General features: G+C 42.8%; 1 protein-coding gene across 4 annotated transcripts; it reads right to left on the bottom strand.

Annotated features, from left to right (window-relative positions):
• Window positions 1-18,499: 18,499 nt before the first annotated feature.
• On the bottom strand, window positions 18,500-70,681 carry LOC147630514 (mitochondrial-processing peptidase subunit alpha-like). Of its 4 annotated transcripts, none has more exons than XM_086810401.1 (14): window positions 70,524-70,681; window positions 45,793-46,038; window positions 45,351-45,647; window positions 45,107-45,274; window positions 43,120-43,287; window positions 42,853-42,933; window positions 42,696-42,762; window positions 42,511-42,608; window positions 42,129-42,201; window positions 41,245-41,315; window positions 41,118-41,167; window positions 40,301-40,413; window positions 18,906-19,037; window positions 18,500-18,774 (listed from the first exon to the last, which is right to left on the bottom strand). In XM_086810401.1, the coding sequence occupies exons 1-13, from the start codon at window positions 70,566-70,568 to the stop codon at window positions 18,988-18,990; spliced, it is 1,527 nt and encodes a 508-aa protein (XP_086666527.1). In that variant the 5' UTR covers window positions 70,569-70,681; the 3' UTR covers window positions 18,500-18,774; window positions 18,906-18,987. The 4 variants fall into 4 exon arrangements, with proteins under 4 accessions (XP_086666527.1, XP_086666528.1, XP_086666530.1 ...); XM_086810402.1 differs by having other exon boundaries at window positions 42,135-42,201; XM_086810404.1 differs by lacking the exon at window positions 45,351-45,647.
• Between the last annotated feature and the right edge of the window lie 52,225 nt (window positions 70,682-122,906).

Raw genomic sequence — 122,906 nt, 5'->3', positions numbered from 1 at the left:
ATGTTGAATGACCATCTCCCTAATATAGCACACGTCATTAAATCCTAGGGCTCTATTGCATAGCCATGTACTCGTTATATATAGCATTGAACCAGTTATATAGCATTTGTACAATGATGTATAAGTCTAAGATTCACAAATAACACTATGCATGGGCTATATAGCTAAAAGAATTACTCATAGAGAGCACATGATCACTCAAGCATAGAGATATGATGCATATCAATGTTTTATGCAGCACTATCATTGTACCATCTTTGTGCTATATAGCTCACAACACCTTGGTATAGCATATTGACTACTAACCCCAAGGCTATTTTGCATTACAATTGTAAATATAAGTATAAATATATATTTAAGTGTAAATAATAATATAATTAATTATCCTAGAAATATAAATATGATTTATAATTCCTTATATTTTAATGAAGTGTCATTATGTAAGATTCCTCCCCCCAGCTTTTGAGATATACAAGTGTAAGAACCTCCCCTTCTGATATTGTAATTATTCTCCCCTCTGACTCCTAGTGTCTAAAATGGTTTCCTTGAAACAGAAATTCAAAAAGAACTTTCCAATGTGCAATTGGAATTAATTAGAAATGGGTATAAAGGACCTTAGCCTAAGGGTCTAGATTTTCAAAAAAAATTAGATTATGGTCCAATTAAGGTTCCTATGGGCCAATAGGATCAATCCAAGTGTGGGGAGGAGATAAATCCAATTTATAAAAGAAAAATACCCAAAAATGAGTAAATGCCCACATAAGATGAAGAGTTGACTGAGTACAAGGTTTATTAGTAAAAAACTATGAGTATTACTAAAAAATGAGATATTTTGGGTATAATGATTCATTTTTGACACGTGTAAAGAAAAGGGGGCCCTTCAAGGAGGTGCCTATTTCACATGTGTGGTGGAGTTTTAAACTCAAAAATATTGTGATATTTTTATCTCTCCTCTCTCTTGGATCAAACCAAATCAAAAAGGAACCAAAAGGGAACCAAACTAGGTCCAAATCTTGTCCAAATTCAACCAAACTGAACAATTAGTTGGACTTGGTTAGAGGCCTCCCTCACCTATAAATAGATCCTTAACCATTTGTAAAAAAATATGAGAACTATACTTATGCCAGTATTATGCTGAAATAATGATATCGATATTTTCTATTATCCTCTAAAAACCTCTACAAAATTGAAGAGATTGGAGCTTCTCTCTCTCTTCAATCTTCCTTGGTGATCCTACAACATACCAAACCAATTGATTGGTTGGGGGACTCTACTATGATCAAAGAATCAAGTAAATTAGAAGGTAAAGTGTGGATTATTGTTTTTTTCTTATTAAAACTCCAAATGCTTCTCTTCTCAACCCCTCTCAAGCTTGAGAAGCTTTAATTTGAATGGCTTTTGATTACTATTGAAGTTCTTTTATGAATTGTAATAAAGAAACACATAAATTTCCATTTATGCTTAATTTTAATGGTTTTTAAGCATTTCTCTCTCTCCCCCCAAAGAAAGGTCATTCCTATGACCTATTCTCAATCCAAATGAAGCTTCTCATGAAGCATTTCTCTAATCCAAAAGTAATTTCTATGCTTGTCTAATTGGAGGCCAAAATAATGACTTTTTAATGCTTTTATGATATTTATTTCATAGAGAAATTATGAATCAATCCATAATTGGATAATGATCCAATTAGTGGTCATTCTAATCATATCAATAATATTAAACTTCATTCTTTCAATTAAATTCAGAATTATCAGTAATAGCAGTGGGCTATGGCAAAATTTCTGTAAAATCAACACATAAAATATTTTCATTCATAATATGAAAAGAGCACTTCCTAACATATTCTAGGAATTATCATCCTAGATTAATTGAATGATTCTCATTGAAATCATGGTGGAGAAATTGATTTTTATGTTTATGCTTAATTAATAAATTAGAAAAAAGAGAAATTATAGTAATATATTTTTATGTTAAAAGAGTAATCCCCATGATACTGGAAATCCATTTATTCCAAAGAATTAAGAGAAAAAATTGGAATACTAATATAATGTATATTTTATGTAAAAATTAAAGAAAGATTTTAGTTAAATTTATCTTTTTGCATACATAAATTTATATGATGAAAGAGGAATTTTCACCATATTGGAATTCAAATAATTAAATAAGGAAAGTGTAATTCCTTGTGTAAAGGAATTAATGAAGATTTTTATTTAATTTTCAAGAGAAAAATTAGTTAAATTTATCTTTTTGCATAGATAAGTTTAAATGATAAAAGAGGAATTCCCACTACATTTGGAATTCCATCAATTGGATGGGAAAAGAGAAATTCCTATCACATTGGAATTATTGGATAATTCATTTAAATTTAAAGATAAATTTTTAGATAATTTTATTTATCTATGAGAAATAATTAAATGTTAAAAGAGGAATTCCTATTACATTTGGATGGGAAAAGAGAAATTCCTAATATATTGGAATTATGGGATAATTTCTTTAAGTTCAAATATGAATTTTTAGATGAATTTATTTATCTATGAGAAATATTTAAATGTCAAAAGAGGAATTCTTATGACATTTGGGATTCCATCATTTAGACGGGCAAAGAGAAAATTTTAGCATATCAAAATAATGGATATTTTAATTTAGATGAAAGAATCTTTAATTAGGCCAAGCAATTGTCAAAAGTTTAAAAAAAGTCCTATTATTGGTACCAATCTAAAAAAAGCTATTAAATGAGAATAGCATGTGAATGGATGTGATAAGATGTGTATGGGATGTGATAATATGTAAATGAGATGCGATACGATGTGTATGGGATGTGATAGGATGAGAACGGATGCAATAAGATGAGTATGGGATGTGATTGGATGTGAATGCGGATGTATATGAGAAAGAAAGGGTATGCATGTGTATGAGAATGAGAAAATATGGATATGGATATAGATATGTATGTGAATGTATGGATGTAGATGTATGGATGTGGATATGGATATGGATGTATGGATGTGGATGTGGATGTGGATGTGGATGTGGATGTGGATGTATGGATGTGGATATGGATATGGATGTATGGATGTGGATGTGGATGTGGATGTATGGATGTGGATGTATGGATGTGGATGTGTATGTGTATGTGGATATGGATGTAGATGTATGGATGTGGATATGGATGTGGATGTATGGATGTGGATGTGTATGTGGATATGGATGTAGATGTATGGATGTGGATATGGATGTGGATGTATGCATGTGGATGTGGATGTGGATGTGGATGTGGATGTGGATGTGGATGTATGGATGTGGATATGGATGTGGATATGGATGTGAATGTGTATGCGGATATGGATGTAGTATGGATGTGGATGTATGGATGTGGATGAGTATGTGGAAGAATGAATGTAGATGTGTATGTGGAAGAATGAATGTGGATATGTATGTGGAAGAATGGATGTGGATGTATAGATGTGGATGTATGAATGGAGATGTGTATGTGAAGAATGGATGTGGATGTGAATGTGTACGTGGAAGAGTGGATATGGATGTGTATATGGAAGTACGAATGTGGATGTGAATGTGGAAGAATGAATGAGGATGTGTATGTGAAAGGATGTGATGTCGATGTGAGTGAATGGATGAGATGTAATGTGATGTGAATCGGGATGAGAATGAATGAGATGTGATGTCATGTGAATCAGAATGTGAATGAATGATATGGGATGTGAATGGATGATATGTGATGTGAATGAATCTGATGTGATGAGATGGAAAATGATGTGATTAGATGAGAAAATGATGTGAATGAATCTGATGTGATTGGATGAGAATGGGTACACATATGAATTGAACGTGGATTAAGTAATATGGATTGATGTGGAACAATGTGGAAAGACGAGAGTTCATTATAGAAACTATGTTTGTGACATAAGCAAAACACACATATTCATAAACCAATTTGTCTATGAGCCTCACTAGTGCATCCAAAGTGCAAAAGTGTACTCTTATCAAGGGGATGCCAAGAATAGGATCCCACTTAGGATCTACTCGTACCATTTGGCCCCCATGGCAAACAAATTGATCACGTGTAGGACACCCTTCTCTACATGTTTCTTCCCATTGTTACCTTTCTTTCTAGACCGCATACAATATATGCAAGGAAACTTTGCATTTACTGCATTTGACACACCAAACATGCACTTCAAAGTTTTGAGATCTCCAACAAGGTGCCATTCCACTTGATACTCACCATAACCTTCCACGTGCAAACTTTTACCATGATTTTGACGTTGCACTATATTAGGTATCTCTGTTAAGCTGAAGAAAATATTCAAAATCTCATGATCTTCCTTTGGTACTTCAAATGCAGCAAGCCACCAAATTTCATTCACAGACTGTACACTAAAGCAATTAGGATGACCAGGCAAGATGTTAGGATCCAGTGCTCTATTCATGAGAGTTAGACTAATACGATCTAACTTCTGACCTTTGATAACCTCACTTTTATCAAGCTTCAAAATAAATTTTAGCTTGCCTCCACATTCTGCAACAACAGATATACTATGAAATTTTACCATTAGAGGTTGTAACTTACATACATCTAATATAAAATTGTTATTTGTGTGCAAGATAAACGGCACTTCCTTTGACCCATACTTGTATACATGTCTGTGACATAAGTGCATTGGCTCACCAATTAATTGTTCCACCTTAGTATTTAATGATTTTCATGCTTGCACCACATGAAATGGTTTAGAAAGAGGTAATACCCTTTTCTTTTGCAACACTTTTTTAAACCTTGTATCTAAATGTTTGTATATCATGCTATAAGACTAAGAACTTATTCCTACCTTCTGCATATCATTTGATGTGTAGGAATTACTTACCTCTTGTAAGCATTGTATGAAATCTTCATCACACCAACTGACTTAAACTTTGGGCATTGAAGCGCGGACTTCACCATATCTTTAGTGAGTACCTTTTCAATTTTTTGATTCCTTTCATTTTCTAGATTGCTAAACATCTTTTGCATGTTATCACGTTGTGCATAGATCCTTTGCATGTATTGTCCACATGTCTTTGCCACCCAACATGTGCATAGGTTTATATGATCTTTGGTGTTCATGTACCTCCCCTATCGTTGTGGATCCATACGTGATAGTCTTCTCTAGCATTGTCTTCATCTTCTTATTGCTAGCCTGTAAATCATTGTCTTCTTATGTGGAATAAAGTTGGTACATCACATAAAGGCAAAGAGAGAATGGTTGAGCCCCTTTGTATGCCTGATATTTTTGCAAGGCATTCTCTTGTTGATGTGGAGAGTCTAGTGGCTCGAAGATGAGCCTTGATGAGGAGCTTGGGATTCCAGCAATGAGGACACCTAGTGTAAAGAAGGCTTTAGAAGCCATAAATGCAAAGTTACAGATCTAGAAGAGTCAAAAACCCTCTACAGAGATTGACTTATGATGGTTATGTGGCATATCACTATACTTATATGGCAAAAGTTGTGCAGGTTGTAGAGCCCACATGTTTTGATGAGGCTATTGGAAAGGTGTATTGGGAGAAAGCTATGAAGTAGGAGAATTACAAAACAGGAGAGAGGGATATGAGCCATGGTAAGATATGAGCAAAATGAGGCTCAACATCACTTTGGACTAGTTCCTAATGTTGGTGCCTAATTATGCAGGCAAAAATGTCTCTAGAAAATAGTGCCTACAGAGAAACTGGTGAAAATTCCAAGCATTGATACTCCATAGACCGTTGGAGTATAAAAAATGTGCATGATTGTGACACTACATTTCTTGAAGTAACGGTTAGCATAAGAGGACAAGTTATGTCCCAAGTTATCATGGATGGAGGGTGTGGTGTTATTGAGATCTTGAGCCAACCTGTGTGGATATAGGTGACACACTAGGATGACCGCTTCGCACTTATGTCATTGGAATTGTTAGAGAGATTATGGGTGATATGCCACCAATGGTTTTATAGGTTGTGTGACAGCCATTTTGGTCATTAGAGTTATAGCATAATTATAATGCCAACTCATGTAGTCGTGTTCATACTATGGACCGCCGACCTTGTATGTTTTAGTAGGAGAGTACTTTCTCTTATAGTATGTACTCTTATCTTTATATTATGGTTTATAGAGAAGAGAAGAGAATATAAGAAAATTTAGCCATCCATCTCTCTTATGTGCTTGTATACTCTTGTGTGTATGTTTTTCCTTGTAAGGAGCTCAAGCTCACCTTCTCCCTCTCATTCTTCTCATGGTCTTAGAGCATCGGTTTGTATGAAGAGCTCAAGAGGCAAGAAAGAGACAAGCAAAGGGAGCGCACACAAGTAAGTGTAACTCCATATATTTCCCTTTGATTTGGAAGAAAATCTTTGCAAGGAGCTACTAGTCAAGAGCAACACATAATCTCTCCAAGTAGCTGCTAGTAAAGAGTTACAGACATACGCAATAGTGAGGTTCATTTTACGACATCTTCAATCACCCTTTGTGGTGAAGTAGAGGGGCACTATATTGTGTGGGCATAGTCTGTAGGACCTCAGTGTTTTTTGAATTGGATTTGAGGCCATTCGGGCCTTGTTTTGGCTATGTAAGTTTTTCGTAGGCACTCTATGAAAGTGTCAATTTCGAATGTGTACGCCCAATTTTTGGTTCGGTGCATAGTTGTGGTAAAAATTTGGTTCATGACATTTTGTGAAGAGAATTTGAGATTTGCAAGTTCTTGGTAGATGTATGTATATGTCAGTGATTCATATACAATTGTAGTATAACATGTTTACAGTGTTGGAGATTATAGGAGGTGATTGTGTTGGAGATTACAGGTTTACTATAAGTGCAAAAGTTTTTTGCAAGTAGTGTTTGGTAAGTTACTATAAGTAATCATGTTTGTTGATAGTCTATTCTAGTTTGTGAGCGAGAAGAACATCTTCCAAGCATGGAAGTTCAAGATAAGAAACTTCCTTGTGGTAAAACGATATTGGAAGTTTGTTTTATATTATGAGAAGGAATTGGAGCTCTCCTGGAAGAAATATCACTCCTCAATAGGCATAGGCCTTTAGGGCTTAGTATGAGAAAGTCAACAAAGTGATGCTTTGGTTGTTTGTTAGCATGTCAGATACTATGATCGACCATATATAGGATGCAACGACACTTAAGGATGCATGGGATACCTTGGTTAAGTTGTATTACACAAATACCAAGGCAAGAAAAATACAATTGTTAAACAAGAGATGCATAATTTGTAGAGGAATAATATGAATATCAATGATTACTCAATGAAAGTGAAATAACTTATAGATGCCCTTGCCCTCTATTAGAGCTCCAATGATGAAACGAGATGACTTGGTGTTGGTGGTCACATTGAATGGGCTTAGCAAAGACTATGATCAATTTCGGGCATCTATCCAAAACTCGAGAAAACTTCCCAAACTTTGAAGAGCTTATAGCCCTTCTTATCACACTAAGGAGATGAATATTGGGAGTGAATCCTCTTTCAGAGAAATATGCAGGAGAAGGCCTTATACACGGACAAATATAGAGGTAGAGGAAGATCTTCATCTAGATGCTGAAGGTGCATGCCATTTTAGAAAAAAAAATCATGGGTAGCAACACAACATGAATCTAATGCACAAAGAAGTGTAAGAGACCACACTAGAGGTAGGGGGAGCTTGAGAGGCCGAGGTGGATGATTAAGAAATTAGAGTGGAAATAGGATGAAATGCTAATATTGTGGCAAACCGGGTCATATAGCAAAGGACTACAATAAGAAGTAGAATGACATTAAAAGTGGGAAGCTGCAGTAAGGGGATTGTGCATCTTCAAGCAAGCAAAGTTAAAGTGGAAATAGCATAAAGTGCCATTATTGTGGCAAACCACGTTATATAGCAAAGGACTGCTATAAAAAGTAGAATGACATTAAAAGTGGGAAGCTATAACAAGGGAACTATACATCTTCAAGCAAGCAAGCTGTAACAAGGGAACTATACATCTTCTAGCAAGCAAGCTGAAGATAAAAGTCAGGTGCTTTTTGTGATGCTTAGTTCCATAACTATAGATATACCATAGAATCCTAGAGATGTATGGTACATATTGATTTAGGTGCTTCTAACTACATGACCAGTCGTGGAGATTGGTTTAGAGAAAGTATTTGGGTGCATTATTACTTACATATACCAAATGAGGTGAGAAGAAAATTAGATCCCAAGCTAGAAAAAATGTATCTTTATTGGACATTCCCCTGAGTAGAAGGTTACATATTCTATAATCCCAATACACGTGACATGCAAGTGAGCAGGGATGTTGTTTTTGATGAGATGAATACACTAGCAAAGGATTCCATAGAGGTAGACGTAAACAACAATGTGGTTATAGGAGATCAGCACCAATCACATGTGCTTGGTGCTTGGTGGGGACCTAGAGAGTTCCCTAGGTCTATTAATAGACCTTAGTAAAAAAGGTTAAGGCACAATGTCAAGAATTCTAACACATGATTTGGTGGTACTACATGTGCTAAAAATTTAGCAAATTCAAATGTACTATGAAAGAGAAAAGGTGGATCACCCTTTCATAATGCCTAAGGTTTTAACAAGTTAGCCAATGGGGATAGTGGCTTAGAACAAAGCCTTGATGAGGTGTTTGGGATCCTGGCTATTGTTACACCTAGTGTATATAGAGCTAAAGTAGTGTTGAGAACAATTGGCAGCACAATGATCCATATGCAAGTCTACGAGGGCCAGATATCTAGTGGACATGTTGAGAACACTTGGTAGCACAATGATCCATATGCAAGTCTACGAGGGCCAGATATCTAGTGGACATGTTGAGAACACTTGGCAGCACAATGATCCATATGAAAGTCTACGAGGGCCAAATATCTAGTGGACATGTTGAGATATGATGGGTATGCACTTCATTGTCAAAAGGGGTGACAAGAGAGCTCCCTATGCCTTGATGGAGGAAACAAGAGATCCGTCTTTGCGATGGGTTCTCTCTCATAAAAGGCAAGTGAAGAAGAGGAAGCTAATGTAGAAGAAAAACTACAATCAAACCTATCTAGCATGTATCCATTAAGTTAGCAAGATCCAAAAGCATACAAGCAAGCAAGAAGAGGGAAGAAGGAGAGCTCACAAAAGTAAACTATTACAAGGGAACGATGATTGTGTATTACTTATTGTCAAAAATGAATTATGTACAAATTAATAGTTTTCACACTATGTCACCCAAACTTAAAAATGGTCTAGCCTCTATTACTAGCCTTAAGCAACTATGTATACTTAGTCCATAGACTTTCCCTATTTGACATTAAGAATATGGTAAGGGCCACTTTATGTGTTCTAGCACTGTCTTTCTTCTTGTTTAACAAAAGAGGTCTAAAAAGAGATAAAGTGACTAACACACATACTAGAGTATATACAAGCGGTCCATAATGTTAACACGCTAAAGTGGAAGTGGGTAGGTGTGGACTAGTCGGTGTAGTCCAATGTAGAATCTCTAGCAAAACCTGCCAGTGATGTAAATGTCAAACGGTCACACAAGTGCCTCGTGAGTGTTAGCTCATGTTGAGCTTGACATCTCAACACTCCCCCTCAAGCTCAACTCTAGCTCGTGAACTCCAAGCATAGCTTGAAATCTGCGAAGCTTCTTAGCTCTCCCAAGGCCTTTGTGAAGATGTCAACGACCTGATCCTGTGTGCTAATGTAGGCCAAGTTGATGCTGCCTGCTGCCAAGACTCTCTCCCTGATGAAGTGGTAGTGTACCTCAATGTGTTTTGTCTCTGTGCATGGAAAACTGGGTTCCTGGCCAACTATATACCGCTAGGATTGTCACAATATATGATAACCTTTCTCTCAACATGTAACCCCAAATCAGCACAACAAGTAGCTTGTGTAACCAAGCTATCTCACATGCTGCCACACGGTAGCTCCTCTGTACTCAAAAAGGTAACTATGGGTTGCTTCTTGTTACTCCATGTCACAGTAGCACTCCCCAATGAAAACATAAATCCACTGGTAGAACTCGTGTCTAAGATGCTACCTGCCCAATCTGCATCTATGTACCCATATATCTCCAATGGTATACCTACTACTATAAAACAATGCATAATCAATAGTGGCCCTCAAATACTGAAGTGTGCACACTATCAAGATGTGCTTTGCATGGAACCTACATAAACTGGCTCTCTAAGCCAATAATCTAACTCAAATCTGGCCTGCTGATCATGACATAGATCAAACTCCCTACAATCTTCCTATACATAGTGGGGTCCTCCAACACATAACCTACATTCACACTGAGCTTGCCATTTTGATCTAATGGCACCAAGATTGGCTTACAACTAGCTATCCCATACTTGATCTAATGGCACCAAGATTGGCTTACAACTAGCCATCCCATACTTGGACATGTCCAATACATACTCTCCATGACAGTCAAATACCATCAAGTGTGTGAATGACCTCAGTGCCCAAAAAGTAGCGTAGATCTCCCAAACCCTTCGTGTCAAACTTCCTTTTGAGAAGCCTTTTCACATGCTCAATCTCTTCCAAGTTGTCACCCCCAACAATAAGATCATCTACATTCATGGTGATGATCACAATACCCTTGTCACTCTTGCGCACATACAAAGAGTGATCTTCATCTACCATATGAAAACCAATAGTGACAAGATACTTAGTGATCTTGTCATGCCATGCTCGTGGAGCTTGCTTTAGGCCATACAAGGCCTTACGAAGAGCTTACATATATACTCTGGGTGACTTGTATCCTCAAAACTAGGTGGCTAATCCATATACACTTCTTCTTGTTGCAAGTTACCATGCAAGGACACATTTTTTACATCCATCTGATGTAAAAAACCAGCCTTTAGTTGCAACCACCACAATCACAACTCTCACAGCTGCCATCTTTGCAACGGGGGCAAACATCTCCTCATAATCAATCCCATGTGTATGCGCATATCCTTTGGCTACCAATCTAGCCTTGTACCTGCTTATGCTACCATCACTGTTATGTTTCACCTTATACACCCACTTACATCCAATAGCTTCTTGCCTTTAGGCAATGGGCATCAAATCCCAAGTCTCATTTTCATATAATGCATCCACCCTTGCTCCAAGTTTCCTTTTCCTTGCCCATTTCATGTTCATGCTCCATTTATGTCTTGCCTCTGGTCTCGCCTCTGGTCTCGCCTCTCAAATTTCCTTGCAAGGAGGCTTTGAGAATGTGGGTTTCTCCGAGCTCTTTCTAGCTATCTTTTAGTACATTCCTACGTTGTTGCCTTGCGGCCTCTTACCTTTGTAAGATCCCTCCTCCTGTGTCTTAATTTTAACTCAGATTATTTTTCCTAAGTTACACTTTCTAGTGAGAGAATGTGGTCTTTTATAAGGTGTGCATTTAATGGAAGAAACTTGGGAGTCCAAGTAACTAAAAAATTTTTAAAATATTTAATTTTAGTGGCCAAGTTGCTATGTATATAAATTAATTGAGGCTTTCCCATGTGCACATGTGCATCCCCATGCATATTGGAGTTAGAAAGAGAAAAACATATATTATAAAAAAATTAAAAGGAATAAATATGTTAATACTATAAAATTTTAATAATTATTATTATTCATTAAATATGCTAGGGTGTGTGAGCATTAGCCAAGTGGCAAAATTTGTAAAAAGAGTGTAGATTTTAATTAAACTAAGGTTGAATGGGTGAAAATATGAAGTCCAATGTTGGAAGGTGGAGTGCATCACCTTAGGATTAATTTTGGGAAGTAAAATAAAAATTAAATGTGAAGATAAGCATGGGGACTAATAGATAACTCTAGTAGTGCATAAATGTAGAAGTTAACTTGATGTATAAGTGGATGGATGTGGGAGTGGTTGAGGGCATGGAAAATGAGTAGATATATGAACTCTAATGTTGAGTTGCATGGGATATTGTGGGCTACCAACCTTGAGTTAACTAGTGGAGTATGTAGAGTGGTCAAACGTCATTTTCAACTATATAAAAGGAAAATGAGTAGATATATGAACTCTAATGTTGAGGGCCTGGAAAATGAGTAGCTATATGAACTCTAATGTTGAGTTGCATGGGATATTGTGGGCTACCAACCTTGAGTTAACTAGTGGAGTATGTAGAGTCGTCAAACGTCATTTTCAACTATATAAAAGGCCCCTTACTCATGAGAAATCCATGAATTTTTCTCTTGAAGGAGGAGAGTACTTTTTTTATAGATTTCACTATTGCACTTATTCTTTGGCTACATGTTTGCATCATCTATGTACTCAATTAAGCTCAAAAGAGTGATAATTAGGGATTGTACAAGCTCATTGGGATGTTTAAAAAATATCGTGGGATTTTGTGGAGAAGGGAGCTTCAATTATCTGCACACATGTCCAACACCTCCCTTCTTACAAGGTAATTTTAAGGTCCAAATACCCTTTATTTATAACTCGAGACCAAGGAAATTTTAATATTTAATTAATTTATGAGTAGAATTAGGTTAAATAATTTCTAGAGAGAAAATTAGCCTAGGTGCTCTAGTTGAGATGTGTCCAAACTTTGGATTAGTATGTGGAAGGTTTAAGTTTAATTAGGAATATTAGATGTAAGTTATGAATTAGGGATACCCCATGGATTAGTATGTGGAAGGTTGAGTTTAATTAGGAAGATTAGATGCAAGTTATGAATTAGGGATACCCCATGTGTAGAGAGAGAAGATAGAGTTAAAGGTGTGCAAAGAGAAAATGTGCAGAGAGATGGGACATCACCCAAGTTTATTGGAAGTATTTAAGGATTGTAAGATTTGAAAATGAGATTTTCTTCTTTAGCAAATTTAAGGTGAAGTTTACAAAGGTAGGTTAGAATTTTAGAGAGAGAATATTATAAAAGTGTTGTAGAAAGAGAGAATGCTTGTTTTCATGCATTGCACGTAACATTAGTTAAAACCATAGGTCTAATTTCAAAGGTAGATTCATGGGAAAGTAGGAGAAATTTATTCAAGGATAATATACTTTAAGATAGAAAAAGTCCAACTTTCTCCATAACTCCAAGGTATTGGAAGCACCTTATCTACCCAGACAAGAGCAAAGGGTAAATATTTTAAGAAGGAGAAAGTCCAACTTTATCCATAACTCCTGAGTATTGGAAGCACCTTGTCTACCCAGACAAGAGAACAGCCATGGAAAAGAATTTGTTAAAGAAAAGTCCGATGTGCACAAATTAAATGACCCAGACAAGAGCAAAAGGGTAAATATTTTAATAAGGTATTGGAAGCACCTTATCTACCCAGACAAGAGCAAAGGGTAAATATTTTAAGAAGGAGAAAGACCAACTTTATCCATAACTCCAGAGTATTGGAAGCACCTTATCTACCCAGACAAGAGCAAAGCCATGGAGAAAAGAATTTGTTAAAGAAAAGTCCGATGTGCACAAATTAAATGACCCTTAGAAATAGATTGATGCCATAGGGTGGAAAACGAGAAAGTTTATTAAAGATTTTTGAGTAAAGGTAGGCTCCTAGTCTTATTATGTGTATAGAGTGCACAAGAGAGTGGCTAATAGACTTTTAAAGATTTTTAACATAAAGAAAAAACCCAGATAAGGGAAGTAAATAGATGACCTTAGAAAGACCCTCTTTGTACGTGAAGGACATTATTCTAAAGCTAAGATAAATGACCTTTCCACTTAGGAGTCATAAGCTCGTTAATAGAACTTGGGAGTGACTTCAAGGACGTTAGAAAAGGAACTTCTTGAGAAGACCTCGCTAGAATTTATGTAGCTGGAAGGAATTTGTCTTGCTCAGAGTTTCGAATGTCTCGTGAAACTTGTGATGGTTTATGCTTTCAGATTTCATGTTGCTTAAATCCATGTTTGGAATTATTGTTTAGACAATGTATTCATGTGATGTATATATGTTTTACAAGGTAAGGGAAATGAAACATATGCACATAGTAAGAACTCAAACAAAACAAGTTTCGAATGTAGCAGAAAAGCTACTAGTTTGGACAAATGATAAAATGCCTAAAAAAGCTTAAAACTAAGCTATAAAATAGCTGAAAAATATGGGGAAATCCCTAATTACATCAGATAAATATCTAGATAAAAAGTGGCATAAAATGGAGTAAAATGGGCTGGAGATGACATGTCCAACATTATGTACCTCCACTATTCTTATCTTAATATTCAACTATCCATGCCTACATAATCATGTTGATTAAGGAGTGCCTATGATACCAATAGTGGATGAAAGAGGAAGGGAGGGACGTGTTTGCACCAAAATCAAAGAGATGGAGACACTTGTAGTAAGATTAAAAAGGGGGGAGAGGCATTTGCACCAAGATTAGAGAGAAAGAAAGAAAGTTGTAACGTCTTCATCAAAAGGCCAAAATGACCTATGAGACCAAAAGGTTACATCATATCCATGAGGTACATCATCCTCGGTACAAAATAGTAATAAAGAAAGATAACAAAAATCTAGAACTATAAAATTTGATCTAGGTACATGAGCAGAGAGCCCTCATATCACCCTAATACATCCCTCATGGGCCGTTGTGACCATGTGCTCAAGGTGGTAAAACTGAGCCGGCGAGAAGGTCCTGCGATGATGGGAAATGATGGCACGGATCCTCCCGTAGTGGCGTGACCGTGGGGCAAGGGCCATGGCATCTAGGGTGTCGAGCTCTACATAACTCAGTGGATCTGTCGAGTGTCACACCTCTCGGCCGAGCTCCTACACTAGCCTCTGGTCCGGATATGGTGGGTGGATCGGCCCTCAGAGCACTAGTCTGGAAGAAGTCGGTGAGAGCTCTCTGCACTGGTCTAGAAGAAGTCAATGCGATCTCTCTGTGCTAGTCCTCGAGCAAGTACAGCTGATCTAGATCTCACTAAGGACTCACTGTGTCTGTGGAGCTCTAGAAGATAAACTTTGATCTGGGAAGTCCATGATCCTGGAAAAGTGGTCCGAACCCAGCTCAGAAGAGAGAGAGAGAGAGAGAGAGAGAGAGAGAGAGAGCGCGATGAATAGCTTCAATAGTATGTACCTCCATTAACTTCTCTCGTAATATTCAACTAATCACTTTATAGTTTCCATGCCTACATAATCATGATGATTACGAGGTGACTATGATACCAATAGTGGATGAAAGAGAAAGCGAGCGAGGTGTTTGCACCAAAATCAAAGAGAGGGAGACACTTGTAGTAAGATCGAGAAGGTGAGCGGGAGGCATTTGGACCAAGATTAGAGAGAGAGAGAGAGAGAGAGAGAGAGAGAGAGAGAGAGAGAGAGAGAGAGAAAGAGAGAAATGAGGCACCTACAAAACAAGATCAAAGGGAGTGAGGGAGGTTTATATAAAAAATTTAAAGGGAGGGTGTCACCTGCAAGCCTTATACACCTCCTCCTTAAGTTGTACATCCAAAAAAGCTTTTAAAAAAATTATACATCTTTATGAGGTAAGGCCGAGACTGTGTGAATTATGGTACTATTGGGGCAAATGTCTCTTGTTAAATCCCTTAACTTATGTAAATTCCTTTGCCACATGAGTTGGACCTTATACTTTCTAATGATCCATAAGTTATACGCTTGGATTTTTATACACCGACTTGATGCCAATAACCTTGGATTTTATGGTTGATCCACTAGATCACAAATGTAGCTCTCTATAAGATAGAGAGCTACATTTTTTGATTGATCCACTAGATTTTATGGTTGATCCACTAGATCACAAATGTAGCTCTCTTAGACTATGATTGACTTAAAGTCATACTCTATCTTCACGGATCCTAACTAGTTTGGATTTTCTTATGCCTCCTCCAAGCTTGTAAGCTCATGAACCTTCATCATCTTTACCATAAGTGCATAATCAACAATGTTAGCTTGAGCCTTTTTTTTCTCCTATATCCACTTTGAATGACATACTTTTGTTGGCATATATATTGGCTGGTGGATTTCTACTTTGGCAATGGATTTACCCTCTATGGTTATGCATGTTTATTGTCTTCATCTTCAGGTTCCACTTCTTATGGAACACCACATGCGCGTGGTCCTTTTTGTGTATAAAGATGGAGCTTGCAAGTCTACATCTAGTGGTTGTGATTGCTAGGAAATGATCTCCTTACTATGGAAGAAGCCTCCTGCTACACCCAATGGTGCTACTCTATAGACACCACATCACACAACTCACCATGATCTTTCTTGCCTCAAGGTTGTAACCCTTTGACTCCAAAAGATTTTTATCACATTGGTCCTATATGAGTCTAGAATATGCATAAAAATAGTCACTTCTGAAAGGCAACATAAAGGTTTCTTACCACAGTAGGTGTGGACTACTTTAGTGTAACTCTTGTTAAGAATGTACATCATAGTATTGACTAATGTTGTCCAAAAGATATTAGGCAATCCTTTCCCCTTAAGCATCACACTATATAGGCTAGAGAATAGGGAATCACTCTACCTCTACTGTAAATACTATTGTGGGGAATTCATCACTCGCATCGAGCCATGCTCTATAAGATCCATTCCTCCTTCAAAAGTTGTTTCTATTACTTCTCTCCTACAAGCATTGCCATACCACCATGTTGGACTATGGGGCCTTACCTCACACACACTAGTTCTCCATGGAGTGCCTTGAAGACCTTTGTAAAGACCTCCAAATGCTAGCCATTAAACACAATTTTAATCAAAAAATTATTAGTTTAAGCAATTGAAAATGCTCGATACATCTTGCACCATCTTAGATCTAGTTGTACAAGTCCTAAACAGTAGGAAGAACTAAAGGTTGTAAGCTTATAATTCACTCCTAGCCTTATACTCTTATTTGGATCCAACTTCAACAAGATATAATCAACAAAATAAAACCAAATATTATAATTCACTCCTAATCTTATGGTCTTATTATGCCCTCCTAATCTTATACTCTTATTTGGATCCAACTTTAGCAAGGATAATGTGTACACGTGTTGCACCTATGCAAATTGTTTCCCCCCCTTCACTAGAGTGGAAATGATCTCAAAATGGAAGGAACCTCCTCCATCCATGGTGCTACTCTATAGACACCACATCACAACTCACCATGATCTTTTTGGCTTCAAGTTTGTAACCCTTTCACTCCTTAAAATTCTTTGGGTCCCACTTGGTTCTAGAATATGCGTAAAAATAGTCACTTCCAAAAGTCCTAAAACATGCAACATAAGGTTTCTTACTAGATTAAGTGTGGACTACTTTAGTGTAACTCTTGTGAAGAATGTGCATCATAGTAATAACTAACGGGGTCCAAAAGATATAAGGTAATCCCTTCCCCTTCAGCATACAATACAATATAGGCTTCAAGAGAATAGAGAATCACTTCACCTCGACTCTAAATATTATCTTGGTCAATTGGCTAAGCCATGCTCCAAGAGCTCCACTCCTCCTTAGGAAGTTGTTTCTGTTGCTTCTCTCATGCAAGCATTGTCATACCACCATGTTGGACTACGGATCCTTGTCCCTCCTCTCACCTCACACACTAGTTCTCCATGGAGTGCCTTGAAGGCATTTTTCAAGGACTCCAAAGGCTATTACGCAACACAAGTTTATGGAAAATGTCTACAAAAACAAAGAGAGAAAGAAAATCACACAAATCAACCATTCAAGGACTATTCGTGCGAGTCCTAAGTAATAGGAAGAACCATCAACAACAAAACCAAATATTGTATGCTTATAACAAACAAACCCAAACATCATATGCTTATAGTTCGCTCCTAATCTTATACTCTTATTTGGATCAAACTTATAGTTCGCTCCCAATCTTATACTCTTATTTGGATCAAACTTCAGCAAAAAATAATGTATACACATGTTTCACCTTCTCAAGTTTTTTCCCCTCCTTTGCTATCGAAAAATCAAGGATATTAACATTTTCACTAATGGCTCTCAGATGAGGTATTTATTCCTTTATTGAAGGTTGCATGGCAATTTAGATCAGCCTCCTAAAGTACATATAACAATCCACTCTTCATCCTCATCTTGAATTTTTATTGAGGACATTAAAGGAATGGTGGCTCTGGGCCTTCTAATAACATGTGGGAACATTTTGAAGCTATGGAGAAGCTTAAGGAGAAGTATAAATGGAGAAATGGATGGCATAGAAGACAAGGAGCTAAGGGAGATCTTGTAGAGATGGAAAGAAGGTGAAAGAAAGTAGATAAAGGGCTTTGTGTTGTTGGGATAGAAAAGGAATGTCTACTAAGAGAGCTATTGGGTAGCACAGGTAGAGTTGGGATTTGATTTTATTTTTTTTGGAGGTTGAGGAAGCCTAAAAAACATCGTAGAAATTAATGTGAGATTACTCATTCAGCCAAAACAATTTTCTCTTAGCATTAAAGCCTTTTTTGTCAAACAAAAATCATCCCCTTAAAAGAAATGATTGTTGGAGCTTTGTTTCCTGACTTTTCGTTGCCTTCACTAATGTTTCTATCATAAATACAGGAAAAAGAATATCCATGAATTGAGTTACAAGGGTACCAAAACCTGAGGATAAAAAAATCATTTGTATTAGTCCACCATGTATGTGCGTGAAACAATCTTCAAAAAATTTAACGCCATCAAAGGCTACTCAAATGTTGGCTCAAATGCAAGCGCAAAAGGTTAGCTCAAATGCCACTCAAATGTTGAGTAGGAAATCCAAGTCCATGTAGCATGAGAAGTGCATTTCATCTTCAAGAGCCTCCAAGGTGTCAATAAAAACCTGTAATGTTACAGTATCTTCTTCCACTTCCAAGAATTGATCGTGCACAAGAATATGATCTGGATGGAACAAGGTGCACCATAATTTAATGAGATAATCAAGGGAAAAAAATAATGCAGCCCCTTACTGTTTGAGATGGATTATTCAATGTTTGATAAACAATTTCTGATTACAAATTTAGATGCCTTACCTCCGCGCAGCTACTGTTTATACACTTGTTTGGTGACAGCTCTCTATTTGAAGCTATATGGGCTGGGCATTCCTCACGTGTACTAGCATCTGAATCGCTTTTCCATACTACCGTAAGTGGGCACGCCATCAACTGCAATAGAAAAAAGTCAATATTTTGGAAGAATTTGCATGGAAAGATGCACAAATGGCCCTTAACATGATAGCAGTGCAAACACACTTACATGAAATGCAAGAGCACTAGGGTATACGAGGTACGTCGCTGACAATAGTTGCATTGCAGTAATAAAATGCAGGCTAGCAGAAGAGCTACAGAAAGCACATGCCAATACTACAGAGGAAACCAAAAAAGTAGAAGGGAAGACAGATGAAGACATCATGGTCAAAAAAAAAAAGGGTATTAGAGACCTTGAAATCTGGATGAAGAGGTGGCAATAACTGAAAGCTCTCAACTTGAAGTTCATGGGAGCAACCCCATTAGCCAACAGCGGGCCGGACCTAGTGAGTTGCTGTTACGTACCTAATACTAATCTTCAGGATTATGGCCTAATCTGGCAAGGTTAGGGGAAGCAGGCTGATACAGGTGGCTAGGGTTCATTATTAATAAATCCATGGATACTAGCTATTTATGACTGGATGGTTATTTTTAGTCACTATATAAGTGACTTATGGGTTATTATCATTATGGGCTGACAGTTGGTTTGTGCCTGGACCAAGAGTTGTCATACTCTTGTCATGGACATGGCGGATCATATATAGTCTTGGCAAGGCCCTGTACAAGTAGGCAGTGGTGGTATGGGACACCAGGGCTGACTGGCATGCATATATGGGAGTGAGTCCGGAGGTCCACGAACACGGACCGTGGTTGGTGGTGAGCTTGCGTGCACCCTTCTATGTTTAATTGTACTAACCTTGTGTTGAGCCTCTATTTTAGCGGTTGATCCTTGGGAGATCTTACATTTGTTATTAGAGCTAACCTAATCATGGAGGCGGGGTCTGATACCAAATGTAAGATCCCCCAAGGATCAACCCTAAAATAGAGGCTCAACACAAGGTTGGTACAAACAAACATTGAAGGGTGCAAGTGAGCTCCCCACCCAAACACAGTCCGCATTCGCAAACCTCCTCCCTCGATTAGGTTAGCTATGATACCTTGTGTTGAGCCTGTGTTTTAGGGTTGATCTAATCACCGAGGCGGGAAAGCAAGGTTTGCATGTCTCATGGGTGTTTTTCAATTCTGTCGCCCAAACTCGGAAATTTCTTTCAGTCGCCTTTCTATGTTTTGATCTTTCAAAGAAGTAGGTGCTTTTCTCAGTTTTTTCCAGGCACGATATGATGCATGTGGATTATGAGAGGGAGAGCGAAGAGAGGGAAAGATGTGTAGATGTGCAAGAGGGAAAAATTGTCTGGAAACCCCGCTGTGTAGAGACTCTTTTGGTTTGCCAGAAGCCACCCCAGATGTCCTCCCTGTTTATGTTGGGCTGTAGGAGAGCTGTGCATGTATGCTATGCACATGTAGGGGGGCGCCCTAGGCGGGTAGCATGGCCGGAGCAAAGGCTCATAAGCCGTCCAGACTGTACAGCAACCTGTACAGGCTGTACGAGGGCCGTATAGGAGCCTGGGGTGCTGACCATACAGCAGATAAGCAGGGCCGCAGATGGTGGTAGCAGGGCAGCAGGCAGAGAGAGAAGGGGGGGCACATGCAAAGCCGTGACACACCTACAAGTATGCAAGGCACAAGCGGACATCAAATAGCAGCCGACAGGCAGAGTCGAACAGCGCAAGTGACACGTGGCACTGCCATGTGGCAATAATGATGTGGCGGCGATCATGGCATTGATGATGTCGCAGTCGGGTGCAAGTGATCAACAGCAGTAAGTAGGAGCATTGGTGCATACATATACGTGGGTAGCCAAATCGTCATATTCATCTTCTTTCCTCGGTGTTGGACTTCACAGAGTGTTTCCCTGTAGGCAAAGTGCAAGCCAAAAGTGTACAATGGGTCACACGGCTATGATTTGATGTCTTCATTGTCAACCACATCTTGTACTCAGTTGTATTACTTCTTTCTTGTACATAATACGGAGCAGTAGTTTAGGAAACTCGTGTGTGTTGTATGTGTGATTCTTTTGCACTCTTCTTTCTATCTCTAGAAAACCCTAGCACATATGCATAAGTGTTCTACAGTTGGTATCAAAGCCTACAGAACCTGCAAATTTTTTTTCTTTTCTCGCACTTGTGTGCGTTGACTGCTTGGATAGGATAGAGCACTTAGATTCCAGTGCACATGTTCAGGTTTGGGGCTTGGATAGGGTAGAGCACTTAGATTCCGTTATAGTAGTATCCCTAGCTGTGAGACCAACTGCCTCCCTGCTCGAAGACGATGAAGCTCCGGTGTCCATAATCTCCGAGTGCACAAAAGCTAGAGTCTTTGCGGCTGCAGCTGAGGAATCAGCACCTTTCTCGATGCTCCGCTGAGGACACTTCCTCCAATAGTGACCCTTCTAGCCACAATGGTTATAGGTCCGCTCGGCCTTCAAAGCATCACGCTCTAAATTGGGCTTCTTCTCAGAAGACTTCGCCGGTGCTTCCCTTTGCCCTTGTTGTTGTTGTTGCAGCCTTTCGACTACTGGCCAGTCAAAAACTCAGAACCTCCGCAATGTGGAGGGTTCGTAAACCGATCTTATTGGTCCAAAAACATCGGCACAAGCTCCTCCCATGTAATGGTGTTGAGCCTCCCACTAGTGAGATCAAAGAAGAATAGAAAGCTGAGTACTAAGGGGTAAGATCAAACAACAAGGTGATGGCTATATCCTCTGAAGAACCTCCTGTTGAAGAGCCTAGAGTTTGTCGATGTGCTCTCGCATCATCGAAGACTTTGCAAGATACATCACTCGCATCAGCACTTCCAAGAAAATCCTCTTCATGGGCGATACCCTATTGTACAAAGAAGCCAAGTGCTGCCAAATCCCTCGAGCGAGCGTCGTGTGTTTGATGTGATTGATCACTTGGGGTGTGCAATTAAGGAAGATAAAAGAACGCACACAGACATTGACACGATCCCACAATTGTGCTTGAGTCTCCCGCTCTTTCCTAGTAGATAGTGAAAGCTCCTCCTCCTCCAACTCTAGCCTTGGAACTCCAACCACAATGAAGTCAGCCAAATCACAAGACTCCAAGACAGACTACATCATTACCTTCTAGATGCCATAGTTGGTCCCGTCCAACTCTCGATCCACCGGGAATGTTGGGAGGATGGGAATCTTTACATGCTTCTCAGCTATCTCGAGCAAATCTGCCATCTCGGGGGTTCACAAGGTCTTGGAAGGAACGGTGGGTGGGAAAAAAAATGAAGAAGAGGTTGCAACTGCTATGCAAGGTGGCTGTCCAGCAATGATGGCCACCTTCTACCTGGTTCACCACGTCGCGAACAGCCTAGAAATTCTTCAATCCGCACCAAAAAACAGCAAACCCTCAAGCTCTCACTCTCTCCAAGCTTCAAGCCACCTGGGGCTTTGATACCATGTCGGAATGGGCATCAGAAATGAGACAAACACCTGTGAGAACGGAAATGCAGAACTGCGGGGGACAGAATGACTGATAACACATATGTGATAGACTTGAGGTGAGGAGGAGAAGGCATGGTGGGATGAGTTCATGCAAGATTTTGATATGGAGATAAAGTTCGGAAGGGTAGTGTGAATAGAGTGGCGGATGCCTTGAGTGGGGAAGTGACTCTTTGAGCTTCACTAAGATTAGGATTGACCTTTATGACTCTTTGAGAGGGCTATGTGAGACCGACAATCATTTTGGTCAGTATTGGTAGCATGTCCAAGCAAGGAGCTCCATTGATTTAGACCGAGACACAGGAGTCATGCCTTCCGGAGTGTGGCTGGTGGTGAGTTCCTTATTTGGATGGATTGTTGTTCCAGAATGAGAAGGTTTGTGTACATACCTTCATAAGGTCAAAAAAATCTAAACTTACGAATTGAGAGATTTGAGAAAGAAATAATAGTGAAGAAGGACAAAGACAAAAACAAAGCATTTGAAAGATCAAAAATAAATAAACTAACAAACCTAGCTACTAAGGAGAGGAAATCAAAAGATAATATCAAACGAAGACTTTTAATTAAGACATTTAAAAAAAAACAAAAACACACAAACAAACAAACAAAACAAAACAAAATAAACAAAAAAAACCCAAAAAAATCAAAAAACAAGAAACAAGAAAACAAAACTGTTGGTGTTGGACTCACACACTCACACACACAAACCTGCACATTAGGGTTAGGTGCAAGATGGAGAAGCTCACACACAGAAATGAGAGAGAGAGAGAGAGAGAGAGAGAGCCAAAAGTGTGGTAACCACAAAATGCAAGTCAACCCTTGCATGTGTGCCACATCCATATAATATAGAAGTACAAAATATTATATGTAGAGTGTCCTTTCACACTTAATATCCAAGGGGGAAAACCACATGGGAAAAAGTGCCCTTGGTTAAGCCCTGTTCACACATAGCACTACCATAAGTGAGCATATGCCTACAAATCCCCCCTGTAGTGGAAGTGTGAACCTATACAAGGTGGCAGATCACTCTCTGTATGAGAGTAAGCCCAAAGCTTTGCGGAAAGCTTCAAACTTTTCTCGAGGTAAAGCCTTTGTGAATAGATCTGCAACATTATCCTGTGTAGGGCAGTAAGATAAACTGATCTCCCCTACATGTAACCTTTCTCTGACATAGTGATAATGAATCTCAATGTGCTTGGTACGTGCATGAAATACTGGATTTCGTGCCACGGCCATAGCACTCTGGCTATCAGTGAGAATGGTGGTGGGTGTCTGCTGACACTCACGAAGATCAACCAATAATCTCCTCAACCATACACAATCTACTGTAGCTGTGAAGACTGCCTTGTACTCAACCTCACAAGTAGATGTGGCAACAGTGGGTTGCTTTTTACTCAACCAAGATATGCATGAACTGCGAAGAAAAAAACAATTCCCCTTTTACCAAATACTTCCCATCTTCAAATTCAACCTTTAAACCTTGGTCGTTTATGGCTGAGACGAAGAGCAGATTTTTCTTTATCCCTAGAACATACAATACATTTTTCATACATATATTGGCACCGTTGGTTGCAATAAGTATGACATTGCCAATTCCCTTTACTGGATATGTGGTATGATCTGCACATGATACAGTGCGGCCATTTGAAGCATAAACCAAGTGCTGAAATACATCTTTGCATGAAGTGATGTGGCTCGAAGCACCACTATCAAAATACCATGATACATCCTGTCTGTCAGATGCAATGCAAGACATATCATTGTCTGAAGCACTTGTGTGCCACTAGTGCATGTGACCAAAAAAGTGTACTCTTCCTGGATTACATTAGCTGATTGTTGTGCTTTGTCATCAGAAGAGTCTGCTACTGCATTGCCTGCTTCTTTCCTTTTCTCTTTTGCAATCCGCTTCCTACATTCACTGATGTAGTGTCCAGGCTTATGGCAGTAGTGACATTTGCCCTTCTTTTTGGGCTTGTTTGCATCCCCTTTGTCAGACTTTTCACCACCAGAAGAGGGCTGTCCATGACCAGCCTTGCTAGACTGTTGTCCCCCATGCTTAAAGCTCTTTGCTTTACCCTTATCCTTGGCTGTAAATGCCTTGTCTCCACCACGGTTGCTCGATAAGTTTGCTCTTGTTTGCTCTTCCTGCAAGAGTAAACCCATTAGCTCTTCAAAAGTGACGGGATCACCACCTCCTCTCATTGAGAGGTTGAGAGAGGTGTGAAAGCCCAAGTAGGAAGGTGGTAAAGAATGAAGAGTGTTGGTGACCAGCTGTCTGTCTGGGATAACCTCATCAATGTTGAGCAATTGTTCCTGCAAATCTTTGACTTTGGTGAGATGATCTGCCATGGAGTCACCCTCATCCATAGAAAGAAGATCCAATTGTCTCTTCAAGTAGGCAACTCTTGCCTCGTTGCATACCTGATACATTGCTTCCAATGTATCCCATGCAAGCTTCGATGTCTTGCAAGAACGAATGTGCGGAATAATAGTCCTTTTCACTCAAAGGGCTATCAATGACATGGCCTATGCATCCCTAGAGTCTCGTCTCTTCAGCTCTTGTGTGGGAGCAGGTTCTACTTTACGAGCTCTTGGAGCACCTCCCTTTTGAGGTGTGGCTGGCTATATGGTAAGTGGGCGTGTGTCATCACCACACACGATGCCCCAAAGCCCTTTGGCTACCAACAAATTACGGATCATGAAACTCCAGAGGGAGTAATTAGATCCATCCAACTTGTCCTCCTGGGTGAGCACACCAAATACATCTGTAGCATTTTGAGCCATGTCAACAAAATATACCTGCAAGCAAACCAAACACCAATGTGCACTGCAAAATATACCTGCAAACCAAACACCAATGTGCACTGCCAGGCAACCAAATGTCCTGTGCAAATGTTTGCCTGCAAACTGAAGCAAGTGTAAACCTGCACCAAATTGTCCAATTACACACAATGTGTATACATAGGCGACAAATCACAGCTGTAATGCCCAATTACATGCTCCAATCTGAAAAACCCCAATTTTTATGCACTCCAATCGCTTCAATTTGCAGTTAATTGACCAATTTTCACAAAAGCCCCAAATTGCTGCAACTGAAAGAGGCTCAATTTGTTGATTTTGACCTCAATTTGGAAAACCCCCAAATTCTAAGCAAAGCAGCATGTCCAATTTGGCCTCAAATTGAGAAATCCCCCAAATTGCCTAAACGCTGTACCACCTGCAACTTTTCTTTGAATCTGCCTGCACTGAAGTGGCTGCAAAAATTGTATTTTCATGTGAATAAAATTCTGTCAAAAAGTACCTGCAGTACGGATGGCACAGACGTGTAAGGCAGGCGGCAGCCAGGGGTGTTGTTGGGCACGTGAATCGATGGATGGAGGCACTGGGCGCTGAGCTACGACTGACGAAGCAGAGGCTCTGGGCTGGTTCCAACAAACGACGCAGTGACGGATGGAGGCTCTGGGCGGCGGCGGCGGCGGCGGCCCTGGTGCCGGCGAGGGTGCCAGCCGGGAGAGGCGGCAGTGGCGGCGATGGTCGCAGTTGCGCCGCTGAAGGCGCTGGGCAGAAAGGGCGGCGGCGAAGGTCTGCGCAAAAGCGCCGCCTGCCGCGGCGGAGGTGCCGCTCACGGGCTGAGCGACGGTGGTTCGCTCCCCACTAGCCGCCGGTCCAACGGCGGCGGCCTGGCAACCGACTGGGCTGGGCGGAGATGATCGCCTGCGCAGTAACGCCGCCGGTAGGGCTGGGCGGAGGCGGCAGACTCGGCAACAACAAACCCTACTCAACGCTAGAACAAGCCACTTTTACAAAAAAGAGCATTGAATTATGAATTAAGTGGGATTTTCAGCTCCCCACTTCTATAAAAGTTACTCCTTATCATTTTAAACATTCCAAAAGCTGAAATGCCAAAGATAAACTTACTACGATTCATGAAAGAACGAACCTTTTTCAAAATCTTATTGAAACTATAACCTTTTTTGATAAGCAGCAAAATAAGATGGCATGATTGAGAGATAAAGGCATATTTAGTAGAGCAAAGACGAGAGAATCTAAAAAGTTAAGAGCAAATAACACCATACTTAGCTGTATCAGAAATCTTGAAAGAAAAGTGTGGCATCCAAATGATCTTTAAGTTAGCATATTCAGGTTATAAGCATTTGTCATAAATATCTACTATGAAGCCTGAAGATGATTGAGTGATCTTAAGGTCTAAAAAAGCGCAATTATCGCTATTCGAGGTGCGGTTAAGTTCGCAAAATTCCTTGGGATAGATCCCTCTACCTAAGGAATTTGGACTGATATACAAAAACTCTTGAAAGGAAGGAATGTCGAGAACGAAGAGGTCAAAGACTGGACAAGTATTAGCATAAATAAGGCGTTCCATAAAATCAAACTCACAAGTAAAAAGATAAAAATTAGCAAGAATGACAGCACAATTGGTATCCCTAGGAATACCAATTGCCTACTTAAATAAAGAGTCGCTTAAGGATATATAAAGGTTATCTAGGAGAAAATCTAACCAAGTACAAATGTCATCTTTGTCTACAATTTTGGTGAATCTTTTCTTTCTCTTATCTACATCTTGATTTTTACTTTTTAACCAAGAAAAATCAAAATGCAAAGCTCACTTTTCTACTAATAAAGCCTTGCATCTATCCTTTTCTAATCTATAGGCAAAAACCTTCTAATCTAATCTGATAAGGTTTGAGTACCGGATAACGTTGAGATTAGGAAAAGTGTCATCAATGTCAAGTGAATAAAAGGCTGAATGCCTTAGGGCTGGAGGTATATTACATCCTCTAGAGATCCCAAGAGGTAAATGGGAGAGTGTTTCCATGGACTTCTTTGTAGGTTTGCCGTGGACCAGCAGAGGGCATGATGCTATCTGGGTGATGATAGACAGATTGGCAAAGATGATATGATTTTTACCTACAAAAGTGATAGTGAAGGCAACTGAATTGGCACAACAGTTTGTTGAACAGCCTTTCAGGTTTGTATGGACTATCTTTTGATATAGTTCAGTATAGGGACTCAAAGTTTTCTAGACATTTCTGGTACCTAGTTTTCCGGAGATTGGAGACTACGTTGAGTATGAGTTCCTCTGATCCTCCTTAGTCTAATGGGGAAATAGAGAGGGTGAATCAAGTTTTGGAGAATATGCTTCGTGCATACGTCTCTAAGAGACCATCAGATTGGGAGGAGTACATCCCAATGGTCGAGTTTGTCTATAATAATGTTTAGCATGTAGCTACTGGTTACAGTCCGTTTATGCTGATGTACAGATACGAACCTAGATGGACTTAAGGGTATTCATGTTGATGCAGCTAAAGATTTCTTAGCAGATATGTTGGAAATGCTAGTCCGTGCACAAGAGGCTATCAGAAGTGCACAAGATCGTGCATAGTTTTATGTTGATAGGCAACGTTCACCAAGGGAATGCTAGTTTATTTGAAAGTGCCCAAGAGTTCAGAGACGTTACGTACAAGGAAGGATGGGAAGTTATCTCCTAGGTACTGTGGACCTTATAGAAGATTGGTGAGGTTGCTTATAGACTAGAGTTGCCTCTGAATGTGAAAGTTAATTGAGTCTTTCATGTCAGTTGACTAAAAGAGATGATGGGAGCTGTGTTACCCCTCAGGAACTTGTTGAGGTTGAGGACTTGTTATGTAGCATGCACTGAGCTAGGACCGTGTGAAACAACGGGGCCTTTTCTTTAAACCTGCGTTTAGTGAGTTTAGCAATCCTTTAAAACAGCATACATGAAACTGAAAATAGATGTAGTAGAGTCGACACCAGACAGGGTCCCGAATTACCCACTGAAGGCCCCCCCCCCCCCCCCCCCCCCCCCCCCCTACAAGCAGGAGTATTTGCTTAATTTCTTCTTCTAGAGAACTGTAACAAGTTGAACTGTGTCCACAAGACTAAGTAGACAAACTAACTGACTGACCGCCAACCACAAGGACAAAGCGACCAAACACTGGGCAAAATTGTGCATAAGCTTTAGGCGTCTGTGAAGCTATCTTCGAGAGTAATACACCGGCCCGAGGACTGAGGAAAGGTATGCTGCAAACTCCTGAAGAGATTGAGCTTCTATGCCTTGGGCTGAGAGCACAAGTAAGCTCAAAGTATGCACAGGCACAAGCCTAAGCATACATGCTTGACTGCCGATGCTTAACTCTGATTCTATGACTGAATGAATGATGATTTTTGGGACTGTACTGCCTCTTGCCTTTTTATATGGTCCAAAGGTGCTGGTCGGCTGCCTGAGGGGGCTGTCGGCCTGCTGGACATGCTCACGACTGCTGCAAATGGCATTAAATGCCTTAGATGCACAATCGGCTGGCTGATAAGCTTGGTCGGCGGGCTGCTGGTGTACCTGATCGGGCTGCTGGCCGACTGGATCCCCAAGCCCACGTAGGGCTGCCGACTAGGTCTTGTGAGCAAGATTAGGGGCTTAACTACCCCTTGCAAGGCTAGCCAACACTTGGGCTGCCTTTAGGCTGGCCTTAGGGTTGGCCCCCTTCTACATGTGATGCAACTATATGCTCCTAATGCAACTACTGCTAGGGCTGACCTCTACATGCTCCTGAATGATGAATGCTTGTTGAATTCTCCACAGTGGATTAAGAGGACTGACCTGACACTCTAAGGCTAGGAGACTGACCTACGTAGCTCATGCCTGACATGTCCCGGACTAGGCTCACAAAGGGGTCACGGCATACGACAAATAAACCTAAAAGGTACTACTTCTGTACATGAATCTTGCACTCTTGATGAGCCAGTTTGTCACCGTGTACCACAGTGCATGAGTGCACGTGACATGTTCTATATTCCACATGAACCTGAGAGGATTATAGATTTCAGGGAAAGACAACTTAGGAACAAGTTGATTCTTGAATATAAGATTAAGTGGAAAGACAGAGCAGAGGTGGACTCAACTACTTTCATTTAAGAGTAAATATTTGAAGAGGGGAGAAATGTTATGTATCTGGACACTAATCTACGGATTAGGAAAATAATCTAGTGGGGTTAGCGATTAGTAGGCTGATAATTGGCTAGGGTTCTTGGATTGATAGAACAAGCTTAATGGCCTTTTATAGCGGTTAGCTATTTATGGCATAGTTATCACTATATAAGTGAGAGCTTGGGTTATTGAGACATATAGTTGTGCAGATGCACCACTAACGGACTGGCGTGGACCAGGAGAACAGACATGCTCATGCCACGCACATGGCAAGTACGTAGGTAGGCGTGTTGAAGGCCTATGGGCGACCTTCGGTGGTATGGGACGCTAGAGTTAGACACGGGCTTATGGGATTGTGCATGAAGCCCTAGCCTTGGCTCAAGGGAGATCGGTGGACGTCGGTCGTGGTTGGGAGATGAGCTAGCATTACTTCATGATTTGGTTAAAGACTAACCTTGGTTTTCAGCTATGTTTAGAAAGATCCAGAGAAGGACTTTACAATAACATCTCAGAACTCGGGCGCACATTCAAATAAACTAGCATTCCCTTGGTAAACTCTCTTGGCGATGAATGCTGCCTATCAGCATAAAACCGTGCACGATCTTGTGCACTCCTGATAGCGTCTCGGGCACTGAGAAGCATTTCTTGCATATCCGCTAAGAAATCTCTAGCCGCATCAATCTGAGTACCCATAAGTCAAGTTGTTACCAGATATCTAGGTTGGTATCCGTACATTAGCATAAAAGTCGGGAGCGGATTCTCGACAATGGTACTTCCAAGCACATGACTCCTTCTCGAGAGTTATTACATGATCTTCGACAGAAGACAGGTCACATCTTTATTGGTGACAAATCCACTATCCCAATTCACAGTGAGGGCAGGTTGGAAATTATTCCCGATGGGAAGCATTCCTCCCGGGCTCTTTATGTCCCATCTCTTGGCTTTCATCTTTTGTCAGTGCATGAGATTTGCAAGACTGGCATGCGGGTGGAGTTTGATGAGCATTTTGTTGCTCCCCGGGACAAAGCAATAGGCCTGGTTGTTTGGGAAGACGGATTGGAGAATGGGATTTACAAACTCTCACCACTCTCTTCTCTGAGAGGTACTCAGCTCGGTGATTTGTGGCATTTCCGTTTTGGCCACTTGAATGTGGATGCGCTGCGGCCAGCTTTCCGGGACCGGATGGTGGATGGCTTGCCAGATGTTGGCAGCAAGCAGGGACATTGCAGTTCTTGCATCCGTGGGAAGCAGCACAAGGAGTCTTTTCCAAAGCAAGCTACTAGGCGGGCTTCGAAACCTTTGAAGCTGGTACACACTGACTTGTGCGGACCTATGCACACCCCATCTTTGGGAGGTTCCTTGTATTTCATGCTACTCGTGGATGATTGTAGCAGGTTCACATTGATTTATTTTCTTTCCCCAAAGGACCAAGTCTTTGCTCAGTTCAAGGATTGGTATGTTACGATGGAAAAGGAGTCTGGATTGCAGGTGAAGACTATTCAGGCTGACAAAGGAGGGGAGTTTTCTTCTAATGCTTTTGTGCGGTTTTGTGCGGAACATGGCATCAAGCGAGATCTGGCCAATACAGGGTCACCTTTAGAGAATGGAGTAGTTGAATGTAAGAACCAAACTGTGGTGGAGATGGCGTGGACGATGTTGGAGCATCGTGATCTTCCTTGTCCACTTTGGGGAGAGGCTGTGGCTACGACTGTCCATACCCTCAACCGATCTCCGACGACTTCAGTACCTAAGATGACTCCATATGAGACTTATTTTGGCAGGAAACCAAACGTCTCCCATTTCCGTGTTTTTGGGAGTCATGCCTATGTTCACATTCCAAAGAAGCTTGACTCGAAGTCCCAGAAGCTTGTTTATGTGGGATATAACTCTCTTTCCAAAGGCTACAGGTTATATGACCCAAAGCGGAACGAGGTTGTCAGCAGAGATGTTGTCTTTGATGAGCATGTTCCAGCTTCCACTGTTGAGAAGCCACCACTTCTTGGAGAACCAGATGAGTATGAGGATGATTCCTAGGCTATTGTTCCAGCTCGCCAGCCTCAGTCAATTGTAGAGGTTGAGCCTAAGGTTGGAGATGAGCCTCAGTAGCAGCAATAGGAGGCTCTGCATACTGTTCGAGTACCAAAGTGGTTGTTGGACACCATTCAAGAGTCAAGTGTTACGGAGTATCCCTCCGAGTGGACCACAGAGGATGGACCTCGAAGATCGCACAGAGTTCGTGATAAAAGTCAATTAGAGGAGCTGTTACAGGTGAACTATGCATTGATGTCTCGTATCATTCGAGACAAAGAACCTACTTCTGTTAAGGAAGCTCTTTCCCAGGTGGCAGGAGACTTGGAGGAAAGCCAAGCAAGTGGAACTTGAAGCCATAGAGAAGAATAAAACTTGGGAGTTGGTGTTGAGGCCGTCAAAATGGTCAGTCATTGGTGTCAAGAGGGTCTACAAGACCGAGTATACGTCTGCTGGGTCAATGGACAAGCGCAAGGCCAGACTTGTGGCTAAGGGCTATGCTCAATGGCCTGGCATCGACTATGAGGACACTTGCACCGACAGCTAGGATGACCACGATTCGGACAGTTTCTTGCCCTTGCCTCTTCTCAGCAGTGGCCGGTGTATCAGATGGATGTAAAATCTGCGTTCTTGAATGGTGACTTGCAGGAGGAGGTGTATGCTGAGCAACCTCCAGGCTTTGAGGTTCCACGATCAAAAGGTATGGTTTATAGGTTACGGTAGGCCTTGTATGGTCTTAAACAGGCTCCCAGGGCTTGGAACCAGAAGATTGATTCTTTCTTTCTTGGAAAGGGTTTCCAGAGATCAGTTGCAAATCCGAACTTGTATCTCTTTCGGGAACGCAGGATAATCACCTTGATTATCCTATGTGGATGATCTTATTCTCACTGGCGGTATTGTGGAGCACATAGCTGTGACAAAGGTTGCCTTGTCAAAGGAGTTTGAGATGACGGATTTAGGCTTACTCCATTTCTTTTTGGGATTGCAGATTGATTCATCTTTTAGGAATGCATTTATGTGCATTTTACCTAATATGCACCCTTCACATACATGTTTTGGTGGCAGTTCTACACGAGGCATATCCTGCACCATTTGATACCTTTGAAATAGCATCACACTGCCATAATTCACATGCCCAAACCTGGCATGCCACAATTCTACCTCTTGCATGGCAGGTGTAAGAGTTAACCACATGAGCATCATGCTCTCTCTTGTCAAACTTGTCAAGCTGATATAACCCATGGTACAATGTGCCGGATGTGACTAATGCATAGCCACCTTCACGGTCTTTGACTATGCACCTGTTGTCCTCAAAGTTCACTGCATATCCTCTTTTAGCAAAAGAGGAGACAGCTAGCAAGTTCTTCTTGATCCCAGGCACATACAATACATCTCGAAGGCATAAATCTCCATCATCTGTTGTTGTGAGGATCACCTCACCAACACCCTAAACTGGGTAAGAAGAATTGTTCACACATGTTACCCGTTTGCCTTCGGGGGCAGCCATAAGCTTCTTAAACAGATTCCTCTATGAGGTAATGTGTCTAGAAGCACCATTGTCAAAGTACCATGTATCAAGTCTTTAATTGACACTAAGAGAGATATGCTCTGATGATGCATCATAACTACAAGTAAGAAAAGTCCACTCATCCTCCACAAGATTTATTGACGTATCATCTTTCACTGCAGGAGATGATGAAGAATCTTCAGCCATGCTGCTTTCCTTTTTCTTCTCCTTTGCAAGCCGCTTTCTGCACTCATTTAAATAGTGACCTAGCTTTTTGCAGTAGTGACACTTGCCCTTTTTCTTGGGCTTGGTCACATCATTCTTAGCCTTTTGTGAAGGCTGTCCCAAATCAGCCTTTGGCTGAAAATTGCTTTTGGCTTTTCCTTTGCCCTTGCCTTGGGCACAAAAGGCCCATCACCGCCACACACGACAGAAGATTTATTCTATCAATTCTACTCCCTCCTGTAGCAACAAACCAACCAGCTCTTCAAACGAGATTGGTTCCTGGTTTCCCCGTATAGATAGAGTGAGCAATGTGTGGAAATTCAAGTAAGTTTCTGGCAATGATAATAGTGTCCTGGAGACCAACTCCTTTTCAAGAATGACCTCATCAATGTTAAGCAATTGCTCCCGAAGATCTTTGAATTTTGTAAGATAATTAGCCATGATGTCTCCATCTTCCATGGACACATTTTCCAACTCCTTTTCCAACTCCCTTTTAAGAAAGGCAACTTTGGCCTCATTCTTAGCTTGATACATGGTCTCGAGTACATCCCAAGCTCGCCATGAGGTACTGCGAGACATGACATGCGGTATAATTGTTCACTTTACTCACAAAGCAATCAAAGCCATCGCTTGGGCATCACGAGTATCCCATCTCTTCTGCTCCTGTGAGGGAGGAGAAGGTGCTGCAGCTTGCTGAGCACCACGGCCAAGTGTGGTAGGTGCTATGTCTATAGGGCATACATCTTCAACTGATACATAACCCCATAAACTTTTGGCCACAAGAAGGTTTCGGACCATGAAACTCTAATTATTGCCATCCAGTTTGTCCTCTTGGGACAAAACCCCGAATATATATGTTGTATTCCCAGCCATAATGCTGAAAGCTCTCTGCTAAGAGAGATGCAAACAATTGCAACCAAGTATGCTGTAAAAAGAACCTCCAGGCAAAAACCCAATGCACCGCCGACTGCCACCTTTGCTCCACCTTCTATGCGTTGGTTGTTGTGCCACTTCTGCCTACTATCGGCCACCTGCACCTCCAACAGTACTAGCAACGCTTGCTCCGCCACCAGCCGCCTACATCTGTGCTATGCACCGCCCTATATAAAGCCGACCAGCAGCCAGCAAAAGCCAATGCCACCACTGCTCTAGCCGTCGCCAAGACTTCTGTCTGCCTGAGCCGCCTCCACCCTCCGGAGGCGCCACCTTTGTGCCACCTATAGACGATTTTGCCACTGCCTCCCGTCGCTGCCAGCATCAGGAGCAACACAACGCCGCCCTTGTGCCACCAGAACTGCCGCCTACCGGCTGAATAGTCTGCACCCCCGGCTCTTCACCTTGTACACAATCTGCAGCCACCACCTTAGCTTTGTGTGTTGCCTGTGCACTACTCTCTGCCCTAAAAGCATCATTGTTGCCGCCTCTATCTTCAGCATCAATCCCCTATGAGTATTCCGTTTGAGCAACATCAACTTCTCTAAACCCTCAAGAAGGAGGGATCTAGTTGTGGATATTTCTGAGATTGTCCTTGTCCGGATTGGATTGAGAACAAAGAGCTTTTGTGGATACTTGGATATAGTTGGATTCATTGGATTTTGGTACAAACCCGGTGTAAGCCTCTTGTGGGTCATCCTCGTGGTGAGCTCGGCATCAGCTATCTTGTGCCTCAACATCAACAACGTCAGCCCTTTGTTTGATATTGTATTCATTTGTTGTATTGGTCCTGGCTTGGAAAAGCACGTGGATTGTTCCTGAAATAAATTCCTGGAGAGGGGGCGGGGCCTGTTCCCCGCTCAGCGTGGTGTACTATGTGAAACCCCCCTATTCCCATCTCTCTCCCCCTTCTCTCTCTCTCTCTCTCTATCTTTATCTCTCGTACACGTGGTTGCATAGGTCACTGCATGCTCCGTTGGGCTTACAAATCACAAAGCCCCAAAAAATGTGTGTACCCTGTAGCGCAATTGTGCATCAAAGAAACCCCAATTTTTACTGAACCCTACACTTGGAACTTTTCAATATACTGGTGCCTACACCTGGAACTTTGCAATGAAGCATGTAATTCACAGAAGGCCCAAGAGTAGAAGCCAAAGAAAATGGCTCTGAGTCAAGTCCTCCACTTGTCCTCCACTTTAGAAGCCAAAGATGTGGAGGGGGGCGTGAGCTAGGCCGTCAAAGCTGAGAAGTGCTGAGAAGCTGGCCACACACAGACGGACAGCAGGCTTGCAGGAGACAGAAGACAGGTGAAATGGCGGACACTTTTCTAGAGGCTGGACAGCAAGCACGAAGTTGACGAACAGGACAGGCCCTTGGTCGTGGCAGTTGACTGGCGAACACTCGCCTGGAGGTTGGACGGCAAGCACGAAGGCGACGGCCGGGACAGGCCCTTGGTCGTGGGGCAGTCAACTGTCGAACAGTTGCCTAGAGGCTGGACAACAAGCACGATAGATGGGATGGCCAACCACCTGTAGAAAAACGCAGCACTCTAGGTGCTGCTGCCCTGAAAATAGAGCAGAAAACAGGTGAATCTTAGGGATCAAAACCTGGAAAGGATGACCAATAGCTGCAATGGAGAAGACGCCTGGAAGAGGCAGGCAACCAACAGCAACTCTGACAAAAAAACCGCAGATCTATCCATCTGCAAAAAAATGCAGAAACGCAGGAGGTAGAGGAGGGAGCATCCAACACTAGAGATCACCGGCGCTCTGATACCATGATAGAATGTACAACGGAAGAAGGAAAAGTGGAAACACATGAGAGAGAGTGAGAGAGAGATGGAGAGGAAACACAGGTGAGAACCTGGTCTCAATATCATCATCCAAAGGAATACATGTCCCAAGCAAGAGGGGAGAAAACCTCGTATGTGAGGGACTGCAGCAAACAATGCTAAGCAAGCAGTGAAGAATGAGGGAGGCAAGCCAACTATATATGCCCATATGAAGGCAGCCGACTAGGGGAAAAAGGTCCTCCACGACAAGGGAAAAAAGCCCAAGACTCCATAAAATGGGAAATAATATGGGAAAACATATGTGAGGGGTGACTAGCCCCTCAGGGGATGATGTCTAACAACTGTCTATGCTTGGGTCATCATGAGAACGCCTCTGGCACCCAAAAGCAAACATAAAACACTAATCTGTACAAGCTGTCCATTTCTGAAATTCTGTTTTCAGCCCGTAAACACTTCATAGAAGAGCTTGTGCTTGTATGATATGAGTCACAGAAGCGCTGCTTATGCACATGATGGAGAGAGAATGCTGTAGAGGCTGCTATGGGGCTGTCCATAGCGGAAAAACAGCAAACCACCACTTGTATGTCAGCGCAAGAGAGAAGGAGACCAAGCTATCTATATGCACATATGCAAGTCGGCCAGCTAAAAATAACCTCCCTTGCCTTCTTTGCAAGTCAACTACTCAAAATAAAGCCCCAACCCTTTTTAGCAACTCGTGGAGCTATTTGTTGCTTCCAAACGCCCCAAACTTGTGTTTTTATCGGCATATATGATATGAGCTATTGACTTATATGATATGAGTAGTGCCACATGTGAACATGGGCTAACCAAGGGCACTTTTTCCCTTTGTGTATTATGATATTATGGAGTTGACCTACAAGCTCCATACTTTGCATCTATCACCATCTTGAGTGTACTGTGTACTTGCTTCACTGTGTGTGTGAGTGTGCTGCTGTGCCAACCCTAAATGTCTGTCTGCAGCAACCCACCTGGGCCACGAGTGGTATCAGAGCTTTACAACCAGGTTGCTGTCACGCACCATTCGCACACAGCTCGAAGCACAGTGGGTGGAGCTCCACCCACTTTGCGCCTTACATGGCACGGGGCTGAATTTCGAGTTTTTGGCAAGGACTTCCATCTCACGATTTTGCTGCTGTCCGTCGCGTTGGTTGGCCATCGACGTCCGCCTGGAGTTGGCCACTAACGTCATCGTCTCCGGTTTCCCGGTGTCTTCATGTTCCTTGCCTTCTGTTGGCGGTGGAGTGCTGTTTTTTGTTGGGAGCAGTGTTTTGGCTGCGTTTTGCTTCCCAAAGGAGTTTTCTACACTCAGAGGGGGCCCATCTCCAGCTACTTCACTTGAGGATCAGTTTCCGGAGCTGTTTTGTTTCTGTGGAGACTTTCTTCTGTGACAGGAGTTTACAGATTTTGGAGGAGAGTTGTGATCTTTTCAAAGATCCTGAGCAGTTTATTTTGTCTGAACCTGTGTTCTTTGCAGTGTTTGCAGAAAAGGGAGGGTGTTTTGCCTGTGAGGTGTGATCCTTTCACATGGATCACTTATTTGTTGTTGATATTGGGATCTGATTCTACTTATGGAATAGTCTTCTGCTCTCAGTGATGCTTTTGAGGACTTTGTTACCACTGCAGTTTATATTCCTGCTTCCCTTCCTCGTTGTGAGGAGTCTACCTCTGCCTCTCTTTGTGATGCTTCTAAGGATACCCCTCCCCCTGCCAATTCTGCATTGGGTTTGATGTGGTGTGCAAGTTTGTTGTTTTGGAGGATGGACTTTTAGACCCGGTGGGATGCTTTGGATCTGTGGTTGCTAACCGTGCCTGGGGCACGGTGGTACTTCCAGAGTTTTTTGGATTTGGATCAGAATCAGGTTGGGCTTGTACCAATCCGACGACATCTTTTTTTAGAGGGGGATGTGGAGTCCTTTCATCTTGCGATGCCCACCTCAGTGGAGTGTACTTATGTACAGCATTGGGCAACTCATGGTACGGAGTTTGAGCAGATGGACCCCATTTTTTCTACAGAGTCTTTACATCCTGCGATGCGGATTTTTCACTGCACATTCTATCAACAGTACCCCTGGGAGCGATTCTAGAGAGTTTCCTCGCAAAAAGATGCTTGCTTATAAAGAAATCTCGAAGACTTTGGCCTTGAGTTACAAGTGCAAAATTTTGTGAGTTTGTGGAACAGTGTTCTTGCAAGTTCAATTTCTCTTTCATATGTACTTGGAAATATCCGCTGCTGAGCACCCGCATCCTTTGTATGAAAGGTTACTCCCAAGGAATAGAGAATTCCGTCGAAGGGAGGCCGGTCGTCGTTCTGGTCCCAGTGTGGTGTCTTGTGCATATGATATTATTTTTCAGCATGCGTGATGATGTTGAATGGTTGTGGCCAGTGTTTAAATACAAATTGATGGTTATGCAAAAGTGTGTCGAGTGAAGACCTTAGTCCCCTCGGCTTGGCCTGGCTTTTGGTGACACCTACCAAACCCCAGCTGCCTATAGCCCCAAAACGGGTACTTGCTTCAGTCGCGCGCACATCAAATCAGCGAATCTCTTTTCTTGCATCCCCTCTCATACACAACTACCCATGCAATGCTTGACGCCAACAAAAACCTTGTAAAGCTTCTGTAGAGCATTGACTTGATAGAAAGAGAGTACCTAGGAAATCCGACATCTATGACGCCTAGACACGCATACCTCTTCGGTCTCTACGTTAGGGTTGCTCTAATACCAACTGTAAAGTCCTTCCCCAAATCTTCCTAAACACAGCAGAAAACCAAGGTTAGTCCTTAACCAAATCATGAAGCAACAGGCTAGCTTACCTCCCAACCACAACCAATGTCCACCGATCCCCCCCCCGAGCCAAGGCTACGGCTTCCTACACAATCCCATAGGCCCGTGTCTAACTCCGGCATCCCATACCACCGAAGGCCGCATGTAGGCCTTCAACACACTAACCTACGTACTCACCATGTGCGTGGCATGAGCATATCAGCTCTCCTAGCCCAAGCCAGACCATTAGTGGTGCATCCGCACAACTATCCCAAGCTCTCACTTATATAGTGATAACTACACCATAAATAGCTAACTCGCTATTAAAGGCCATTAAGCTTGTTTTATCAATCCAGGAACCCTAGCCAAGTATCAGCCTGCTAATCCTTCATCTCAAGGCCCCCTAACCCCGCTAGATTAGTTCCCTAATCCATACATTAGTGTCCAGGTACATAATAGTTACATATAAGGAAGGTTGAGAAGTTATCCCCTAGGTACTATGGACCTTAAGGATCTTGAAAAGATTTGTGAGGTAGCTTATACGCCAAAGTTGCCTCCGAATGTGAAAATTCATCCAATCATTCATTGAAAGTGATGCTGGGAGTAACGATATCCTTCTCAAGGTTGAGGACTTGTCCTATGTTCCACATGAAACCGAGAGGGTGGTGGATTTCAGGGAAAGGCAGCTTAGGAACAAGTTGATCCTTGAAGATAATAGGGCAGAGGAGGACTCAACTTGGGAGTCACCAGCTAGTTTGGATAAGCACTTCCCTGAAGTCATTTAAGAGTAAATGCTTGTGAAGAGGGAGGTATGTTATCTACACAGACACTAATCTACGGCTTAGGGGGCCCCAGAATTAGGGATAGCAAGCTGATACTTGGCTAGGGTTCCTAGATTGATAAAACAAGAATAATGGCTGTTTATAACAGGTTAAGTGAGGGCCTGAGTTATTATGAGACATAGTTGTGCAAAAATTGCACATGCACCACTAAAGGTCTGGCTTGGACTAGGAGAGCAAACATGCTCATGCCATGCACATGGCAAGTACATAGGTTGGCATGTTGAAGGCCTTCTAGCAGGCTTCGGTAGTATGGGACGTCGGAATTAGACATGGGCATGTGGGATTGTGCTAGAGCCCTAGCCTTGGCTCGGGTGATGCTTATCGTGGTTGGAAGGTGAGCTAGCCTGCTACCCGGGGATTTGGTTTTGTACTAACCTTTGTTTCAAATGTGATTAGGGCAGATCCTGTGGAGGACATTACCGGGGGAGGCCGGGTGGGGTGTGGGGCATTATAAGAGCTGTAGTTGACAATGTTAAGTACTTAATGGACTTCACAGCAGAAAACTTGACAATAACAAAGTAATGTGCCGAAGAAATGTTTTTGAGAGCCTAGTTAATGTATAGAGCTATTACAACAAGACCATGTTGAGCAGAAGAGCAGACATGCATGCATGAGTACTTGCTTAAACGCATTCATACACTATCTCCATGTGCTAGTAAAGATGGTCACAACATTCATACCTTTGCATGAAACTAGAAAACGAGTTTACAAGTAGCTGCATGTAGACTTGCATATGAACAAGGAAGAACACCACATACCAGCACCCCACGACACCATTGTCAAAGGTGTCGAAAAAATCTCACTTGCAGCCTTTTGTAAGTCTCGTAACGTCAAGTTCCTTATTTCAGTAATAAATTCACTTACTGGTCTCCTGTTCAAGTTTGGGGGAGAAAGTGTAACTAAGACTTTTAACAAAAGAAGAAAAAGAGCAATTTAAGAATGCATCAAACTGTGGGTAAACACAAAAGATTCACAATCATGTATAAAAGTGTTAGCTTGCCTTACAAATCAAGACAATTGCCACTTATGAAAAAATAGCATTAAGCACACATTAGCAAGTTTCCTTATCAATACAAAATAGCACGAGGTAGGCTTACAAAACAAGCTCCCTTGTCACATGAATACCCCTGTCTCAGACTAAGATGCATGTCTCATGTTTATTGGGGGAGGTTTAGCAAAGTTGAAGCCAGGCTCCAGTTTGGAGGATTTCTAGAAGAACCCACATCACATACGGCCAAGCTCTTGGATAGTGGGCTCCATGCTAAAAGCACCCAGATATGGATGCCCACGAGCAGCAAGGGCCGGGCAGGCCACATGAGACCCTGTCTATATTCTGTGTGCACGTGCACACATATATGTACATTAAACAAAAGGTGGATCTGTGTGCACATGCACATATATATGTACATTAAACAAAAGGTGGATCTGCGATTGCCTAAAGAGAAAATTGCATTAATCCACTATTCATCCCACTAAGAGTCCTATGATGAATTATGCAGGAAACACCTCCAATCCTTGCTATGGCTACATGTAACGGATTCTTTACATAATAACAGGAAAACTTCAAAAATGTACCTGTGACCATAAGACAGGATTTGACCCGCAATATCCTCAGCAACTACTGCCTGCAATTTACATGTACTTGATCAAAACAAAGTCAAGTGGCATGTCACTTCACTCCTTACAGCTACCGATACCTCACCTGTGACTCTAAGCTCATCAAAACTGATGATATGGTTGCGTTCTTGGCTCGTTGAAACTCCTGCTCAGTCACTGCCAAAGACATTCACGAGGCATAATCCTGGTCAGAAATTTGCAGCAAGTATTGTAGGTAAAGTCCATACGAAAATCAGGTTGATTCCCAAACTTGAAAAGCTTTAAGAAAGTCTCCCAATGAAGCTTCGAACCAACCCAACTTCATCATTCATGGCCTAGACTCGGTGCTACAACCTCCCTACTTCATAAAAGGTACCTAAGTATCGATACAGATTTGTGTATAAAGGAGTGTCCACACGAGTATTCACAAATACATCCAATATGCCTAATCATGCCATGATACCTATATACTGGTATTTCTCATTCAAATAGGATGGTCAGACAAGGATTGATGTCAACCCCTCTTATTGAATTAAGGTAAGGTGGAAGGAGTGACCTGTTTACACAGAGGGTGGACATGCAATGGAGCGCGTCACGTGAGCTATTTATAGTTATCTGGCCAGGACAAGCTACCCACCAAGTGGACAGGGCTTACTTTTCATGATGCAAGGATTTGAACCCTGACCCCTCCCACCATGAAAGTTGTACACTTTACCAGTTGGCCTATCACAACCTGTTGAAATTGGAGGGAAACAAAAACTACATCTTTATCAATTGCTTGAGAGTGAACAGGGCTGTTCAGACACCCTCTCCCCTCGCATACATCTGGCTGCCCTCCTTCCAAAAACAATGGCACAGTGTTCCCCCCTCACATCCTAGATAACCATCAGCATCCTCACAACACAAATACAAAAAAAAAATGTAAAATATTGTACCCACATCAATACACAGATTATAAGAGAAACAAGCCAGTCATTTCTAACACCTAACCTTGACCTTGGGTTGCGATAGATGTCAGCTCCTTGCATGCAATATCCACAGCTTGAGAAACAAACTCCGAGTCCTGTCACACGTGCAGATGACTACAGTAGGAAACAAAGCGTGCATTTGGGACAGCCACGCCACTATCTCGTGTGTTCAGGCTTGCCTCTTGAATCTCATACATCCCATCACAAATCAAATCAAAATCATAAAAACAGATAAGAAGATAAACAGCCCACTTCTCTTGCCTCCACACCAGGGTGGCCTTGGGCAATATCGACCATGGGATCCAGAGCAGAGCGTTATTATACCCAGGTTCACCTCTCAACTCAATCAATAAATTAAAGAGTCACAATCTTTGAATTGTTTTCATTATAGATTGAATCCTCACCGTACAAGCATGAACTCCAAATAAACCTGTGTCGTTGTAGATGGAACTAAACGCCGTGATTGACTGAAACTGCTCAAATTTGTTCAGGGCATGTCGGTCTGCAAGTAGATTAACTATCAAAACCAGAATTCCCATGTCAAAAATGAACACAAAAAGGTGCTTCAATACTCTGACAAATTGCTTACAAAAGCGTGTGCACATGCCCTTTCCGGGGCCTCCAATTGAGAAGGACTCCCCTCCTCCCAGGAGAAACTGGCGCCAAGTAAATCAGAATTACATAAGTCAGGTCTTTATCTTATTGATAGTTATGTAAGAGAGACTAGAGTCACTTAAACACCTAACCTTTAATACTGTCAGACGATTTGAAAGTTCCTCATTCCGCCAACCATTGGGGACTTCAAATGCCAGTGCGAAATGTGTAGACTAGACACATCAACGACAAAAAAAAAAAATTGTTAGTGACACATCAAGAGTGCACTTGTGGATTTGTGAGAGTTGAAAACCCGAGAATTCCTGTCAAAAGCAACTTTCTCAGTGGTAGGAAACAACAAACTCAAAACACACACACACATACACACCATGCCATCAGAAAAAAGTAAGCGAACTCACGGATGAATCTTCTCGCTTCCTCCAATCACCACCCACATACTCAAATTTTGGAAGAGGAGGAGAAGGCATTTTTGAAAGGTCTGAAAGCAGTGGCTCAGCTATTGCAAGAAAATCATGATGATCAACTCCAGATGCAGACAATACCATGCGGGGGGCGGTGAAATTCTTCTGCAAGAGAACAACACTTTAAAGACGAATCCAATCCACATAAGAAATAACTTCCTAGAGTTCAGATATAGAATCTTTTTTCTTTCAAGCAAAAGTTAAATACAGGCACTGTTTCATTTATCAAGGCCCTGCATAATAGTTTAGCAAGAAGCTTTTGTCACATGTATCAAAGATAGTTGCACTGCACAAGAGAATGTAAGAATCAAAACCTTTTTGCCAAATGTTTACAACAGATGGCAAAAATTTTATGTGCCTTGGGAGGGAAGAAGGCTACATGGCAGCTGAAATCTGCCAATCAGGTGTGTCTGTGTTGCAAAAGAGGAGAGAAGGGTTGTTGCTGAAGGTGTGAATGGCAAGGGGGGTCCCTTGTTGTAGCCCCACAGTGGCCACCTCTTAGCCAGCTGCTGCAGCCAGCTCATGCTTGAAAATGACGGATAGGAGGGCCCTTGTTACAGACCTTTTTTGTCTACCGGTGCAAATGGGACCACTTAACATTACAGGCCCCCAATGTGGCTTTTGAGCCCACCCCCTCCTATGTAACCTCCATCTGAGAGGAGCCTGCCATGAGGAAGTTCTCTTTCCTTTTGATAGACTTTTACATCATCAAAGCAGTGAGGCACTGAAACATGTTTCGATCAGTACAGAAACATTTCAGACGTTTCAGCAGGAACATTTCGGCTGAAATGGTGTTTCTTTGTGAAGGTGAAAAAAGGACCCCAATTCAGTAAAAAAAAAGGGGGGGAGAAACATATTTTTGTTCTCGGAAATTTCAAATGAGCCATCAAATATGAACAAAGCCATTAAATTTCATCGTTCTCTATGATTTTGTTGCCCTTATGTTTTACTTTTTTTTAACCCATGCGTTTCGTAGGCCGTTTCAAACTCTTGGCAATGAAACATTCTTGCCTTAGCAGTTTCAAAAATCGTTTTGTTTCAAAAACGGAAACATTTCGTGCCACAATGCATCAAAGAGGATGTTATCTGTAAAGAGCACGATCCTGCCACCTCTTGCAATCACGCTATTGTTGCTGTCTGATAGCAATAATGACTCTTTAGTCCCCCTCAAACGCCCCTCCCAACCCCCCAAAACCCTGCAAACACACACCCCCAAAAAAAAACCCGAAAGCTTTACTGGAATGGCTTGAGTTCACAAGCACTCAGGCAGGAAGTATCAATAACTACAGATACTACGAAATGTTTGCTTGGTGTAAAGCATCGGCTCTTGCTACCTTTGAAAAGGGTTAGGTAAACCATTGGTGAACAAAGGAAACTGCTGGTCCATCCGATCTCCATGTCTGAAATGGTGCACGCACATGTTTTATAGAAGTTCAAGCCTGAATGAGCTCAACTGTATATAAATATGGCTATGAGGTGGTAATCTAAGAAGGGAAATCTGAGAAATTAACAAGGTAAAACACCTACGAGAAAACAAGGCATGCTCCTTGAAATGTGCAGCCTATGAATGGGTGCATGCCTGCAATTCTCTATGCTTCTTTCTACCCTTGTCCCCCTGTTGCCTGACCAGCCTTGCTTTGTGAATGGGCAGATGTGGCAGCAACGTGTCTATTCACTAATCTCACATGCTTTGACACTGCAAACAAGTACACTTACACCAGGTAATCCAAAGGTGCAGTTTATGCATCTAACAGTTAAACACGTCAACATGAGTTTTGCTGATGAAAAATCCTCTCAATGAGAAGCCGAACCATCACAGAGATCACAAGTGAATTATCACATGTGCATACTGTACATGATTAAATCCCAAGAAAAGAAAAAATCTGCAGGGGAAATAAATTTAACTTAGAAGTCTTTTACTCACGTCAACAAACTCATGTAGGGCCTTGCCACTTAGTGTAGCTAATGAAGACTCTGAAGCAAAAAAACTTCTTGAATAATCGCCTGAATATCCTACTAAGTGCAGACTGTCTAGCAATAGAGACTGAGGGTTCTTCTCCATCTCTTCCACTTCTTTTTTGATTTTCATTAACTGCAAAACACTAAGAGCAAAAGTTTAGCCTTCAAAGAAACATGCATTTAACAAATGTTAGGCTGATTGTTGCTACCTGCTCTTTGACCTCAGACTCTTCAAAAAGTGCATTTCGCACAGTATCAATAAGAATCTCAACAATTTGAGGCATAAATGTCTTAATTCCGTGCCCTGTATAAACCATCTGGTCACGAGCTGATGAAACGGTCACGTTTGCCCCAATAGCTTGCATTTCTTGTACAAGCCGAGCTTGTGAACGGTTCTTGGTGCTATTAAATGCCATTTTTTCTAGCAAATGAGTGAGCCCATAGTTGTTCGAATCCTCATGTATGCAACCAGAGTCAATAAGAAGTCCTACACTCACGCAAGGGCCCTGGAAAGAAAACACCTCTCAAAAGTGACTACTGAGAAAAAATCATGTAAAACTGGTAGAGGGGAAGGAAAGAAAGGGGGGTGGGGGGGGTTGTGTTGTAAAACATTGTGAAACCACATCTTGACAAGTTGCCAAATGGTCTTACCGTGGAGTTTTGAGAGCCTATTCGCAAACCATTAGGAAGAGTTGTTATAATTGTTTCAGCTGGCTTTGTGAAGTCAGACAAAGAAGAGAGTTGCTCCACTCCTGGCAAAGGATCACGCAAAGATGGGAAGTTGAAGGGTCCCTCTTGCAAAGATGGCAATCCGTCATGAGTATACTCTGCTGTCATATTTTGAACTGCTAAGTCCCTGCTACCTGTGCTTACACTTCTTCCCTTATTACAAGTACCCTGCACAAATCGGAAAAAACATCAGTTCCATTAACAAACTTGATTATCAGAAAAAATGTCACATTTTTATAGCACCCAGACGTACTTGCATGCTGGTGGTCCCTTGCCCGAGTGGCTATTGAACCAACTGCCCAGAAGAGTGCGTGTGTTTGAACCCAACACCTAAAGTGTACTACATAACCCACTTTTTTTTTTCAAAAAATCCTAATTGCATCTCACAATCTTTACTTCTTTGCAGAGAGTTACCCACTATTTGACAAAGTCAGTCCCACAAATACACAGTCACACAGTCACTTCTCATCATTTGATATGTTGATCACTTATGAAACAAGTAATACAGGGCATGAAACCCCATCGAGAGTTTTCAAGTGATACACAATCACTTCTACACAAGCAAACTGTTATGACCCTAATCAGCTGGTAAATTCGAGGATCTAAGCCAGAGATTTATGCAAAGTGCTTGAGAACAAGAGATCAGAAGATTGCACATCACCACTTACAAGAGGTAAGTGTGAACACGTGTCTGGAAAGACAACTGAAAGGCTAAATACTCAGGCATGTGTAGCATTGGGACCAAATGGAGAGACGGACACATGAATGTGGTCTGGACCAGGTAGGGTACAAACTCGACACCCCCAAATTCCGTTGGTATATATAGGAGGGGGGATCATTAAACTCATGCCATGCTAGGGTTTTGCCTTTGCATCTTCTTGCTTAACGAAGGGCTGAGCTCTCACATGAGCAAGGCTAGGGTTTGCTAGGGATAGGGATCAAGCTACGGGGAGCCTGAAATTTGGTATCGAAGCCTTGCTATCACTAGCTTGAGAGGGGCATGTTTCTAGCATGGAAGAGAGAACTCTTTTAAAATTATAAGGATTTCCCTTTTTGAGGACTCTTTGCACAATGACCAAGATAATGGTTCTTGAATAAGACGTACCATTTATGTAGAGCTTATGTTCACAAAGCTCTTTAAACACGATGTCTATAGACATGAGCATGGTGTTCTTCCTCGTTCTTTGATGAGACCAAGATATCCAACAAATTTTTTTGTGATTTCAAAAAATGTACTCCATCATTCTATTGAAAGTAGCTTGCACATTTGTAAGGCAAGAAGGTGTCACCAAATAATCATGCAAGCCAAAGATGTGTGAAAAGCTATTCTTATGTGCATCCTATGCATTTGGTGATAGCCACTTTTTCAAATCCATGCCAGCTAAAGAATGATGAACCTTCCAATTTATCTAAGATGTCATCAATCGTTGCTATGTGGAACAAATTCGTGACAGTTATTTTATTAAGAGCCCAATCGTCCACACACATCCTATATGAACCATCCTTCTTTTAAACAAGTAAAACTAGTGAGCATAAAACTCACTCGTACTAATCCTTTCTCCAAAAATTCATTAACCTGAGTCATAATCTTCTCTTGCACTAACATGGTATGCACGCCGGTTAGGAGGAGAGCTGTTAGGTACTAATTCAATGCAATGGTCTTCAAGCTGTTCAGGTAGTAATTCACCTAAAGGGCCCCTCCATAGCAATCCTTATACCTACTTAAAAATTTCTAGTCTATCTTTAGTAAGAAAATCCACATGTACATTTTCATATACAACATGATCACAAACAAAAACCAATTACAAACAAAGGGACTTTTTCATTGCTTTATTCATATGGATGTGATTTACAACGCATATAGTATCCCCTCAGGTGTTGACATCAATACCATGCTCTTGGCCTCTATGATCATCTTATTTTTTACCCCTTGCAAGGGTTGACACGTAATTGTTATTAGAGGAACCCTTTACTTGATTAAGCACAATCTTCAAAACTGAATTTGCAAGCGAAAGAAAGAAAGAAAGAAGGTTATATTGAGCGTCTTCAAAAGACACAGTGGGTCTATGAGACCAAAAGTAATCAAATAGTGTCCATGTGATCTCATCATGGCACAAAAGAAAACAAAGATTAGAGCTATGAGCTAGGAATGTCAAATCCGAGCCATATGATACAAAGTGGGACCATCATCATCATACAACCTATGAAGCTAACCCTCCGGTAGGGGGAGGAAGCCATCAAGGATATCGAGCATCGGGGGAGAGAGAAAGAAAGAAAGAAATAGTAAGCGTCTACTAAAGACCCAATGGGCCTATGAGACCAAAGTGGTACAATAATGTCCATGGCATATCTCATCATGGAATGGAAAATAAAACAAAAAAAGTTACATTAAACGTCTTCAAAAGACCCAATGGGTCTATGAGATCGAAGTGATACAATAATGTCCATGGCATATCTCATCTTGGAGCAGAAAATAAAATAGAACAAAACAAAACTATCTCACTGGAATGATACAAAATGTCCATGTCATTGTGCAAGACATGTGCATGCTCATTCCAAGAGCTAATCTCTGATAGGCAATAGAAAAAGAGGGCATTAGCCAAGCTCAAGGTGTGCATGGGAACCCTGGAAAGGAATAGAGGACTGTCGGCTACAGCTGCTATTGCTGGCCGACACAGATTACAAGTCGGGTGGATTTATCTGCTGGCCGACCAGGTTCCTTGCATATAAAAGGCTATGCCAAGGTCATTGTTGGATCATTCAGTCCCTTGTGGGCTGAGTCAGCAGAGTAGGGCTTAGATAGGTGTTTTCCCACCTTTTCAAGGGAGCCTATGGTTAGCAAGACTTGTACTTCCTTTTTGTACTATATGAATATATTGAAACTCAGCTATCTCTCTCTTTTCTCTCCATCATTTGCTTGCGTTTTGCGTCATGTTGTTCCAGGAAAGGTGTTTAGGGCTGAAAGAAGACTCCCAAAGCTTCCGCATGTGACATTCGTATCAGAGCATCAAGCTTAGCAAGGCTAAACACTGATGGTGTCCCAGATGAAGGTGCACAGTCCAAGGAGAGTAACACAAGACACGGATGAAGTTCCCAGGAGATTGGCTGGTGGTGTTCCACAAGACTCAAGGGGAATGGCTATCCTATGAGTTAGATGCCACTTGGGACATACCAGGAAAGGCTTTTAGGCAACGGTTCCAAGAGAGGATGATCCTCCAAGGGGTGGAGTGAGAGTGTGTCACCAGCCTGGACATTTCCCAGTATGAAAGGAGTCTTGTGGACTCCAGGATGTCTAAATATTTGAAAAGTACAAGCTTTGGGAATGGGGGATTATCCTAGAATACAAAGGACCACACTCCTAAAATTTAGGAGAGTTGCTATTTTGGCCCGACTACGATGGAAATTCTGTTCGCGTCATTACATCTGGAATTGAGCAGATACCAAGAGTTGGCAAAGTGCCTATGACAAAATGTCTACCAATTGGGATAATTTTTAGAGATAAAGTTTATGGAAGGACCCATCTCTTAAATTGGGACATGTGGCAAGAAAGTGGACCAAAGTGAGACAAGTGGCCTGAAACTTGTTAGAAAGTGGATCAAAGTGAGACAAGTGGCCTCACACTTGTCACTTCAGCTATTGTGTGGCTCTCCACTTGTCATTGTAGCCTTCTCTTGCCATTTTAGCTCATGGGAGGCCCAAATCTAAAAATTGGAGCCCTCTCTCTTCATTAATAGAGGCTCTCTTGCTGCACACTAGCCTCTACCATGTTACAGGCTGCCCTAATGATGGCTACTCTCTTTCTCTCTCTCTTGAAGGCTGCCCATGAAGAATACCGACTGTTGGGGACTGTTTTGGAGGCTTCCATCGCCACGAAATACTAAAGGCAAGGGTATTTAATCATTTATTATGATTTCTAGCCATTGTACTTGTTGTACCAGCCTTAGATGGCATAGAGATAAAGGTAACAAACATTTCGTACGAAGAGCATCTACAGCCAAATTTTCTTTTCTTGGTCAGCCGCCCCTGCCAGACCCATTGGAGCCATGCCCAGAGACATGTGCTTTCTTTACTGCTGAGATGGTAAGGAAAGCTATTGACAGGATGAGGACTGGGAGAGCATATGATCATGATGGTTTGGTAGCAAAGCACTTTATTCATGCCAAAGATATGCTTGCAAAGCTTATTGCTATGATGTTTAACCAAGCCGTGTGTGAGGGTTTTCCTGAGACTTGGAATATGTCCACGATTGTGCCTATCTTCAAGTCAGGGGATCCCATGCTTCCTTGGAATTATCGTACCATCATGATTGGTCACACATTGGCTAGATTATATGCATCTATTCTTGAGCAGGAGTTGAGTAGATGGGCAGAGAGAGAGGGCATACGTGCATCAGGGCAGGCAGGGTTCAGGAGAGGATTCTCCACTCTTGATCATATCTCGACACTCAGAGCTATTATTGAGGAGGGCAGATTATATGGCAGGAGGATTTATTGTTGCTTTGTGGATTTCCGCAAAGCTTTTGACACAGTACCGAGAGCCAGACTGATGCGCAGACTACAGGAGATGGGAGTGCCCACAGAGCGAATCATGGCTTTATACAGGACAGTTGTGGGGCAGGTACGTACTACTCAGGGTATATCTGAGATGGTTCACTCCACTATTGGGGTGAAACAGGGCTGCCCCCTTTCTCCCACCTTATTTGGGATGTATGTGGATGAGGTTTCGGACTATGTAGAGCAGGAGGGTGACAGAGGAGCACAACTAGCAGGGACATGGATTCCGTTGTTATTGTATGCTGATGATATTGTGCTGATCTCAGATTCTCCAGAGGGGATGCAGCGTCATTTGGATGCATTGCACACGTTTGCACAGGACAGTGGATTGTCTGTTAACCTTGGTAAAACCAAGGCGATGGTGTTTAACACCACAGCACAGTGGGTTAGGAGGTCAGTACCCACCTTTACTTATGGTCAGGAGACAGTGGAGTATACAAATGCATATACTTACCTTGGTGTGGTTTTTAGTGGCCCGCTATTTTCCTTGAGGAGAGCAGCGGAGACCAGATTGACCAGAGCTTATGCAGCATTGGGGAGACTAGAGAGGATGTGTTCGCAGGTTCAGTTTCAGGAACCTCGAACAAAGCTCTGGCTCTTTGACACTTTGGTCACTTCAGCCATGCTGTATGGAGTGGAGATATGGGGACCCTCAGTGGATCACCACAGCCGAGCTGGTAGCACTGATGGATGGAGACGTATGGAGAGGCCCTTGGTTTCTATGATTTCCCGGATGATTAGGGCCAAGGAATCCGTACCACATGATATTATCCGTGCAGAGATGGCTGCCCCCCCATTGGTAGTAGAGGCACTCACTCAATCAGTCTCCTTTATACATAGCACTTGGGCTCTCCCTAGAGACAGATATGCTCGCTTAGCCCTGGAGTCTTCACGACAGGTGGCATCACAGGGAGACGGATCATGTTGGTATGCACAGATGACAGCTTGGTTCCAGCTGCATGGCTTTAGTATGGACAGGCTACCTCCATTTCAGTACTCCCTGGATGCACCCTCCCTATCTCTCACACGGGCAGAGATTACCAGACTTATCAGGCAGGACTTGATTCAGCTGGACACTAGGAGGACATGGATACAGCCGACACACGAGCTTGGTACGAAGATGGCTTTCTATAGAGATCATCTTCTCCAGCTCACGCAGGATGGGTTTGTGATTAGACCCAGCTACATGGATACTCATCTTTCTCATGGGGTACGGTGTGCTATTGGTCAGATGCGCACATCCTCACACCAGCAGCCAGCTAGAGATTGAGACTGGCAGATTCAGAGGAGTACCAGCTGAGGCCAGGATTTGTCAGCTGTGCCAGATGGAGCCAGAGACAGAGTTACATTACATATGTCACTGTCCAGTATATTATGAGATACGAGGCCGTTTTCACTGCCTGTTTAGAGAGGGTTTCGGACCACTTTCTAGAGTCATGAGACGCCTCGGATTATACTTGCTGGAGCTTCGTAGACATAGAGAGGGTCTCTTGAGAGGGAGGGGATCAGAGAGGGAGAGACGCCTACAGAGGAAGATTACAGACTTCTTTCGACCAGAGATTGAGCAGTCAAGCCAGCAGGCATTGCAGATAGCCCCAGAGTATAGCCGCACCAGAGGTACACTGATTGATCGGGCTATAGAGCTGGGGCGGTCCAGGCGCCCCAAGATGAGAGGCCCATCTCGACATCGACGGAGACTACAACAAAGGATCAGGACCATACCAGCACGGCATGGGAGACGTCCAGTCAGAGTACTCACCATGAAGGACATTGAGGTTATCCGCCACATCTTTGGATAGTGATGTGTATGATGCTTACCTTTGTTGCTGGAGTTTTCCTCCCAGATGTTATCCATTAGGAGCTCCTAGTACCGTACTTTTCCTCATAGTTGTTTCAATTTCAATTAGTTGTTTAGTTGTTTTTAGCTTTTCTTACACAGACATTGTATCAGATCCACCAATTGTTGTAACCTTTTTGGTCTCATAGATCATTTTGGCCTTCTAAAGACGTTAATATATCCTCTCTCTCTCTCTACCACACGGCTCCCGAGTGGCTATGGGTCAGCTCAGAGTTTCATCACACCGATTGGAGATTGAGACTGGCAGAGCAGCACGGATCCCCCGAGAGGAGAGGGTATGCAGATTGTGCAGAGAGGAGGTGGAGAGTGAGGAGCATTATGTATGCAGATGCAGAGCATATACAGCCATCAGAGAGAGATATCCCATTTTATTCAGAGAGCCACATTCCCTACGCCAGATCTTTGAGACAGCAGACCAGCGCATACTGGGGAGATACATTCTAGACATACAGCGCCACAGAGAGACATTATTACAGGCTCAGACAGCTCCAGAGGGGGGGCGACAGACACAGATTACTACATTTTTTCAGAGATCCATACCCCTCCCAGCCCCTACACGCCAGGGAATTACTCTCCAGAGAGCAGAGACACTTAGAGCCCGCAGGAGACAGAGGACACCTGGCTTTCGGACACCACGCCTATACCAGAGAGAGATGACAGAGATCAGAGCTCAGTTTCACAGAGAGGGTGCGGAGCGATTGGCTCGCTTCAGAGCACACCCAGGCATGTTCTTTAGGGAGCTGTGGACACCCCCTTCACTGATGTATACCATTTTATACCCCCAGTATGGTACAGGATGGAGCTAGCTAGGTTGCATATCATGATTGTATACTCCATGCATATAGCTTTGCATTCTCCTAGTAATAGAGCTCCATCCCCTGCACACCCAGATTCAGCTTTTTTATTCAGTACTTTTTCATTTTGTTGGGATGACAGAGGATACCCCATACAGGTACTCCGATTTGTCTCATAGGCCGAGTTCGGTCTTTTGGAAGACGTTAATAAAATCTCTCTCTCTCTCTCTCTCTCTCTCTCTCTCTCTCTCTCTCTCTCTCTCTCTCTCTTCGCCCGCTTCTCTCTGTTCGCTTCTCACTCGGCTCCCACATGCTCTTCGCTTCTCTCTGCTCGCCCCAAAAGGACTCGGCCATCTCTCTCTCTCTCTCTCTCTCTCTCTCTCTCTCTCTCTCTCTTGGATGATGGATCTCATCATCTAGAGACTAGACTCTCCGTCTCCATCTCTCCCCCTCTCCATCTCTAGCTCTAGCTCTCTCCCCATCTCCCTCTCAGGCTCTCTCTCCCTCTCCCTCTCAAGCTCTAGCCTCTCTCTAGACTCTCTCGCTCTACTCTCCCTCTCCCTCTCAAGCTCTCGAGTCTCAACTCTCTTCCCATCTCCCTCTCGGCTTTCAAGCTCCCTCCCTCCCTCCCTCCCTCCCCCCCCTCCCTCCCTCCCTCCCTCCCTCCCTCCCTCCCTCCCCCCCCCTCTCTCTCTCTCTCTCTCTCTCTCTCTCTCTCTCTCTCTCTCTCTCTCTCTCTGCCCAGTTCGCTTCCCCTTTCACCTCTCCCATTTCGCCCCTGTGCCAAGTTCGCTTCTTCCCATTTCGCCCCTGCCCAGTTCGCATTTCGCCTCTGCCCAGTTCGCTTCCCCTTTCGCCTCTCCCATTTCGCCCCTGTGCCCAGTTCGCTTCCCCTTTCGCCTCTCCCATTTCGCCCCTGTGCCCAGTTCGCTTCTTCCCATTTCGCCCCTGCCCAGTTCGCATTTCGCCTCTGCCCAGTTCGCTTCCCCTTTCGCCTCTCCCATTTCGCCCCTGTGCCCAGTTCGCTTCTTCCCATTTCGCCTCTGCCCCGCCTCTCCCATTTCGCCCCTGCCTGCCCTGTACGCCGCACAGTTCTGCTGGCAATGGCCAGTCTATCTATCCGTTAGGCTGTCTGGCCCCTTTCCCCACCTGTGCCCAGTTCGCTTCCCCTTTCGCCTCTCCCATTTCGCCCCTGTGCCCAGTTCGCTTCTTCCCATTTCGCCCCTGCCCAGTTCGCATTTCGCCTCTGCCCAGTTCGCTTCCCCTTTCGCCTCTCCCATTTCGCCCGTCTGCCCAGTTCGCTTCTTCCCATTTCGCCTCTGCCCCGCCTCTCCCATTTCGCCCCTGCCTGCCCTGTACGCCGCACAGTTCTGCTGGCAATGGCCAGTCTATCTATCCGTTAGGCTGTCTGGGCCCCTTTCCCCACCTGTGCCCAGTTCGCTTCCCCTTTCGCCTCTCCCATTTCGCCCCTGTGCCCAGTTCGCTTCTTCCCATTTCGCCCCTGCCCAGTTCGCATTTCGCCTCTGCCCAGTTCGCTTCCCCTTTCGCCTCTCCCATTTCGCCCCTGTGCCCAGTTCGCTTCTTCCCATTTCGCCTCTGCCCCGCCTCTCCCATTTCGCCCCTGCCTGCCCTGTACGCCGCACAGTTCTGCTGGCAATGGCCAGTCTATCTATCCGTTAGGCTGTCTGGGCCCCTTCCCTTTCCCCACCCACCCACCCACCCAGCCACCCACCCTTGCTCAAGCCCCCAAGGCAGCAGCATAACTCTCTCTCTCTCGCTTCTTCCATGGCTTCCCCCTTGCGCAACCCGATGAAGGCGACCTTTATGGTCACAAACAAGAGGATAACAAATGTGGAAAAGGAAATGAAGGAATGGAAGGCAGAGATGGATGGTGGAAGGAGAAAGCCAACTTTCTCCAAATGGTATTCAATGAGGGTAAGCGGTGGAAAGAGGAGAAGGAGGACCTCTCAGCGGAAGTCAAAGACCTTCACGGGGAAGTCAACACGCTCAAATGCGTAATTTCAGCTCTTCAGAGGGAGCTTGCAGAGGCCAAGGCAAATGGTGGACTTGAAGAAGGTGAAATTCAGCCATCAATGATAGAAGAGCTCAAGGTTATCAAAGAACAAGTACGGGCAATTAAGGAAGAAGAGAAGCAACATGAAGCAAAGACTTCCTCATGGGTGGAAGTCATCACCAAGACGCAAAAGAAGATGGATGAAGCGGAGAAGTGGATAGAGGTCACCAAGAAGGGTAAAGGTAAGGAAATAACAACCCCTACACCTACAATCATTAACATGACTTTGGAAGAGGAACAACGAAGACGTACACGTGCTTTGCATGTGAGGATTACCGGCCTTAAAGACACGGATAAAGTTGAAGAGGAGGTGAAAGAGCTTATGGTGTTGATGGGGATTGACAATCCGGCACACGCAAAAGCTTGGAGAGTGGGCAAAAAAAGCAGAGGCAACGGGGAAACATCAAAGGAAAGAGCTCTCATACTTCGCTTCCCCTCTATTGAGGCGAAGAAGGAGTTCTTGAAGAGACGACCCACTTTAAAGAATACAGGCATTTTTCTTGGTGATGATCTTACTCTTTCACAGCTTGCACATATGAAGGAAGTTATGCCAGAGATTAGAGCGGCAAGAGAAAAGGGAAAGATAGCATTTTATAGAGAAGGGAGGGTGGTCATCGTGGAGCGACGCTCTACATGACGGTGCGAGACCTATGGGACCAAATTAAAGCTGGCAGCCTGGAACTGCAATGGATCCCTCAGACTTGATGTAGGTGCCTTTGAGGACAGCTTTAGAGATAGAGATATAGTCTTCTACTCGGAGACTCACCATGCTCCTGGTCAGATGATGCCACAGGTGACAGGATACAGATGGGAGACAGCTTGCAGAGTAGGGACGAGATCGGTACACAGTAGTAGAGGATCAGGAGGGGTGGCAGTTCTTTTCAGGGAGGAGCTGCAACCGCTTATACACATCATTCGGAGAGATGATCAGGCCAGATATATGTGGGTGAGACTGAGGGCCGACACAGGCAGATTCCTGTATATTGCCATATGCTATTTTGCTCCTAGTACATCGACATATGCAGCACCTAGAGGACAGTCTCCTTTCTTTGTGCTAGATGATGACATATGGGAGTTCTCTAGGGATGGAGACATCATCCTGTTAGGGGACTTTAATGCCCGGACGGGCAACCGCCAGACAGCCTTTTATGATACCTCGGAGGAGATGCTGAGAGAGCTGGACACTCTGGATATGGGATTAGACAGACACTCACAGGATGTGGAGTGCACAGAGTATGGGAGATATTTGGTAGATATGGGGACTGCACATGGGTTGGCCATACTTAATGGCTTGCAGAGGTTTCCGTCAGCAGCAAGATTTACTTGCTTTCCACATAGACATGGTGCTAGCACAGTGGATTATGTTATGGCTATGCCCAGCTTTGTTTCATGCATTGAGGACTTCCCAGTTGGATCTCGGCCCATTGGGGTAGTAGTGGATCATGCATTGTTGACATTGACTATCTCTTTTCACTTTACCACAGCTCAGAGGACACGAGGGGCAGATCACACTCGATATACTTTTACCTCAGAGACTGATGCTATCTACACAGATGGGATTTATAAACGTCTGTACACAGAGGAGCCAGGGAGACCTTTGGAGGAGTTGACCCATATACTGTCAGAGACTTTACATGATGCAGCGAGAGAGGCATATCCACATACTCAGCCTGGACAGAGACAGCGTTCTAGATGTATGCCCCAGAACAGCTGGTATGATGAGGAGTGCAGAGAGACCAGAGCCCGACTGCAGCGGGAGGTTGTCACTACTCACCGCCGACAGTCACGTATTGCCTTCCGACGTCTTGTGCGAAGGAAGAAGCGGGCCGGCCTTGCTCAGCTAGAGCAGGAATTATACCAGCTGTTCTTGAGCCAGGATTCGAGGGAGGCTTGGCGTCTGTTTCATGAGTCCTCCCCTGCTTTGGCCATCACTTCTACAGAGGTCTGGAGTAGTTATGCAGCATCTCTATATACAGTTCCTGGACAGACACCTTTTCTTGACCCGCCAGCACCATGCCCACAGACATGTACTTTCTTTACCGCAGAGATGGTAAGGAAGGCCATTGATAGGATGAAGACTGGGAGAGCATATGATCATGATGGATTGGTCGCTGAGCACTTTATTCATGCGAGAGACATGCTGGCAGAGCTTCTAGCAGTGATGTTCAATCGTGCTATGTGCGAAGGCTTACCCGAGACTTGGAGTAGGTCCACCATCGTGCCTATCTTCAAGTCAGGGGACCCTATGGAACCAGGGAATTATCGCACTATTATGATTGGTCACACACTAGCACGATTGTATGCATCCATTCTTGAGCAACAGTTGAGTAGATGGGCAGAGAGAGTTGGCATTCGAGCAGAGGGACAGGCAGGGTTCAGGAGAGGTTTCTCTACTCTTGACCACATCTTGACTCTCCGGGCCATTATTGAGGAGGGCAGGTCGCATGGGCGACGGATTTATTGTAGCTTTGTGGACTTCCGCAAAGCATTTGATACAGTGCCCAGAGCCAGATTGATGAGGCGATTACAGGAGATGGGGGTACCCACAGAGCTCATATGGGGGATTATGGCTTTATATAGATGAGTTGCAGGACAGGTACGCACCCCAGAGGGGGTCTCTACTTTGGTTCACTCCACTATAGGAGTGAAGCAAGGTTGCCCGTTATCTCCTTCACTGTTTGGTATGTATGTGGATGAGGCTTCTGACTACATTGAGAGATTGGGGGACAGAGGAGCCCAGCTAGCAGGTACATGGATCCCACTATTGTTATATGCTGATGATATTGTGTTGATCTCTGACTCCCCTGAGGGTATGCAGCGTCATCTGGATGCTTTACATGAGTTTGCACATGATAGTGGATTGTCAGTCAACCTTGGCAAAACCAAGGTTATGGTGTTTAACACCACGCCACAGTGGGTTAGGCGATCAGCTTCCACATTTACATATGGGCAAGAGATTGTGGAGTATACAGATGCATATACATATCTTGGGGTAGTATTCAGTCGGCCAGTGTTTTCGATGAGGAGAGCAGCAGAGACTAGATTGACTAGAGCACATGCAGCCCTGGGTGGTCTGGAGAGGATGTGTTCGCAGGTTCAGTTTCAGGAACCTCAAACGAAACTTTGGCTTTTTGACACTCTAGTGACATCAGCTATGCTTTATGGAGTGCAGATATGGGGACCTTCAGTGGGCCATCACAGCGCAGGCGGGTGGAGAGGTATGGAGAGGCCTTTGGTATCTATGATTGCTAGGATTATTAGAGCCAAGGCCGTGGTACCTCATGAGATTATTCGAGCAGAGCTGGCGGCTGCCCCTCTGGTGATTGAGGCTCTTACGAGATCAGTCTCCTACATTTATGGCTTGTGGGATCTCCCCCGAGACAGATATGCACGCCTCGCCTTACTTTACAGGGAGACACGGCTTGTTGGTATGGACAGATGACATCTTGGTTCCACTGTTTATTCAGAGAGGGTTCTGGACCACTTTCCAGAGTCATGGGGTACCAGGACCAGAGGTGTTTGGGATTGTTCTTGCTTGAGCTGCGGAGACATAGAGATAGCCTGCTGCTTAGGCGCACAGAGAGCCAGACTCAAAGGCACATTACAGATTTCTTTAGTCCAGCCATCACTGCGCCAAATGGACCACAGCAGCAGCAGGACATGGATACCGCCCACACCAGGGGATTGATCGTGCGATTGAGCTTGGGTGGTCCAGACGCCCACGACTACGGAGGGGGGCATCCCAGCATAGACGGAGGTTGCAGCGGCAGATTCGGATTATTCTTGCGAGGCATGCGGGACACCCAGTCAGGGTGCTGACCACAGAGGATATTGAGGAGATCCGCCAGTGTCCGATGCGGCACATATTATGAGATGGAGGCACCTCCATAGTGTACCCCTCCGTCCCACATGATATTGTATCCCCTCACTATACTCCACTCACCTCCATAGCGTACCCCCCCCTCGCTATATTCCAGTTCCAGTTTCATTTTCTAGGTGCCGGTAGTATCATCTTTATTTTTCATTTTCTGGGTTTATCAGATCCACCATGATGTAACTTTTGGTCTCATAGGTCATTATGGCCTTTTGAAGACGTTCATATAACATTTCATTTCATTTCATCATCTCTCTCTCTCTCTCTCTCTCTCTCTCTCTCTCTCTCTCTCTCTCTCGCCAGAATATGCCGAGTATGCCATGGGGAGCCAGAGACAGAGCTGCATTATATATGCCATTGTACTGCATACTATGAGATACGTGGTCGTTTCCACTGTTTATTCAGAGAGGGTTTTGGACCACTTTCCAGAGTCATGGGGTACCAGGACCAGAGGTGTTTGGGATTGTTCTTGCTTGAGCTGCGGAGACATAGAGATAGCTTGCTTAGGCGCACAGAGAGCCAGACTCAGAGGCACATTACAGACTTCTTTAGTCCAGCCATCACTGCGCCAGATGGACCACAGCAGCAGCAGGACATGGATACCGCCCACACCAGAGGTACACTGATTGATCGTGCGATTGAGCTTGGGTGGTCCAGACGCCCACGACTACGGAGGAGGGCATCCCAGCATAGACGGAGGTTGCAACGGCGGATTCGGATTATTCTTGCGAGGCATGCGAGACACCCAGTCAGGGTGCTGACCACAGAGGATATTGAGGAGATCCGCCAGTGTCCGATGCGGCACATATTATGAGATGGAGGCACCTCCATAGTGTACCCCTCCGTCCCACATGATATTGTATCCCCTCACTATATTCCACTCACCTCCATAGCATACCCCTCCCCTCACTATATTCACACCCTATAAGGGTTTCTGTTTACCTTCCATTTCCAGTTTCATTTTCTAGGTGCCAGTAGTATCATCTTTATTTTTCATTTTCTGGGTTTTTTTATCCAGACATCGTATCAGATCCACCATGATGTAACTTTTGGTCTCATAGGTCATTATGGCCTTTTGAAGACGTTAATATAACATTTCATTTCATTTCATTTCTCTCTCTCTACACCCCCCTCTCCCGCTGCCTGCCTGCACCCCCCCCCTCTCCCGCTGCGCCCCCCTCTCCCGCCTGCGCCCCCCTTCACTCTCCCTCCCGCTGCCTGCCCTTCGCTCTCTCTCTGCCCTTCCCCCCGTTTCTCTCTCCTGCACATCTCTCCCTCCCCTCCTCCCCGCCTGTGCGCCCTCTTGCTTGCCTGCACCCCGCCTTTCCGCTGCGCTGGCTATGCTGATCCGCTTGACTGTTCGCCGCCGCCTCCCTCTCCGCTAGGCTCTGTGCCGCCCTCTCCCCACCCGCCACCCATGCTTGCTCAGGCCCCCAAGGCAGCAACATAACTCTCTCTCTCTCTCTCGCTTCTTCCATGGCTTCCCCCTTGCGCAACCCGACGAAGGCGACCTTTATGGTCACAAACAAGAGGATAACAAATGTGGAAAAGGAGATGAAGGAATGGAAGGCGGGGATGGAGGGATGGTGGAAGGAGAAAGCCAACTTTCTCCAAATGGTATTCAATGAGGGTAAGCGGTGGAAAGAAGAGGAGGAGCAGAAGTCAAAGACCTTCACGGGGAAGTCAACATGCTCAAAGGCGTAATCTCAGCTCTTCAGAGGGAGCTTGCAGAGGCTAAGGCAAATGGTGGACTTGAAGAAGGTGAAATTCAGCCATCCATGATAGAAGAGCTCAAGGTTATCAAGGAACAAGTATGGGCAATTAAGGAAGAAGAGAAGCAACACGAAGCAAAGACTTCCTCATGGGTGGAAGTCATCACCAAGACTCAAAGGAAGATGGATGAAGCGGAGAAGTGGATAGAAGTCGCCAAGAAGGGTAAAGGTAAGGAGATAACAACCCCTACACCTACAATCATTAACATGACTTTGGAAGAGGAACAAAGAAGACGTACACGTGCTTTGCATGTGAGGATTACCGGCCTTAAAGACGGGGATAAAGTTGAAGAGGAGGTGAAAGAGCTTATGGTGTTGATGGGGATTGACAGTCCGGCACACGCAAAAGCCTGGAGAGTGGGCAAAAAAAGCGGAGGCAACGGGGAAACATCAAAGGAAAGAGCTCTCATACTTCGCTTCCCCTCTATTGAGGCGAAATGGTTCTTGAAGAGGCGACCCACTTTAAAGAATACACGCATTTTTCTTGGTGACGATCTTACTCTTTCACAGCTTGCACATATGAAGGAAGTCATGCCAGAGATTAGGGCGGCAAGAGAAAAGGGAAAGATAGCATTTTATAGAGAAGGGAGGGTGGTCATCGTGGAGCGACGCTCTACATGACGGTGCGAGACCTATGGGACCAAATTAAAGCTGGCAGCCTGAACTGCAATGGATCCCTCAGACTTGATGTAGGTGCCTTTGAGGACAGCTTTAGAGATAGAGATATAGTCTTCTACTCGGAGACTCACCAGGCCCCTGGTTAGATGATGCCACAGGTGACAGGATACAGATGGGAGACAGCTTGCAGAGTAGGGACGAGATCGGTACACAGTAGTAGAGGATCAAGGGGGTGGCAATTCTTTTCACGGAGGAGCTGCAACCGCTTCTACACATTGTTCGGAGAGACGATCAGGCCAGATATATGTGGGTGAGACTGAGGGCTGACACAGGCAGATTCCTATATATTGCCATATGCTATTTTGCTCCTCATACATCGACATATGCAGCACCTAGAGGGCAGTCTCCTTTCTCTGTGCTAGATGATGACATATGGGAGTTCTCTAGGGATGGAGACATCATCCTGTTAGGGGACTTTAATGCCTGGACGGCGGGCAACCGCCAGACAGCCTTTTATGATACCTCAGAGGAGATGCTGAGAGAGCAGGACACTCTGGATATGGGATTAGACAGACGCTCACAGGATGTGGAGTGCACAGAGTATGGGAGATATTTGGTAGATATGGGGACTGCACATGGGTTGGCCATACTTAATGGCTTGCAGAGGTTTCCGTCAGCAGCCGGATTTACTTGCTTTCCACATAGACATGGTGCTAGCACAGTGGATTATGTTATGGCTATGCCGAGCTTTGTTTCATGCATTGAGGACTTCACAGTTGGATCTCGGCCCATTGGGATAGTAGTGGATCATGCATTGTTGACATTGACCATCTCTTTTCACTTTACCACAGCTCAGAGGACACGAGGGGCAGATCACACTCGATATACTTTTACTTCAGAGACTGATGCTGTCTACAGAGATGGGATTTATAGACGTCTGTCTGTACACAAAGGAGCCATGGAGACCTTTGGAGGAGCTGACCCATATACTGACAGAGACTTTACAGGATGCAGCGAGAGAGGCATACCCACATACTCAGCCTGGACAGAGACAGCGTTCTGGGTGTATGCCCCAGAACAGCTGGTATGATGAGGAGTGCAGAGAGACAAGAGCCCGACTGCAGCGCACGAGGTTGCTTTGGGAGTCACTACTCACCGACAGTCACGTATTGCCGTCCGGCACCTTGTGCGAAGGAAGAAGCGGGCCTTCCTTGCTCAGCTAGAGCAGGAATTATACCAGCTGTTCTTGAGCCAGGATTCGAGGGAGGCTTGGCGTTTGTTTCATGAGTCCTCCCCTGCTTTGGCCATCACTTCTACAGAGGTCTGGGGTAGTTATGCAGCATCTCTATGTACAGTTCTTGGACAGACACCTTTTCCTGACCCGCCAGCACCATGCCCACAGACATGTACTTTCTTTACGGCAGAGATGGTAAGGAAGGCCATTGATAGGATGAAGACTGGGAGAGCATACATATGATCATGATGGATTGGTCGCTGAGCACTTTATTCATGCGAGAGACATGCTGGCAGAGCTTCTGGCAGTGATGTTCAATCGTGCTATGTGTGAAGGCTTACCCGAGACTTGGAGTATGTCCACCATCGTGCCTATCTTCAAGTCAGGGGACCCTATGGAGCCAGGGAATTATCGCACTATTATGATTGGTCACACACTAGCACGATTGTATGCATCCATTCTTGAGCAACAGTTGAGTAGATGGGCAGAGAGAGAGGGCATTCAAGCAGAGGGACAGGCAAGGTTCTGGAGAGGTTTCTCTACTCTTGACCACATCTTGACTCTGCGGGCCATTATTGAGGAGGGCAGGTCGCATGGGCGACGGATTTATTGTAGCTTTGTGGACTTCCGCAAAGCATTTGATACGGTGCCCAGAGCCAGATTGATGAGGCGATTACAGGAAATGGGGGTACCCACAGAGCTCATATGGGGGATTATGGCTTTATATAGATCAGTTGGACAGGTACGCACCCCAGAGGGGGTCTCTACTTTGGTTCACTTCACTATAGGAGTGAAGCAAGGTTGCCCGTTATCTCCTTCATTGTTTGGTATGTATGTGGATGAGGCTTCTGACTACATTGAGAGATTGGGGGACAGAGGAGCCCAGCTAGCAGGTACATGGATCCCACTATTGTTATATGCTGATGATATTGTGTTGATCTCTGACTCCCCTAAGGGTATGCAGCGTCATCTGGATGCTTTACATGAATTTGCACATGATAGTGGATTGTCTGTCAACCTTGGCAAAACCAAGGTTATGGTGTTTAACACCATGCCACAGTGGGTTAGGCGATCAGCTCCCACATTTACATATGGGTAGGAGATTGTGGAGTATACAGATGCATATACATATCTTGGGGTAGTATTCAGTGGGCCAGTGTTTTCGATGAGGAGAGCAGCAGAGACTAGATTGACTAGAGCACATGCAGCCCTGGGTGGTTTCGAGAGGATGTGTTCGCAGGTTCAGTTTCAGGAACCTCGAACGAAACTTTGGCTTTTTGACACCCTAGTGACATCAGCTATGCTTTATGGAGTGCAAATATGGGGACCTTCAGTGGGCCATCACAGCGCAGGCGGGTGGAGAGGTATGGAGAGGCCTTTGGTATCTATGATTGCTAGGATTATTAGAGCCAAGGCCGTGGTACCTCATGAGATTATTCGAGCAAAGCTGGCGGCTGCCCCTCTGGTGATTGAGGCTCTTACGAGATCAGTCTCCTACATATATGGCTTGTGGGATCTCCCCCGAGACAGATATGCACGCCTCGCCCTTGAGTCCTCCCGACAGTTAGCTTTACAGGGAGACACGGCTTGTTGGTATGGACAGATGACATCTTGGTTCCACGCGCATGGTTTTAGCATGGATAGATTGCCTCCCTTCCAGTATTCTCTAGAGGCACCCTCTCTCACTCTCACACGGACAGAGATTACCAAACTCATCCGTCAGGATTTAGTTCAGCTGGACATTAGGAGGACATGGATACAGCCGACTGAGGAGCTGGGCACGAAGATGGCTTTCTACAGAGAGCATTTTCTTCAGCTCACAGCAGATGGTTTTGTGATCAGACCCAGTTACATGGATGTAGACTTGTCTCATGCAGTACGATGTGCTATTGGTCAGATTCGCACATCCTCACACCAGCTTGAGATTGAGATTGGCCGATATAGAGGTATACCAGAGCTGAGGCCAGGATATGTCGAGTATGCCATGGGGAGCCAGAGACAGAGCTGCATTCTATATGCCATTGTACTGCATACTATTGAGATATGTGGTCGTTTCCACTGTTTATTCAGAGAGGGTTTTGGACCACTTTCCAGAGTCATGGGGTACCAGGACAAGAGGTGTTTGGGATTGTTCTTGCTTGAGCTGCGGAGATATAGAGATAGCCTGCTTAGGCGCATAGAGAGCCAGACTCAGAGGCACATTACAGACTTCTTTAGTCCAGCCGTCACTGCGCCAGATGGACCACAACAGCAGCAGGACATGGATACCGCCCACACCAGCGGTACACTGATTGATCATGCGATTGAGCTTGGGTGGTCCAGACGCCCACGACTACGGAGGAGGGCATCCCAGCATAGACGGAGGTTGCAGCGGCGGATTCGGATTATTCTTGCGAGACATGTGGGACACCCAGTCAGGGTGCTGACCACAGAGGATATTGAGGAGATCCGCCAGTATCCGATGCGGCACATATTATGAGATGGAGGTACCTCCATAGTGTACCCCCCGTCCCACATGATATTGTATCCCCTCACTGTACTCCACTCACCTCCATAGCGTTACCCCCCCCCTCACTATATTCACACCCTATAAGGGTTTCTGTTTACCTTCCAGTTCCAGTTTCATTTTCTAGGTGCCAGTAGTATCATCTTTATTTTTCATTTTCTGGTTTTTTATCCAGACATTGTATCACATCCACCATGATGTAACTTTTTGGTCTCATAGGTCATTATGGCCTTTTGAAGACGTTAATATAACATTTCATTTCATTTCATTTCTCCCTCCCTCAAGGCTCATACATACACACTCTAGTCTCTCTCTCTCTCTCAACTTTCACTATATATCTATCTATCACTATATATATATATATATATATATAATAGACGCCTCTAACGTCTCTAAAAAAAATACGAGTCTTTCGAGGCGCGTACCATACCCGCCTCGTACCAAACGCCTCTGACACCTCTAACAACCATGGCTGACCACAAAGTCCCATTGCAGTTCCAGGGATCGCCATCCTCAAATGTGTGGTCCCATAGACCCCGTGTCCCTATTTGGGATGTTTGTCTGTGTGATGATGACCTTGCCATCTCTATAAACTACCCATTTCCCCGCTTGACGGGCTTCAAGCACCTACGGCATGCTCATTTTCCTATGCTCCACCAGTGTGGGAGTGAGGTCATCGCCAACATAAATTTTCTCACTTTTGAGGGCTGCTCTATGATCCAAGAATGCTTGCCGGCTGATGGTCCCCTTGAATTTGAGTAGTAGTGGGCGGGCACGTGTGGTGCTCTCCATGCATCCATATATGATGTGCCTTCTATGCCCATTTCCCGACACTATGGTGGTGTTTGCCTCGACCACACGCCCTTGTTGAATGATGGCTGAAGTCTCTACTCAAACTTTTGCTTCTTCTCGTTTTCCAAGATCATTCTCAAAGGAGTCACTTTCAGCAAGACCTTCCAAAAATTTTGGATATGTAGGAAGAGACAAATTCACCCTCTTTTTGGATTAACCAATCCCACTCCTAGTGCATATTAAATTTGGGGAAAATTTTTGAGCATAAAAGTTTTCCTTAAATTCAACTCATCTATTGGCAGCTTGGCCAAATAATTTCTCGACCAATTTCTGGCAATGCCTTTTAGATACATGCCAAGTTCCAACAAGGTGAAATTTTGACTTTTCAAATAAATCTTCATCACAAAAAGCTATTTCAAATTGAGAGATAAAAGATAAATCTTTAAGTGGCATCCAACTCACCATTAAAACTTTTTGACTGATAACCTTCTATCCCAATTTAAATTTTTTTAATCACGGCGTGGTGTCACCAATTTGGGAATTTCCCACTTTTCATATGAGGACGAGCACTAGAAAGCACAAGGACATACATGGTCAAGATGGAGCTGTGGGCTTCAGCATGGGCAGCCAGATGGTCAACTCTCTCAACATGTCGCAATGGTTGTTAAATATGTTTTACCCTTGGCTAAGGTGGAGAAAAACATTAAAAAGGGGGCTACTTTTTACAGGTCACCAACTTCCTTCCTGTAGCCTTTTATGAACAGGCCATACACCCCTAGTTCTACTCATCTCTCCTACCCATACTGTTTTTCACACAGACTGTAACTTCTTAAAACTGGCCGTGCAGCACCAGGCCGTACTTGTATACCTGCTGCTCTGCCTGTACCTGCGCATACCCTGCCCCTGTTAGACCTGCCCATGGTTTCCATGCAGAAGTTGTTGCTGCTGTTGACACCACTTGTACCTGTGATTTGATTCTGATGCTTTTGTTGTTGGACCTTTTGGTTGGAATTCCGATTACCAGCTAGTATTCGGAGCCTCATGTATGTATACCCCTGTTTGTGTACCCATGTGTGTGTGAGAGAGAGCAACCCCTAAAGGGGTGCGAACACTCACTTATGTGTAAGTGTGCTTATGTGTGTGAACCCACCCTTAGGAAGATAAGCTATTATGTGTGAAGTAAGCAGTGATGTCAATGGCCATGCCATGTGTCACTCACCTAGTGTGTTTGATTGAGTCAAAAGCATTGTACTCTATTGAAGCTAATACAAGTTAGAGGCTACAAAAGCATTGTACTCTATTGAAGCTCATACAAGAGTCACATCATTGAGTCGTGCAATATACTCTCTCTCTCTCTCTCTCTCTCTCTCTCTCTCTCTCTCTCTCTCTGCACAGCAACAATGGAGAGGTTCCATCCTCCTTAGCCTTGCAAAACCCTAACTCTATTAGGACCTACAAATGGTATCAGAGCATAGATTTAGGGTTTTGTTGTTGCCATCACCGCCATGATCATCCCTTCACCTACCCTTCTGCAAGCCAGCAGCTGCTCCCCAGCCGGCCTTAAGCCACAAGCTAGGACCATGTGAAACAACGAGACCTTCTTTAAACTAAGTTTAGTGAGTCTTTAGCAATCCTTTAAATAGCATACATGAACTGAAAGATGAAGTTGAGACGACACCAGATTGGGTCCCAAATTACCCACTAAAGAGCCCCCCCTGCAAGCAGGAGTATTTGCTTTATTTCTTTTGGAGAACTGAATACAAGGTGAATTGTGTCCACAAGACTGAGCGGACCAGCTATCTGACTGACTACCAAACGCAAGGACAAAGTGACCAAACGTTGGGCAGAACTGTGCATAAGCAACTGTCAAGCTATCTTCGAAGACAATACATCAGCCTGAGACTCAGGGTTGGTGTGCAAGAGACTGAGCTTCTGATGCCTTAGCTTGGAAAGCACAAAGAATGCTGAAAGTATGCAAAGGCTGGATGCCTGAGCACACATGCTTGACTGTTGCTTGAGAACTTGATCTGTGTCTGATGATTTATGTACTGTGGTTGCTCGCTTTTTTATATGTCCATAGGGAGGCATTTTGCGTATAAAAGCATTGAACTTCATATCAATCAATAGAAGCACTAGCACTACATTGTACTGTGCAATCATCAACTTTCAATTTGTTACATCACACTCCCTCTCTCTTCTACACATGCACCATGGAGGCCCATCATCCTTCCCAGTTGATGGACTATTAACCCTAAAGCTCCACAAGGCCCTTGGTTCAAAACCCCACAGTGCTTTCTCGACAGCATCGCCTACAGGCGAGTGCCTACCAGTGGTGAAAAATGGTAGCTAGAGGAGGATCTTGGGCCTAAGGCCGGTCAGAAAAAAAAATTTAATGACTTGCAAAAAATTTAGTGCTCTAAGAACTTTCAAAAATGAAGAGCAACTACAATACGTGTGAGATGAGGAATTAATTTCTCATAAATGCACTATAGATAATACTTTTTGAAAGCAATAGCAAAGTTATTTGAATACTTGTCTCGTAGGAAATGACAAAATCATGGTAAAATTTAGGTAATATTTTTTGAAAATAATAGCAAAGTTATTTGAATACTTGTCTGCGTAGGAAATGACAAAAACACATTAAAATTTAAGTGAAGAAGCTTCAACACTTGAAGAGATTGAATTACATAATCTTAATTCATTATTTAATCAGGCCTATCCCAGCTTCATTTTCACTTTTTCCTAAAATTGACATTTTCAAATAGCATAGAACAACTTGTATCCATGAGGCTTGAATAGCAAAATTGGAGATCCCCTTCCCAATGGCCTTCAAAAGACAAAACCCTTTAGAGTAGAAAGGCAAAACCTAATACATTCCACAAAAAGCTCGTTCAGAGAAATATGCAAAGAATATTGTCTCACAAAGTACCTAGAATACTTGGGAAAAATGATCCTTGTGCTCTTGGACTAATCGATTGAAGATCATAAAATGTCATAAAATGTCATAAAATGTCATTCATGAAGCTTATGAAAGTTGTTAGGGCATTGTTAACCCAAAAGGCATGACCGGTATTCATAATGCCCATAATTCTTACAAAAATAAGTCTTGTATTAATCTACTTTGCAAATGCAAATATGATGATAGCCAGACTAGCATGAAGAAATTGGTCGAAAGTTCATCAATCCAGTGTATCGGATATTTATTCTTGATAGTAAGCTTGTTCAAGGCTCATTAACCAATGCACACATGCATAAATTATGTTTTCTTTCCAATCACCAAAAGTAAAGTTCCAAGGGGACCTTTGCTAGGGCAGATATCACTTTTCAGACGATTATGTAAACTACCACTCTATCTCGTTAAAGAAACACAACACCGAACTCGAATAGATTATGAGAGTAGCAACGTCAAGAAAAAGGTCCCTGCAAAGATCCACTAGTCTTCAAAGGGGAAGAAGACTAGGCAGCTCATGAGGAAAAAGGTTCAAAAAATGGTCAAGTATGAACTTTAGAGGAAGGAGTAGCATAAGAGAGCACACCAGGTAGTCCCGTTACACTCATATTTTGGCTTGTAATGCCATCAAGACATGCATAGTCGACTGCTGGTGACCTCTAATAAGATCAATAGTTGCATCTTTCTGCTGAAACTACAATGCTACACTGATTATGTCATCGTGTTGGTGCACCATAGCTGACCAAGGATCATGTCATACCCAAAATCCAGGGTAGTTGAGGCAACATGGTGTTCTAGAACATAGCGCCAGTTTGAGTTGTAGGTGATCCACCAAAGAAATGGCCACAAAATTCTGTGAAAAGCCTTTATACGCCAAGATTGTAATTGGAGTTCCACGAACACTCCTCATAAAGCTCAAAATTTCTATAGAGCATCTCATAAAGCTGTTGTACATTAACAGCCATAGCATTAGCGCAACCAAGAGTCGATTGAGCCACTATCCGTTTGCCCGTGGAATTATTCTAGACCCATCCATTCAAACTCGGTGAGGGTTCTAGTCGCCTCACAGATTACGAACTTCTAAGTTTTCTAAGAAGTGAATGCTACTAGTGCTGATGTCTACAGCCGAAATCGATTCCATCTGCCTCAATTGGAAATCCATTGTAGTGCTTAATTTTTTCTCTAGCTTGCCACTACTCATTGTTATCCTTCAGCAGCCTAGCTCCTTGGATGGTTGTATCTCATTCTTGTGGCTCTTGCCCTTCTATCCTCTTTAGTTTTTGTCCATCCTTCTCCTATCATAGCTTCAGCTATGCTTTTGCCCCTTCCTTGGCTGTGCTACCAACTGTCTCTCCATGGCACATAGACACTATGACCCAAAAATTAAAAGATTGTAATGTGTGTCCAAATTAACTCAGAAAACTCAGAAAATTTAAAATAAAATGAAAAAAAATCCAAGATTGAAAAAAAACGCAGGACATGCAAATCACCAGACCTCGCAGATCATAATTTTTCGCAAAAAAATATCATAAAACTCCATAAAATCTTTGTATCACAGTAAAGTACATGGCTAAGCTTGACAAGGCTAAGAACACAATGAAAAGACAAAAAGAAAGGAAATAATGGACCTGAGGCAAACGAAAGCGTCGTCGTGAAAGTGCTCTGAACGCCATAGCTGAGGTTGCTTTGTTCAATAATTACTCTAACAACTATAATAGTATGGAACAAGTAGTCTTAGAACTATGACCTAACAACGATAATAGTATTTGTGAGATGTGGAAATTATTTTATTTTTATGCCTTAAATAGCACTTAAATAGTTCTGCACCTAGCACTGCCCCCACCCATGCACAGTCTCCCCTTTTGTACACTTCTTCCACGTGGCTAGAGGAGGAAGGGAGGAGAAAATTAGAGGACATGCTAGAGAGAGTGACAAGTGGTAGAAACCTGAGCTTAATAGAATAGATACACTTTTGTAAAAATTTGCATCTTATAGTTGTTGTTTCAACACAAGCCATGAAGCTCACATTAGAGCACTCACTTTGCATCGTAAATCTGGAAAGAACAAAGAAGGCAATGTATAAAAATCCAAATTGCATTTTATTGGTCTTGCCTAATGCAAGACATTTTGAGAAGAAGCGGATTTTGGTTCAACTTCTTTTGGTCAATCATCATGTAGGGTGTGCCTTAATGCCAATAACGACATTCTAAAGCCCTTAGGCAACCAATACATGATGCATCATATATGACCACCAATAGGTAGTTGGTCCCATTAAGCTTATCCTTATCGCGGCTAAAGTATAAAAACAACTCCATCGTTGTCTACCATTTTAGCCTATAAATAATGAATCTTACACAAAATGCAAATATCCCAACTACTTGTAGGTATTGTTAATGCCCACTAAATGCAACCAAAATGGTTACCCTAGTAGATCACTGATCAGACAAAGAAAACCTGTAAAGCATATGAAAAATGGTAGAGTGTAGAAATGTTATGAGCATGAATGGAGAATGTTAACAATATTGTTATTTACACACCAAATGTTGGAGTGTGTTTTTTGAGGGAGCTTGGTGGAGGGAGCGTTTACTAGCAACTCTTCTCTTTTAAAAACGTGGGCATTCTCTCTCTAGTCCCTCCACCACTACCTCTAGCATAGCCCACCACTACGTCCTACAACCTCCACCCACCACCTACTAGAAGACCCAGCCCACTTTCTCCGCTTTAGCCCAACTTGGCTCCTCCCTTCTCTCTCTCTCTCTCTCTCTCTCTCTCTCTCTCTCTTAATCTCCCACCCTCTTCCCTCTCTCTCTCTCTCTCCCTCTCCCACCCTCTTCCCCCTCTCACTCCCTCTCCCTTATCCACCCTCCCTCTCACTTTCTCTCTTTCCCTCTCTCCTTTCGTATATATATATTTCTCTCTCCTTCTCGCTCTCCCTCCCTCTTCCCTCTCTCCTTTCCTATATATATATTTCTCTCTCCTTCTACCTCTCCCTCCCTCTTCCATCTCTGCTTCCCTCTCCCTCCCCCACCCTCCCTATGCATAATCTCTCCCTCCCTCTCCTTCTCCCTCCCTATGCATAATCTATTCTTCCCTCTCTCTCCCAACCTCATTCTTTATTTCTCCCTCTCCTGCCCTCTTCCTCTCCTATTCATTGCTCTCTCCCTCTCCCTCTCCCTCTCTCACCCTCACTATGCATAATCTCTCTCTCTCTCTCTCTCTCTCTCTCTCTCTCTCTCTCTCTCTCTCTCTCCTCTTCCAGCCTATGCCTCTCCCTTTCCCACCCTCTTCCCTCTCTCTCTCTCTCTCTCTCTCTTTCTCTCTCCTTCCTCTCCCACACGATTCCTCCATGTCCCACCCTTCCTCTCACTCTTTGTCCTTCCCTCTCTTTCCTTACCTCCCGACATTTTTTTCTCCCTCTCCCACCCTCTTCCATCTTTTTCTCCTTCCTTTTCCTCTCCTTGTCACTCTCCCACTGTCCTCTTTCACTTTCCCATCCTATCTCTCTCTCTTTCTCCTCATCTTACTTCTCTCTCTACTTACTTTATCCTACATGCTAATGCATGTATGAGCCATTACAATATATTGCATCTTATGGCATGTCATAACATTGGGATGTTATTACATATGTATGTCATTGCATTTCATTGCATGGTACTACTTTATAATGCATGGTGTTGCATGTGATTTCATGTCATTGCATCACTTCAGGAGTATTGCACGTCATTATGTGCCTGCGCATGTCATTGGACGCCTTTGCATATGACATGTCATTGCATGCCTTTACATGTGACATGTCATTGCATGTCTTTACATGCGACTTCATGTCATTGCTTCATTGCATGAAACAACTTTATAATGCATAGTTTTGCATGTGATTTCATGTCATTGTATGCACTTCAGGAGTATTACATGTCATTATGTGCATGTCGTTAGATACCTTTACATGTGATATGTCATTGCATGCCTTTGCATGTGACTTCGTATCATTGCTTCATGTCATAAAAACAAATGAACAATGCAAAATTGAAAAGCATAATCCCTCAGGGGTGCACTATTAAGAAACCCTATGTATCACGTGTGTTCAAGGGGTATTAAAAAAACCCCTTACCTATGAATTTTTCATGAATAAAACGATCCCTTTTTATTTATGGACTTACGGGTTTTTTTTTTTTAAAGTCAATTAAAAAAACCCCTTCTGTAAATGTATTTCTGTAAATTTACCTTAAATTTTTGAATTAAAAACCCCCTTTTTTGAATTCATGTGGTATACTTAAATATTTTTAGGTGAACCCCCTGAGGATAATCCATATCGATTGTCTTACCCAAAAAAACATAAAAAAATAAAAAGTAAATAAACCTTCATAGAGAATTTTGATAGAACCCACCATGATATAAAGGACATTTTACTATCGCAAAATGAAGAAAATTTTCAAAACAACTGTACAATGTTATCAACCTAGAGGTCCTTTTTAGATTGTTCTCCTACTACTGAACATTCTCATTAGGTCCTCCTTTTCTCGAGTGGGTTGATGTATAAACAGATTATGGTTTGCATCTAACCCAATGTCATCAACCTAGAGGTCCTTTTTAGATTGTTCTCCTACTACTGAACATTCTCATTAGGTCCTCCTTTTTTTGAGTGGGTTGATGTATAAACATATTATGGTTTGCATCTAACCCAAAAATACACAATAAACAAAATAAAGGTTCTTGCTTGCACATTAAGATCTACCAACCCCTACCGTGATTTAAAAATTGAGACATGTGCATGATGGATTCTTTCCCATAGTCACTCTATATTTTTCACTACGTAGTAGTGATTCCTCGGTCTCAATTACAAACACTTCCATTTGCTCGGCCTTAATGACTAAATGCTCGAAGACTGTAGCTGTGTTTGAAATTGCCAAATCTATTTTCTTGGCCGCCATATCTGATATGCCACTCCTATACTTTGTTGACCAATGGGTTGCATCATTTTCTTCTTGGTGTAGTCTCTTTTGCAACACAAATCTACCAGCCTCTAATGCTCGAATCTCATTTGTACCTCGTCCAAGTGGCCATACAACCAGGGGTCTATCAGGCAATTGTTGACAGATAGTATTACATACTCTCTAAGTATGATCCACGCTGTTGTTACAAAACCACATGGACTGACGCCTTTGGCCCCCTGACCACTCTCTCATACCATAGAAAGATGGAGCTGAAACAACTTGCCCACAGTTCTCGATGCTTTTCTTACACTTGCCATCTTGGCCACCTAACCATCTTTGGCAAGTGACCTTGCTATGTAGAGGTGTTCAACGTATAGCCCACATTGAGTCGTGTATGTCATTCTCCACAATTTCTTGCACCTCTACTTCAAGGGAATCCCTTTGCATTGTGCTGACCACTTGGGTGGAAAGTTTTATCTCCTACCTTGTTTCTTGTATGGCTCGTTTTTTGTGACATCCTCTAGACAATGTGATGAGTTATCATGCTCAAGGTTTATAAGTGTGAGTTTTTAATGTCAGTTAACTGTAATGGTATCACCAATATAGTTTGGTTGCACATGCATTGGTGTGCCACTCAACATTGTTTCCCCCACCAATCTGCTCTAGTGGTTGACGAGATTCGAGATTTTGATTATCTAGCCTTCTCCATCAACTTTGTTATTGTAGGGCCTACTCTGTGATATTTACCTTGCATGAATGCATGCTTCTTTATGGATTGCAAGAGGGCATTAGCAAGATGTAAAATAGCAATATCATATAAAGAGATGGTTCCCTTAAAACCCTCTCCTACTAACCAACTTACATGTTTAGTTTCTGCTAGATTGGTGGTTGTGACATGCATGACAAAGTGGCATCATCCACATCCTAACCAGAGATTAAGTTAATTGATGAGAATTCAAGCTGTAAGCTCCAACCACATTCCATAGCAAAATATTAATTAGAAACTGAGAATCCAAATGCAAGCTATGTGTTTTCAAAACCAAGAAATAAATACTTACCCTACAAGGTGCTTCCTCCAATGGGGATATCTAATATTCCACTAACTAAGCCAGTAATCCATGGTTGGTAAGTTTGCATCAGTAACGTTACCGTTCATCCACCACGATTTAATGTGTCTATATTTTAAAAGTGCCTCTTCTTCACTTAATGCACAACGCCACTGATAACATAGTCGCTTATGCTCTTCTTGAAAATTCCTAACTACATAATGGAATGTATGGATGTTCAAGCGTTATTTCCAATGAAAAATACACAATCGCTGCTTAACGACCTTCTAATATATTCTCTGGTCCATTGTTATAGACTGCCCTTTCTACCCTCCAATTGGCTCTAGCCTCATTGGCTATGAAGCCAAAAAATATAGTTTGGGAAAGCCTTTGTACACCATAACATTTTTAATCATCTCCCAGAATAGAACTTGTTCCACTATGTCTTCTTCGTTCATTTTGTAAGAAGCAATTGTCATAAGCTCTTGCAAGCTGCATGCCATCATATAACAGTTGTAAAGAAGTTTAAAATTTTTAAGAATTTTACAAGACCAAACTGTACCTTGGATCATAAACATGTGTAGCCATTGTCGTCCATCCTTACACATGCCTGATATGATCAAAGCAAACCCAAGCCCCCATAAGCATCCAAATACCTACCATGTATCCAAGCTCTAATGACACCACTTAGTAAACCCAAACAACAATATATCCAATCAGCCAATTACAAAAAGCAAGAGTATATCCCACCAATGAAGAAATTCTTCTAAAAATAAAGAATAATTCAAAGTGCGTGGTCGGAAGTCAGCCCTATTGCCACCCTAAGTGGTTGTAGTACTGCTGATGTGGCTCATGAAGAAAACGACGTGTAGTGTTATAGAGTAGAAAGTATAGATGACTAGGTGAGAGCAATAGACGGGAGCAGTAGAAAACCATGCTCTGATACCAAATTTTGGCATTCAGCACATTTGATGGCTCATAATGATCAATGAACAACCTGGTTAAGCATAATGATGAGAGATTAGTGTTAAGTAAAATGAGATTAGCTTAAACACACGAGATTTAGCATAATGACAAGGTAATGATGGAGAATGAGAGCGTGTCTCTTGCATTAGTGTGCCTCTATAAATAGATAGTATAAAAATGATTACAATGAGCTAATCAAGATTAGCTACTAATCAGATCCACAAATATCTCCATGATTCTCTCCCATCGATTCCTCCTTGAATCTCTTCAAACGTACCTATTCTCTCTCCCATGATTTGATTTCCTAGATACGAGGTGGGCTGATTGGAAACGAGTTTGACCACTTGAAAAAGAAATTCTCTAATAAATGACATTCTACTAAGCCACTAAATATAAGTTAAAATATTGGACTCTACACCTTGCACTGTACTGTTGATTCTAGAAGCACGTACCATCCTCCTGAATCTATAAGAGAAATTGGATAACTTAACAATCTATGTAAAATTAAGCTGATAAGCACAATCAAAAAAATTAAAATCAATATGGAGTTAAAATTACCTTTAACATTGAATTAGGGGATGCATGTGTTCTAATAATAGTGACAACTCCATGTTGCTAATATTTTATCCATCCTTTGTATGCTTCCTAACATCTGTATCTAATACAAGTTGTTTGGCGATATCCATTTGTATCTTCCTTGGACCACTTGTAGCTACCTTTGAAACTTGCTCTTGCACAAGTTCGATATCACAGAAGGATAAGAGAGAGAAATGAATGATAAGTCTGTGGCCTCACATGAATAGAAGGATAAGAGAGAGAAAACATGAAAATCAAGAGAGATATAAGAGGTGACAACATGGAAAAGAGAAAGACACATGAAAGAGAGAGAGGATGCAAGATTGATATGAAGGAATAGAAAAAGTTAGTTGTAAGGGAGAGACAATGATACACTACTAATAACGAAATAGATAAGGAAAGAGGGTTAAGAGTCACAGAGACAAGGAGGAGGGAGGAAGGGGGATAGAGAAGGAGAAGGGGGGGAGAGAGGGAGACAAGAGACAAGCACTAAAAAGGAGAGAGAGAGAGAGAGAGAGAGAGAGAGAGAGAGAGAGAGAGAGAGAGAGAGAGAGAGAGAGAGAGAGAGATGATAGCAGAGAGATATGAGGGTGGGAGAGGGCAAGAGAAAGAGATGGTAGGAGAGAGAGAGAGAGAGAGAGAGAGAGAGAGAGAGAGAGAGAGAGAGAGAGAATGATGTGAGATGGTTGGGGGGAGAGAGAGAGAGAGAGAGAGAGAGAGAGAGAGAGAGAGGAGTGAGAGAGAAGAGAGTGTGTTGGATGAGAGAGAGGGAAGAGGCAGAGAGATGTGAGATAGTTGGAGAGAGAGAAGAGAGTGTGCTAGAAGAGACAAAGGGAAAAGAGATGGAAAGATATGGTAGGGGGGGGGGAGAGAGAGAGAGAGAGAGAGAGAGAGAGAGAGAGAGAGAGAGAGAGAGAAAAGGAGGAGCAAGGTTGTTGGTGGTGGAGGGAGCTGGTGGGTTGGGAGGAAGTGGGCGAAGATGGTGGTGGGAAGAGCTAGAGAGAGAATGTTCAAAGTAGAGAGAGGGTAGCCAAGAAAAGCTCCCTCAGTGACCATCCCCCAAATGTTGATGATATGTAGAAAACCCAAAATCGAACAAAGACAATGCAAATTAACACTCCCCCTTGATGTCTACAACAACAACCTTTAGTACGCAAATGAGCCTCAAAACACCCCTAAACATGTAAAAAATTTGTTAACATAGTTTTGTTACGTAGTTAACATCACACTATAGGGTATATCTTCTCTACCTAATAAAATAGCTTAATTTGAACAACTCGAGTAGAAGACAACAAGGGGGTGAGGGCTGATACCTGCTCTGATACTAATTGTTGGAGTGGAGATCAAGATAGCAACACACACATAGATGTAGCGAGTAAGGAGAGATAGATAGAAGCACAACACTCAGAAGTAGATTGATGAGAATCAGTGAAGTGACATGATAAGGTCACTTACACACACAAGAATGTGTACATAAACGCTCAAGGGGGATAAACCTCCTGAAGAGGGAAAAGTACCCTAGCCCGTGATTAGGCCTACATCCACACATCACTACCATATAAATGCCTACAATACTCCCAAATGACATGCAATTGGATCAATAAACTGCAAGCCTTCTCTAGTGTGTCGCGCGAGTGCGATCGGGTGGTTGATCTTCCATTGGGCAATAAATTGCCAGCCTCCTTTGGTGTGTCATGGGTGGTCAATCTTGCATTGTACTCTCTCCACATTTAGTGATCATTTGGGAGATAGAGCTTTCACCACTCAGGCTATACTCACAAATGACCTACGGTTGTGTAGACCCTTTGATTAACAAATTGCCAACCTCCTTTGTCATGGGTGGTTGATCTTCCACTTAGGCAAATAAGTTATCCATATGTTGATTCAATAGTCAAATTTTGACCATATCAAGGGGTGTGACAAGAATGTCATGGAAGTTACCTTGAAAGATGAGGTTCCACACATTGGGTGGATAAGTGAGTTGCTCATGGACAAGTAAGGATATCCTTGGGTCCTTCCCATGGTCTTCACTGGCCTCTTCATGTGTGTTTGGTAGAGATGACACATTGAGGTGGGCCCTCATACAAAGGACATTGAGGTGAGGGCCCTCATACAATGGACATGCAAGGATATCCTTGGGTCCTTGGCATCGTCTTCATTGACCTCTTCCTATGTGTTTAGTAGTGATGCTACATTGAGGTTAGGCCCTTCCTACAATGGACATGCAAGGATACCCTTGGATCCTTCCCATCATACAATGGACATGTAAGGATACCCTTGGATCATTCCCATCATCTTCATTGGCCTCTTCATGTGTGTTTGGTAGTGGTGCCACATTGAGGTCGGGGCCCTCATGGCGGAAAGGTTCAATGATTAGGGGGTCATGGATGCGAGTGATGAGGTGGTTAAATTGAGGAATAATCTTGAGAACGAAAGGGAGTTGAAATGTACAGGAAGCCAATAATCTCACGGCGGATGATGAATACATGAGGATTGACAAAAGGGTTTTGGGTGGGGTGTTAGTTTGGACAAGGTGGGGAGTGGTGGTAGGGTGGTTTTGGGCTAACTCAGGGTTTAGCTCCTTTGTCAACTAGAGTGTCAAAAGAGTGTGCCTCATTGGATCCTCTTCTCTTGAATGCTAGATCCCGCCATGTTTGCCATATGAGGAGTCTTCAAGGTCATCTTCTTCATCTACAAGCTTGTGGCATCTAAAAAAGGCATGAAGGCTCATTTAATTAGGACCACATGAATGGTAGCATCTCCAATTGCAAGGTTTTTCTTGAGGTAGACTATTTGGAGGTTGCCTTGTGGGTTGTATTGGTTGGGCATGTGACAAAGCTAGTGGTAGGTTGACTTCACTCCTTCACTACCATGGTAGATTGAAGTAAAGCTTCATTGATAGGGTAGGCGAGGTTGGGGTGTGAAAAGTATAGAGTTAACAAACAAGTGACACCATATGACGAGGCTAGACACGATTTGGTGAGATTCATCAAATTGGTGGTATGGATTGGTCATAGAAAAAGAGAGTGGCAAGGGTTGGTTGTTACCGTACGGTGTTGAAGCTGGTGAAGGTGGAGATTGAGATTGGGTCAGATAAAAAGATATTGAATTAAAGCAGGGTGTAGTTGTTAACAAGGTAAGGGTAAGGTGTTGAGGTTGGTTGCCCATGCGAGAGAAGCACACCAAACTTATTTTGGTCTTTCTTTTGGTTGTTCCCTTCTAAGGGGGTACCATCCAAGGCAATAGTTTCTAGCTTATGTTTTTTTTTTGTGTGCCATGGTGATGTTGTTTTATTTCTGGTGGGGTTTGAGATTGGGTCGGATAAAAAGATATTGAATAGAAGCAGGTGAAGTTGATAGGGGTGAGGGTAAGATGTTTTATGTGTGGTGGGGGTTGAGATTGGTTTAGATAAAAAGATATTGAATTGAAGCATGGTGTAGATGAAAGGGTGAGGGTAAGTTATTAAGGTCGGTTTTTCCCACTCCGAGAGAAGCAAATCCACCTTCTTTTGGTCATACCTTCCAAGGGGGTATCATTCGAGGCAATAGTTTCTAGCTTATGATCTTTTTATGTGTACCATAGCGATGATGTTTTCTTTGTGTTGAAGGAACTCTTGGTAGGACATTTCTCTAACCATCCACTTGGCCATAGCTTGATTATACTCCTCACGGAATTTGGTCAGGGCTTTTGTTACCTTTCTGATCACCCCATGAGGGTGTCTTCACACTCTTTTGTAAACTAGATAGTAGCACAGATGGCTTGGGCTTATTTTACTTTAGCTTTCTTGACCTTTTCTAGGTGTTGGTCCTTTTGGACTTCAAGCGCTAGGGTGGTGTTGGTCCTTTTGGACTTCAAGCGCGCTAGGGTGGTCACATTCTTGGCTACTTCCAGTTCTTGGTATTATAGCTGGAGGGCATCTTGTGAGAGAGTTGGTGAGCTCCTGTTGGGTGACCTCAATAGCTATGAGCTTGTTCTCGATCTTGTCAATTCTCTTTTTGCTTTTTTGAGCTTGGCTTATGACTTGGTGACTTTCTTGTTGCCTAAAGGTTGAGCTTCCACCAGTGCTCCTCGTGGATAAAAACTCATCTCAACACTTGAGTTCATGTTCTTGTCGGAGTATGTGCCTCTTGGATGTCTCAGCCACATGGTCAATAAGCTCAACCCACTAGTGAGAATGCCAATTTTAAAGGTTCATAGGGGAGTGAGAAGGTCATTGGTGCACCCACTGCATCTTGTGGGATAAGATAATTTGTGAGACCACAATGGTTAACATTACTCCTACTATTTTTTGATCAAATGTGTGGTTGCACTTCATGTAACACATTTTTATGTAAAACCATGGTAAGTGTTTCATGTAAAAGATATGGGATGATCGAGCTTATGACATGTGTAATGCCGGCCATGAGCTAGAAAGCCTAAGTGTGCATAGAGCTAAATAATTAGTTTTGGACCCCTAATTGTCAAATGGTTCGTCAGCCATTGTAAAAAGTGAGATCTTGTATATAAGTGACTTGAAAGAAATATGAAAGGATACAATCCCATTATCACATTTAAGTTTACTCCTCTCTCTTCCTCTCTTGTGTGGTGATGGTTGTGAGCTTGTTTGCTTATGCTTGCTTGCTTGCTTGATTGTGTGTGTGCTTATAGGTGATGCTCTCCACCTCCTCTCTATTCCCTTCTCCTCTACCCTCTCTCTCACGCTCCTTGCACACATGAAGGTATTGAGGTAGAGGTTGAGCTTTCCATAGCTCCTTTTCTATTTGCTCTTTACCTAGCACATGGAAGCTCCACTTGAGTAACACAAGTGGTGGTGGAGTGAGCTCCTAGCAAGGAGTTAACCCTCAAAGGGTTGGCTAGGTGTGTGCCCCCAAAGATCAACCCCTGCATCTTCACTTCTTCTCCCCTCATGCAAAGTGAGTGTTCATTTTGGTGAACATCTTTGGTGCTCCCAAGGAAAGCACTTAGCTTAGGGTGCTCCACAATTTCTTCCTAAGCTAGAGCTCTATTTTCCCAGATGGAATACAAATCCACCAATTGGATGAGCTTTACATGAGTTTGTTTGTTTGATGCTTGTTCCTTTTTGTTCTTCTTTGATCAATGGAGTTTGCAATGGAGCTCAAGAGCTTCGGAGGCTACATCGAATGCAAGAGCAAAAAGTAGGTGCTCTAATTTTGTTCCATTGATTTTTTAGTTTTCCTTCAAGGAGATATGAAATTGCATATTAGTTTAATTGCATCATTAATCCTAGGATATTAGGTTAAACTATGATTTCTTTGCATCATTAAGTAGCTTAGGGCTAGTGCTCGTTTGGGCACAAATTGAATTCTAACACCATAGACACCGATAGTTGGTTGAGCCTCGAAGTGCAGTCCCAACGCTTGTAGACATCGATAGTTGCTTAATCTAGGCATAAAAAGCAAACAATAAAAATCATCAACAATGGGGGAAAATCAAGAAAAAACCAAATGTAACTCACTCTCGGGTTGCTTCTTTGAGAAGTGAACGCCTGTACCTTCACAGAGGTATGACCACTCTCTTGTTAGCCACACCCGTTCACTTCTTGATTTAGAATCTTGCCAAATCTACTCCATAAATGGGTGTTATGGGCATTGAAGAAGCATAATAGTTGCATAGCTAATTGTATCTGGAGAATATTTGATGACAACTATCAGAGATATGCCATTTTGGTGCTATTAAGACACTTGACTATCATGCGTGAGTGAACTCATGTACCTTCATAGACAAACATCCAAGTGCACGACTATCCTCCCTGAGTGAATGACTGTTCATAGAAAAATGTCCATTTCTCCCTGAGTTAACGACCGTTCTCACATAAAAACATCCATTCCTCCCCAAGTGAACAATCGTCCCTCTGAGAAGTGAACTCTTGTTCCTTCACAAAGGTGCAGTCGTTCTCTTGTTAAACACACATGTTCACTTGTCGATTTAGAATCTTACCAAATCTACCTAAATCGGTGTTATGGGCATTGAAGGAGCATGACAGTTTTATAGTTAATTGTGTTAGGAGAATATTTGATGATAGCTGTCAGGGATATGCCGTTTCAATGCTAATTCTCAAGGTTTTGAATCTTGTTAGATTCCTCGTCTCATATTGGTTCTGTATAACTTGCCATGCTTCAGAAGCTGTGGTACTAGGGTCGTCACTGAAATAGTGACACTAGTGATATGATGAAACATAGTGTATTAGCATTCCTTCACCTCTATGCTGAAGCGAGAGTAGAATGTAGTAGTATGGTGTGTAGTGGATTTATTAGATCTAGAGTAAGAAGACTCGACTTTGCATCAACCCTGGTTGTGGTTTCTCATAACTCATATGGATTAAGAATAGGACTAACCTTGAACTTATAGGTAGTGTAATTTATCCCATCTAACTTTTCATCACCACATGGTGGAGAACGGACACAAGCAACTACATTATGGGCCATCTCTCCAAATCTACCTTCAAATATAAAACTATCAAAACAAGCTTTACCTAGAGCTTATGCTCTGAAACCATGTAAGAAAACACCGTGGTAGTAAAAGTATGATCAACATAATACAAAGCATTGAACTATAAAATAAGTGGAGAAAACAATATTACTACCTTGCAAACTTTGATTACAAACCAATGGTTTCCCGCTTACCTGTGTGCTCTAGGTAAGGAGCTTTGCTGCTGTCATAATCTAGATAGACTTTGGATGGAGGATGTCTTGCTTATGAAATTACTTAAATACATTGAACTTAATGAACTAAGGCTACCAAACTAGTGTATATATAGTACCAAAGGTTGGCATGGATGTGCATCGACCATGACTTCGTCCAAAATGACCAACCAACCATATCATCTGACACACAGACCATTACAACCATATCTCATAGGGACTTCTCATAGCTCCCATGGCCATTTGAGATCCTCTAGATCCTCAAATGAGCCATTTGATTCCCTCTAAACCCTTAAATGGTCCTTATCACACCGAGAATAGTGTGTCCTTGATTTGTCATGTCTAATACTCACTAAATGAGATCACATAGCATGTACAAGGAATCCTGGTGAAGAAGGGTAAGAGGGTGCAGTGAGTGCAGAGAATAAGATGCTACTCTATGAGATAAGAGACCTTAAAAAGCATCAAAAGTTCAAATGGGTCCAAATTCCAAGGAGAAGTGTCCTAGAATGATGCATACAAGAAGAGCACCTTTTAGCCAACATGTGAGATCTACCAACATGGAATCACTCAACACAAAACTGTAGATACAATGGATGAAATAGAGCCTTTGCAGTGAATCAAGTGATTGTTGCTATCAATGAGGATAATCAATCACAAAGGTAGTACTATGGTATAGGGGCTGAGGAAGAGGAAAATATAACCCCTCAAAGAGGGATTCTGTTATTATTGCAAAGGTGCAAGAGGCACCAACAAATTAATTGCCAGATTTTCTTATGGCATGAGGAGGAATCACATGGTCAATTAGGAGAATTCAGAGAAACTAATTAACCAAGTGTAAATGTGATACACATCTGGTGAAGCTAGAAGAAGAGAAGTAAGAGGTAATGGTAGCAGTGATAAGGTCATAGAAGACGAAACTATTAGCTCCAAAATAATATGCAAATAGGAAAAAAAAAAGTAGTCTCATCGGAAGACTAGGCAAGAGTGAGAGGTGAGGGTTGTGAGGTCAAGAGGATAGTGCAAAAAGCCTAAGGCAGAACCAGAAAAGCCAAAAAGAGAAATGCCGAGAGACATAGAGTGGGGCTACTAGCAAGAACAAAGGAAGGACCATGATAGCCAAAATTTAGAGCCAGTCGAGAGGGGCTAAGTAGACCAAGAGTCAATTGAGAGGAGCTGAGGGGACCTGGAGTGAGGCTGCTATAGCAAAAATAAAGAAAAGGCCAAAGAAGCCGAAGATAGCCATCAATTGGTAGAAAGATGGATGAACATGGAGGACGTACATGACATCTTCAAATTCTTAGCAAAAGCAACAACATCATCTCACTAAGAAAGAAAGAAGATGCCCTAGAAAGCTTAGAAGTTGTAGCATGAAGATGCAATTGGGGTGCAAAGAAAGTAAATAACATAATGCCACTGCAGATAAATGTAGTGAAGATATTGGCCATGCCATAGTAGTGTATGATATGTGGAATAAATTAAAGAACATGAAGCTGAACATAACACTATTGGCTTGGCCACAACAGAGTATGATCTTTGGAATAAATTAATGAACATGAAGTTGAACATAACACTGAGCGAGTTTCTACTGAACTTAGCTCCCAACTACGAAAAGCATCTCTTGGCCATGTTGTTGAGCAAGTCTGACATATTCACTACACATGTATATTAATTAATTAACCAATGCCTGCCGCTACCGGCCTACATATAAATTAATTAACCAAGCCTATTGGCTTGCTCAATTAATTAATATACCTTAGCTACACACCCTCTCTTTGCCTTTGCGCCACCTCTATGTGCTTCCCATCACTCCTCTTTTCTCTACCCTCTTCACACTGCCCTCATTCCTTCCCACCTCTCCTCCTCCCTCTACCCTCCATGCTGCCCCCCTTCCTTCCCACCTGTCTTCCTCCCTCTACCCTACATCAAGACTAGAAAGAAAATCATTTATATCTGATGGAGAGATTGAGTAAGGAGGTGCTGGAGCTTTCACGCAAGAGAGTGATCAAGAATCTTTGGGCGTGACATCATTTGCATCATTTTTTCACTTCACATTATTTAATACACATATTCCTAAGGTTATGCCCCTCCTCGCTTCTCACCTAAAACAAATTAATAAAATAAAATCATTTTGCCCCCATATTTATAAGAGAAAAATCGACAAATAGAATGTCAAAAAGTAGAAGTAGAAAAGGTCCCATAGGTAGACATGTCCACATGTACAGTCATGCTCCTCCAAGGACATGATATTCCTGGAGTCCTAGTGGGAAGATTAGGAGTAAATATCATCTTCTCAACACAAATAGCCATAAACATGGGACTGATAAGCTAATAGAGGTAGCATCATTCAATATAAGAATGGCTCATCAAAGAATAATTAAACCCCTCAGCATAATAAGGAATGAAGAAATGATGGTGACAGGATGTTAATTTTCAATCATTTATAGTACTAAGGTTGGAGTTAATATAATGCTCCTATCTGTGATGATTTTAGGAAGACCGTGGCTATTGTGGCATGGAAAGATCAACAAGATTAGGAAAAGGTAAGAAAAAAATAAAGATTTCAGCCCAAATGGACACGCCTGTCAAGCAAACCAGTGCTACTCCTGCATGTGAAGGATTGAATTTGATGGACATAGTAGATGACGATGAGAAATAAATAATCCTAAGGGAAAACCCTTATTTAGTCACACTATTCATGGTGGATGTGGCAAAAGTAGTAGCTCAATACACTACACACACTTACACACCACATCACAAAAGGACTTTATAGAGGACACACTCATGAGACTCCTCAAAAAAACAAAAAAAAATCTAAAGAAGAAGACTTGGACCGACAACCATGTGGAGAACTAGTAGAAACATACGATGAGCTAAAAAAGGGTTAGAAAATGAAAAACTAAAAACACAATTCAGTTTGGTAAGCCTATCAGTGTGCAAGAAGATGCGCTGTTGAGGTTGGTATGGGACTACGGGATGATTTGAGGAATGCTAGGATCAGTGCATAGTTAGAGGAAAATTTTGAGAAGATGTAATCTCAATGATGAATGAGTACATGAAAGTCACATGGAGTTATATTGACATGGAAGGCATTAACCCTAGTTTCTACCAGCATCGCATCAACCTTAAAGAAGATTTAGTACTGATCCAACATCATAGGTATCAAATGCACCCCAACCATATATTCCAAGCAAGTAAATGAGAAAATTGAAATTTCTCAAGGTTAGATTCATTTATCCGATAGAAAAGGCCACATGGATATCACCAATAGTGATAGTGCCAAAAAAGAATCTAAAGATCAGAGTTTATGTAGATTACAAGAAATTGAGTGCTCAAACAACAATCTTTGATCAATTTTTATAGATTTACTACTAGATGAGGTTATAGGTCATAAAATGTACTCATTTATGGATGGGTTATAAGGCAACTCCCAACTACGTATAACTTTCCAAGTTTTTCATAGCTTTTCTTGCATCAAGACCAATCCATAATTATAGCACAAAGGGGATTGTGTCTTTTCATTATGAGAAAATGCCTTATATATATTTGGCCCTTATTCACACTTGGGCATCCAAAACTTACTTACTAGGCCTTGGGTGGCTAATATCTCATGATGTACGGCTTTCTATAGCACAAAGGGGATTATGTCTTTTCATTATGAGAAAATGCCTTATATATATTTGGCCCTTATTCACACTTGGGCGTCCAAAACTTACTTACTAGGCCTTGGGTGGCTAATATCTCATGATGTACAACTTTTATAGTGCTGTTTCATGACACTTATTAATGTTCTCAATTGGAGGATCATGTTTGTTAATCCGAAATGGGATTAACATCCCCCCTTCCTCCTCCTCGTGATGTAGGTTCGGTTCCGTAGAACTTGTTACCGAGGTCTTAAGACCTGGTCACTGAACTCATGTCGGTAGAAGTCCCTCCTAGATTGGAGCTTCTTGAGTGTACGTCGAAATGCTGAATGTGATCTCTAGAATCCTGTATCCACCATGTCTTCGAAAGTGATATGCATGTAGCCTGGAAGACATTGAAGTCGGTGGTAATAAAGCATGATTCCCCTATCTAATGGCCCTTGGTTCATGTCAAACTTCAGGTGTTATGCTTCATAGCGCCATCATAAGGCTCCTTTGGTTGGTCTATCAGCACCACCACCAATTTTAAAAATCTGACGCTAGCTACAATAGCGGGGTCTGGAATTTTACACCATGCCTTGATCCATGTAAGTATCTGCTGTCTTTGTTCTTGAATGTGTGCAAATGTTGCTGGTATAAAGATGGGGAAGTTGTAGCACACATGCGAGTTGCGCCTTTTAGCTTCTTGAAATTCTAGCATTGTCCATCTTCTTTTAACTGGCATGTATAATGGATTGACCCGCAGTGTTGGTGGTGCGCTCATGTACACTTGGCTGTATTTTGGAATTTCTAGGTACTCCTTTGTCCAGTTGGGCTGAATTCCAAAGTCTTCCAATCGGGGGTGCTCTTCAATGGTGACTATGGTGGCGTAGCCACCTCTTATATGCACAGGGTTTGCTTTCCTCCACCGGTAGAAACTGTATAGCTGATCATAAATGTAACGATCCGTATCTTCAGCAAATCAGCTAACTAAGGATTGGCCAGCTTTGTGTGCTTTACCACATTCCCCCATAATGTGCCCTCTCCAGCCAATGGAAGTAGTTCTTCTAGGTCAGGTCATGGGGCGCAGAGAGGGTATGGTACATTATGCTGTTTTGTTGTAGTGATTTCTGAATATGCTTCTGGCATGATTCGGCATGTGGGCTCAAATGGAATGATCTGCATGAGAGTTTTAGAATGCCAAAAGGATGATATAGAGTGGACTCACATAGGTTTAGATGTTGGTGAGTGTTATATACCTCTAGCTAGCCATGACTTATAGAGTGGACTCACATAGGTTTAGATGTTGAGTGTTATATAAACCCATTGGTAACTATGTGCTACTACTTCATAGTTGTTGGCGAGCATCTTTTGAAATGTCATCTAGGACAAACAAGTTTAATTTTTTGGCATTGTTGTCTAGAATTTCTAAGCTTTGGAGAACGTGACACCAACTACAAAGGTTTAGCACGATAGGATGTAAAGGGTAGAAAAAGATGTCATGGATTAGTCAATACTAAGTCTCCCCTCAAAATTCCCATGATTTATGATAGGATCAACGTCTCTTTCCATATTTTGTTTGATTAATGTTAGTTCTTCTAGGCCTATATCTTCAGATAGATTTATGTCATATTGAAGTAGAAAGAGGGTTAGTGTAGACAAAAACAAAGAAAGAGTTTGAGGAGGATCCCTGAGGAGTTACTGGTAGCTATCCCAATTCGGAGGAGACAAAGATCATCACTAGGTTTCGGCCGTTGACTTCTGTGCGCTTTTGCCGCACAGGTCGTAGCTGGGGACTTGCCAGACACCGTATGCGAGCCACGAATGGGTACAAGCATACAACCAGGGAAGGAAGCTCAAACAGAATGCCAAAGGGTGTGTCACTCACCGCTTAACTGCTGCCTTGAAGGATTCCCGCGTCGCAGCCGTGAAGTAGGAGCCGCCGTCGCCGCTCTACCGCCTCTCCGCCGTCTCGCCGTGCCGCTACACAGTGCGCTCGATCGCTCTCTCTCTCTCTCTCTCTCTCTCTCTCACACACACGCAGGAGAAGGAAACCAAGGAGATAAGGCAAGAGCACTCTTCTATTCACAACACATGAGAATGAGGATTTTAGGGTTACATTTGACTCATATAGGTGACTTGGCCGTTCACACTTGGGCGCCCATACATGGCCGGCCGACCCTAACCCTTATCCTACTGATATCCAAGGTGCGCCTCTCATCGGCGATCACCCAATCCCTTCATCCTTAACATATGGTGCCGACAAGCCCGGCCCATGACTCAGAATATTTAAATTAATGACGTAAAATATAGTATGTCGCAATGTCCGCCATGGGTTAACATGCCCCCCTTCCTGATGTAGATTCCGTCCTCGGAAGCTATGGTATGGTAAGCTCGAGAGGGTTGTTGTGGTAGACCGTCTGCAAAACAGGGAAGTAGAGTGAAGGTATGCTGGAATTCAAAAGATATAAAGTGTATAAATTCAAGCGTGTGAGACGACAATGGATGATGCTATTAGAACTTAGTTTAAGGGTACATGAGTGAGCTAGTGTAGCAAATTAATAGGAGTTTAAAATTATTGAAAGGAATTCAAGAGTTAGCAAGGTGTCAAAGGTTAATCAAGGTTTATAACTGGCCTAAGTCAAGGAAAATAACCAAGCTTAATAAATAAACAGATGACCATACTATGTCTACTCTAAGAACAAGTAGTTACCACGAGCCTAGGGACACAAGAAACATCAGAGTTACAGGAGCCTTTTGCCTTTATTTTTTTTTTTTTTGCACATGACAATTTTTATACACAATGGCGACCTTCCTAAGGCAAAACTAACATCGATCCTGGTACCATGTTTAACACAAGGCATTATCCAGGAATCTATTAGCTCACTTTAGGCAAGGCTACCCCCTACCAACCAAGGCATCGGTCTGGAGTAGAATACTCCTCGCCTACCAAGTATCAATAAGGCGATAGGCCAACATTAAAGCACATCATAGACTTGTATTGCCATTTATTGTAGGCTTTTTTTAAAAAAAAGTTTGTTTTGATCTTCGCTCCTGAACTAAAATGTGTTCTTACATCTTTTCGACAAGGGGTAAAATCTATGTCCTAGAGGTCAACACACACACAGCCAGGTGTTCAAACATTAAGATGGTTTGACCCTAGACCTAAGACAATCGTATTCCAAGGTTAACTAAAGACGTCATGCTGCCTAGGAATATTTCCAATAAAGTTAAGCTCATTAATGATTTACACTAGCATGCAAGCAACTTCAAAAACTAAGTAGTACATTGATAATTTCCATGTGGTCATGCATTATAGTTTATGCAATTGATTGAACAGTAAAAACGAAAGAGAGTGGGTATGGAAGAATTACACCTGTAATTGGAGATCTCCTTGATTTGACGAGACAGCTTGCAATTTGATGTAGATATATTTTGATGAACGTTGCCGCAGTCTCTGGACTTGGAAGCGAACCCACCTCAAACTTTTTAACCTGTACAATCAACTAACAAGCACTATACCTCGAGAGGCACATCAGTGTGAAAATTCAAGACTCGTTTAAAGAATCTAAACTAGAAAAAACTTGAAAACACTAACCTACCTACCAGTCACCACACTACTACTGAGGATACGGTAAGAGGATGTTGTAGAGTCCTGGCTCTAGCCCTAAGGCTAAGCCTCTATCCGCATCATCCAAATAAATAAAATCAACCTCAGTAGTGCCATGAGTTTCATCCGTCCATTCATCATTGTCAGATATTTCCTTTTCATTTTCCCATCCACATAGACTCATCAAGAATGTAACCATGCGAGGATAGTCATCTTGTGGAAAAGGAAAGCATTGGGCTATCGGGGATATGTCCTCTACGGAGTAGGGGTCAGTCATGGTTAATAGGCGAATTAGCCATTCTAATTCCTCAACATTTTCCTCTCTGGCTAATACATCTATATGATCCCATTCAGTTTCAATTACAGGATAGCACATGTGAAATATCTGAGAAAGGTATAGATGATACCTCTCATCAAAGGCGGGAGTGGATGAAGTGTATGATGATCGTGCATCTGCCATATCTGCAAACACAGATATAGCATCAGTAGGTTTGTGAGACAGGTCAATCTAGTTCTTGATTGTATACGGATATTTATCCTCTTTTTGTGCTCTTGCTCTTTTTACTTTTTTTGTTTTTCTTTTCTTTGTGTTGTTTTTTTTTTGGTTTTTTATAATGTATGAAGCTATATATATACATCCCCTTGAATTTGGCAATTACATGGTCAGGGGAGAAGGTTAAGGAGGAAGCATTAGAATGTCGAGCGTGAGTACATGCTCCCCCTTTCCTTGGGTAGATCATATTATTTGCAATGATGTTGCAGCCTCTTGGAACCAATTTGTCCAGCGGGTCATAGGTTGTGATGTGGGCAGATAGCTTTTTATGACCCTTGTGGCCACATCCAATTGCAAAGATGGTAGTGTACGCTCCCATTGACGAATGGAGGAAATGGTTTCCATCGATACTATTACAAGGGGAGATGTAGGCTCATCGGTTTTTTGTTGGGTGTTGACAAGAGTAGGTGTAGAGCATGTAGAAACTTCTATATGAGTGTGTGCCTGGCATGAGGAGCTAGAAGCTTCATGTGGCTCCCCCCTTCCTGAGCTAGGTGGTAATGATCGATATCGTTTGGGAATCCAAACTAACTCTGGAAGTGGTGCGGAGCACTCTGTTACCTTTCCCTTACCACGGTCTTGAATTGTCATTGGGGTGGCAACAATTGGTTTGCAAGGTTTTACAGGTGATGTAGAGGGATTCACCTTATGTTTAGGGACCCAAATCTGGTCATTCCCCTCGTAGTACCCTTGGGCTACTAATAATTTTTTAGGGATCCATCGCGATGTTACATTGCCCTTTCTCGGGTGGGTAGCTGCTTTCCTTTTACGAGGCTTCTTGGTGGCTGAACGAGATTGAGCAGGGGAAGTAGCTGTTAACGAAGCTTTGGGGACCCATTTGTATGTACTCTTTGGCATAGTAAGTGAAGCTTTAGGGACCACCTTGCCTGTTTCCACTCTTGGCATTGAAGCGTTAGAGGGGTGGCCAACAATCAAAGATGGTTTTGCCACTGGACTTTGTGATTTTTCGTTATCTAATATTTGAGTGGATGACTTAGGTGCGGGATTTTGAGCGGTCAGACCTAGTGTTGGTTCTTGCGTTGTGACTTGTCTGGTTGCCCAATCGATATTGCACTTGGTGGCCATCATCCATTTGCGCCCTAAGATTACAGTCCCTCCCATGGTACCAGTAGGCATAACCAAAAAGCTTTGAATTATGGTTCCCTTGTCATAGGCAACCGGAGTGTGCAGAATTCCTGATACAGGGGTTTTCTTCTTGTTGATTCCTTGAACTTGGATAGAACTCTTGGTTAAAGGTGGTTTTCCTAGTTGACACCACACGCCATATGATAGCAAATTATGTTGAGCTCCTGTATCCAATAATGCATTATACAGCACCTCCCCGTAAGGACTCTGTAACTCAATTGGGTATCTTAGAGGTGGGTCAGATTCCAGTGCATCCTCCTCTGCTTCCTCGAAAAATACTTGCGTAATTCCCAAGTTGGCTTCTCGTTGTCGCCTAGCACGCTGTTGACGTTCTTTGGCTTCGACTTTCGCTTGTATCTTTTTAAGCTCAGCTTGTTCTTTAGCTGCCTTCTTTTGATGGATTGCATGTAACTCCTCCTGGCTTAGGGGGTCATAGTATCTTTTGAATTTACTCCCATTAAGGAATCCAATGGTTTCAACTCCGTCGAGAGTCTCCACTCTGATGGTACCTTGCGGGGTAATTTCACATACTCTATATGGTCCCTTACCAGCATATTTGAGCTTCTTCTTTTCGTTTCGCACTCCATACATCAGGACTTTATCCCCAACCTTGATGTCCTTGTCCTTTAGATGGCGATCAAACCATTTTTTCCTCCTATCCTTCTCCACAAGGGCATTGTATACAGCCAATTGTCTTTCTTCATTTAGCCGCTCAAGGATATACAGACGTTCTGCTAAGGGATTACCATCCCAACCCTCTTGAGTAGCAACACGAAGACTTGGAATGACAAATTCCCACGGCATGACTGCTTCTTGGCCATATACCATTTTGAATGGTGTACAATTAATAGCCACTTTGTACGCAGTACGATAGGCCCATAAAGCTGTCGTAAGCTTTAGATCCCAATCCGTGCGATGAGCTTCAACTGTCTTTGTCAAAACAGAGATTAAAGTCTTGTTGGTACTCTCGGCTTGGCCATTCGCTTGCGGATAGTAAGGAGTAGATTTATGATGGGATATCATGAAATTTGTTGTGAGCTCCTTAATCACTTCATTTATAAAATGCGTACCATTGTCGCTCACAAGTTCAAAAGGACAACCGAATCGTGTGATTATATTTTCAAAGAGGAACTTGGCTGTTGTCCTTGCATCTGCCTTACGTGTCGCTTTCGCTTTAGCCCATTTGGTCATATAGTCAGTGGCCACAATAATATAGCGAGATTGTGTGTTTCGGGCCGCTGGGCTAATTGGACCTACAAAGTCTAAACCCCACTTTTCAAATGGTTGGTTTACTTTGATCGGATGTAGGGGCATCTGGTCTTTCCTCTGGGGTTTCTTGTATCGTTGGCATTCATCGCAACCCTTCACAAAGAGTGATGCATCTTGGAACATAGTGGGCCACCAATACCCTGATTGTAAGATCTTTCGCGCAGTTAAGTCTCCAGAGAAGTGACCACCGGCTACGCCCATATGTGCCTCTTGCAAAATGTATAGATACTCATCCTCTCGGGCACAACGCCTAAGAACGTCATCCTTTCCTCTTTTATAAAGAGTCCCGGCTATCAGGCAATAGGGTTCGCATTCTTTGATCAGCTTCTGAGCTAGATCTTTACGAAGCTCCTTGGGTGGAAAGCCATTAACCAAAAAGTTAACAATTTTCTCACTCCATTCAGGCATTGTCTCCACCATGAACAGGGAAGTGTCAGGTAAGTCATCATCAACCCCCGTAGGAGCCTCACCATTAGGTATGCGAGACAAATGATCAGCCATAACATGTTTCTTGCCAGGTCTCACAACAACCGTGAAATCAAACTCAAGAAGAATCAATAGCCATCGTGTGATTCTTCCTGTGGAGCATGGTTTGTTTACCAGATACAACAATGCTTGATGATCCACATAGAAAACAAACTTGGTGGCAAGGAGGTAATAACGAAATTTCCTTACTGCATATATCATTGCCAACCCTTCTCGCTCCGTAGTGGTGTAGTTCATCTCAGCATCGTTCAACTGGCGACTGGCAAAGCTAATGGGGTAGTCTAGCTTGTGTTCTCCAGGTTGAGTTAACACACACCCAATAGCAAAGTTTGATGCATCAATATGCACATGGAAGAGTAAATCCCAGTTAGGCATTCTCAAGATTGGAGCACTCGCCAAGGCCTTCTTTAATAGCTCATAGGCACGGTCACATTCTTCGGTCCAAATAAACTCGATGAGAAGCTTATACAATGGTCGAGCTATCTCGGCGAAGAAGAGAATAAACCTTCGATAATAACCAACGTGGCCCATAAAGCGTTGGACTCCCTTGTAGTTGGTGGGTGGGGGTAATTCCAGAATGACCTTGATTTTACTCTCATCAGTGGAAATCCCATTTTTGGACACTATATGCCCTAAGATAACTCCGTGTTTAACCCAGAATTGGCATTTGAAAGGATTCAAGGAGATTCGATATAATCTACACCTTTCAAATATTTTTCGTAAACACATCAAGTGCTCGTCCCAAGAGGAATGAACACAAAGATCATCTAAGAAAGCTTCACAGAAGTCCCTTAGATATTCTTTAAAGGCCGTGTTTATCAATCGTTGGAATGTTGCAGGTGCATTGGTCAGGCCAAAAGCCATGACGCGAAAGGCAAACACTCCAAACTCCGTGATAAATGCTGTTTTAGCTTGGTCCTCGTCTGCAATTGTGATCTGATTGTAACCTGAGTACCCATCTAAAAAGCTATATACCTCCTTGCCTGCCACTCTTTCAAGCACATGTTCAGAATATGGCAAGGGGTAATGATCCCTTCTAGTGGCTGCATTAACCTTTTTGAGATCAACGCACACTCTGAGTTTCCCATTCTTCTTTGGCACGATGACTATCGGAGAAACCCATTCTGAGTGCTCAATTGGGTATATGAATCCACATTTTACCAGCTTTTCAATTTCCTCTTGTACAATCTTTGCGTACTTAGGATTCATTGGGTAGGGACGTTGCTGGACTGGTTTAGCAGTGCTAATCATTGGAATCGTGTGTTGCACCACCGAGGGTGGAACACCCTTCATATCATGATATGTCCAAGCAACTATGTCCTTGAATTCTTTAAGAAGCTTCGTAAGTGCAGCTTCTTCCGCCTTGGTGAGGTCTTGAGCAATATAAACTGGTTTAGACTCATCACCCGGATCTGCTAAGTCTATCTCCTTAACTACCGCAGGGCCATCGTAGACACCGCTACTCCCATTGGTAGGCGTTCGTTGGGCTTTTGTGTAGACTACTTTACGTTCCCCTGTGGTGAATGATTTGAAATGCTCGGGTGCGGGGTGTAAGTCTACTGGTTCTTGTTGTGCCAGACTTTTTTCTTTCAATTCCGCTTCCTTTTGTTGTTGAGCCAACTCTTGGTTTTGCCGCCTTCTTGCAGTACGACTTAGTTTCGGCTTCTCTTCGATTTCTAATTGGGCGACGTCATGAGGTTGCGGAATACACCACATGACACTTTGGAGGTATTGTCCCCAATTATCCGCTATCTTCCGATGAGCATCAATGGCTCCTACATAACTAAGCCATTCTGCAGTGGATCTTTCCTTGTTTATTGCAGTTCGTACATTAGCTCGATAGCGTTGGCGCTTATGTCTCGTTTTCTTCTTACCAAGTTTTTGATTTTTGTTTCTATCCGATTCGGACTCACTTGGTCGATCTTCACTTTCGGATGAACTGCAGGAGGCCACTGTCCTAGGCCTTGAGCACCTTGCTTCCACATTTGGGTGAATATTTGATTCATTTTCTCCATCAGGATCAGGGTCAGTTTCTTCTTGAGATTCATACTCAGAGTTGCATTGGTCAGAGTCTTCGCTACTTTCAGTGTCGGTGGAGTTTGCCACGTTCTCGCCATCAGGAGTCATGTGCATAACACCTATCATGTTTATTGGCACTAACGGTGGCATATCTTGCCCCTCAGGTGTTACCCAACTTGTGCCTCTATTTCCCCATGTGTCTATGGTTGCCGCTAGGTGTACCCAATCCACGTTATCCGACTCAGTCATACCCGGTAGGACATCCATATAAGGAGAATCTTTCCCATCATCAGTCTCTTTTTTGCATGTATAGCAATACCTTAATGGGGCGGAGTGAATAGTGGTATCCGATCGATTATCAATGATAACCTTGCTTCCTAAAGGATGTGCACGACCATTCTCAAGATCAACTCGAATGACAGAGTCCTGGAATTGTAGGTAGACATGGTTTTTCGACCAGTCATGCACCATTTGTGCTTCCCTCATGAAAGGACGTCCTAAGATCATTTGATATGACATAGGATGCTTGGAGAAATCCATTACAATGAAGGTATGTTTTACCTTGTATCCCAAGACCTTGATCTTAAGGTCCCTTAACATTCCAATAGGTTTAGCTATGGTTCCGTTTGCCATCTTAACCACTATGTTTGTGACTTCGAGGTGAGGCCTTCCCATAGATTCCCAACAGTTTTTAGTCACAATGCTCACTCCAGCACCACCATCAAGGATTCCCTTTAGAGTTAATCCCTTGGTAGTAATGGGGAGGGTGGCATTAGATTCGTCACCTTCAAAGTACTGTCCCAACTTGTTCACAGGTATTTCCACGACCGAATCTTCATCAAAGTTGGGTTGTAGATCCCAATGCTCCCCTTCATCTTGAAGTGTGTTGGGTCTATCCATATTTGCAAATTGTGGTAGCCCCGCCTTTAGTTCTCCATTGAGAAATGCCCGAAGAGCTAAGAATAGCTCAGGATCTCCGTATAATTTGGATATGATCGTGGTTCTGATCTCAGAGGACATGAAATCCATTAGCTTAGACACATTCAACGATACTTTTCGAGACATCGCCCCTTGACTAGGGACTGGTGAAGATGGAATCACTTCCTCTTCGATGGGGTCAGGCATTCCCTCACTAAACATTCTTTCCAGCAAGAAGGGTGTTTGCCCACTTCCAGATGTCCTATCCTCACTTTCTTCCCGAATGATACTAGGTATAGCTAACGGTTTATGGTTCCGGTGAGGCTGAACTTGCGTAGGAAACACTGTGTCTGGAATTTTGATTTTTCTCGGCTTTGGCTCCAGTTCTCTTTGTGTTTCTTCCACCAAACCCCTTAAGTGTTGTACTTGTTCAATCTCCTCAACTGGGTTTGGGTAAGTTCCAATCTTTTTCTTGAGGGTTTTTGGCCCACGTGGCTTGTCTTGGGGAGTCTCAGTCAGTTTGGGTGGTCGAGAGGGCATTAACTGACTTGGTTGTGGGGCCGAGGAAGTTTCCTTCTGTTTCCCTTATTTATGTACTCGCTTGATTCTCCTTCATTGAGCTCCCGTGTGGGTTCCTCCCTTAAGGTAGTGGCTTTGGTCCCCATGGTTTCTATTGAATCAGAATCGTCTTCAGGATCATTCATATACACGGGGTCGTCTCCTGTCCCTATGTTAGTCTTTGAACTGGGCTTGGAGCTTGTGGCATTAAGCGATCTCTTTCGCCGTGTTTTCTTTTTCTTTGCCTGAGCGATTGATGCAGTATCCCTCTCTTCAAGAATGTAGTTTTGATTTTGAAGCATTGACCGTGTAACTACATTCGCGGGTACAACGGGTGTGGTTCTTCGTGCTTGGTTGGTGACCTCAACCAAATTCAATGGCGTAATCTTGGGTGCATTAGGATTATGTGGACATTGAGCGATCAAATGATCTATGCCACAACGATTACATGTAAGTACCGGCATTCCCGATGTGCTCCCTTGATTTGGTTGCATCTGAGTAGCGATCTTTTGTAACCTATTAGGGCACTCCGCTACATGATGCGGTCCACCACACTCATAACATTGAAGAGGTGGTCTCCTCGCCATGGTATTAAGGTTTTGCCCTCTTGTGGCAAGAGCAGCCGCTTGATATACAGGCTTGACTTGCCCGAAATGATCCTCCATGTAGTACTGGGGAATCATTTCAAACGTATCAATCCCGTATGGAGCAGTGGGGTCTATCTCCTCTTCATAATCCCCACATGCACTATGTGACTCACAACCCATCTGGTTTACAGGGGTAATCCTTGGATGTGGAGGTTGTGGTCCTAGCACTGGCGGTGGTAATGGCACAGACTGGACTACATTCGGATTCCTTGGAACTATGTGCTATGATGGTTGCTCGATAGGTTGTGCAGGCATTAGCGCGGGTACTTGAGGTGTGTTTGACCAAGCTAGTGGTGCCTGGTTTGCCAACATTCGCTTAAGTGTTAGGCAATCTTTAGATTGATGGCCATACTTACCACATGCATTGCAATTCCCATTGAATTTGACTCTGAATGTGGGACATTCACTCGTGCTATGTGGTCCTAAGCACACCGAACACCATTGTTGCTCTCTCCTTGGGTACATATGGCTATTCTGAGGAGCTCGATTACCCCTAAAGTATTCTTGGAGAGCCTTAGTAAGGTCGGTCACAGACATTTCAGATATCTTAGGCTCCTTGGCAATAGGTTTTACCGTCATTGGCTCGTGCCCAGATACTTGCGAACTAACGGATTTTGTTTCTGAAGACACCTTTTTACCTGCAATCATCAAGTTGTCTTCTAACTGGATTGCATTGGCAGTGACTGCTTCCCACGTTGTAAGACCTCTAATGACTAGGCCATTGTAAATGTCCTCGTGGCGCAATCCTCGGATGAATCTATCGAGGAGTTGGTTGTTATTGAAGCGTTCATCGGGAGTGCAGCGAGAATTTAGATGCTTCAATCGACTTATAAAGTCTCTCACTGACTCCCCTTCCTCGCGTTCAGCTTTTTGGAGTTGAGATGCTACTCCCCAAAGCACACCCTCACGTATGTATTCTTTCAAGAACAATCTCTTGAGAGTGGGGTAGTGAGTGCGCTCTTCAACCCTTAAGGTTCGATACCAATCTCCGGCCTTCCCACTCAAGGTTAAGCCTAAGGCTTTACACTTATGCAGCTCATTGTGTTCTTCCAAGGAATCACACACGTGCTCAAAGACTTCAATGTGCTTCCTAACATCCTCGTTACCACTGAAGTTTTGAGTGAGCTTAGCCACTTGTACTGCCTTGCTTCTAGGTTCTCTCTCAGGCATACCCCGCATGTTTTCCGCAATAGATCGTCCGATCGTCTGAGCAAACGCTGCGAGATCACCTAGGTGAGCAGGCATAGTTGGTGGAGGCACTTCTGGGATAGCCTGGCTGATAGGAGTTGGCGTTGGTCTGAGTAGGTTGGCAAATGACGTAGGATATGATATGTGACTAGGCCTAGCTCCCCTTGGATAATGGTTATGATAAGGCGGTCTTGGAGCATACGCCATTGGCATACTAGGAGGCGTAGGAGCTACATGAGCATGAGTAACAATAGGTACATAAGGCCGATAGGCACTGGCACGCACTGTTGTAGGTACTGTTCCACTAGGTAGCGGTGTCGTACTAACTACAGCGGCAACAGGTGCACTTTCAGCTATGCTCATCATTGGGGTAGGCATTGCAGATTCCCTAATGGAAAGTTGAGCCAAGGTTGGAAAGCTAAAGTTACTGCTCGTGGGCTCAACCTGCATTGAGACTCCAGGCGAAACAACATATGAAGGGTCTATGGGACTCACCGAGGGAGTCTCCAATTGTGATAGGGTTGGTTGTTTTGCCTTGCCCGTATCCAAAAATCTCATAGGGCCAGTGGAAACTAAGTTCACTCCCCTATTTTGCCTCTCAATTTGGATAATTCTATGAATCACCTCACATATCATGTGTTGTTGCTCCTCTAGATTAGTGGCGCTAGATGTAGATCGTAGGACTTCTAACCAACCTACATGATATGTGTAACCCGTGTATAGGTCCGTTAGAGTCTCTGTGTGTAGATCATATTCCCAATTTTCATTGAGAAATATCCCATCCAGACTTGGTGTGCCAAACGGTTCTCTTGAAGTGGACGCAATGTCACTTCTTATGGATTGGCTCCTAGGAACCTCTACTTTAGGAGGAGCATCGGAATGTGGTAGCTCAGTAGGGCCCTCATTGAACGAAGTGGGTAGAATATCCACATGGACACTCTTTGGGAGGGTAGGGTCCACATAAGATGTGAATGGCGAATCTACTATCCCTCCTTCCTCATTTACTTCGCTTGTCGCATGCTCAGAGCGTGTAGCTCTACTAAAGTCTCTATTAAACGACTAAACATGCTAGATTCGGGCTGTGGGACCCACACTGGCATGTTTTGGCTTGTCTCCTCAGGGTTCTTGGTAGGGTGCCCTTCCATGGCTTCTGAGTCGGAGGATGAGTCACTATCCACTATTCGTGGATCTTGGGTTGCACTCCCTTGGGTTCCAGCCGAAGGCCAAGATGCCAACGTGGAGGGATGGTGTGAGCCTGCGTAGACTGAAACGCTTTCTAGTGGTTCAGGCTCTAGCACCCGACCAGAACGTAGATACATGTGACGTGGGTACCCTACGTGCGTTGGTAACTACCCTTGAAACTCACACAAGTGGTTTCTTAGGTGTTTCGCACCCCGTTTTTACTTGTTTTTGTGTTGTTTTTAACCCGTTTTTGACCCCCTTACTTACGGTCGAACTTGGACTAAGACGTGTGATAGCTCGAAACGAGCGTATCGTTTAAAGGGTCCTAGTGTGCTTTACAGCACCGTGTTCGCCTATCTAGAGCTCCTGTAATCCTCAAAATAGTCCGTTTTCTTTGGGGGGAAAGGGCAAAAGCTTATTTGTTTGTGGAGGAAAGGGTGAGGGCTTTATCCCACATGCTCACTTTACTCCTTGGGGAGTGGGCTACATATAGGGCACGACTTCCCATAAGCTCTCACTTGAGAGAAAGCTATGGAGGCTCACTCTCCTATATATATATATCAAAAGACCGAGACCGAGACCGGGGCCGGGGTCGTGGGTCAATTGGGGTTCTTTCTTTTCAAAATTTTTTTCTCCAATTAGAAAATCTTTCCTCTCCACATGTTTGGTTCTTTCTTTGAAAATAAAATTTAATTTTTTTTATTTTTTATAATTTTTTTATTTTTTATTTTCTGTTTTTTTTTTGTGAGATAAGTTTCCTAGGGTTTCCTCAGGGTTCAGCCTTGGCCGCGGTGCAGTTCGCACACACAGCACAGATCTGGGGATTCAGAAATCCCTCTCACACGCAGAAACCAGATAACAGAACGTACGCCCACACGCGGAGCGAAAATATAACAAAAGAAACAGGAATGCAGAAGAAAACTTGCAGAAACAGAGATTGAAAACCACAGAAACACCACAACAGCAACACAGACACCTTTCCTACAGTAGTGTAAATTAAACTTCACGCAGCAGCAGCCGAGCTGCAAACTGGAGCTTGGTGCAGGGCAACTCCCCGGCAGCGGCGCCAAAAATGTGCGCTTTTGCCGCACAGGTCGTAGCTGGGGACTTGCCAGACACCGTATGCGAGCCACGAATGGCTACAAGCATACAACCAGGGAAGGAAGCTCAAACAGAATGCCAAAGGGTGTGTCACTCACCGCTTAACTGCTGCCTTGAAGGATTCCCGCGTCGCAGCCGTGAAGTAGGAGCCGCCGTCGCCGCTCTACCGCCTCTCCGCCGTCTCGCCGTGCCGCTACACAGTGCGCTCGATCGCTCTCTCTCTCTCTCTCTCTCTCTCTCTCTCTCACACACACGCAGGAGAAGGAAACCAAGGAGATAAGGCAAGAGCACTCTTCTATTCACAACACATGAGAATGAGGATTTTAGGGTTACATTTGACTCATATAGGTGACTTGGCCGTTCACACTTGGGCGCCCATACATGGCCGGCCGACCCTAACCCTTATCCTACTGATATCCAAGGTGCGCCTCTCATCGGCGATCACCCAATCCCTTCATCCTTAACATATGGTGCCGACAAGCCCGGCCCATGACTCAGAATATTTAAATTAATGACGTAAAATATAGTATGTCGCAATGTCCGCCATGGGTTAACAACTTCTTTCTTGGATTGCTAGCTGACGCTCTAATGCTTGTAGGCGAGAGTCTGTGTTGCTAAAGGAGGTTTGAAATTGATGTTTCTCTGACCATCCTTGCAGCATCTAATTCTTCAAATCTTCATGTTGCATCTTCTTGGGCCTGCCGGGCGGTTGCTTCCCTTACCTGAGCTTTGGTAATCTGTTGGAGTCTTTGGGCCGCCAGTCTCTTAGTGTCTTCTAGTTGTTGTGTAAGCTGCATCACTGTCTCTTGGTGTGCCAACTCCTTTGTGTGTGCTTCTGCCTGGCTTTTACACCTATTGTTACATTAAGAGCTCTAATATTTTCTGCATGAGCCTTGTTGGTTTGTTCCCTTTCATGTTGTAGATGGTTTGCCCTCTCCTCCTCTACTTTGAGCTGTGCTGTTAGCTATGTGATTTGGTATTGCAATGCTTCTTCCTTGGCCCTGGCATTGGTTTGGAAGTCCTGTACTTGTTGTTCATGAAGTGTCGTGAGTTTCTTTGTGTGGGTGACTTCTTTTTGGAGCTATTCCCTTGCTTGTTCCAATTTGGCGTTGAGGTCAGCATTCTCCTTGATACTTTGTACTATTATTTGGCTTAAGACCATGTTATTATTCTCCAGGGTGTTGTACCTTTTCTCCTGCTCCTATGTAGCTTTCAAACTCTTCATAAATGACCTCTTTGTGGGTAGTCTCAATTGCTTCCAAGTTTGCTTTTGACCTTTGTACTTGTCTAGATGCATCTTTTACCTGCTTCCAGAGGGAAGTGTTACGGTCGTGGAGCATATGTGTTGTCAGGAGGTTGCATCACCAGACCTTTTGGTCTTGCTCCCACATTGTATTTGTGCTTGTTTCTATCTCCAGCCTAGGCTGTGGTTGATTCTGTCTCCAACCCTTTGTCTCCAGCCCCGTCTGTGGTTGGTTGAGCAGTTTGTCAAGTCCTTCCATGGTCTCCTACAAGAATTGTTGATAAATCGATGTTCTGCAGTAGCAGAGAGGCCAGCTGGGGTAGTCTTTATTCATCTTCCAATCTTCTCCTCTTCCTTGGACTTGATGGCTCTGGAGTTCTTTGTCTTTTACTTACTTCCATGGGGGTCTCTAGTTCCTGTAATGGGGTTGCGGCGGCTACCTCTACATCTTGTCTTTCCTCAACTTGTATTAGTGTTGCTGGTTCTAGAGCTGTCTCTATTGGCGTGTCTGCCTAGACTTGACACTTTGAGAGGAGATAGGTTTGTAAATATGAGTTGTGCTAGGCTTCTTGGAGGAGTGATTTGTAGCCGGGGTTCCTATGTGGTAAGGTTGAGAATATTCTCTTTAAGTGCCTCTTGGTAAGTGCAGATTTCTATGGCCACTTCCTCCTCTAGTCTTTGTGATTTAGTAGCAACATCTGTAAGCACTCCCCTCATCTTCTTATCCGTTCTCTTCTTGTGACCTTTCTTTATCTGCTTTATTATATCCTTGGTCTCCATCAAGATGGCTTTCCCTTCTTGCACATCTTCAACTGTTAACTTGGGCTAGTTTGGTAGCAGTGCCAAAGCATATGTTCCTCTGGTTCGGGCTCCTTGAGAGGTCTTTTTGCTACGTGATTAAGAACCTGTTTGAGAAGGTATGGGTTACATAGTTTAGATTGGTGGGCTTTCAAGTAGTTCTCCATCTCCTTATGTAGATAGTATGCCCGATTTTCTTCTTGCTCTTCGTGTACTTTTGCAATTCTAATGAGACCGACTCTATTGTATCTGTCTATTGGCTTTATTTGCATCATCAAAGACATGGCCCTGCAAGCTTTCTATGTAGCCTCATCTTGGATATTCTCGTACTCGGAACCATTCAAATTGTATGAATTCTTCTTGAGCATGGCCTCCAAAGGCATCTTGTCAATGATGTGGTGGTGGACCCTGATTACGGTTGGAAGTTGCAAAGCCTCCCTAATTAGTTCCTCTGTGATGAGGAATTGCTCCGTAGTGCCGTCTGCCTTGGTGATTCCTCCTCCTTTCGTCCCCTTGTCGTAGGTCTTTAGGTACTCCGCGTAGAGTTTTGTGTCGATACTTCGGGGGAGTATCTGCGCCATCTGTCCTAGACTGACTTTGTCCAGTTTTGCTTTAACTTCAGCCTCTTCCAGTATTTGTAGACATTCCAGGCTATGGTACTGGAGGGCTACCTTTCCATGGGATGTATGAGCTTCCTTCTGCTGATGATGGTCCCATGGAAAGGTTGGGCATAAGGACCCAAGAAGTTCAGCTTTGGTCGTTGTGTTCCCCGTCTTCTCTGACTAGCTAGGGATCCAATAGCACTACTGGCTTGAGTTGTAGCTGGGGTCTTGTGGGCTTCAGACTTTGAGGCTGACATCTGTATATATAGGATCAGTCGAACGACTCGTGGGGTTGATATCATCTTTTTTTTCTTTTTTCTTTTTAAATTTTTTTAATGGGGAATAGGTTAGTTTAATCAAAGAGGCTGTTAGTGTAGGATCAATCCTCTAGTGTGTTAATAGTCAGTTCATGGGGCAAGGTAGGAGTGAGTACATGAATGTGTAAGTCGTGAAAAGTTGTGGCTATGAAAAGGTGTGGCTGTGAAAAGGTGTGGCTGTGAAAAGGTGTGGCCATGAAAACATAGTTTTCGTGAAAACACAAGTTTCATGAAAACACAGTTTTTGTGAAAACACGGGTTGTATTTTTAATCGTTTGATTATGATTGTTTTGTGTATGAGGATGCATTATGAATGATTAATTTTTATTGAATGATGCATACGTGAAGGGAAAAAGTCATTTGTTTTACCAATTAATTTGGATATCCTCAAGATGTCACGATTCGCAAAATAAAAATAAAAAGGAAAAGGAAAAGAAAAGAAAAGGATCAAGCTCCCACCTCGAAGGGGATAGTCCAGAAGTTTGTAAGGAGAAGGCGAGCTTGGGAGGTGCACTTTGAAGTGATTCGCACACAATGCACACGATGCAAAATGACAAAAAGAGGAAAGAAAATCAAATTTATAACGTAGCCGTCGGATAGGGTGGCTATCTTAATGAAGAATGCCATGTGGCACTACGTGATTGGTCGATGAATATTTACCGTTTCATGGCATGAACTCTTTTGAACTTTTTCACGGCTTGAACCTTTGTAGTTTTGTTCACAGCGTGAATGGTTTTGGCCTTGTTCACGGCGTGAACGTTTTTTTGCAGATTCATGTGGAATGCATAAGATCGAATACTTCTCATTTTTTTTCTATATGCTCAAGCAGTCAAACATGCACATGATGAGTGAATGATACTTTGCTGGACCTCGTACCCATTTGTGCAATCATTGGATACCTTTTGTTTTATTGCCATGAGAACCAAGGGGTCACCTGGGCACTTTTGGGCATTTGTTAGTGCAGTCGTTTTAGTTCCATGTGTGACTTTTTTTATTGTGCCTTCCACCCAATTGAACAATGTTGTCACTATGCTTGGTTATGGAGGGCTTCTATCTGCATCTCCTTACTGAACTGCTTTGTTTTTACCTTTAGATTCCTTGTTTAGTCTTGTAGCCAGAGTGGGTACTTTCCTTGCTTTGGCAATTCCCAACCCATTTGGCTGAGTTTTCTTTATCCTCCACACAAGGGTTGGCGTGGTTCTTGCTTGAGTTAGGAGTTGATGTTGCATGCTCTTACCACCCTCTTTTTGATGATTTGAACTATTTGTAGTATTAGCCACCACTAAGTGGGGTTTGGGTACCCATATTGCAGTATTGCCTTGATAGTATCCTTGTGCTCGCAATTTGAACCCATTGCTTACGGAATCCTTGAGGTTTCTCCAGGTGCTTGGAGTACTGCCACAATTGGTTCGAGTCACCAAGGTCTGACTTTTGAATTGTTTGTAGGTTCTTCTTAGGTTCTTTATATCATTCATGGTGTCCATCTTGTTTGGTTGATCTTTAAGTTGATTGTTGGGCACCCACTTCTGTGTACCGTTAGATGTAGGGTATTGTGTGGGCAAGCTTCGTAGAACGGTTGTGCTGGTTCTGTTCTCTAAGGTGTTGCTATTGTACTCGTTGTTTGTTCTCTAAGGTGCTGCTATTGTACTCATTGTTTGTTCATCAGTTATGATGTATTTTCCTCTGTTTGTCAAGTTCCATAAGGGTATGGACATGACCTTCTTGCATGTGCTTAGCAATGCTGTTCTTTCTTTCCATCACTGGATATTGAATTTACTAGCGCACAGATCTAGGATCGTCCTAGAATCATCTCTTCTTCCATGGAACCTGCAGGCATGACAAACACCTTCCCGACCAAGGAATTATTTCTGATGGAAATGTTAACATTTAAATATCCCTCGGCTTTTGTGGTTATCAAGTGAACACTATGAACTTGCGCATCAGTGGGTTCAAGGTGTGGTTTATCTAATGCCACCCAAGTTTCATATGAGATCAAGTTATGACTTGACCCCGTATCTATTAATGCAATGCTTGTTGCATGGCCTTTAGCTGAGTAAGTCCCACCTTGAGTCGTTGTCGTGCCATGGCACGTCTATGGTATAAAACCATGCATGTGAGGCCATTAAATACAAATTCAGATACATGGGATTAAGTGCCATGAATTGAGTCATTATATGATGCCCATGTACATATGTTCATATTGTAAATGAGGTTCAATAAGATGAGCTGAAGCTGAGCCAGGTCTCGAAGCCTCAGTACATGAGTGTGGTGTGCGGGTGGTTGCTAAATGCAGGGCACCAATCTGGAATGGCCGTGTCTTGGTAATAATGATATTGATGATTCAAAGGTTGTGGGCAGCATTGTTTTTGGAAGGTCGTGGTGGGTGCGGCGTGATAACTTGAAGCATAAGGAAAGAAGAGCCCTTCTAGCATGGTTTTGTGTGGCCATCATTTTGGAGCTTTAAAAAAATAAAAATAAAAATATATACCACAAGTGGCCAGCTTGGGAATAGATACGTGGAGATTTTACATGGCTGCCAGCACGTCATCTAGGAGGCTGGCGAAGATTCGAGGAGTTGCCGCTCATTGAAACGGACGCCGGGCTAGTGATTCTGGGGACGGCCCTGGGGAAGAGCTGCTGGGGGCTCTGAGGCACAGCTGGTGTGGGCAGAGCCGGCTGGGATTCGGCGGGACCAGAGGCGCAGCGCTGGAGAAGGTCTGGTGGCCGCCTTGTATAGCAAGGAGCTGACTGGTGATAAAAGCGGGGACTGGTAGAGAGCCGAAAGGGCTGGTGAAAAGTAGTAGCCGCTCGTGGAAACGGACGCCAGGGGCTCATGATTCTGGGGGGACCGCCCTGGGGAAGGGCTGTGAAGGGAGGCGCTACGGAGACATACGCGCCGAAGGGAGGGCTGTTGGAAGGCTTTGCTTGTGGCATCGTGTTTTAGATGGTAGAGGATCACATTTTTCTTCATGCAAGGAATAGAAGCACTTAGGTGCTTAATCAGTCCATGGACTGGCCATGAGATTTTCGGGTTTCTTCTCTAAATTGGGTTTACATCTCAGAATCTGTTTTCACCTTGAGGAGCTGTTCCGTGTACTGTGCAGCTGACATACCCACAAGGAACACACTCAGGACTGCTTTTATGGTTCCCTATTTCAGCTTGGTAGTGTATGCGTTGCTGTCCTTTATCGCTGGTTTCTTTACCACATCCCTTCGTCTATCAGCATGGTTTTTGCAAGGTCTACACTCTTATCTCCATCCAGAGAGCTCAACTGGCGCAGAGCAGCAGTAGCTAAAGGCACTGGGAGCCGCCTCTGCGAGTGTGGAGTCAGGGTGTAGATGAGCGAGGGAGATCACTTGCAGAGGTCTTAATGTCATAATGTTATATGTTTTCTTGTTTTCTTTTTCCTGGTGCTTCCGACACCATACATGAGGACAAGGTCCCCCATTTAAGTTCTTATTGCTTAAGGTTTTTGTCAAACAAATGTTTCCTGTGTATTTTTTCAACCATGAGTCCATGTGATGCTATCAGTGTGGTCTCATCAAGCTTCTCTAAGTCAATAAGCCTTTCAGCTAATGCATTCTCCGTTAGACGGTCTGGTACGGTAATCCTTAAGCTTGGGACTAGGTATTCCATGGGCATAACTGCTTCCACACCATAAGCTAGACGGAAGGGAGTGTAACCCGTCGCTACCTTATATGATGTTTGATAAGCCCATAGGGCTGCTGTTAGCTTATGTTCCTAATCTATTCGACTTGATTTCAAGGTTTTTGTCAAGATAGTACACAAAATCTTGTTTGTACTCTTTGCTTGTCCATTGGCATGTGGATAATAAGGTAATGATTTTCGATGGATCACTAAGAATCCCGCGAGTAAATGATCAATCACCTCATTGATAAAATGTGAGCCGCGATCACTAACCAATTATAATGGGCAACCAAACCTCGAGATAATTTGCTCATATAAAAATTTTACAATTGTTCATGCAATTTTCCTAGCTTATATAGCTCTTCTGCATAATTAGTTGATAACGTGCAGCAAGCTTGATACGCCATCGCATCTTATCTTTGTTCAAAGGTATTTCTTACGGAAAACCATAAGCTAGATACTGTGATATTTCTTCACTCCATTTGGGTACAATGTCAAACTTGAATAAACAAGCATTAGGGAGATCATCATCAACACTAGTTGTTGGCTCCCCATTTGGAATTCTTGACATGTGATCAGCTAACACATGTTGTGTTCTCTTTCATACCGTGACTATAAAGTCGAATTCCAACAACAATAGCAACCATTGTGTGATTCTCCCCGTAGTGCAAGGTTTATTTACTAGGTATAGTAAGGCTTGACGGTCCACGAAAAATACAAATTTGTTGGCCAAGAAGTAATGTTGATATTTCTTGACAGCATAAACCATGGCCAATCCTTCTCTCTTTGTGGTGGTATAATTCACCTTTGTATCATTCAGCTGACAACTAGCGAAGCAGACTGGATAGTCAAATTTGAACTCACCAGGCTGGGCTAGTACGCAACCAATAGCAAAATTTGATGCATCAATATGCACGTGAATATGAGATCCCAATTGAGGGATCATAGAATTGGCGTGCTTGCCAATGCTTGCTTCAATCGATCATATGCTTCCTGACACTCCTCGGTCCACTTAAAGACAATGAAGAGCTTGTACAAGGGTCTGGCTATTTCAGCATAAAAATTTATGAAGCGGCGATAATACCCCACATGGCCCATAAATATTTGCACACCCTTGTAGTTATAGGCAGTGGGCAGCTCCAATATCAGCTTGACCTTACTATCGTCCATGGATATACCATTCTTTGAGACAATGTGTCCCAATATCACTCCATGCTTGACCCAAAACTGACATTTCAAGGGGTTCAAGGATATACAATATAATTGACATTGCTCGAACACTTTCCTCAAAAGCAGGCCAGACGGTTTGCCCATTGAGAGTGTGCACACAGATAGTCAATGAATACCTCCAACCACTTTTATAAGTAGTCCTTGAAGGCTGTGCACATCAACCATGAAAGGTTGCTGGGGCGTTTGTGAGGCCGAATGACATAACCTTGTATGCAAATGGCCCCCTCAAATTGTATTGAAAGATGTCTTGTGCTAGTCCTCTAGTGCTATATGGACACCTGATTGTAACAGGAGAATCCATCCAAGAAGCTGTAAGCTTCTCTCCCAGGGGCAGCCACTCTTTCCAAAACATGTTATGTATAAGGTAGTGGATAATGGTCTTTCCTAGTGGCTGCATTGAACTTTTTAAGATCAACACATACCCTAAGTTTTCCATTCTTTTTTGGCACTATCACGATTGGTGACAACCAATTCGTATGTTCGATTTCATAGATGAAATCCACAACACTGAGCTTGTCAATTTCCTCCTTTATAATTGCCGCATACTTAGGATTCATCTGGTATGGTTTTTGCCTGGTTGGTCTTCTCGACCCTTCCATCATTGGAATCGTATGCTGTACTACCTCAAGTGCTACTACCTCAGCATACGATTCCATCATTGGAATCGTATGGTGTACTACCTCAGGTGGTACCTCCTTCATCTCTTTGTAATTCCAGGAGGCAAAACAATCCTTAAATTCCTTAAGGAGAGTAATGAGCTCATCTTCTTTAGCTAAAGTCAAGTCTTTAGCAATGTATATGAGTCGAGCTTCTTCCCCTGGTCCTGCAATATCCACTTCCTTGACTTCTGCCGGGCCATCATATGATGTGGACAGCCCATTCTCTTTCACCCTTGTAGCCGTTAGTCGGACCACTTTCCGTTCGCTAACAATATAGGTTTTGAAGTGGTCGAGTACTGATAGCAAGTATGGTTTGTCCGCATTTTCACTTTTGGCTTTAGCCATGATCTTTCTAGCCTGACATTCTGCCTCTGCCAAGGCTTTATTGCATTTTCGGTGCCCAACTTTTGTAAGCTTGGGTGTTTCTGGCTCTTGAAGCACGATTTTCTCTTTGTGCCTTCCCTCTAATGATATCTTACCCACAATTCTACTTTGACTACATTGATAGTGGTCTTTGAATCTACTAAAAAGATGAAACATCCTTTCAAAGAAATGTTGACTAGCAAAATTAGACAATGTTGATTGTTGGAATTTGAGCATGACAATGGTGAACGATCATTGTTAAAACACCATCAATGAGATTGACTAATGAAGAAAAGTATAAAGAGAGACAAATGGTGATGATCATTGTCAAAACACCATCAATGATTGACTAATAAAGAAAAGTGTAAAGAGAGATTGATGGTGATGATCATTGTCGTCGAAACACATTGACAAATAGAGAAAAGTGCAAAGAGAGATTGATGGTTACTTCACATTTGGGTAGTCTTAGTTCAGTGCACCTTAGTGGCCTCAAGGTACCTCAGCCACCACTGGGCATCTGTGGGTTTTCTTCGTAATAGGGCATTTCATCGGGCTATATACCGTTTCTGTTTTCGCCGCCGTCCGAGGCGTTGAGCCACTGGTACACCTTTGTGCTATGGTACCTTATGTACTTAATGTCTCCTCTTCTGATTCCTCATCAATGGTCTGCCAATTAACCATGTAGATAGAGGTTGTGGTGGGGACGGTTCTAGATTCCAAATACTGGGTTCCCCTGGGCTGCATCACATCAATGGTGGCCAACACATGCATCAAGCCCAGAGGAGGAAGTGACGCATACATTTTCATTTCCTCTTCATCCTTGGGATCTCCCTCAGGGCTAGCATATCTGTATAGAGGTGGTCCGTTCCGTTGTGACCGAATCGTTACCAAACAACTACCCTTCATGGGGTGTGCTTTCCATGTTCTCAGATCAATCTTTAAGATTTGTGAATCCCTACGTACATACACATGATCTAAGGCCCAATCATGCCAATTTAAATTCCCTCATGAAGGGTCTCCCCAATATTATGTCATATGAATCAGGTTGGCGCAGGAAGTCCATGACCACGAACCATGTATGTGTCTCGTATTCCTCCATAGGGAAGGAATGGATGGACTCCCCCAACCCATTTTCCTCAAACATTTTGGATAGTGTGTTTGCTTGGGACTCCTCTTTTGTTTCCTCCGAAATTGGGGTTGGCATGCCCAATTTCCTATCCCAGGTTGGTTCATTTCATGGATACACGTATCCTTTTACCTGGTTGGCTTCATGAAGCCGTTGGCACTCTTCGACTAGGGCCCTGGCATCTTCGAGCTTTCTTATTTCGTCATTGACATTGGGGTATTCACCGACCCCCTTAGGAGTTGGTGGTTGCTCTCTTTGCTCTTCCTGGTCTGATCCTCTATCATTGATCACTTGACACCCCTCTTCCTTTGATTGGGTGGATCCGGTGTCAATTGTATCTTCTTGGAATCCATCTTGGATTGTCACCCTTACCCACTTTTTTCACTCTTCTCCTGTGGCTAGTTATGGAAATAGTTGCATCTGCTCGGTTCCTTCCCTTGTCTCCTAGTTGAGCTTGAGCTCTTGTTAGGACATTAAGTGGTGTGATATTCCCAGGCTGTATACTAATGGTCCAGATGGTGGCCTGATTAGCAGTAGAATTTGAGCCACTTGTACGGTATGGATAATCCTTGATCAAATGATCAATTCCACATTTAGTACAGGTGAGTACTGGCATGTCATTGGGCGGAGCTGCCACTTGTTGTGGTTGATGTGTATGAACCATATTCTTGTTTGGGCACTCGGCGACTCGATGTAGCCCTCCGCAGCCAAAGCATTATAGCGGTCCTCTTCTCATATTTGAGTTCATGTCCTTGCCCTTCCATTGTATCGTGGTTTGAAACACAGATACTAGCGTGTTATTCTATAGGACATAATATTCTGGCGTAACCTCAATCGTTTCCTCGTAGTACTCCTCGCTAAGTTCTACTTCCCGCGACATGTCAACATCTTCTGATGGCTCTTCGATCAATACTTGATTAATCTTAACCTATGGTGGTTGTGGTGGTAGAACTGGTGGTGGAAAAGGTGAAGCGTCTTGTACCCGGAACATCCCCCTATGTAAGTAGAAAGAGTTGGGTTGTCCAGTAGTAGTGGTGATCTGTACAAGTTGCGCAAGTAAAGCGAATGGGGCTCTAAGTGCTGGTAGCTGTGAAAGATTTTGAAATCTTGGATATCTACACATTGAAGTGTCATGATTTCCTAATTTTACACAGTGAGCACAATAGAGTAATGGCCTTGCTCTTAATTGTGGACACTCGGTGGTAGTGTGATTTAATCTGCACATAGAGCACCACACCAATTCCTTGTGGGGGTAAAGATGATTATGCCCATGCCTAGATGTTTCTCTTCCCTCTTTGACTTTCAATTTCTCTAATATGGCATTATTGAGCTCATCCACAATCATGTTTCCGACTTGTTTGCTTTGAGTTCCAATTTCTTGGTGGCTCGAGACACACGAAGTCGTAGTTGCTGATGAGAAGATATTTTAACATCTTCCGATTGTGGCAATTCAAACATATTATCTTCATATTCGATTGCTAGTTTGCAACATGCATCAAGAGTAGCAGGTCGGGCTAGTACCAGGTAATCATGCATTTTTGTGGTCTCTAACCCCTCTCCGGAAGCAAGGCAACCAACTGATCTCATCAGTTAACCTCTCTCAAAGTTTGCACCTCAAATTTAAGTGCTTAAGACGAGACACATAGTCTCTCATCGACTCATCTTCCTTCTGTTTGATATTATGTAACTGTGCCACAGGGCCCCATCTGTCACTAGTGCGAAACTGGGCACAAAAACATTCTTTAGCCTTGTGAAGTTAACCCTATCCTCAGGCTTAAGGGTTTGGAACCACTAATGAGCTTTTCCATCCAAGGTCAGTGAGAAGGCATGTATCATTGTCACATCACTGACTGGCTCGTAGGTTTCACATGTGGATTCAAAAATCTCTACATGTTGGAAAGGATCCCTGTCCCTAGAGAATTTCTCAACAAGTTTGGAAATAATATGTGGTTTTGTCTGGGAGGGTCGAGATTCCAAAGCAATGTCTAGTTCTTTGACCATCCCCCGATCCATCTCTGTCACCATATTTAGCAGGTCTATCCTTATGTCTACATTAAGGTCCATGGTTGGATCTATCCTAGGTCTTTGAGGAATTTATCCCCCCCTTCCTAGACCTCATCCCCTCCCTGTATTGGCTCTTCTAGGGAATTTTGGTCCATGGGATAGTCCAGCCATACCTTGGAGTGACTCCCCATTAGTCACCTCTGTACGTCTTTGCAGAATCAGGAGTTCCATGTCTTATAGAAACATAGGGTGATTAATCATCTACTCAATATCCTTTTTGGTGTACAGATAGTCCTCTACTTCACCCGCCCTGCTTGCTAGGTCACCCTCCTCTTCTATGGTGTAAACCCTTCCTCCATTCTCGATTTCTTGTTTATGGGTTCCAAGTTTGGAATTTCTCCCTCACTTCTACCCATAACTATTTCTGGTTCCTTCCCTCGTGACTAGAGTGGGTTGAAACTTCCCGTTTCGTTTTGCTCAGCTCTCATCCTTCGAGTATCGAGCTCTTGTTTCCTTAAGCTCAATTCTCGTAGTTGTTGTTCCACCTCACTTTGTTTGAGGTCTAACTCTACTTCCTCGGTGGTGGGGAAGAATATTTGACCCGTCTTGTGGCTGCACTTTCTATGTCCCATCTTATTCGGGGGCTGCCTGCAACAACCTAGAATTTGATGGTTGGATGGGCACTTCTTGTCATGGACCGAGTCCAGCGCTGGTTGACGGACGCATGCTCATAGATTGCACTTCTTCATCTCATGACTGGTTTGGAAACCAAAAAATCCACGGGCGATATTAATGATACCACTGGACCTGGTTGGGGAGGGTGGTTTCTCCTCTTCCCCAAACCTAGCGTATCTTAGCCCTTCATCCATGGACTCTTCCCTACTAGTTTTAGCGGTAGTCAGGTTTCTTAACACACTTAGGTGTGTGCTTGTGGAATGTCTTGATCCCACACTTCTTTGATAGAAAGATCCTGGGTGATTCGATGTACTATCGTTAGGTGTAAGATCATCTCCGATGAGTTTTCTAGATCTTAAGTGCATGTACGTATGATTTGATAAGCTATTTGTCAACCCAATTTTATTTTGCTTTGGATTTTATCGCTCTGTTTCAAAAGCCGTGAAACTGTAGAGAATGGTTCACGGCATGAAAATTCAAAAAAGGTTCATGACATGAACGTTATTCTGCACTTTCATGTGCTAAAAGTTTTGCCTTTCGGCTCAAATCCCCTCTTTTTGATATAAACTACCCTCCTTTACTAAGCTTTATCGCCTTGGTCTGACTATTTGTTGGATTCGGCCAACCTGTGAATCTGTAGAGAAATTTTCATGTCGTGAACTAGAAAGGGTTTCATGCCGTGAACATTTCAAAAGGTTTCATGTCATGAACAAGAAAGGGTCTCATGCCATGAACAACTTTAGAAGGTTTCACGTCGTGAACGCTGTCAGAGGTGTCAGGATAAGGTTACCTATTTTTGGCAAAACAATCCCATGATTTCTAGCGTCAATTGCGGAATTGATTTCACGAGTGATTTGTGGCGTGAAATTGCAAGAAATGTTTTACAACGTGAATGTTTTTCTGTAGTTTCACATAGAACTTATGCATCAAAAGTTTATGATTTTGGATGCGTAATACTTATCCAATTGATCCCAAATTGATTGTGCCCCACCTACAGGAAGGAATAAGTACAAGCACACACACACACACACACACACACACACACACAAGCATAAAAGAGGAACAATGCTAGAATGCTCTCACTTCTTCAATCTCTCTCAAGACACAAGGGAGAGCTCTCTATAGCACAAAGGGGATTGTGTCTTTTCATTATGAGAAAATGCCTTATATATATTTAGACCTTATTCACACTTGGGCGTCCAAAACTTACTTACTAGGCCTTGGGTGTGGCCAATATCTCATGATGTACAACTTTTATAGTGCCGTTTTATGACACTTATTAATGTCCTCAATTAGAGGATCATGTTTGTTAATCCAAAATGGGATTAACAAAGCCTAAGATTTACCTCATGGTTTTTGGTTAGAGGTAACTATGTGCGCAAACCATGTGTTAAAAAATGGCCCTACTAAGGCCTTAGAGTCTAAAACTCCATATAAAGCTTGGCATGGCAGGAAGCCTTCTGTGTCTTATTTGTGTGTTTTTTGTTGTCTTGCTTATGCTCTTGTGCCTGAGCAACAATGCAATAAGCTTGATGATAAGACAGTTAAATGCATATTTGTGGGATACAGTTCAGAAAGCAAGGGATATAGACTCTACCATCCGGCCTCAAAGCGGATTTTGGTAAATAGAGATATTGTTTTTGTCGAAAACTTAGTTCAGTCTATGCTTTCATGCAAAAAACAGCAAAATGTATGCTCACAGGACATGTTTGATTTACTCCTACCTTTGTTTAATGGAGGCAGCTATATATAGAGCAATTGAATGCTCCAAGTGCTTAATTCAACCTTTGTTTGCATGTGCAAAATCAACCTTTTAATAAGGAAATTATTGAGGATGTAGTGGATGAGGAGAGAGCAGCCAGAGAAGAATCTAGGCGTATGCTGAAATGGCTTGTGCAAACATTGAGGGATAGCAAGTTGGCAGCTCCTTTACCTAGCAGAACTCGTGAAGGTTCTCATCATGTAGATTATTCTCATGTGAATCATTTTCTCATTTCTACTTTATGTAATGAGGAGGAACTTGTTTCCTTTGCTTTGAGGAAGCACATGATGGTGATCATTGGATGCATGCTATGCAGGATAAGTATAACTCTATACTCAAGAATGACACCTAGTATTTGACAGATCTACCTCGTGGCAAGAAGGCCATTGGTACTAAGTGGGTTACAAGTTAAAACACAAAGCAAATGGTAGCATTGATCGCTACTACAAGGTTAGACTTGTTGCAAAGGGGTATGCCCAACAAAAGGGCATTAATTATGATGAGACCTTTGCACCCACATCTCGTATGACTACCATTAGGTGTCTCATTGCTTTGGCAGCACATCATGGGTGGAATGTACATTAGTTGGACATTAAGACTGCATTCTTGAATGGTGATTTACATGAGGAGGTGTATGTATTGCAACATCTTGGTTTTGCTGTGAAAGGAAAAGAGTAAAGTATGCAGGCTGAAAAATGCTCTTTATGGCCTTAAGCAAGCTCCTAGAGCATGGTATGAGAAGATTCATGCATACTTGGTTGCAAATGATTTTTGCAATAGTCCAACAGAGAGTACCCTCTATACGGACACATTTTTGGTCATCGTTCTATACGTTGATGACATGTTGCTCATGGGACTCGATATAGATTAGATTTCAGCCTTTAATGCTAATTTACAGTCATTGTTTGAGATGTCAGATTTGGGTCCCTTGCATTACTATTTAGGGATTCACTTTATGTAGCGCAATGATGGCATTGCTATGCTGCAGTCTAAATATATACAGAAGCTATCGAAGAGGTTTAATATTGAAGACTCTAAACCTGTGGTGGCTACACCTATGGAGACAAGTACTCGACTTTGTCTTCAAGATGCACGAGACTCTTTTGATGCTAGTTTGCAGCAGCAGAGTAGGCTGTTGGATCCCTTCTTTACATGTGCAACATGAGGCCAGATATACAATATGTGGTCTCACAGTTAAGTAGATTTATGCATAGCCCAGGTACAAAGCATTGGTGGCAAGATGTTAAGCGGGTTTTCTACTATTTATAGGGAACTTAGTATTTTGGATTATTTTATCCAAAGGGGGGTGAGTCACAGTTGCATGCTTTTAGTGATTCAAATTGGGCTGGATGTTATGACACACGAGTGTCCACTAGTGGGTTTTACTTTCGCCTTGGTGATTCATGTATATCATGGCTCAGCAAAAAGTAGCCTACAGTTGCCACTTCTAACTATGAAGCTGAGTATAGGGTAGCTTTTACAGCTACAGTTGAGTGTGTGTGGCTCAGATATCTTATGGGCTGATTTGGGTGTTGGGATAGTCATCTAGCACTACGATTTTCACTGATAGCCATAGCGCATTAGCAGTTATGAGGAACCCAATGTTTCATGCTCGCACTAAGCACATTGAGGTACAATACCACTATGTCAGGGAAAGACTCTTTGCAGCAGCAGAGATCAGCTTGGTCTATGTGCCTACACATGACAACATGGCAGATTTATTCACAAAGGCTCTTCCTCATGAAAAGTTTAAAGCTTTTCGTAAAGCTTTGAGCTTACTGCCTTTTCAGGATTGATCGGCCATACCTTATACATGTTCACATCATCACTCTAGGAAAAATTTGTAGCATTATATGGTAGTGATGTGTGTGAACACACTTAGGACCGTCAGGGCACTTTTTCCCTCACTCGGAGGTTTTTTTCCCCCGTGCGTATGTACACCCTCTTATGTACTCATTTTCGGGTGTCTACTTATCTTTTGTATGTGCTAGCACACATTTGTTTATTCTAAGCTAGTGAGTTTGTGTGCTCTCAAGCTTCTCTATCTTGTGTGTGTGCATTGTTACAACCCTAACCCTAATTCCAACACCCCCCATCCCAAAGATGTACCTAGAAGGATGTTGATGACGATGGTTCCACCAGTGGTGGATGAGTATTTATGTTTACTCACTAAGCCACATGCTACAATAGGTAGCGACTTTAAAGGAAGAATGGTTATACTGGGTGAGTATTTGTGTTTACTCACTTAGCTAGTGCTCTATAGTAGGTAGCCATTTGAAAGAATAATGGTTACGCTAATGACCTTTGATGTGATTGATTGTAATGTATGTTTTTTCATCCAAGTATTTGTCAAGGAGACACCATTCCATTGCAGCCATGTAACTTATGAAATTCTCTTCATTGTGACGTAGAGGTGAGTGAAGCATGGCTAGTAGGGATTAATCTCAAATGTTTTTTCCTTTTTTTTTCTTTTCTTCTTCTTCTTCTTCTTCTTCTTCTTCTTCTTCTCTCTCTCTCTCTCTCTCTCTCTCTCTCTCTCTCTCTCTCTCTTATTTATAGTAAATTCAAGGACTTTACAAAGGCATTGGGCATAAAGAAACTCTACAAGTTTAGAAACTTACTTAGAGTACAATGTGTGGAGTGGAGCTCAAGGGGGAGTGTTGAGATATCAAGCTTAACTAGTGATAAGGACATTGTGACCCACCTGGGTGACAACTTCTACACTCATGCCACTGACATGGTTGGTGAGATTATGGTTAATATGCCGCCAAGTGGTGGGACGATAGGCTATGTCATCACAACCACTTTGGAGTACTAGAGTTATGGCATAGTTATAGCATCAGCTCATATAGTCAAGTTCACACTATGGACTAATCTTTTGTAAGTTACAGTAGGAGAGTACTTTCCCTCATCACATGAAGATTTGGAAAGAAATCCTATCACTGCCACACCAATATCAACATGATTATGCCATGAAAGCCTTTAGAGTCTTGTTGGGCTTTCTCTTTAGCATACCAATATCGACATGCTTATGCCATGAAAGCCACTAGATCCTTGTAGGGATTTCTCTTTGGCACACCAATATCAACATGCTTACTCCATGAAAGCCACTAGAGCATTGCTGGGCTTTGTCTTTAGCCCCCGCCGCATAGAACTCTAAAATAATCCAAAACTTCATGGAAGTGTTAAAGGACCATGATACATGGAGATTAGAATATTCCACAAATTTAATAATAGAAGAAATAAACCATAAACCCCATAGCATAAATCAAGAGCATAAAATCAAAGAACACAAGATTGGGTGCAATCTCCCCCCTGATGTGTGTGGCTCCACTCCCACACGTGGTATTTAAATCATATTATCATAAATTTAGCCCTTGGAGCCATAAATAGCATAGCTTTTCCAAAATTGGGCTTTTATAAAATTTAACCTTAGTCTAATGCTTTTTAGAGTATCTCATTAAAAATATACCTTGCCTAACATATGTACAATGGGCCAAGCCATACAAAATCAAGTATTTAGCACACATGTGCTCGGCTAGATAATCTTGTCCAGTCTCCACCTTGGTTGTTCCGAACTCATGATCTATACTCAACATAGTCCACAATGTTAGATCACGATTACTTTGGACTCACAAAAATAATTCTAACAAATGGAAAGCATTCACTACCATGCTTCACACATGAACCATCCATCACACAATTAATTGGATTCACTCCCATGATAAAATATTATAAAAAATCTCACTCCCGTGATAGTCCTCTCCCTTGAGAAGACAACCATCCTCGGTTGTAACTATCAGCACACACGAGTGATCAAACACACTAATCGTTCCCGAATTGGATTCACTCCCAATGTCCTCACATACGTATTAAAGTTGACCGGATTCACTCACGATTAAACTCCCATAATCTTTACAGGCATCACACGTGTCTTAGAGTTGATCGGATTCACTCACAATCAAACTCCTACATTAGATTCACTCATAATGTTTTCATACGCGTCATATGTATTCACAGAGTATACCACACGTTTCACACGTCACAGCTAGGTGGATTCACTGACAACCAACTAAGGTCACTCTCTAAAGAATCAGATTCACTCTTAATTCTTATACCCACTGGGTTACCCTCATCAAGAATTAATTAAAAAGAGTTGATCGGATTCACTCACAATCAACACACATTTCTTACATGCATCACACATGTCACAGTTGGTTGGATTCACTCACAACCAAATAATTCTTTAATCACACTTGGGTCACCCAAGATATTCTTTTCACTTATTGGATCACCCAATAATAAATGAATTACCATAATAGGAAGCCAACATCATCAACATCATTATGAATAAGTTCAATCACACAGTTTATACCCTCTCGTATGAAAAGCACCAACACCATAAAAAAGACAATCAAAATCTATATGCATAATCACACACATGACTAGATTCACATTAGCACTTCATTTTTCACTCTCAAGTTAGTAGCTTCTTCTTCAAACTTAAGTCGATAGCTTCTTCTTCAGTCAAATCTATAGCTTCTTCTTCAAACTCAAGTCAGTAGCTTCTTTTTCAAAGAAATTTGGTGCCAATAAGTCCAAATCTACTAAGAGATCCACACCATGACATGCATCATTGTCACTATCCTCTTCCAGTTAAGAACTTTGCTTTTATCTAATTAACCATGTTTCATAAAGCTTAATATAGCCCATGCAACTGCATCATGTGCATCTTGCAACAACTCATAATGTTTATCAATTACACTAGGCTATTACATCTCCTTTATGAAATAGGTTAATCACCAAAGAGTCCCTATCTCCTTTATGAAATCGATTATTGCATCTCATAATCTACACTAGGCTATTGCATCTCCTTTATAAAATAGGTTAATCACCAAAGAGTCCCTATCTCATCATTAAGGCATGCTTTGTCATTCTCTTTGCAATCCATTGCACCTCTCTTTCTTTAAGTTATATACTACCACATCATCATAATCACATCATCATAATGTATAACCTTATTTTTGGCATATGAAGCAATGATGCTACCACATCATTACTTTAAGGTATGCATCACTTCAAGGAATGCTTTGCCATTCCCTTTGCAATCCATTTCACCATTCAACATAGGCTTTAAGCATCAAATACACATTAACCCCACAAGTTTAATAATCCTCCTATACTCTTGCATGATTCATAGATACACTTTACTAGTTACATCTAGCGCATTAAGAACCCCCTCTACCTAAGCATGTGTTCATCTCCACAAATACCTCTTGGTCATTAAGGTTACATAAGATGATCAACATCTCTCATAGATTGCAAAGTGATTAAACATAAGAACCAACTTTTCCATACGTGTATTACTATTAAGCCTAAGCTCTAATTCTCATATACATAAACTATTCAATCTTTTGTCATCAACAAGACACTTGTCAATGTGCAAACTTTGGAGTGTATCACATGTTAGCCCATACATAGCCAATTCTAATAGTAGATCATGCCTTAGACAAATGATTAAGCCAAATCTTTCAAGCCCAAGAGAGTCTGAGATGATCCATACATGATATCTTGCAAATTGAGCCTAAAAGACTTTCAAAACCCTAAGGATACTCCCATAGGAAGGATATTTGATTTCAAAGTATACATATATGATAATCAAATCCTTGATCCATATGCAAAATAAATGAGACCAACATGCAGCAACTATATGAACAACCCTTAGCCTTATTAAGATCTTCAAACTTGGGAGGCTAGTATGAAAACCAATTGGAAGGATATATTCTTACACTACGCTTGATGTAGGAGACATGATACATGGGGGATTAGAGAAGATGATGGCTTTGGCATAGAGACATGTATGATAGTGACCACCATGGCATCCATACCTTTACCCAACTATTATGACATACAAATTCAAAAAAAAGACCCGTCTTTTTTCTACTGATTCATAACAAAACTCTCTAAAGGATTGAAAATGAAAATTCATGTATAAACAAATCATGAATAACATCATTGAGAGAAAGTTATATTTGTTGCCGCCCAAGCGCTTATGTCATATATAGTCTCTTTGAATGCCAATACATTGCCAAGTGAATCTACATGAACATGCCTAGTAATTTGAGAAAGCAGGACCATGCGGTGCTGCATATTATCTACCGGAGTGATCAATTCATTCCAAACCCTACATTGTGCAAGAAATGCTAAAATCCCTACTTACTATCTACCTCGTTTAAATTGTGATGAGCTCTATGAGTGAACATCTTGGTTGGTACTAGGTGGAGTGTCATAGGCCAAGCCTCATATGTGGCATAGAAGTGATGATCAACACCTACAAAGTGCAAGAAATAGTAAAATCTCCATCCACTACCCACTCTATTTAACTCATCCCATGAACTCATACAAGCTAACAGATTATAAATCAATAAGTGAAAGTTATCATGTTGGATGTTCAAAGCTAACCATGCACACCATGACCAATATCTTTGAGAAGTTCAAGGTTCTCGCCCTAGCCAGTTAGTTACAAAAGCTAACGTATGGAGTGGACAAGTACATTGAGAGGATGGGTGGCACCTGTCACCAACTTGAAAGGACTCTTACTAGCATACCATCTCATAGCTGAAGCCCTGTAATAGTTTAAGAAGTTTCATGTACAAACTTAAGTACATTCTAGACTTGAATACAGACAACCTTTCAACCATTGGTGTTAACCCATAATTATCTGAGGTTCTTTGCTAAATTTGATTGCATCAACCTATGCTTCAAGGGGATACTATGGTATGCAATCAAACTAACACCAACTAAAGTAAAACCATACAACAAAAATAGGTAAGAGTTCTCAATATAAACTAGGTCAGTACTACAGCTGGTAGGAGTTTCATAATAGTATTGGGTGGATGAGTTTTAACAATTAGTAGTGGGTGGGTGGGTGGACGAGTTTTAATAATTAGTAGTGGGTGGGTGGGTGGATGAGTTTTAATAATTAGTAGTGGGTGGGTGGGTGCGTGGATGAGTTTTAACAATTACTACTAGGTGTTTTAACAATTACTAATGGGTGGGTGTTTTAATTATGTTAAGTTGTTAGTTTACTTTTTTTAATTTA

The sequence above is a fragment of the Cibotium barometz genome, chromosome 16, assembly GCF_041138505.1.
Source record: "Cibotium barometz isolate CiBa-2024 chromosome 16, ASM4113850v1, whole genome shotgun sequence".
Classification (NCBI taxonomy): Eukaryota; Viridiplantae; Streptophyta; class Polypodiopsida; order Cyatheales; family Cibotiaceae; genus Cibotium; species Cibotium barometz.
The sequence above is the reverse complement of the archived record's forward strand: the minus strand, read 5'-3'. Positions and strand labels throughout refer to the sequence as shown.

Excerpts from the sequence above, each read along its gene's own strand:
- LOC147630514 (XM_086810401.1), bottom strand. The coding sequence starts at position 70,568 with ATGGCGTTCAGAGCACTTTCACGACGACGCTTTCGTTTGCCTCAG. Across the intron at positions 45,648-45,792 it reads TAGGCTCTCAAAACTCCACG|GGCCCTTGCGTGAGTGTAGG; the intron begins GTAAGACCATTT and ends TTTTCTTTCCAG. Across the intron at positions 42,763-42,852 it reads ATCGTCTGACAGTATTAAAG|TTTCTCCTGGGAGGAGGGGA; the intron begins GTTAGGTGTTTA and ends ACTTGGCGCCAG.